We start from the raw sequence: 144,179 nt of genomic DNA, 5'->3' as shown, positions 1-144,179 counted from the left end.
AGTTGCCTGGCAACAGTGGGGGTTGAAACAGTGGGGGCTGCCATTGCAAAGAATCACGAAGTAGGTGGCTTAAAACAACAGAAATCTGCCAGGAATGGTGGTGCACACCTGTAATCCCAGTGGCTCAGGAGGCTGAGGCAGGAGGATCACAAGTTAACACCAGCCTCAGAAATTTAGCAAGATATTAAGCAACTCAGTGAGGCCCTGACTCTCAATAAAATATAAAATAGGGCTTGGATGCAGCTCAGTGGTTAAACACCCCTGGGTTCAATCCCCAGTACTCAAAATAAATTAATTTTCTCCCACTTCTGGAAGATAGAAGCCTGAAATTGAGGCACCAGCAGAGCCATTGTCCCCCACAGGCCCCCCGAGAGATGCTTCCCCACCTCCACTAGCTTCTGGGTTTGGGGCAGCACTGCCTCCATCTTCACACACACACACACACACACACACACACACACAGTTCCTCCCTGTCTGTGTGTCTCATGGTGTTGTCCTGTGCCTCTCTCTCCTCTCCTTATAAGGTCACCAGCCATATTGGACTCAGGGCCACTCTACTGTTACGTTATCATGACTCAACTCATTACATCTGCAAGTAAGGTCACATTCTGAAGTACCAGAGTTTGGGACTTTAGCGCATCTTTTAGAGGAAACACAATTCAACCTATAACAAGTGGTAAGGTCAGTTTTACCCACAAAGACTTTATCTAGAACTTTTTCCAGTACTGGGAATTGAACCCAAGACTTTGCACATGCTACACAAGTGCTCTACCGCACAGCTACACCCTCAGCCCTGTTTATTATATTTTGAGGCTAGCCTTGAACTTGTGATCCTCCCACCTCACTCAGCCCCCTGAGTAGCTGGGATTACAGGTGTGCGCCACCATGCCCGGCTTCTCACAGGCTTGATGTAAAGATCATGTGATCCTAGAGCTTCGCGGTGCACCAGTATACCACTGGAGAGAGACAGGCAGAAAGCACAGCCTGGCAAAGGAGAGACAAAACAAGTCCCAATGGCATTGGCTAAACTCCTAGATCCAACCATGCCTGATGCCCATTACAGTTAGGCAAGTCTTCACATTCTCTCTGTTCATTAATCCAATCTAAAGGGATCCTATAAAACTAACAGGCTGACTACCATAAAAAGTAGAATCTATAAGATTTGATTGTGTATGAGAATAGTAGAAGAAAAGCCCAAACTATCTCCAAATTTGAGTTTACTGGGATGAAGTGGGGAAAGAGGATGGATGAAGGTGTGTGAATCCGCTTTCTGTCACTAGAACAAATAGCTGAGATGATCAATTTATAAAGGGAAAAGGTTTAGTGCGGCTCACAGATTTGGAAGTTTCAGTCCATGGTCATCTGGCCTTCTGGGCCTGTGGCCAGGAAGCATATTATGGTGGGAAGTGGCAGTGGAGCACAACGGCTGAGATCATGGCCAGGGAGCAAAAAGAGAAGAGGAAGGGGCCAGGGTCCCCCATTTCTTCAAAATCATACCCTCAATGAAGAGAAGCTCCACCACTAGGTCCCACCTCTTGAAGTCCCACTGCCTCCCAGTAGCACCGTGGGCTGGGGGCCAGCCTTCCACACCCAGGCCTTTGAGAGAAAGTCCAGATCCAAACTACACAGAAGGAAAGTCAATGGGAAGAGAAAGCCCGTGGGCAGATAGATGAAGGTGATAGTGTTACTTTTGGACTTCACAGGTGAGTGTAAGAAGCAGAAATCACCGTGTTAACAAATAGAAAGATATTTAACACAGGAAATGAGCTCAAAAGAGAGATAGACCGTGAGCATCAGAAGGCCGAGGACAGAAGTCTGGGTCTCCAAGGAGAAGAGACAGAACAAGAGCTCAAGGACAGGCTGCTATGGCTGCAATCCCGGGGTTATAAAGCGCCGGCTCCCCTGCCCATTAGGACCCTGGAGGCGCCCACATCCCCACCACCCGACTCCACAGCCCCAGTTGCAGAGAAGCCTCAGGTACAGCAGCCACCTGGTGGAACTGACCTTGCAGCAGGAATCTTAGCAGTAATCAAAACGGTTAGCTGGGGTTGGGGATGTAGCTCAGTGATAGAGTGCTTTCCTCGCATGTGCAAAATCCTGAGTTCAATACCCATTACTACAAAAATAAAAATAAAAATAAAAAATAGTTTTCCAGTCTCTCCAGGTAGGGAGCGGGACAAAGAACTGGTGGTTTAGATAAGCCAAAGTAAGGGTTCTGCCTGGGGACTTGTGAATACCATGGGAAAACAGATAAAGCAGCAATTAACTGCAAGCCTTCAACAAATCCATGCTGGGTCTCACTTTCCCCATCTCTAAAAGGAGGCAGCTGGACCCGGTCCCTCGCAAGGCCTCTTCTGCACAGCTATTTCAGAAATTTGTGGAAGACACCCCTGCCCTGACCCACAGTTAAATGATTTTCTTCCTGGGAGTATTATCTTCTCAACCAACGGCCCGGCCCTACACACTCAAACATAATCATTAAACACCTGGTGAGCCTTGCCAACCCACATCCAGTTTAATAATTCACATTCCAATCCAATTACCGCGCTGTTTCATAAACAAGTGCTTATTAGAATAGTCGTTTCCGAGCAAGCAGGGATCTTGGAAGGGAAATTACAATGATTATCTTCCAGATACGGGCGTGAGTAATGCAACTGCTGCTCCTCTCTCCTTGCTTTGAATGTTTTCCTTCCATGCCGTGTTACATCGGGGACATCTAGCCACAGCTCAGGGCAGCTGCCTCACCCCTTCTGGACACTTCTGGCCCCTGGATACAAGGCCTTCCCTGTCTCTTCATCCAAATGCAAGTGGTCTTGGTCTTCAGGAAGCTTTGGGATCTGCAAAGTGTCTAACTTATTATGTACTCATCTCTGACTTCTTACTGGGAAGGAGTGTGGGGCAGGCAGACAGTGGACCTTGTGGTTTGGATGTTTATGACCTCTTTCTGGGTCTCTAAGTCCTGATCACTAAACTAGGAGGGTCATATTAGACCAGGAATTCTTAATCTGCAGAACTTCAGGGAGTTTAATAACAAGGCTAACAGGGCAGTAGTGCATATCTATAATCCCAGCTACTTAGGAGGCCGAGGCAGGAGGATGGCATATTTGGGACCAGCCTGGGCAACTTATGGAGGCCATGCTTCTAAAGAAAAAAAAAATATAAAGGGCTTGGGAATGTAGTTCAGTGATAGAGTGCCCCTGGGTTCAGTCCCCAATACTGGAAACAAAAAGAAGGATAAATTATATGCAGAGAGTTGTGTGTATAGGGACATTTATGTCTTCAATTTGTACGTGGAGAGTAATGTAGTCCCAAGAACATTAATTCCATATCAGCTTCAGGCACAAGTAACTGAACTAAGGTGATTGGTCCTCTATGTCCTGGTTGAAGTATTGGTTCAGGGATAAGTATGCATCTAAACTTTATAATCGGATCAAATATTATGACATTTGCTAACAATGCAGAAACAGATTCTTTCTTGCTAGACATAAATGTTAAGAATTACATTTCAAGAGCATCCACCAGTCATCTTGGAGCCCACAGGTGATCCAGTCTTGGGATGAAGCCAATACTGTAGGAGGCATGGCAGAGAGAGAGAAGAAATAACAGTGTTGGTGAAATTATTCAAGTGCTAGATCAAGCTTCACCTGATCCCCCTAAATTGTTTAGTTATATGAGTCAATGAATTTCCTCCATTATTTAAGATGCTTTGATTAGGGCTTTGTGTAACTTGAAACAAAAAGTCACTTAAATGACAATATGTATATATGTTCTAAGAAAAAAAAAAGTCATAGTTTCTAGAAGATTCTCGGAAGGATCTGTGACTAAATAATAATAATAATAATAAATAAAAATAAACTATTTAAAAATCCTCAAACTAGGAAAATCTCTAGAGTTCCTTGCCACATTAGCATTCTGCAATCTCATGAATCCATGGAGTTCTAATTGTTGGTTTGACTGGTAATGTATAACCCTTGCCATTGTATAACTAGTTCTATTTTTTAAATAAAGTTGGGTTTTCCCATTGCAAAGGAAATACATGCTTATTACAGAAACACTTGTTAGCGCTAGGGAGAGGGAAAACGAACAAGACAACCACGATGACTATTTTAGAAATTTCCCCTCAAATTTTTCAGTTTCCTTGGGCAAATCTTAACATGGCTGAGTTCACATGCTGTGTGTGCAATTTTGCATTGTGTCTCCACCTGACGTCACAACATTATGCTACATAATTCCCACGCGGTAACACACTCTTTGCAGACCGCCATTTTAAATGGCTAACTAACATTCCATTGAGCGGATGGCCTGTACTGTGCTTTGGAATCGCCCTAAGGTTGGATAGAATGAGGCTACTTCCAGGCTTTGTGTGTGTGTGTGTGTGTGTGCTCTTCTTCTTCCTCTGGTAATGAAGAAGTGCTCACTGAAGTAAAGGAAGGAGTCACCCTCTGTAGAATGTGCACTCCCATGGCAGACCAGGCAGGACAAGCTGGGATCACCATCCTATGGCCCAGGAGCCTCCCCCTGCTCCCCATGGGCCCACAGCCAGCCAACGGCCCTGCCTCCTTCTGTTGCACTCGGAAGGCTGCCCCCTGGTGGCCACGTTCCTGGCCTCCCTCCCTCCCAGATCCCTGCTCTGGGAGGTCGGCTTCGGAATAAGCTACCTTTCTGAGAGCTGGCTGCTGCGTTCCCTGAGCTAAGAGGATGACATTCAGCAGGAGCAGACGCTGGTCTGGGCAGCCCTGGGAAGTCACCATCTGGGGTTCAACTGGAAGAAATCCCTTTAAGCCCCAGAATCAGTTTGATCCGTATGAAGGAGACACCTTCCTAACCCTCTCCTTGGACTTCTGTCTTATTTTTCAATTGGTTCAAGATTCTCTCAGCCAGGATGGAAAACAAAACGCTGTGGGGTTGAGGATTCTGTTTAAAGGACTTAGCCAAAGAAAAAAATTCTTTTTTAAAAATATATTTATTTAAATCAGTGGATGTGTAACCGATGTGATTCTGCAATCTGTATACGGGGTAAAAATGGGAGTTCATAACCCACTTGGATCAAAGTGTGAAACATGATATGTCAAGAACTATGTAATGTTTTTAACAACCAACAATAAAAATTAGAATAAAAAAAACAGAACCAGAAAAAAAAAATATATATATATATATATATATTAGTTCTAATCAGTTATACAAGACAGTAGAAAACTCTTCTTTGATTCATTGTACACAAATGGAGCAGAATTTTTCACTTCTCTGGTTGTGCATGAAATAGTCACCCCATTAGAAAAAAATTCTTTCTACACCTGGATCTTGGCAATCCAAACTCTGCTGGGGCAGATGGTGTAGACAACAGGATTATTATTTGTATAGCCACTTCCACTTACTGAGTGGTGATGATGTGTCCTGCGTTGTGATAAATACTTGACACACTTAGTTCATTCCCCCACAACCTTGTGAGGTAGACATTGTCATCCCCACTTAACAAAGAAGGGAACCGAAGCCCAGGGACATGTGGCTTCAGATCCACCCTGTGGGTGGCAGGATCAGGACTTACACGTGGGTGAGGGTCCCAGGAAGCCCATGCTCACTATCAGGTGGGGTTGGTGGAGGCAGCTCTGTGGCCTCTTCTCAGAGTGGGAAGGACAGGGCAGGCCAGAAGATAGAGGTGTCCACATAGAGGGCACTGCATTGGCTCAAAGCGCAGCCGGCTGTCTGTCCACAGAGGCCATGCAGAGAAAGAGTTCTGTCTGAGTTTCTGTTTTTTTGAACTAAAATTCACATAATATAAAATGTGATGCTTTAAGTCTACAATTGGGGGGGGGTATTTAGTAACACGATGTTGTACAACCACAGTCCACCTGGTTTCTCACCACTTCTACCTATTCACTTCACGCTAAAAGAAAATCCGTTGCCATTCCTCCCTCTCCCCATCCTCTAGAAACCATCAATCCTCTCTCTGTCTCCCTGGAATTGCCAGCAGTGGACACTCCACGTGAGGGGACTCTCTTCTGCAGCAATCCTCAAAAGCCCCTCATCCTGCAGGCCAGAGTCCAATTCTCAAAGCACTGGGCAGAGACTCTTTACCTTTCAGTGCCTTCCCTGACTGCCCAGCCTGCCACGAGCTGCCACTGGACTCTTGCCTCCTTGACTGATCACTTCCCTGTCTCACATTTTCGCCTAACAAGGCTTCTCCATCAATGGGCTAAGAATCGAGCCTTCCCCTGAGCGGATGGCCTAGGGAATCCTAATGATGTAACTCTTTTGATTTGGGTTGCAAAGGTTCAGAGTCGAAATGGCACTGGTTTTGATTGGAGTCCAGCAGTCCAAACAACAAACTTCAGCCCAGGCACAGAAGTCCTTGGTGGATGGGCCCCTCACTGAACAGGCCCTTGCCCCCACCTCCCACTGGCCTTCACCCCTGAATCAGGAACTGGGAAAACTGCCTACCTTCTCCTGATGTATTATCTCTTCTTTCAAAGCTAATCCTAGTACTTCCCATAGTAGTATCTCTGGCAGTGAACAATGAAACTGATTCATGGTTTCTGTCTGTGAATTTTGTTTCCCTTATGGTGGAAGAAGGCAGGAGAGAACTTCAGAGCTGCTCGGTGCTGGAGGTACAGCTCTGTGGGGGAGAACCTGGTGTGCACCTGCCAGCCCCACTGCTGGGAAAAAAGAAGCAGAGGAGAAGGCGCTAGTGGGCATCAGGGGTGGTGGGATTCTGTCCTAGAAAAGGACTCCTCCATCTCTCAGGACCATCCTGGGGCAACACAAAGGAACTCACAGACACCTGGCTGATGCTGGGAAGTTCAGGCACCTGGTGTAACTTCACTGTGTGGAGAACTGATACTCTCTCGGCCCTCACCTCACCTGAAGAAAGAGGCCTTCTCCACACCTGTATCAACCCCAGCAAGTGTCTCCGAGTCTCCCCCCAACACCCACTCGACAGGGAAGGAGAGGGAGTTAACACAACTGGGACAGATTAGCCACAGACATCTTTGTCCTCTGACCAATAGTGTCCCCTTGGTCTCTTCCAAGTGTGTGCTTGCCATTCTGTGATCTCCAACGTCTGCCCCACCCATGACGACTCTGGCTCTCCTCAACTGTGGCACTTGTGTCCCCTACAACCAACACGTGCGTGGGCCTCGGGCATCACCAAGTCAGGAGGCAAATTCCAAGATCTCTGTGGGGAGTTATTGCTCAGTGGCTGATTCACACCTGAATGCTCACAGTATCCACTAGATGCCTAAATGGGGGCACAAAGCAGGATCCCTCTCACTGAGATTCTCTGTACTGGTTTCCTAGGGCCACCATAACAGATCACCACAGATGGGTGGCTTGAAACTACAGAAACTGAGTGTTGCCCAGAGGGGAAGCTAAAAGTCCTAAATCAGGTGGCTGGCAGGTCCCTTAAAAGCTCTAGACAGAACCCTTCCTTGTTTCTGTGTGGGGAGATTGATACTCTCCCGGCCCTCACCTCACCTGAAGACAGAACACCTTCTGTGTTCACCTTGGTTTGTGGCACCGTCATCCCAATCTCTGCCTCTGTCTCCACACAGGTTTTCCCAGATGTCTGAATCCAGGCTTCCCACTTCTTATAAAGAAGAAAGAAATCCAGTTCTTTAGCATTGGTCATTGGGTGAAGGTTGACCCGACTCCTATGACTGCATCTTAGCTTAATTACATGTGCAAAGACCCTATTTCCAAATACGCTCCCAGGCACCAGGAGTCAGCCCTTACGGGGGAACACAAATCAACCCCCATCCTTAAAGAGGCCTGAAGCATGTTAACAATAGACGGATTATCCTACTGGCCCATCCCTGAGACCCCCAAAATACATCATCATTAACAGCACAGAAAAGAAAAGCAGCAATATTTACTCGGCACTTACTAAGTGTCAAGCACCGAGTTCCCTACTATGGTATGTTAACTTTTTCACTGCTGTGACTGAAAGACCTGACAAGAACAATTTTAGAGGAGGAAAAGTTTACTTGGGGCTCATGGTTTCAGAGGTCTCAGTCCACAGACAGCTGGTTCCATTCCTCAGGCCTAAGGTGAGTCAGAATATCCTGGTGGAAGGGTGTGGCAGAGGAGAGTGGCTGAGGACATCACATCAGGAAGCAGAGAGAGAGACTCCCCTCACCACAGAAAAAATATATACCCAAAGTCATACCCCAATGATTCACTCCCTCAGCCACACCCTAAGTGCCTACAGTTACCACCCAGTTAATCCCTATCATTGGATTAATGCACCTGTGAACTTCTTTGTACTGTTTCACATATGAGCTTTTGGGGGACACCTAATATCTAAGCCACAACAAATGGGTTTCCCTGTTAGACCTCATAATCGCCCTATTAAGTATTAAAAATTTTTGCATTTTTTTTAGTCATTGATAGACCTTTATTATTTTATGTGGTGCTGAGAATTGAACCCAGTGCCTCACACATGCCAGGCAAGTGCACTACCGCTGAGCCTCAGCCTCAGCCCTTAGCACCACCTTTTAAGTGAGAAACTAAACCTTTAGAAAAATAAGTAACTTAACCAAGAAATATAGTGATAGACTTAAATTTTGAATCTCTCTCTCTCTCTCTCTCTCTCTCTCTGACCCCAAAGACCACCAAGAGCTTTGAGCTGTATGATTTGGGGCAAGTTACTTATTTTGCCACCCTCTCTGGGCTTCAGTATCCTTCTTTGTAGAAAAAAAAGAGCTCTCCTGGTTTCTAAAGCTCTTCTTCCTGCTGTGAGTCCACAGCTCTATGAATCTTTACATCCAAGTAAGTTCTGGCCAGCTGGCCTACATTTGAAACCCAGTAAATGAGATCTGCTCCCCACCCACCCTCAGCAGCAGCCAGAGGCCTTGTGGCATCTCCCCGTCCCTTTTGAAGATTCTGGTTCTGGTCTCTGTCAGCCTCAGTGAGGCAGTGATGACTTCCACCTGTGTTAATGCTGTGGGTTGAGCCTAACTGGCCAACAGGAGAAGGCCAGCTCTGTCTCTGTAGCACTTGGTGGGGAGGAACTTACACTCCTAATTTGCTTCTTATCAGCTGTGTGCTTCTGGAAGGAAGAGGGAACAATAAGTTCATAAGGCATTTCCCTTTAATCAATATTTTGCCCTCCTGTAGGGATCAGGCTAATGGAAGGGCCTTCCGTATTTCCCGACCCCTCCTCCCAGCCTTCCTCCTCTGCTCTTCATTCCAGTTTCCAAGTAGGCCATGGGGTCTGTGGCTCCAGGCCTCAGGACAGGATAGAAAGAGGAGGGAAGGGGGTGGGGAATGTTGAAAAGATTAGGATCCTAAGGGAGCTGGTGGGAAGATAAAGACGCATGTTGAGAGCAACCACAATCCCATAAAACCTTTCATATCCAGCAACCATGCCTGCTTGGTTGTGCAAAAGAAGGGAAGTAGAATCCCATGTACTGGCTGCGGGTCCCCTCAGGTACATTTCCCTCTCTCTTCAAGAGCTCAGCAGCTATGTGGAGCAGCTGTTCCAGGGTCCCACTTTGCAGATGCAAAAAAAAAAAAACCAGGTGTGGCTGCTGTGTCAGAGCCTCTTTCCTCTACACCCCAGGGCCTGATGACCACAAAGAATAAAACCCGTCACCTCCTTCTTGCCAGAGTTGACATTTCTACTGGTATCAGAGTTGCCAACTATGATGCAGTTGGCACAGACGCTTTCTTTTCTCCGTAGAGGGTGAGATAAGACATCGTTCTAAGGAAGCCAATAACAAGATTACTTCGGATCCGGAGTCTCAGAATTGGGTGCTGGAGAGAACTACATGTGGAACGGAGAACGCGGTCCCCTTCACTCCCCTGTTCTCTCTCTTGTTCCTACTGCAACGTCAGAATCCGGGCTGCCACTCTCAAAGCAGCAAGACCACGTGCCCCGCCACCACCTAGGGGAACGTGGACCGCTGGAGTCCCAGAGACCCAGAGTCCAGCTCCAGCTCGGAGCCTCTCTTCTGTAAGGTGAGGACCCAGGTGCCTACCTGCACTTCCTGGCTCCTGCCACTTCTCCCTCCCCCTGCCCCAGGACCCCATCCAAATGGCAGCACTGGAAGATCCGCCTACTGCTTCTCCTTCCTTCCCCTCTTATTGATGCAGCCCACTGTCTACACCCGCACACAGTGAGCTTTTTAAAATTTGAAAGTCAAAGCACATGACTGTCTTGTTTCAAATCCTCCAGGAGCTTGTAATTTTCCTAGAATTTAAAACAATTCTTTGTCATGGCCTTCTAAGCCGTCCACTTCAGGCCCTGCATGCCAGCTACATGGGACTTCCCCTAGCTCCTGAAGCATGCCAAGACTGAGGCGTCTGTACCAGCTGGTCCAGAAGAAGTCCATGCCCCTGGCTGTCCCCTCACGTGACCAGGTCTCAGCTCAAGTGTCTTCTCCCCAAGGAAACTTCCCCGTATAAAAGCAGATTCCCAGGGCTGGGGTTGTGGCTCAGTGGTAGAGCACTTGCCTAGCATGTGTGAGGCCCTGGGTTCAATTCTCAGCACCACATAAAAATAAATTTAAAAATAAATAAATAAAGGTCCATTGACAACGAAAAAAAATAAAATAAAAAGCAGCTTCCCTAACAAATTTGGAACCTGGCCATATTTTTCTTCAGAACTTCTTTATTACTACCTGAAATTCTACATGTTACAATGTTACTGCAGCTTATGTTAATATATAAACTTTTTGAGAGCAGGAAGCTTTTTTGGTCTTCTTTATCCAGTACTTGAACATAAATACTAATATAAGATGAATGAGACCATGTCCCTTGTGGCAAAGACTGCTAATCGATACACATCGCCTCCCTTCCCCCGCCCCATTTATTCTTCCCTTCTTCCTTCAAAGCAATTGAAGCACCAAGTGGTGGATGGACACATTACCAACCAGCTCACGGTGACGTTTCCCACCATCTTGCAAAGAGGTGGATTCCTGTGACCAGGTTATGGCCAGGTGGAATTGCAGGTGAAAAGCAGGACCCCCAGTGAACTTTGAATTTCAGGTAAACAACCAATAACTTTTGAGTATAAATATGTCCCAAATTAAAAGTCCAGTGATTTGAAAATATTTTCTCCCATTCTGCAGGTTGTTTCTTCACTTGGTTGATTTTATTTTCTTTGTTGGTTATTTTCCATTTTTAGTCTCATTTGGGGAAAAAAAAACTGATTGTGAGCTGAAAATCAAATTTAACTGGTTTTTGAATTTGCTAAGTCTGGCAACACTATGGCCGATGGAAGGTAAAACGATGTCTATGATTCTAAGGTTACACCCTTAAAACTAACCAGCCTTGCCCTCCGGTTCCTCTCCCCTTCCTGCTGGTTGGAACACAGAACACAATGGTAGGTGTTGTGTGTCATCTTGACACCATGGCCCAGGGCTGTCTCTAGGATATTCACAGAAAGAAACCACAGGGAGCCCAGGCCCCGGAGGACCACCCAGACCAGTTTCAGGGAACTCCACTTTATTATTCATAGGCAAGCCTTTTATGCGCAGCTAGCAACACATTTATGAGCAGCAACCAATGGGCTAATAAATAAATCAGTGGTTTAAAAAAAAGCAGAAGGGAAGGAACATGCTGTGCAACTGAAGGTGGCCAGGTTACCATGGTGATGGGGCGGAGCCTGGTTAGTGTTCCAACCACAAATATCCGGATTCAGTGTGCTGAGCCCTGAGAGCCCCTCACATAAGGCAGCATAGGCTACTTTCCAACTCACGGGCCCAACATTCGGTGACTTGGTTTAGCTTTTGTTTTTGTTATTGAGTTGTTTGAGTCCTTTATATATCCAGGTTAATTAACCTCTTGTCAGTTGTGTAGTTTGAAAATATTTTCTCCCATTCTGCAGGTTGTTTCTTCACTCTGTTGATTTTATTTTCTTTGTTGGTTATTTTCCATTTTTAGTTTGATATAATTTCATTTGCTTTTATTTCCCATGCTTTGGGAATCTTATCCAAAAAAATCTTGGTCCTTTCCAATGCCCCGAAGAGTTTCCCCTATTTTCTTCTAGTAGTTTTACAGCTTGGGGTCTTACATTTAGGTCTTGACTCCATTTTGAGTGGTTTGGGTTTTTTTGTTTTTTGGTTTTTTTTTTGGATATGTGAGAGGTAGGGGTCTAGTTTCATTCTTCTGAACGTGGATATCCAATTTTCCCAGCACTGATTATTAAAGCTTTTATTGTAGATTTGTAATGTATTTTGAAGTCAGGTAGTTTAATGTCTCCTGTTTATCCTTTTTGTTTAAGATTGATTTAGCTATTTGGGTTTGGTTGGGGGTGGGTGTCTCTGTGTGTGTGTGTGTCTCCATATAAATTTTAAGGTTGTTTTCTCTAGTAGTGTGAATAATGTCCCTGGTATTTTGATTGATAGAGATTGTACTGAATCTATACGGCACTTTGTGTAGCATAGGCATTTTGCCAAAATTGATTCTGCCAATCCATGAACATGGGATGTCATTCTGTTTTTGGTGTGCCCACTTTAATTTCTCTCATTGATGTTTTACAGCTTTCATTGTAGAAATCTTTTTGGTTAAAGTCTCTGGTTACATTTATTCCTAAGTATTTTAATATTTTTAGCTATTGTAAACAGGATTGCTTTCTTGATTTCTACTTCACATAATTTTCTAGCCATTTATAACAATCCTGCTTATTCTTTTTGTGTGTTGTATCCTTCAACTTTGCTGAGTTTAGGTGGAATCTTTGGTTGTGTATGTGAAACCATGTCATCCACAGACAGTGATAATGTGACTTCCTCCTTTCCAATTTGGATGTCTTTCATTTCTTTCTTGCCTGATTGCTCTCACAAGGATTTTCAGTATTTTGTTGATTAAAAGTGGTGAAAGTGGGCATCCATGTGTTATTTCAGATCTTAGAGAAAAATCCTTCAGCTTTTCCACTCAGTATGATTCTGTCTTGTGATGTATGACTTTTATTACATTGAGGTATGTTTCTTCTATTCCCAATTTGAGAGTTTTTATCATGAAGGGACATTGAATTGTATCAGATGTCTTTTCTACATCCATTGGGATGATCAGGTGCTTTCGTCCTTCATTTTGTTGATGTGATGTAGAATGTTTATTGATTTGCCTATGTTGAACCATCCTTGCATCCCTGGAATGAATCCCACTTGGTCATGGTGAATAATCTTTTTAATGTGCTGTTGGATTTGATTTGCTTTTTTCCCGCAGACTTGCACATGCTGATCTCCTTACTTCATTCAGGTCTCTGATTAAACATTACTCTTCAGAGAGCCGTCCCCTGACCATTCCATTTAAAGAGAGTGACCTTTCTCACTCTCCATGTCCTTACATTGTGCCATTTTTCTTTATAGTATCTGTCACTTCCTACTTGATAACTTATATCTACTGACTTGTTGTCTGCCTTCTGCACTGAAATGTAAGCCCCATAGGGGATTCTGCTCTCTCATTCACTGCTGTATCCCTAGGACCTCAAATAGTGCCTAGCACTTTGGAGGTAATGGATAAATACTTTTTAAATAAATGAATATGGATACAGATAGAGATGATATAGATTTAGAAAGATATGATATACATATAGGTGTAGATAGAGATAGAGAAAGAGATAAAGATAGAGATAGATGGAGAGAAATATGGGGAATCACAAAAAGCCACACTGATTTTACCTGTGACTCCCTCCCTGGGTGATAAAGTATGCATAATGAAGCTTGTCTCGCTAGAGAAAACTTAGTCTTTTTGCATAAGGCTTGTCTCCCTACTGAGACGGAAACGTCTGCCAGGTAAGAATTCACATTTCACAAAGTGCTAGGAGTGAGGCATATGAAGTCTAAGTCCCCAGTGGGGAAACCAAGTCAAGGGGGGGAATGAGGTCATACCTACCGTAACAACTGGTATCTGCAAGAGACTTTATTTTTACTAGACATCTTACCATCTTTTTTCCTTATTTAATCATCATGATGACTCTTCTAGGCAAGTGATGGTGATATTGGTACTATTACAATTATATTTAGATATAATTATTAGTCTCCTGAACTTGTGCCCTTAGAAATAGGATTTTTCATTTTAGTTTATGTGTATTTTATCTTAATTTAAAATATGTATAATTATTAGTCACAACTCCATTTTGCAGATGAACCAAGTAAAGCTCAGAGAGGCTGTGACTTGTAAAAGTCACACAGCTGGGGGCTGAGGAAACTAGCCTCCACGTCAGAGACTCTAAATCCTGCCCTGCACCTCCCCTCACAAGGGAAGGGAAACTTCACTGCATAACCAACTCCACACTGTGCCAAGAACCAACAGGAAGCTAGCAAACAATGCCCTGGCTTTTCCAAGGACCCTTCCAATATGCTAATGCAACACAGTTGGTCATGGATTTGGAAACCTGCTTCTTCTACAATACCATGCTCAGGGTGGCTGATTCAATGGACAACAGTTCAGCACAGACAGTGTGTCACTGACTCTCATTTTGTGAGAATTAATTTGCTTGGTGACCAAGAGTGCTCCATGGTTACATTAACATGCAAAATAGAATTAAACATTTATTCATCCTTTATCTCCTCATTTCTGGATGGATAAGTACTGTCAGCATCTGCAAAAGATATTTTCATTGACATTATTTATCTGCTTGACTTGACTGGAAATTGCATTTGAAACACAAGAACACATCACGGTAGTTTTATACAGTAGTAGTGACTAAAGGGACAAGATATTAAAGGGAAATATGTAGCCTGAGATTCTAGGGCCACATAAACGCAGCATAATAAGACATGAAGAATCAGACCTGAACATATAAGCACTCAATAGAGACTTCTTAGAAGAACTCATCCAGGTTTCCTGAGTGTCTATTTAACATGTGGCATTGTGCTGGAGATGACAGGGTTTCTCCTCCTGTGCCAGCTTTGTTTCAATGTCCAAATTACTATGGCAAGATAGAATCTGGGGCCTGATTATCAGAGCTGCAGTCATAGCATGGAGTCAATTTAGATCACACTTCTGTCTTTTTCACACGAGCTGCATTGTCTGAATTCAGTGTCAGGCTTCTAAGGTAGTGCAGAAACTCTGGAATCAGAGACCTGCATTTGAATCTTAGCTCCTTCACTTATATTACCTTAGAAAAATCACCTAACCTTACTTATTCTGTTACTCATCTCAAACAAACAAAAGGATAATAGTATCACCTACCTTATAGGACTACTATGTTAATTAAATGAGATAATATGTGCAAATCACTGAGCACAGTATGCAATGGCATTAAGAACTAAATAAAGAGCCTGTATGTATATGTGTATGTGTGTATATATATAATATATATATATATATATATATATACATATATATATATATATATTGCTATGAAAGAAATGTTATATATATGTATGTATGTGTGTGTATATATATATATATATATATATATATATATATATATATATATATATATACACACACACACATATGTATACACATATGCCAATTATCTGAGGGCCATTAGAATGAGTGATCTGTTATTTTGGGGTGCCACAGTCTGGCTGGGCACAAATGCCGCAGTCTGGCTGGGCACACAATCACGAGCCACCACACAGCTTGTAGATTCAAACAGCAACTCTTTATTCCCGAACTCACACCAGCCGTCTACAATCACGTTCTGGGGAAATCCACGTTCTCTGACCAAATCCACCTTCTCTCCCAAATTCACCTCCACTGGGCTTGTATCTCCAAAATATATTGTCTGAATCCCGTGAGAACTCAAGGGGAACTCAGGCAGCAGGATACGCCCTATTCCCAGCAGGAATAATCTTAAACCTTAAACCTGGAACCTAAACTGGGAACGCCCTAAACAAGATTATCTTAAAACCGGGAACACCCTAATCTGCCTTGGTCCTTGAGCAAGGTTAAGTACATTCAATGTCACTGCAACATGGGGTACGCTGGCAAGGAAATTGTCATACTTACTTGGCTAATGGCTCCCAGCATCTCCCCCCTTCTGATTAATTAAACAACAAGCAATGTGGCGTAAGGACCGTGCCTGGTAGGTTGTCCAATTCAACATATGGTTCTTGCCCGTCATCGGAAAACTGACCTTTAGGCGTCAGCCTCCTGTCTTAGGTTGATACCACTGCAATTGAATCATACCCGTCACTGACTACCGGTCCAGCATAGAGCCATACTTGTGGATAGGTCTATGCACCAGTGGGGGGGTGAGGTTCTTTGCCTCACCTCTGTTGGCCCCCAAATTTGGCCTTGGTGCCAGTGGGGGAGTGAGGTTAATGTGGCTTATGGACCGTGCCTGGTAGGTTGTCCAATTCAACATATGGTTCTTACCCGTCATCGGAAAACTGACCTTTAGGCGTCAGCCTCCTGTCTTAGGTTGATACCACTGCAATTGGATCATACCCGTCACTGACTACCGGTCCAGCATAAGCCATTGGCCCCCAAATTTTAGACCATCACTAGCAGAAGGGAGGAGGATACAGAAATGCCACGACACCAAGCCAATTGACGGCTCCTTGGGAAAAATTGCATCACTGGTGACACCATCAGCAAAGATATGTCAGCACTACCACAATTAACATGGGGTGCGCTGGCAAGGAAAAATTGCATCACTAGTTAATCACTGTCGCAGATGTAAGAATGGCCAAGCTGGAGCTCTGGATATCAGCTGTTATGGATTTGAGTCAGATCATCTTCTTTTCGATCTGTAGAAACTGTTTTAGTTAATCTCTCTGGAATCCAAATGGGCTGCTGTTCTCCCTGTGGAAAAACACAAACAGACCCCGACTCCAGACAATCACTGGGTCAGGACCTTTCCATTGTCCTGTTAGAATATCTTTCCAAAGTACCTTAGGCTTATGTACATTTTTTGGATACATATGTCTTTCCGCAGCACTAAGTCCTTATGAATCCAAATTTAAAAAGTTTAGTGTAAAAAGCGTTATTTTAAGTTTATCTTTGGGGGATATATACCCCCTTCCAATTTCCTCTTTTTGCTTTAATAAGTATGTCTGTATCTAATAGTTGTCTTAGCTTTTTGCATTTTCTATCTGTAATACCTTACTTGATATTTTCAACCATTTTTTATCTTATTTCTATCTTCTAGTTTTTTTTTTTTTTCCTAAGGTTTGTATATTTACCCTTAGTTGCTTATTTTCCTCCTAGTTTTTTTTTCTTCCTATTTTGTGGGTTTAAAACTTTTGTCTTCCTACATTTTTTTATCTTTCTACATCTTTTCTATCTTTTTTTGTTTTTAACTTTCTACACTTCTGTCTTTAAAGTTTTTCACTTTAAATTTTTAATCTTCTTTATCTAAATATCTTTTCTTATTATCTTCCCATTTTTTTAAAGTAATGCCTTTAAGATTAACTAGGCTTCGAATGATGCAATAAAGCAATCTTTTTTCTGCCATGAAGGTATCTCGACCACCTTCAATTTAACCTTTTAAAGCCTTTTAATTATCATCTATACTGTACTTTTAAATGTACTTTTTCACCACCTACAGCTTCACTCTTTTAAACAAGGCTTAGATTCTGTTTAAATCGCTTTAATGTTAGTTTACATGGCTGCCCTTCAACCAAAGGCTTTTTTTTTTTAACTCCATTGAGAAGCTTTGTCTCAATCTGCCATGTACAAATATCTTTTTCTTCTTTCTTCCTTTCTCAAACTTTTAAAGTAAGTCTAGTTTCCTCAAAATCTTTTTAAATGGCATTTTACAACTTTTTACTTTACCACACAGAGATTATCTCATCTAGAAACATTTCTTTTTCCTTTAACCTTTTATATTAAAATATATTTCCACATCTTCAATCTTTTTCTATCTCTTTTAACCGTTAACCCTTTTTATAAATTCACATTTTGAAACAACTCTTATAAAATTTCTGATTTAGACAAATTACTCCACTTTAATAAAATGAAAGACTTTCATGTTTTTTATGATACTATAATACTATAATTGAAACCCAACTGAAATTTTTTTTACTCTTTGTATATAAATTACACATGATAGAATCTTAACACTTAGTAACCTTGTTTTAGCAAAGACACAGACACAAAGCAATATTAAACCTTTTTCCATTTACCAATTTATGAAAACACACATAATGTTTAAATATATTACCTTATGGAACTTAATAAGTAAGAGTACTTGATTTTATATTTACTGGTTGATATTTTAACACTTTAGCTTTGTAAATTAATCAGATGTCTGTAAAAACCAAGATCTTAGACAAATGTAGTAAACAGAATTAGCCATCTCTTGTTGAAGAAAAATCCTTCTACAGGATACCATGATGGTCCCATTGGTATACTTAATAACTCGTCTTTAAAAGGCCATGTGCTACATTTTTGTATTGTATCAACATATGCCCTAACTGTTGTTGGTCTTACTGGGGTGCCTCCTTCCTCTAACAATTTCTCTTCCTCGGAGGCGAACAACTTCAAATCTTGAGTCAACCATTTTCCCCAGTTTGCCTGAGAAAGTTCTAAGAACAGGCAGCTCAAAACAAAAACAAAATAAATCAAAACAATAACACATTGTTTTTTGAATTGGTCACCCATTCTTTCGCTCTTCCTCAGGGGCGAGCAATTTCACTTACCTCCAGGCTTCAGAAGTTCCCCATACGGGCCACCAAATGCCACAGTCTGGCTGGGCACAAATGCCGCAGTCTGGCTGGGCACACAATCACGAGCCACCACACAGCTTGTAGATTCAAACAGCAACTCTTTATTCCCGAACTCACACCAGCCGTCTACAATCACGTTCTGGGGAAATCCACGTTCTCTGACCAAATCCACCTTCTCTCCCAAATTCACCTCCACTGGGCTTGTATCTCCAAAATATATTGTCTGAATCCCGTGAGAACTCAAGGGGAACTCAGGCAGCAGGATACGCCCTATTCCCAGCAGGAATAATCTTAAACCTTAAACCTGGAACCTAAACTGGGAACGCCCTAAACAAGATTATCTTAAAACCGGGAACACCCTAATCTGCCTTGGTCCTTGAGCAAGGTTAAGTACATTCAATGTCACTGCAACATGGGGTACGCTGGCAAGGAAATTGTCATACTTACTTGGCTAATGGCTCCCAGCATTGGGGGGCTATATTTTAATACTAGTCAGTGTTTATTGAGCACATATTTTGTCCTAGACCCCATTCCAAATGTTGCATACATACTAACTCATGGAATCTCCATACAGTCCTTTGATTCCATTGGTGGGGAGCAGGACCGTGCACCAGGGTCCTGCAGGGGCTTAGACCCTGGGAAACAGATTTGGGATCTTGGCAGGTGGAAGAAGATGTGAGGCACAGTTAGGATAGTAGACATGCTTTATTCAGATGTGGCAGCAGCCCCTCCCTGCTGAGTCTTGCCATAGGTCTTTTTATATGCAGACCAGACCAAGAGGCAGAATGCCAACAGGTTACATAAAGGACAGGTGCATGAGCAGATGCTTATGACTTTGAATCCATATGCTGAATCTGAGTGTTCAAGACTTTGACCACATACTAAAAACATAGCCTGCCAGAAGCCTAAGAAAGGGAGCCTAACTATAGCCCTCTTAGGCCCGCCCTACAACCTGTAGTCTAGCTTCCATGTACCTGCCCTTTTGACCACCATTCTCAACAAGGATCAGTTGTTACTGCTTTGTAATCAGAAAAACAAAGTGCTTATTTATTTATTTATTTATTTATTGGGAGAGTACCAGGGATTGAACTCAGGGGCACTCGACCACTGAGCCACATCCCCAGCCCTATTTTGGCTTTTCTTTAGAGACAGGGTCTCATTGAGTTGCTCAGCACCTTGCTATTGCTGGCTTTGAACTCATGATCCTCCTGTCTCAGCCTCCCGAGCTGCTGGGATTACAGGTGTGAGCCACCGTGCCTGTTCACAATGTGATATTTTAAAAACAATTGAAGATTTTAAATATATACTAGTTGAATGTCTGTCAACTCCCACTCAAATCTCTGAGAATCTAAATACTGAGCCACTGATATGGCCTTTAATTTTTATAGTGGGCAGAAGTATATGACGCTGGCCAAGGTGCTATGGGAAATAAAAGAAATGTTATCTTCTTCTTGGGACCTGCAGATGTGTAAGGGATGATGGGTCAGAGCTGACAGTCATTTAGTACTTCCCATTTGCCCCATCTCTGTGCCAAAAGCTTTACCCCATAACTAACCCATGAGAAAGGCACAATCCACATCCCCCTTGTGTGAAGAAAGAAAGCAGAGCCTTCAAGGGTTCGCCATATGCTTGGGTTTCCAAGCAGGAAACCTGTCTAGGTGGAGTTCCCAAAAGCAAGATTCCTGAAAGGTGTTTGAAACATTCCTGGCACAGCAAATACCAACTTCTTAATACACTCCCGCCGCCAACTATCAGTGCATTTACCAGACACTAAACTTTAAATGCAGATACTTACAGAGCCAGTGAGTTCTAAAGAACTCCACTCTCTGAGTTTATGGACCTTTTCTTACATCTTCCACCAGCACCTCTTTCCCACCTCCAGCATTTGGAGATGGGCCTGAGATGGAGAGGAACCAATCTCCCCGCTCTTGCTTGCAATTCTCAATTTTAAGATGTTCTATTACACCTGATTTATGGCCTGACAGGGCTCATTCTAGTCCACAACCTTGAGCTGGGGAAACGCACAGGGGGAAAGAGTCTAACAATGAGCTTGTCTTAATGCACTGTGGGGAATTTTTTAAGTGAAAAGGCTCAAGAAGGGGGGACATTTCAAACAGCCAATTATGAATAACAATCATTGGAGGCCCGAGCGCAGTAGATCTTCCAGCTCATTCGGTTTTCATCTAATTAAATCTTTCATTTCCACAGGCAGCATGCCGTACAAGCTTGTGTTTGCTTTTGTCAGCTGGAGATAATCAATAGGCAAAATGTGGATGCATTTCAGCATTTATTAGCAGCTCAATTGGAAGTTGTTTTATTTTAATAACATCTTTGCTTTCGTTGTGTTCAGAGTAAATCGACAGCTTTGAAGAATACTAAGATGACAGAAAACTGGTTTATATTACCCCATTAGGAGTTAAGAAATCAGAGAATGAAAGGGAGCTCAGAGAGAAATTGGAAAACACTTTAAAACTGCATTTTCTTTGTTACCAAAAAGAAAAGGAAAAAACAAACAAAATGCCTTCCATGCACTCTAAAGATTGTCAAAAGTATTTGATTTTCACTAGATATATCTTCCCCCCAAAACGACAATAAACTTCCCTTTTCCCATCACTTTTGTTTGCAGCTCATATTTGGTTATTCTTCATTAATTTTCTACTAAGCAACAACATGGATTAGAAAGGAGAGAACCAGGTGCAGAGTGTTCACCAGAATGGTCATATCCTCAAATAGTGAGCAGCCGGGTAGGAATAGGAACCTTTAAGAGCAAACATGGAGTCAGGCATGGGGTTGCATGACTGTAATCCCAGCGACTCCGGAGGCTGAAGCAGGAGGATCTCAAGTTCAAGACTAGCCTCAGCAACTTAGCCAGGACTTAAGCAATTTAGGGAGACCCAGTCTCAAAAAATTAAAAAAAGACTGGGAATGTAGCTCAGTGTTAAAGCATCTGTGGGTTCAATCCCTAGTACCAAATAATAATAATAATAATAATAATAATAATAATAATAATAAACATGGAAGGTCCACCATGATAAATTATTGCTAAAGAGCTTGCTGCGCACCCTGGCCTGTAGGATTCAGACTAAGCAGGAGGTCTCTTCTGAAATCCAGTTGGTACTAGTGTACCAACCACAATGGGACCTCTAGGAGGCATCCGAAGCAGCCAAACTCATAAAACAGAATGCTAAGTGGAGGCTGGGGAAGGGTAGGGGACATCTGTAGGAAAGATGATAAAGTTCTGGAGACAGAGAATAATGATGACTGTGCAAGAAATACAATTGAGCTGCACCCTTAGAAATGGTCAAAATGGTAAGTTTAATGTTACATATATTTAACCATAATTTAAAACCCAAATACTTTAATCCCCAGGTTCATTTGTCCTCTGATATTTCACACCTGAGCATACTGTGCAACCATTCTCCTTAGTGCTCAAGCCAAGTATCTGTGCCCTGATTCCTCCCTTCTCCTGAGCATCCCAAGTCCATTCTGCTGCCTAAATGAAAAAACACCCAATCTCTCTCCTTCCGGTCATCTCCTGCCATCTCCCTAGTGCAAGTGACCTTCCTCTCTTACCTGAATTCTTAAAGGAACTCATCCCTGGTTTTCCTGCCTCTGCTCAGGCCCTGATCTTCCCCACCAGCAACCAGGCTGAACTTTTACAGATATAAACCAGGTGCTGCTACTTCCTGGTTTTGAGACTTCCCATTGAACTTGGAATGAAATCCATACACCCTAGACTTTCTTTAGTTTCTCAAACAAATTAAGTTGCATGTTCATTCAGGGCCTTTGTCCATAACCATACCTTAGCCTGGAACATTCTCCCCTCAGAAGTTACCTAGCCAAACTCTCCTTTGACTTCAGGCCTCAGCAGAAATGGCGCTTTCTCAAATTGTCCTTCAGAAATGCCATGTTGCTGACAGTTTTTCTGCTATCCTCCCAAGCTCTCTCTTCTTTCCCTCTATAATACTTTTCTGCTTTCATATTAATATATTCCTCCCTACCTAGCAGACTGTCAGATCCTGAGGTCAGCAGCCATGTCTGCCTTAATTAATATTCCCAGCACCTCAAACAACATCTGGCACATAGTAGATACTTAATAAACATCTGTTGCATGGATGAATGAAGAAGAGAATGCACATTCTTTTAGTCCACCCCAAAAGAAAACCAGAAAACCTGCTGATCAGCCTCCACTTTTTCCCTTCTTCAGTCCCCGCAGACCTCTGTAAGTCATAGGACCCTGCTCCGTGGACACTGTGCACATCCCTTGCTCCCAGCCACTTGATGTTGAAGACACGCACTCAAAGGCTTTCTTGCAAAAGGGCCTTGCCTTTAGGTGAGGATCAGAGAGATGCCCATCAAATACAAGGTAATTGTCTGTGAGTTGTTTCCAGCCACAATATTAATCCCTCACCAAGTGCCCCATGGCGGTCCCTTTGCCTTGATTTTTCAATAGCACCCTGCCTTTTTTACTAGTGAACAAATTCCTTGAAACCACATGAGATCAGCAATAGAGGGGGAATAGAAAATGAGGTCTGTGGATGCCAAACACCGAGGCAGCTCCTCCTCCTTGCTCAACAGCAGTGACAAAGCCGCTGGCTGCCTGGAAGTCCCTCTCCTTTCGCAGGCGATCTTCCCCTAGGTAACGCTCCAGCAAGCGGTAATGACAAATGCTACAGTGGTTATTATTGTTATTATGGACTCTATTTTATTTTCATTTAATTAGTAATTATTTTAAATTACATGGCTGAAGAGCTGCTACAATGGGTATTTCCTGGCAGTCAGTGGCTTATCCTCCATCAATGCAGAAATATGAGCCATTCTGAGTTCAGCCATGAGAGGCTGCAGTGATGAACACCTCTCAGGGCCATATGGTGCATTCTAAACCATGTGTCTTTTCACAACAACAGTCTCACTTCTGTTACCATTAGAGAGAAATATGTAAAACTCTCCTCCCTCCAGACAGAGCTCCCACACTGGCAGGCCCTTGGTGTCTGAGAGGAGAAAGCCCTGCAATCCTGCAATGCACATCAGTGTTTGCTCCTCTCTGTATCCCCTCTCAAGGATGCTCAGGTTCACAGCTAATGCTTAATTGGCCATAAAATGCACACTTCCTCCTTGGGGGCTGCTACTTAACGAATCTGGTAACAAACTGGGTAAAGTCTCAAACAGGCACAGGCATGAGAATAGGCCCAAGAAGCAACCTGAGTAACTTACTCTGTTTTTGCATTTTAAACATTTAGGGGTAGCCTTTTTAGGAGGATACTGGGGATTGAACTGAGGGGCACTCGACCACTGAGCCACATCCCCAGCCCTATTTTGTATTTTATTTAGAGACAGGGTCTCCCTGAGTTGCTTAGCACCTCGTTTTTGCTGAGGCTGGCTTTGAACTCGAGAGACCCTTCTGCCTCAGCCACTGGGAATACAGGCGTGCACCACCTTCCTAGGTCTGCTGTATTCAGATTGTTGAATCCAGGTTGAAACTAACATGAGCTTGGGGCACCTTTTATGTCATAAAGTAAGGAGGTGCTCAGGCAATCATGAAGTCATGTTAAAAGGACCCAGAAGCTGGGCTTGGTGGCACACCCCTAATTCCTGGGACTCAAGAGGCTGAGGCAGGACAGTCACAAATACAAGGTAGTCTCAGCAACTTACATAGCCATTGAGCAAGTCCCTATCTGAAAATATAAAATAAAAAGAAATGGAGATATATCTCAGTGGGAAGTGACCTGGGTTCCATCCCTGGTACTCCAAAAAAATAAAAATTAAAAATAAAAACCAGAAACCACTTTGAAGTGGCTCCTACTGGGCAATGACAGTAGCATGTTAAAATCTATTGAATAGCTGGGCACAGTGGCCCATGCCTGTAATCCCAGCAGCTCCAGAGGCTGAGACAGAAGGATCGTGAGTTCAAAGCAACTTAGTAAGGTGCCAAACAATTCAGTGAGACTCTAAATAAAATACAAAATAGGGCTGGAAATGTGGCTCAGTGGTTGAGTGCCCCTGAGATCAATCCCCCCCCCCCGAAAAAACTACTGAATACAATATGCACTCATAAATCCATGCTGTTAAAAATAAATGGAAAGAGAAAGTACTTTATAGTACAAATACAACTACTAGATGCAAAAGAAATGACAATAACACTAAAAAGTCGACATTCAGCAACCATAATAGTAGTTAATTCAGTAAAGAAACATCAGCGGATGCTGAGAATTCAGTAAGTGAAGGGTTGGTGAGGAAAGAGAGATGTACTGACTCAAAGATATTTATTTTTACGAGGAGAATAAAGAATAACTTTACAGCAAAGACACCTGCCAGCTGCCAGCCTGGGTAGTGATCAAAGATAAAATACTAGTAGCTCAATAAAATAAGCCAGTCACAAAAGGACAAATTTGGTTGATTGTACTTACACAAGCTAGCTGGAGCAGTCAAATCCATAGACAAGATTAGGAGGGTAGTTCCAGGGACTCCAGGGAGGGGAAATGGGAAGTTGGTGTCTGATGGATACAGAGTCTTAGATGGGAAAAGTTAAATTCTGAATATGGATGGTAGTGATAGCTGCCTAACAAAGTGAATGTATTTAATGCTGCAGAATAATACACTTTAAAAAGGCTAATTGATACATTTTTTTCTATATTTTAACAAGAAAAATCAGGCTTTGGAGTTAAACCTGCATTCCCATCCCAACTCTGTCACTTAGCTGTGTGAACCTAGGCGAATTATTTCATTTCTTTGAACCTCAGTCCTCTCTTGTATGGAGACAACAACCAAGACTTCAACAGGATGCTCTGAGGAGGGGTCATACTGTTTAGCACAGCGCCTGGCACACAGTAGACAGCTGATAATATTGACCAGACTATACAAGCCCAGAACCATGAAATAGCATGCCTAGTGTCAGAGAACTCAGCTGGTTTGTACACTGGAGTATGTGGTAATGAGGGTGCTGCTCTGTAGAAGGAAAAGCAGGTGTTTATGTGCCAAGGTGAGAAGTAGCCACTGTCCCAAAGGCCCCTGGAGTGACAGAAACGGTGCAGTGAAATATTAGAGAGCAGAGAGGGGAGTAAAACTAGGCCAGGGTTTTCGGGGTACAGACCTCTGTACATTTCATTCAGTCACAGGTTTTCTCTGTCCCATGAACACAGTTAACACAGCTTAACCAGAGGACGATCATCAAGGAAGATGCCACGCTGGACACTCTCGCTTCACACCAACCAATTCTCAGAACAGGGAACTCAGACACAGAGGAGCACCCAGCTGCAGGATGCAGTGCCGGGAGCCACCAGCAGGAATGCCACCAAGTCCGCTGTCTCCTATCCTCCCGCGTAAGTCACCGGGTGGAAGGTGGAGGGGCTCCCCTCACCTCTCTGACTGGGCCCAGGCTTCCTGCTGTGCTCTCCATCTGTCTTCCACCCGGTGCTGGGCCTTCTTTGGACCTTAACATCTGTGATGAGCAAGGCAGGGTCGGAAAACAGTTTTGTTCAGGTTACAACCTGCATGTCCAAGGCTGGCAGGTGTCAAAGCCCCATCTTCTTTCAACATCCTAATGTGGCCACATTCTCACCAACATCCGCTCAAGGTCCTTTAATCAATTGCTCTCCACCTTTAAAACCCATAAGGTTTCATGTGAAAACTCAGCGTTGAGAGCAGCCCGAAGCCCTCACTTCTCCTGGGTTAGCTGCCTTCCTCCGTGATACTCCGGTTCACTGTTCTCACAATGAGACTTATTTTTAAATTTACTGGTTTTTTTTCCAGTCACCTAGATGATATACATTCCACCTGGAAAATATCAAAAATCAGAAAAACACACATAGTAAAACTAAGAGTTACCCATAATCCTATCACCCACATATGGCTTGTAACACTCTCAAAATACCCATCTTTTTCTTCATGGTTTCTGCTTTTGCTTTATAAAATGGCTTTCTCTGTCCCAGGTCAATAGATTTCATAAATATTTATTCTTTTTTATTAAATATCTCATATCTGCAACCCAGGTTCTTTCAAACTGACCTTAATTTTTAGAAGTCCAGTCAGCCAGGAGTGGAGGTACACACCTGCAATTCCAACTACTCAGGAGGCTGAGGCAGGAGGATCGCAAGTATGAAGTCAACTTGGACGACTTAGTGAGACCCTGTCTCCAAAAAAAAAAAAAAAAAAAAAAAATTCAAACAATGGGTGTATGGTGGCTTGGTGGTAGAATGCTTGCCTAGCATGTGCCAGGCCCGGAAGTCAATCCCCGGCACCACACACACACACACACCTGAAAAAAAGTTCAGAGTGTATTAATTTTTGCTAAATCATGCAGCTGCTTTGGCTGTAAGGACGTGGATAAGGAATGGAAACTTGACCTAGGAAATGGGAGAAATTTTTGGCCTTCCTAGCCTACATACCCTTGTGTGTAAAATGCAGGAAATTATAAGTGGACCCCAAATTTGCCTCTTGCGTTTCTTGTGTGTGGTCCTAGGATGGAACCCAGGGGTGTTCTATCACTGAGTCACAAATCCCCATCCCTTTTTGAGGTAGAGTCTCACTAAGTTGCCCAGGATGGCCTCAGACTTGCAATCTTCCTGCCTCAGCCTCCCGAGGTTCTGGGATTTCAGATGTGCTACCCCTAGCTTCTTTTTTTCTTCCTTATTGTAAAATATGGGTCACACACAGAGGGCTACACAGTGTGGTGAATAACTGGTAAATGTCCACATAACTACCTACCATTCACACTCTGAAAAGGAAGGAGGCGGGGAGGGCAGCGGGGGACTCCAGTGGGTATTGTTCTCAAGGATGCATCCCCTGTACCTTCTGGCAACCTGTCCCATTAACCTCTTCCCTCCTTTGTTTTGTTTTATGCTTTTATCTCCTACATAATCATCACCTATATTTTCTTCTTACTTCTAAGGTTTTTTAATAGTTTTCTCATACATATCTATAATACATTTAGAATTCATCTTATTATGTCATGAGAGAAACGGAAAGTTGTTGTATTCCAAATGGTTTACCAATAATTTCAGCATTATTCAGAATGACACTTTCTTTCTGAACCATTTTTTTTAAATATTTTTTTTTAAAGAGAGAGTGAGAGAGAGGTAGAGAGAGAGAGAATTTCAACATTTATTTTTTAGTATTTGGCGGACACAACATCCTTGTATGTGGTGCTGAGAATCGAACCCGGGCCGCACGCATGCCAGACGAGCGCGCTACCATTTGAGCCACATCCCCAGCCCCCTGAACCATTTTTAAAAGTTAAGGTTCTTAATATATGATTCACATAGAGAAAATTTTGTCCCTGAAGAGTATTGAATTTTGGTCAATATGCACAATTTACAGTCACCAGCACATTCAAGATACACAGATAGGATATTTCCATCATTCCAAAAAGTTCCCTTGTAAATATAGTAGGTCAAAAACTATGTAATGTTTTGAACAACTAATAATAAATTTTTTTTAAAAAAAGTTCCCTTATGTCATTCTGGAGTTGATCCCTTGTCCCCCTCCTCTCCCCCACCCCCCTCCCCTGCCAACCACTGATCAGCTCTCTGCTCTATAGTTTTGCCTTTTCCCAAATATCAACATACATGATCCTGTAGTAGAGAGCCTTTGAGTCTGGCTCCTTTGACCTGGCATGATCCTTCCGAGATTCATGCATGTTGCCGGGTGCATCAGTAGTTCACCCTTTTTCTTGCTGAGTAGTTAGTATTCCCCTGCATGAATGTACCACGATTTAGATTCAATCTTTCAGTGCTAATCACAATGCTGGCTGTATTTTTTTCTTGCTGAGTAGTATTTCCTTGCACGGATGTACCACAATTTAGATTCAATCTTTCAGTGCTAAACACAATGCTGGCTGTAGGTCTTTAGTAGGTGCCCTTTTTGAGAGTGAGAAGTTTTAGTTAGATGAGGTTTACCATAAATGGATGCTCACTTTTATCAAATGCTTTTCATGTATCTTTTGAGCTTTGTACCCTTGTCAGTCTGCCCTGGAATATTTTGCCATTCGAGTCTCCTGAGGCCTTCGTTTACTGTCCAGGGAAAACTGTCCAAGGAGTGAGGTTTTGTGCCTCTTCCATACCCACTGACCTCTTCAAGTTCTGTGGGACAGTGAATTTGCTACCTACCCGCAGTGGCTTAAGGATGTTGATTCCTATGAGGGAGGAATCCAGGGAAATACATGGCATTTTGTGCTCCCAGCAAGCATTGAGTGCCACCTACCTGCCAGCACCAGGGATATGGGCCGGAGGGAGCCAGTCTTCTGCTGTCTCTGTAGTTCTTTGGGAGCACCCTGTGGAAATCTTGGGGAAAGAGTCTGCAGCCGAGTGCTGCCTCAGCTCCTCCAGGTTCACACTCGCACCCACGCGTGGATGGGCAGTGCTGGGCACTCAGGCTGGTTTCCTCTCACCCCTGTGCATCATGGTGCCCCCTCTTCTTGTGCTCTGCCAGGCTAGGAGTTTGCACAGCCCCTCTGTCCTTGGAGGAGTTTGTCTCTTGAGGTTACATGGTTGCCTCACAACCTCATCTATCTCATGGGCTCAACAAAATTAACAATTTTGCTGTTTGTCATTTTCTTGTAATTTGGGTGGGAGTGGTGCATTCTGCAGCTTTCTATATCCTCAGCAGAGTGTGAGTACATTTAAATTCTGCCTTTATCCTATACCAATTGTATAGACTTAAGCCTGTCTTGGGGCTATTGTTATTCAATAGCCCCAAATTATGCTACTTTATAATAAATCTTCCCTTCCAGCTGTGTAAATCACTCCTTAACCTTCCAAAATTTCTTCATTCTTCTGGGATGACCTTAAAATTATGCTGTCTAGATGGCACACGCCTGTAATCCCAGCAGCCCAGGAGGCTGAGGCAGGCAGATCATGAGTTCAAAGCCAGGCTCAGCAACTTAGCAAGGCCCTAAACAACTCAGTGAGACCCTGTCCCAAAATATAATACAAAAAGGGATGGGGGTGTGGCTCAGTGGTTAAGCGCCCCTGGTTCAATCCCTGGTACCAAAAAAAAAAAAAAAAAAGTAGAATTATGCCATCTAACCAGAAGCAGTAATACCTGCCTGTAATCCCAATGACTCAGGAAGCTGAGGCAGGAGAATCACAAGTTCAAGACCAGCCTCAGAAACTTAGTGCATTCCTGTCTCAAAATTAAAAATAAAAAGGGCCGGGGATGTGGCTCAGTAGTTAAGTGTCCCTGAGTTCAATCCCTGGTACATAATAAATAAACAAACAAACAAACACACATACACACACACACACACAGAGGTTTTTATTACACCTGAAATGACATAATTACTGAGTTATCCCACCCACAAGTGCCCTACACCCTACCATATAGTCAAGCTTTCGTTCAAGCTCCCCGATAAGGCTTTACAGTTTTACTTATATGGGCCTTCACTTATGTTAGTTTACTCCTAGATATTTTCATCTCTTATTTTAATGCCTTCTTAAAATCAGCTTTTTGCTGATTATTGATTTTAAAAGATAAGCATCGATTTCTGCACACTGATTTTATACCTATTTGTCCTACTTAATTCTCCTTCTAATAATATTTCTTTTGGTTTTTGTGGGTTACTAGGTAGACAATTATATGCAAGTTTCTTCCTTTCCAAATATTTTTTTCCTTATTTTGTTTGCTTTACTGCTTTGACTGAACTTTCAGAAAATATTAAATTATTGTGGACAGCGGCACACTGTACCTGACTTCAGCGTAACACCAGAGCTTCTCCATTCAATGTGATGTGACTTGTAGTAGATAAGATAAATTAGCTTATTCAACAAGCCCCTTCAATTTGAAATAAGTCAATAGATTTGCCCCACTTTTGACAGCATTCAATCCAGAATGAACCCCTGCTTCCTTAGACTCTCCACAAATCACCCAACCAATGCCCAAATCTGGCCATCGGTTCTAATGCCCTCTCAATAAGATACCCCAAACCCCAACTCCTCATGATGTATATTCTCCCCACCACAAAAGCAATAAAGCAAACTGGCTCAACTACAGTTGTATTCATGCAGAAGGATATCCCTGACTGGAGGATATTGCCATGCTTATAAAACTAAAATACTAGCGAGGCATAGTGGTGATACATGCGTGTAATCCCAGCAACTTGTGAGGCTGAGGCAGGATTTGAGTTCAAAGCCAGCCTCAGCAACTTAGAAAGGCCCTAAGCAACTCAATGAGAACTTGTCTCTAAATAAAATACAAAAAGGGCTGGGCATTGGCTCAGTGGTTGAACACCTGTGAGTTCAATCCCCGGTACAAAAAAAAAAAAAAAAGACTAAAAAACTAAAAGGTACTTTCGAGACTCCTTACAGCTAAGGTGCAGCCATAGATGATATATAACAATTACTTATTCAAGTTTAAAACATGGGAGGAGAACAGAATGAGGTCATCACAGACCAGGAGACAGTACATTCCAGCAAGACAATGCAGGGGTCCTTTTGTGCAGCTATGGCAGAATCCTGGTATCAAGTCCACAGCATCATGGGTGACATTTTTTCTAGAACTGTCCCGTTGTAGGGAGGGAGGGTTGTTTTCCTGGCTATGTCAACCCCAGCTGCACTGCTCCTGGCTATGCAGCTTTAAAGCCAAGTTCTTGGGCCCTCTCATCAATTCTTTGAGCTATTTATTATTCCTTATTAATTCACTTTATCTTAGATTACTCTTAGAAGATACTGGAATGGGATGCTGTGTCACCCCTAAAACAAAGGGGGACAGTGTAACATCATGTCCCTGAATGCTCCCTTTCTGTTCTCCAAAACCCAGCCAAGTTAAGGGAACAATGAGAGCAAGCCTGTGCTGAAGTCCAAGCACCTGTAATGTTAAAGGACAATGGCTTTCTCTTATGCTGGTAACTAGGGCAAATTAGTGTCATCTGCAGGAAGATATTTTCTTGCTCCTTGGAAGCTGTCAAAAAAGCAAACTGAAGTATACCCATGTGCCAAGTGATTGCACCCTAGCTCCATTACTTTAAAAATGGGGTCCACAGTGACTTCTGAGCTCATCATTGAGTGAGTCATCATTTAGTTTTCTTGGGGATGGAAATACATGTATACACATTCATATATGAGTATATGTGTGTCTAGGTCTTATATATAAAACCTTATCTATTTTTTATATATAAAATTTATATATACACATATATCTGTATATATGTGTGCATATATATCCTCTATTTGCATATATAGGTAGAGCTCAAGTGTTTAAATGTAGACATTGATATTATGGGTTGGGATTAATGGGAGAGTTGATAAAGTCTATAAGAATAACCTGAGGCTGCCAATTTTGCTAAGCCAAAGAAACCTTGGGAAAGGAGGAAGAATAAAAAATAAAATAAAAAGCAAACGGAGATCTGGGGTTGTGGCTCAGTGGTAGAGTGCTTGCCTAGCATGTGTGAGGCACTGGGTTCAAGCCTCAGCACCACATAAAAATAAATACATAAAATAAAAGTATTCTATCTATCTACAACTAAAAATTAAAAAAGCAAACCGAGCAAGATAATGCTGATGATGCCACGTCTTCTGAGGCCTAACATATAAAACTCCTGGGGACAGTTGTAAAACTGAGGGCACTGTGGAAAGGACATGTGACACTCATCCAGTCAGCTGCCACTGGACAAAGCACCATGAGGGAGAAGCGGTGGTGCCTGGCAGAGCTTAGATGCTGTCGGCCTCTGCACTGAACTCCCACTGGAGCAGTCCCTGGTCTCTTGTAAGCTTACCTCTCCACAGTGATTCCCATACTGTCTCTGGGCACTTTCTTTGGCTTTTCTGCGACCTACCCCACTGCCCTGGCATAACCGGGCTGGATGACACAGACACTTGCTGCTTTGGGGTCTTTGAGGCTCCACTATATTAGATAGCAGGATGCCACAGCGACAGCTAGAGCATTACTTCCAACTGCTCGCTCTTACACCAGTTCATCTTTTGGCCAACTCTAATCCAAAACCAAATAGGAAAGGGGGTTCTAGGAAATGTACTTCCAGGTCAGCCAAGCTGACAATAATGATCCAGCACATTCCAACACAGGAGTCATAATCTTTTTCTGTATACCCTTTTCCCACTCCTAATTTTTTCATTTGTATTTCTTGATTGGTTTCACAAGTCTGGGCATTTCAATGATTGTCCTCCAAAGAACAAAGAGTAAGGAGAGTTCTATTATCCAATAGCCTGAATAATGTTTAAATTTTATTAAAGAAGAACAACTTTCTATTTTTAGGACAATATAAATTTTAAAAGTTGTCTACTAAATTTGGATGACTCTCTGTGTGATAAGCTTTGGATCAATTTTGTGGACTCTTACAGTCATTTGAAAAGGACAGACAATTTCTGTAGGGTACAAACTTTGAAATATTTACCAGAGTAATTACTGTTTAACAAACCACCTCAAATCTCTGCAGCTTAAACAATAAGCTGTTACTATTGTTCATGAGTCTATCATCAGTGGCGGGGGGTAGGAGAGTTCTAGCCTCAACTGGGATTTTCATGTTTCTGTAGTCAATTCTGGTCTCATAGGCCAGCTTCTCTGCCACTGAGGGGCTGGCTGGCTGTCAGCCAGGGGCCCACTATTCTCTTCCATGTGGTCTCCCATCCTCTAGCAGGGGAGCCTGGGCATATTTACATAGCAGAAACAGAGATCCAAGAAAGAAAGAGGAAACAAGCAAAGTCTCTTAAGCCAAGACTTAAAATTGGCAATAGTCACTCCTAATGCAAAGCTAAAGAAGTCACAAAGTCAGCCCAGATTCAAAGACTCTTTCCTCCAGAGCAGCTGCAAAGTCAGTGCAAAGAGCAAGGATATAGAGAGGAGTGAAGAACTATGGCTAGACACACTTAAATCATTAAAATCACAACTATTTACTGTAGGGTCCACCATGGGCACCTGGAATTTATAAATGATCTTTTATTTATATATGACAGTGGAATGCATTACAATATTTATTATACATATAGAGCAAAATTTTTCATATCTCTGGTTGTATACAAAGTATACCTTCATACCTGTACTTTGGATAATAATGATCACCACATTCCACCATCATTAATAACCCCATGCTCCCTCCCCTCCCCTCCTACCCCTCTGCCCTATCTAGAGTTCCTCTATTCCTCCCATGCTCCCTCTCCCTACCCCACTATGAATCAGCCTCCCTATATCAGAGAAAACACTCGGATTTGTTTTTTGGGGAGATTGGCTAACTTAAGTTGGCATTATCTTTTCTAACTCCATCCATTTACCTACAAATGCCATGATTTTATTCTCTTTTATTGCTGAGTAATAGTCCATTGTGTATATATACCACATTTTTTAATCCATTCATCTACTGAAGGACATCTAGGTTGATTCCACAGTTGAGCTATTGTGAATTGTGCTGCTATAAACACTGATGTGGCTGTGTCCCTGTAGTATGCTCTTTTTAAGTCCTTTGGGTGACCTTTAAGAGGTTTAGAAATTTTCTCAAATTGATTGAAGAATATGTTCCTCCACATTTACATTAAATAACAGTCAGTTCATTTAACATTTTTTCTTTAGATTTTCCATGTTGCCATCCCTTGCTTTCCAAAGTGGAATAACAATGATTTGTTCTTTCAAATCTCTAATGAAGAAGCATGAAAAGAAAAAAAAAAATTAGTATACAAGTAAAATCTGTCTACCAGTATTTCCTCTTTTATTCAAAGTATTTACACCACTGTAATAGACATATCCTAAAATTATACTTTCCCCCCGTCATGACTGGGGATTGATGCCGGGGCCTCCCACACCAACAACTGAACTAAAAAGCTCAGTGCTCACTTCTTTTCATTTTTTTGAGACAAGTTCTCACTAAATCACCAAGGCTGGCCTAGAAATTGCAATTCTCCTGCCTCAGTAGCTGAGATTACGGGTGTGCACCATTGCACCTGGCTCTAAATTATACATTAAGGGAATTCACACTAGGTTGGTTTAATATAAGAATAAAGCATAGACCTTTCAAAAAGAAATCTGATCCTGGACAGTTACACCAGGAACAGAGGCCTAAGAGGTGCCAGTTCTCTTAATGTCATGTCACCTGTGTCCCTTCTCCTGCTTAGGAATCTGTCTAGATACTCACATGCTCCAAAAACATTTCAACTTAAAATTACATGTAATTGAGGCCCTTGTAAACAACTAAAAATGTTTTTGCAGCCTGGGTTAAAACAAAATGAATGGAAAAGATCTAATTTCTCTTAACTGTCAGATAAACACATTCATTTTACTTGCAATGTTTGTGGTACATTTCACCTGACTTTCTCTGGGATTTAAAACCTTATAAAATTTGCTGAATCCAACTCAGCTACAAAAATAGTATATATACCATACTATATCCTATATCTTGTGAAGGAAAGAAATGAGCCTATGTTCATACTCTGAACAGCAAAACCTTTCCAGTCAATATAACTCTTCACTGATTCACATATTGGCTGTTTTGACCCTTGCCTCTTATTGCATCTCTTCAAGTAACAAACGAACAACAAAAAACTGTTTTCCAGATCACCAGTTAAGTCTGCTCCTGTCTCTGATCCCTTCATGTTCGTATGCAACCCAGCAAACACTTGCTATGACTGATTTACAGTCTCTTCCATCTCAGTGTGAGCTCCACTGGGCAGTGGTCAGCTTTACTCTGTTCATTAGCTATACCTCAGCACAACAAGTATGATGATTTTCCAATTAATTTTGCCAAGTTGGGAAAAAAAAAAGCTGACAACTCAGAAAAATATACATACCAGGTTAGAATAATGGTTATCTTTGGGGAGCAGAGAGTGGGCAGTGCCTCGAGGGGGCAGGAAGGGTACCAGAGTCACTATGAATGTTCTTTTCTGACCTAGTGGAGGTTACTTGGGCACCTTTCTTCACCAACTGATCACTGGTTGAGCTGTATGCTTGTGGGGTCAGTGTGCTTCTAAATGTGACCCACTCAAGCAACAAAAGTTTAAGTCTGTCAAAATTTTTTGATAAAGGAAATTACAAGGATTCAGTGACTGACATTAATCAAGAATATTGGACATCAGTTCTGAAAACTAAAGTTAAACTTCGACTGGGGACCACAACGCTCTTTTATGTCAGTCAGTACATGCTCAGCCATGGAAACTCACCAGATGTTTTCTACTACATCACAGTCACAATGGGAAAAGTCCACTGAGACAATACACATAAGGTGCTTAAAATGGCACCACATACATGGTAAATGCTACATTAGCTATTAATACTTCAAAATACACCACAGTAGTTCCAAAATCTAAGGCTTTAACCTTAGATCACAAACAAATTTTCTTCATTAGAATCCAGAGTGAGAGGTCTGGGAGTGAAGCTCAGTGGTAGAGCATGTGCTTATCATGCAATCCCTAGCACCATAAAAAAAAAAAAAGCTCAATTTTTCCCTTACCTTTTTCAAAACAGCTTTCATAGCCTGACTAAAGCAGTACTTTCATTTACATAATTTACAGTTATGGCATTCACACCACCATCTGGTTTATTTCAGTCAAATCTGAGGACCTCTAAGCTCCAAGGCTGAGAATCATGGAGCACCTATGCTGAAACAGAACAGGGATCCTCTGGCCCAGTCTTTCAACAAGCAAACCACTGGGACAGGTGTTTCCTAGTTTCCCACACCAGAGATTCTGACTCACTTAGTTTCAGAGCAGAACCCAGGAATTTGCATTTTTTAACAAATTCTTCAAGTAATTCCTCAGAGAACACTGTTTCGTTTTATAGATGAGCGAAATGGAGACCAGCAGGGAAAGGACTTGCTGAGGGTCTTCTTTGTAGGTAAGGAACACCCAAGGACTAGAATGAAGACTGGCCTTTACACACCAGTGTTATTTCCATGACTCCATACTGTAAGGCTCAGGATCCAGAGGGAGTCCACCCTAAACTTTGGCTGCTTCCATTGAGCCCTGAAGCCTTTTACTTTAACTGGAGAGAAACAAAAACCCAGCTTTTGTTAGGAATGCAGAGCCAGGTTCTTTGGAAACCTAATTTAAGTCACAGCATATATACATACATACACACACTGTGTGACTCTGATAGTTATTTGTATGCTTTGGTTTCTTCCTTTATAAAGTGGCAAAACAATATTTAGGTTTGCAGGATGTTGTGAAAAGTTACTACAAAACTAGCACAGAGCTTGGCCAATAAAGGGATTGCAGTAAGTACAGGCTATTACTGATTCCAAATGGCACTAAACTACATTCTTCGTTCTCCTACAGGAGTGTTCTCAGAACGTAGTCCCCTAAAACAGAATTGCCTGGAAGTGCCTGTTTAAAACATAGATTTTTGGAACTAGCCCCTCCATAAGACCTAATGAATCAGAATCACTGGAGTAGGGCCCACAAGTCTGCATTAACAAGCAAGCACCTTAGAACCTTTCTCTGCCTATAAAAGTATGAGATACATTATTCACATAGCTATGGACAAAGAGTGACTCTTGTCAATGAAAACATGCATATCAAAGGAAACCAGGTAGTGCTGAACATTTTAATCTGATAAGATCAATTTTCTGCTAAAAAGGAGGTGAGTGAGTGCCACCTACTGTTTCATTTTAGAATGCAATGCTGAGGTTGGTTCAAGTCCCCTCTGGGCAATTGAATTCACCTTGAAAAATAAATCAGTCTTGAACAAGATATCCAAAGTACTGTTGCTAGGAGAGGAAAATGGGCTTTATTTAAACAAGCTTGAAATTTGAAGAGTTTATGGAGTTTTCGATTAGTATACTTAACTCCTCTAATTTAAAGTTACTGCTAGAACAGTAAAGGAATATATAATCATTCCCACACCAGTCTACACTGAGGGTGAAAGGAAAACAGAACTGCTGAAAGTGCCCTAAAATACTGTAAAGAAGCAACATGCAGCCACACTTACCCCATGACACCCTCCCCTGGCCCCAAGGGGAAATCAAGTGAATTAGGACAAGCTTCTTAGAACATTCTATTCAATCCCTGTACAGAAGCTGCCATCTGCAGGACACTGGTTGAAAAGCTAATATTCCCTTCAAAAGACACTCAGAAACCCTTCTGAAATACATTCTGCAACTGAAGTTGAAAGCTAACTTCCCCTTCGAGCTTCCAAATGCACACAAACATACCCAGAGGCTCAAGAGAGATGGGCAAGACCTTATAAATATTCATATAAAATATGCAGTTATATACCACGTTTCAATAATTCCACGACAAATCGTAAAAAGCAGTTGTCTTTAATTTTTATTTTTAAAAAATAAATGACAAAATATATACACTGTGGAGTCTGAATTTCACCATCACAGAGTGTGAATGATGGTCCGGTTGCGAAGCTCCTGAATGTACTCCTTGGCATGGGCAACTGCTGTCTTTGGTGCCTCGGGTGGAGGTGGGGGTCCTTCCACCAGCTTCACAAAATAATGGCAATAAACCTTCTCCATGATCCCACAGCGACCCCTGCCATGGTAACGGATGCGTTTCAGGCACTGGCCTCGCCCTGAGGTGGACTGAGCTACAAGGGAGGAAAAAGAGAGTTACGGGAAATGACTGCTCCCCACAAGACCACAGCTTGATCAGTGGAGCAACCCGTGACCTTTCCTCACCTAGATCCTAGCATTCATTACATGAGCCTCACTGGCTGGCTGAAGTAGTCTCATCTCTACACAAGTACTTCCTGAGCACCAAGGGCCAAGCACTATTCTAGGTGCTGAAGAAACAAGATAAGGTGAGGCCCCTACCTCCACACCACTCACATTCTGGAGGGGGAAAACACAGTCATTCTGGTTGGTAGCAAGTACAATGAATTAATTAAATCAGAGATGTGACAGAGATTGATGCGATGGTGGGGGCAACTTCACATTGAGGATGTCAAGAGGCATCCCTGAGGAAGAAACATTTGATCTAAGGTGAGAATGAGTCATTCCAGCAAATGTCTAAGGAGAAAGTATTCCAGGTGGAGGGAACATTTGGAAGGAACGTACTTGGCTTGTTTTAGGAAAAAAAAAAGACCAGCATGCTAAACTATATTAAGCAAGGGTAAGTGTGGCACAAAAAAGAGAAAAGAATCCGAGATGAAGAAAGGGACAGGTTACGCAGGGCCCTGCAGGCTGGGGTTAAGAGTTCCAATTGATTCTTCTATACTTGTGATGACAAGCCACTGGAGTCAGGGGTTCCCAAATTTGCCCCTAAGACTATACCAGACTAATCTAGGGAACACATTTAAAATATGACACTGATACCCCCATCTCTGGGGATTCTAATTTAGTACATTTAAAGTGGGTCTTCGAAATCAAATCCCTAGCAAATACTCCCATCTGAAATTTTGATTCACAGCCAGTTTTAGGAATGTGGATAGCACAACCTCACCCTCAGCTCCCCTCTGTCATGTGGCCTATCAAAGTCTAACCTCGGAATTCTGAAGAAATCTTTTAAATAGTACGTAAGAGACTGATCACTTGTTCACTCTTAGTAGTAGCCACCTTCTACTATTTCCTAAATATATTTAGTCAGTTACTTTTAGAGTTAATAAGCCTTTTAAGAAAGTGAATTTTACAGAATGTATATCAACCCATCCATTTCAACACTTGGTATTCCTACATTCTTACTATAATCTAACTTTATAAATACAAGGATGATATCTAAGTAATATGGACAATCCTGTAACCACAACACCCTGTCCTGGAGTGGGTTCCAGCAGATGCTCCTCCGAGCTTTGCCAGAGAGAAAGCTAAGGATGAAAGTGATTACGAAAGCTGCCTAAGGTCTCAGTGAAGTGTCACTGCCTTTACACCAACTCCATCTACTCAGCACTGAAAACATTAGTAAGAATTTTCAGAAAGAAAACAGCTTCATGAAATTCATTTGGAAAAATAAGAGACTCAAAGAGCCAAAGAAATCCTTTGCAAATGAGTGAAGCAGGAGGCATAACACCACCAGACTTTACACTACGCTACAGAGCCATAATGACAAAAACGGGATGGAATTGGCACCAAAACTGACACTTGGCCAATGGTACAGAATAGAAGACACAGAGACAAACCCACATAAACACAGTTATCTCATACTACACAAAGGTGCCAAAATATACATTGCAGAAAAGACAGCCTCTTCAACAACTGGTGATGGGAAAACTGGAAATCCACATGTAGCAAAATGAAATTAAACCCCTATCTCTTACCATGCACAATCAAAACTTAAAGTAGATCAAAGACTCAGGCACGAGAACAGAGACCCTGCACCTAATAGAAGAAAAAGTAGGTCCAAATCTTCACCATACCAGGTTAGGAACGGATTTCCTTAACAAGACTCCTAAAGTGCGAGAAATAAAATCAAAATTCAATAAATGAGATGAATCAAACTAAGAAGCTTCTTCTCAGCAAAGGAAACAATCAACAACCTGAAGAGAGAGCCTACAGAATGGGAGAAAATCTTTACCATATGCACCTCAGATAGAGCATTAATCTCCAGGATATATAAAGAACTCAAAAAACTTAAGACCAAAAAATTTTTTTAAATAACCCAATCAGGGGGCTGGGGTTGTGGCTCATGGGTAGAGCACTCGCCTCTCACATATGAGACCCTGGGTTCAATCCTCAGCACCACATAAAAATAAATAAACAAAATAAAGAAAAAAAGAAATAACCCAATCAATAAATGAGCTAAGGAACTGAATGGGCACTTTACAGAAGAAGAAATACAATCAGTCAATAAGTATATGAAAAAATGTTCCACATCTCTAGCCATTAGAGAAATTCAAATCAAAACTACTCTAAGACGTCATCATCTCACTCCACTCATCATCTCACTCCAAAAATACAAGCAACAATAAGTGTTGGCAAGGATGTGGGGGAAAAGGTACATTCATACCTTGCTGATAGGACTGCAAATTAGTGCAGCCACTCTGGAAAGCAATATGGAGATTCCTCAGAAAACTTGAAATGGACCCACCATTTGACCCAGCTATTCCACTCCTCAGTTTATACCCAAAGAATATAAAATCAGCATACTACAGTGATAACAGCCTCATCAATGTTCATAGCACCTCAATTCACAATAGCTGAACTGTGGAACCAACCAAGGTGCCCTTCAACATATGAATGGATAAAGTGTGGTATGTATACACAATGGAGTATTACTGGGCCTTAAAAAAAAAGAATGAAATTATGGCATTTGCCAGTAAATGGATGGAGCTGGAGAATATCATTCTACACGAAAAAAGCCAATCCCAAAAAACTAAAAGCCAAATGTTTTCTTTGATAAGTGGATGCTAACTCACAATAAGGGTGTGGGGGACTAGGGAAGAATAGAGGTACTTTGGATTAGACAGAGGGAGTAAAGGGAGGAGAAGGGGTATGGCGGTAGGAAGAACAGGAGAATGAATTGGACATTATTACTGTATGTACATATATGACTATATGATCAGTGTGATTCTACATCATGTACAACCAGAAGAATGAGAAGTTATACTCCATTTATGCAGGACATGTCAAAGTGCATTTTCTACTGTCATGTGTAATTAATTAGAACATATTTAAAAACAAACAACAAAAATAGCAGCCTCACACACTTTTGAGTAAGCACTAGGTTCCCTGGATCAACCTGCCTGGTGGAAACCTACAAATAAGAATGGTGAAACAGAAGTGAGCAGGAGATTTCTAAAAAGCATTTTACAAACAAGATGGCTACTTCTATCTAAAACTGCTACTGCACCCTAAGAGAGCACCAATCTCCAAATACACTGACGATAAGGAACACAACTCTAGCGAAGAAGCATTGAAACTAGTCAACTGCGCACACTATACAATCCATCAAAACACAATGATCAACCCTACAGATGTTTAAACTCCCATTTTCCTTCCATCTCCCCACAAGCACAAACTTCAGAGCAGGTCTGCACAAGAACAGAAACACAATACCTGCCAAGTACCAGCCATGATTCCATCACAAAGCCATGAAAGGTCACCTACCCATCTTTCACCACACAATGCCATCATTTCTTTGTGTCAAAACAAATTCTTCTGAAAAGCCAATATTCTTTATTATCCAGTAACCGGAATGCTCACAACAGCCACTGCTATGGTTTAGATCTGGAATGTCCCCCAAAAACCCATGCACGTTTAAGGATTAGTCCCCAGTTTGGTGCTCTTGGGAGGTGACAGAAACTTTGGGAGATGAAGCCTAGAGGGAGGTTTTCCGGTCATTGGGGGCGTGCCCTTGAAGGTACTGCAGGAACCTGTCTCATTCTTTCTTCACCTCCAGCCCTGAGGTAAAAGGTTTCACCACATGTTGCTACCATGATGTGCAGGTTTACAAGTGGCCAAAAAGCAATAGGGTCATGGCCTGATGACCATGGCCTAAAACCTCCAAAACTATGGCTAAAATTAAACTTTCCTCTTTTTAAACTGACTGGTCTCAGGTGTTTCTTACAGTAATGAAAAGCTGAGTAATCTCTCCTCCACTAATCCTCTATGTTAGGGGTTTCAAACTGCCTTTGTTATGGAACCACTGCAACTAAAATGGCACAATATAGAGATAGACACCACTGTCATGTGAATCTGTTCTCATTGAAACAGGTGGGGAAAGACTCACAATGGTGCCACTCCACTTGACAAATATTTACTGAGTACCCACTGGGTACCAGGCTCAATAATGGGCTCCAAGGGTATAACATGACCAAGATATCATGGGCCCTATCCCAAAGGCCCCTCTGAGGACAATTTCAAAACCACTGCTTATAGTTAATAGTCTCAGTGAACTTAACTTTAATAACATAAATCTCTTGCCCAAAAACTTCCTGTGATTCCTCTTCAATGTAGCTTCAAGCAAATGCCACAACCTACCATGTTCAGCCCCCTAGAAACCTAGGCCTAGCCTACTCTACTCTTCCAATTACATCTACTCCACCTCCTTCACTTTGTCCCACTCATAGTTATATCACACAATTTCTGCTCCTTCTAGTCTATGTGCCTTTGCTTAAATGGTTACCCCACTTTAAAAATACGCTCTTCTCCTAGACCCTACTCCAGTTTCCCAAAACCTAGCCACAAAGGCCAAACTTTCCTGGAAAATATCCATGACTACTCTAACCCATACTGATAGCATGTCTCTGTATTACTCTTTTAGGTCCCAAATCAAACACTATCTTTATAAATGCTTATTTTTCTTATGTAGAAATCTCTTCCTCAACCACTTACATTCCTTTTGTACTACCGCCAAAAAATCCACAAAGAACAGAAATTATTGTGAAAATCATCCTCTGCTAATTAATATCATTATTAAATAATTATATCCTTAGAAATTTACTCAAATTCTGATACAAGTTTCAAAGTTTTCCAAAATACATATAATGCTAATGGTATATATGGTTTTGCTCCAACTTAGAACTTATGTATCCTTCCAAAAGAATATTACTGTCAAAGAACAAAATTACATGTGCTAGATGTTTTAAACTGATATATAAGGTTTATCATTACCAATTATGTAGGTGGTATGCACAGTTTAAGTATTCAAATAATTTTTAAATGAAAGAAAACATTAAAACATCACAAAAATGGTATACCCAATAGGTATCATATATTTAAAATATTGTCAATGTTTTGATTGTATGTGAATCTAAACATTTTAACATTAGAAGTCCTCCCAACTCCCATTTCATCACTCTAATCCCAGAAGACTGATGTACAAAGGCAGCTGATCACTTTCTCTAAAGTAAATCATTTTAGATGCCATGAATCACTACACAGTGACATCAGTCCACTTGTTAAGTTCTGTTCACAATGTTGTTAGTCATCATTATAAGTTTGAAAAGGAAATGAACTTTCTAAATCTGTAGTTGTGCAACACCAGATATCAGCTTTAGAACGATGACAGGCATCTGAAGGAATCACCTTATAATGAGAACCAAAAAAGCATTTTCCTTTAAATATGTACACTTATTTCAGGGCCCTGAAAGAGCCATTAATAAACCAAAATGGCAGCCAATAAGTAATTAGTCTTTCAAAATTCTAAGATAAGTCTATGAAATGAAATGACTATACCTTTCCAAGAACAAAATGAAATAACTGGTTTCCCACATTTTATAAGAATCACTAGGGTGCTTATTAAAGTTTCCCAGGTCTGCCCCCTAGGGTTTCTGGTTCAGTAGGATTGTGGCAAGGTCTGAGTATGTAAGAACCTCATAGGATTCTTATTAATAAGTTTGGCAAAAAATAGTGATAGAATGTCTACATGACATGGAAAAAAGATATTTCATCTGCCTGAGGGTATTCATCTCTTGATTATGGAAGTAGGCATATTAAAAGACTTAATAAATTTTTAAAATTTTAAGACAAATCCAAACTTCTTAATCCTATTGAAGAAAAATTATTTATACACAAAACTCAACAGACTGTATGTGGGGCAGAGATATTCAGCAGAATTAAAGGCCCATCTGTATAGGACTGGTAAAGTATATTTTTGCTTAAAGGCAACACTGGACTTTGCTCTTTCACTTAAGCTCCTCAGCGCACCCCTCTCTCCCCTGCCTATCTTTTCCCCTCCCTCTCTCTCTCTCTCTTTACCATAATTATTGAGACTCTCTTTACTATAATTATTGAAAAGGATTTAAAGAAAGTTTGTGAAAAAGATTTAAAGACAATCCCAATTTCATTTGTATCTGAATCCATTACAAAGTCTAACTGCTAAGTATCTCATATCCCTATGAAATTGAATAAAATTAATTAAATTTGATTTGATATTCAGAATCATAGAGCAGGAAAGGTCACCAAGGTTTTAAGCAAATGGGTTGACTCCTTATCCTTTTCATCCCATCTAATGATTCTGGGCTCTTTCCTAATATTTATGCATGTTGCTTCCAGAAGAAAGTGCTCATGATTTTGAACTACTGTGGCCCTGCATCTTCTGAGTTGCCAATTTGATTTCCCTCTACATTTGTGCATGTATCAGAATAAAATTAGTTATAAAGAAGTCAGCTTTAAAGTAAGACATTTCAATTGAAAACCATAACTAATTTGAATTTAAGGAGGAGGTATGGTTGCTGGCATTAATTCTAGGGTAAGCAGAGATGAGATTTTTTAACTTAAGCAAAATATCTCCAGTAGGGCAGAGATTATGTGACATAGTACATTTTAGATTATTTCTTTTTAATCTAATTGCTGGAAAAATTAAAAGTACAACTAATTCCACCTGTAATGTATCAGCCCTATCCAACCCTCCAATTTCTGAAGAATAACAGTTCCCAGGATCTGAAATTTAGAATATCTTTAGATAAAATAATCCTTCTTTGATATGTAGGTTTGACAGATGAAGAAAATTCTGCCTCAAGAGCAACATCTTTGATCAGAAAACTGCTGATGTTAGGAGTAACTGCTGCTGAACTGAAAGGAAAAAAATAAGTCCAGCTAGTGTCCATTTTACCGTGGCTCTGTCATAATTGTTGATCTCCTCATAAGACAAGAGCTGTGTGAAGGTATGCTGCAAAGAATCTCCTACATTTATTTGTATAGCACATCACGCTTCCCAAACATTTCCATCTACATTAGACAGCAAAATCAGACAATGAAAGATCACTTCGACAATGAATTACACAAACAAATCCAGGAAGCAAAGGATCAACTATACAGGGAGATAGAGGTTATAAAAAACAAACAAACAGAAATCCTAGAAATGCAGGAAGCAATAAACCAACTTAAAAACTCAATGGAGAATACTACCAGCAGAGTAGAACACTTAGAAGATAGAACAACAGACAATGAAGACAAAGTATTTCAACTGGAAAAGAACATAGACAGCTCAGCAAGACTGTTAAGAAACCATGAGCAGAACATCCAAGAAATATGGGATAACATTAAGAGACCAAACTTAAGAGTCATTGGGATACAGGAAGGTACAGAACTCCAAACCAAAGGAATGAGCAGTCTATTCAATGAAATAATACGAGAAAACTTCCCAGACTTGAAGAATGAGACAGAATCCCAAATCCTAGAAGCCTACAGGACGCCGAATGTGCAAAATCATAAGAGATCCACACCTAGACACATTCTAATGAAGATGCCCAACATACAGAATAAGGAGAGAATTTTAAAAGCTACAAGAGAAAGGAAGCAGATTACATTTAGGGGTAAGCCAATCAGGATAACAGCTGATCTTTCAACACAGACTCTGAAAGCTAGAAGATCCTGGAATAACATATTTCAAACACTGAAAGAAAATGGGTTCCAACCAAGAATTGTGTATCCAGCGAAACTAAGCTTCAGGATGGAAGATGAAATTAAAACCTTCCACGATAAACAAAAGTTAAAAGAATTTGCAGCTGGAAAACCATCTCTTCAAAACATTACAGGAAGAGGAAATAGAAAATAACAATGAAAACCAACAGTGGGAGGTAGGACAGTAAAGGGGGGGAAAATAATCAAAGAGGAAAACAAACCATGTTTAGTAACATAAATAAACAAATATGGCTGGAAGAACAACCCATATCTCAATAATAACCCTAAATGTTAATGGCTTAAACTCACCAATTAAGAGACACAGGCTAGTAGAATGGATCACAAAACAAGACCCAACAATATGCTGCCTACAGGAGATGCATTTGATAGGAAAAGACATACATAGGCTGAAGGTGAAAGGTTGGGAAAAATCATATCACTCATATGGACTTCGGAAACAAGCAGGAGTGTCCACACTCATATCAAATAAAATAGATTTCAAGCCAAAGTTGATCAAAAGGGATAAAGAGGGACACTACATACTGCTTAAGGGAACCATACACCAACAAGACATAACAATCATAAATATATATGCCCCAAACAATGGTGCAGCTATGTTCATCAAACAAACTCTTCTCAAGTTCAAGAGTCTAATAGACCACCATACAATCATCATGGGAGACTTCAACACACCTCTCTCGCCACTGGACAGATCTTCCAAACAAAAGTTGAATAAGGAAACTATAGAACTCAATAACACAATTAATAACCTAATTGACATATATAGAATATACCACCCAACATCAAGCAGTTACACTTTTTTCTCAGCAGCACATGGATCCTTCTCAAAAATAGATCATATATTATGTCACAGGGCAACTCTTAGACAATATAAAGGAGTAGAGATAATACCATGCATCTTATCTGATCATAATGGAATGAAACTGAAAATCAACGATAAAAGAAGGAAGGAAAAAGCATACATCACTTGGAGAATGAACAATAGGTTACTGAATGATCAATGGGTTATAGAAGACATCAAGGAGGAAATTAAAAAATTCTTAGAGATAAATGAAAACACAGACACAACATATCGGAATCTATGGGACACATTGAAAGCAATTCTAAGAGGAAAATTCATTGCTTGGAGTTCATTCTTTAAAAAAAGAAAAAACCAACAAATAAATGATCTCATACTTCATCTCAAAATCCTAGAAAAAGAAGAGCAAAACAACAGCAAAAGAAGTAGAAGGCAAGAAATAATTAAAATCAGAGCTGAAATTAATGAAATCGAAACAAAAGAAACAATTGAAAAAATTGACAAAACTAAAAGTTGGTTCTCTGAAAAAATAAACAAAATCGACAGACCCTTAGCCATGCTAGCGAAGAGAAGAAGAGAGAGAACTCAAATTACTAGCATACGGGATGAAAAAGGCAATATCACAACAGATACTTCAGAAATACAGAAGATAATCAAAAATTATTTTGAATCCTTATACTCCAATAAATTAGAAGATAGTGAAGGCATAGATAAATTTCTTAAGTCATATGATCTGCCCAGATTGAGTCAGGAGGATATAGACAACCTAAACAGACCAATATCAATTGAGGAAATAGAAGAAACCATCAAAAGACTACCAACTAAGAAAAGCCCAGGACCGGATGGATATACAGCAGAGTTTTACAAAACCTTTAAAGAGGAACTAATACCAATACTTTTCAAGCTACTTCAGGAAATAGAAAAAGAGGGAGAACTTCCAAATTCATTCTACGAGGCCAACATCACCCTGATACCTAAACCAGACAAAGACACTTCAAAGAAAGAAAACTACAGACCAATATCTCTAATGAACCTAGATGCAAAAATCCTCAATAAAATTCTGGCGAATCGGATACAAAAACATATCAAAAAAATTGTGCACCATGATCAAGTAGGATTCATCCCTGGGATGCAAGGCTGGTTCAATATACGGAAATCAATAAATGTTATTCACCACATCAATAGACTTAAAAATAAGAACCATATGATCATCTCAATAGATGCGGAAAAAGCATTCGACAAACTACAGCATCCCTTTATGTTCAAAACTCTAGAAAAACTAGGGATAACAGGAACATACCTCAATATTGTAAAAGCAATTTATGCTAAGCCTCAGGCTAGCATCATTCTGAATGGAGAAAAATTGAAGGCATTCCCTCTAAAATCTGGAACAAGACAGGGATGCCCTCTCTCTCCACTTCTGTTCAACAAAGTTCTCGAAACACTGGCCAGAGCAATTAGACAGATGAAAGAAATTAAAGGCATAAAAATAGGAAAAGAAGAACTTAAATTATCACTATTTGCAGGTGACATGATTCTATGCCTAGCAGACCCAAAAGGGTCTACAAAGAAACTATTAGAGCTAATAAATGAATTCAGCAAAGTGGCAGGATATAAAATCAACACGCATAAATCAAAGGCATTCCTGTATATCAGCGACAAATCCTCTGAAATGGAAATGAGGACAACCACTCCATTCACAATATCTTCAAAAAAAATAAAATACTTGGGAATCAACCTAACAAAAGAGGTGAAAGACTTATACAATGAAAACTACAGAACCCTAAAGAGAGAAATAGAAGAAGATCTTAGAAGATGGAAAAATATACCCTGTTCATGGATAGGCAGAACTAACATCATCAAAATGGCGATATTACCAAAAGTTCTCTATAGGTTTAATGTAATGCCAATCAAAATCCCAACGGCATTTCTTGTAGAAATAGAGAAAGCAATCATGAAATTCATATGGAAAAATAAAAGACCCAGAATAGCAAAAACAATGCTAAGCAGGAAGTGTGAATCAGGAGGTATAGCGATACCAGACTTCAAACTATACTACAGAGCAATAGTAACAAAAACAGCATGGTACTGGTACCAAAACAGGTGGGTGGACCAATGGTACAGAATAGAGGACACAGAAACCAATCCACAAAACTACAACTATCTTATATTTGATAAAGGGGCTAAAAGCATGCAATGGAGGAAGGATAGCATCTTCAACAAATGGTGCTGGGAAAACTGGAAATCCATATGCAACAAAATGAAACTGAATCCCTTTCTCTCACCATGCACAAAAGTTAATTCAAAATGGATCAAGGAGCTTGATATCAAACCAGAGACACGCCGTCTGATAGAAGAAAAAGTTGGCTACGATCTACATACGGTGGGGTCGGGCTCCAAATTCCTCAATAGGACACTCATAGCACAAAAGTTAATAACTAGAATCAACAAATGGGACTTACTCAAACTAAAAAGTTTTTTCTCAGCAAAAGAAACAATAAGAGAGGTAAATAGGGAGCCTACACCCTGGGAACAAATCTTTACTCCTCACACTTCAGATAGAGCCCTAATATCCAGAGTATACAAAGAACTCAAAAAATTAGACAATAAGAGAACAAACAACCCAAACTACAAATAGGCCAAGGACCTGAACAGACACTTCTCAGAGGAGGACATACAGTCAATCAACAAGTACATGAAAAAATGCTCACCATCTCTAGCTGTCAGAGAAATGCAAATCAAAACCACCCTAAGATACCATCTCACTCCAGTAAGATTGGCAGCCATTATAAAGTCAAACAAAAACAATTGCTGGCGAGGATGTGGGGAAAAGGGTACACTTGTACATTGCTGGTGGGACTGCAAATTGGTGCAGCCAATTTGGAAAGCAGTATGGAGATTTCTTGGAAAGCTGGGAATGGAGCCACCATTTGACCCAGCTATTCCCCTTCTCGGTCTATTCCCTAAAGACCTAAAAAGAGCATGCTACAGGGACACCGCTACATCGATGTTCATAGCAGCACAATTCACAATAGCTAGACTGTGGAACCAACCTAGATGCCCTTCAACAGACGAATGGATAAAAAAAAAATGTGGCATTTATACACAGTGGAGTATTACCCTGCATTAAAAAATGACAAATTCATAGAATTTGCAGGGAAATGGATGGCATTAGAGCAGATTATGCTAAGTGAAGCTAGCCAATCCCTAAAAAACAAATGCCAAATGTCTTCTTTGATATAAGGAGAGTAACTAAGAACAGAGTAGGGATGAAGAGCAGGAGAAGAAGATTAACATTAAACAGTGATGAGAGGTGGGATGGAAAGGGAGAGAGAAGGGAAATTGCATGGAAATGGAAGGAGACCCTCAGGGTTATACAAAAGTACATACAAGAGGAAGTGAGGGGAAAGGGAAAAATAATACAAGGGGGAGAAATGAATGACAGTAGAGGGGGTAGAGAGAGAAGAGGGGAGGGGAGGGCAGAGGAGGGGAGGGGGGATAGTAGAGGATAGGAAAGGCAGCAGAACACAACAGACACTAGTATGGCAATATGTAAATCAATGGATGTGTAACTGATGCGATTCTGCAATCTGTATATGGGGTAAAAATGGGAGTTCATAACCCACTTGAATCAAAGTGTGAAATATGATATATCAAGAAATTTGTAATGTTTTGAATAACCAACAATAAAAAATTAAAAAATATATATATATTACTTATAACAGATTAGCATCGATATGTTTAAGGTTGAAGAATAAGCCACTGGCAGCAATTTTTACTGTCAAAGCAACCTAAGTAGTTAGATATCAAAGACTATCGTTAGATAGGGGATATGGCATCAGCACTGAAAGACACTTTTAATGCTAAGAATATTAAAAATCTTACCTATATATAAATTGGATCTGAATTCCACATTGTGGTCTCTCACTGCCATATCTTGTGCTTCTAAAAGAACCTTAAACAAGGAAAAGAAAGGCATTCTCATATGGCTAATCCTGAACTAAAACAGAATTAAATTTCTCATCTCTTGTTATCTCTGTTAATATGACTGCTAATCACAGGCCTCCATTTTATAGTCAGTTTTAAAAAGAGAAAATCAAATGATGAAAGTACTAAGGATAAGGGATACAGTGAGCTTTCCCTCCTGAGACAAGAATAGCTATTGCAGGAATGCAGTCTATCCTGCTGGATTTTAAGTGACATGTGTAAGCCATAAAGGAACACGGCAGTGCTTGTAAGCAGTGCTCGTGACAAGGCACAGGATGCCTTTCAGTCAGGAACTCGTCAAAAAGTCCAAGAAATTCAAGAGCTACATCTTATTGAAAATTCTAAACTTTGGATCCAAAGTAACTATAAACAACATCAGTTCACAAAATCAAAAAGCTAAAATTATTTTTTTAAAAAAATCTAAAATTATAAATTGATGCTCCATAGATATTTTCAAATAAGTTAACTTCCTCACATTTTTTAAAAAATAGGACAATTTTTCAGAAACAACAGAAACTATATCTTTTACTCCTTTAAAGAATGAGGTCCAATGCTAAGCAACAGACACTTGGCGAATGCATTTTGAACTGGTTCACGCAAGACCAAGCTCTATATGGGAGGCCTGAATTCACCAATCTCAACTAGTCAACTACAACCTGAAAAGTAAGAACTGACTTTAGAGGCAAATTAACTGAAGAGAGAAAAAATAATGCTGAAATACCTATATAAGGGATAATGGTGACTCAGCTTTTTGAAAAAGGAACATCAGGGCCTAGAATGAGTCAGCACCACTGCCATTGGCACATTTGTACCTAGTGAATCAGCTACACTAGGAGTTGGCATGATCTGTAGAAACCACCAGATCCAATTCCACTTAGTGTACACAGGCAAAACAAAACTGGACAGGATAAATGTCTTGTCCAAGGTCACAGGAAAAATGTAAGAGAAAGGACGAGATTCCAATTCTCCACAGTTCCATTCCACTGCTCCTTCTATTCAGCTAGTTATAAAATCATAGGCTCTCTCTTGGAATTGATCCCCTCTCCCAAAAGAATCTTCTAAAAAAATCACACCAAATCATTAAAAATAAGGTAATCACTTCATAGACTAAAAATAAATAAATGCATGGTGCAAATAAAAGCATCTTAAGAAAAAAATGCTTGAAGCATACCACATTCCTGAGGAAAAAATTAACAAAACTAAGTTTAAATCTAAATCAGTATTATATAGAGTGAATACTTACACCAGTAGATTCGGGAAATTCAGGACTTGAGCTGAGTTTACTAACACCTGAAAGATAGCTGCATGTCCTTATCTCCTCCATTCCCAGCTTGACAAACTTACCTCTTTAATTATTTGGGCCCCTTTTTTTATCACTAAATTCCAACTGAGCCAAAGCTTGGTCAATGGACATTCCTCGAATCTAGAATTAAGGGTGACAGACTAGAGAGAATAAACAAATTAGTTTATAAAATCAATGTTCCCTTTTCAGTGAAAAGCAAAAAGGCTTACAATAATCTGAATAACTTCTAGAAACAGTGAATTAAATCCACATAACAAGAAGAAAACAAGTGTGAAGAGGGATACCACCCATCTTTAAATCAAAAGTGAACTTAAACACCTTAACTGTAAGGCCTGGGATGTAATAGTTTTAAGTACATTAAAAGAGAATGGCATGACAAAAAGATCACAAATTGGCAACAACTGCAATTAGCATTAAATGCATCTCTTCCACCTGCAGGATGAATTGCAACTACATTTGCTGCTTTTCTCTCCTTGATAAATGTCATGTCTTGGGGGGAAAAAAACTTAAAAATCAACAGTATTAAAACGGATCAAATCAACTTTTACAGATAAGCAAGTAAGCTTCCTGGATGCTCTGGTTACAGCCAGACTCCTGGTGCCTTTGAAAACTAAATCAATGTGATTTAGTTTCTCAGAAGAAAGATTAAAACATGCAAAAATCATACTTCTCTGAACAATCACTTTTTAAATTATCTTCTTATTATCTGAACATGTATTATGCAGCTATATTCCTCACTGTTGGGGAAAATCAGAACAGGTATGTATTTATTGTTCAAATAATGGGGGGGATTCATGGCTTTGTTATTAAGCATTATATAGTAATAGTTATTTTAGCTTACCAATTTTGCCAAATACCACATCTTGTCTTTGCTGTATTTTATTTGTCTTCGACAATGATAGACTTCCTTACAAACAGGGAAGAAAAAAAAAAAACTGTAACAAGTTTATCAACATGACAAAAACTGTAGCAAGTTTATCAAAATAACAGTGATATACACTGATCAAGTTTCTGCTTTCTATGCCCAATACAAATGCTGCCATAAGAAATAAAACATACTAAAAATTTGGAGATTCTTTCTCCCTACAAAGTTGAATTTTTCTTAAATCACACTATGTTAAAAGATTAAAGAAACCAGGATGGTGGTGGACACCTGTAATCCTAGCAACTCAAGAGGCTGAGGCAGGAGGATGGCAAATTCAAAGCCAGCCTCAGCAACTTAGCAAGGCCCTAAGCAACTCAGGGAGACTCCGTCTCAAAATAAAATTAAAAAAAAAAAAAGGCTCAATGGTTAAGCACCCCTGGGGGTTCAATCCCCAGTCCCAAAATATAAAATAAAATTACTAAATAAGAAGTAGAAACTCTAAAAATGGTTAGTATGTGCCAACATTTGCAACATCTCTGTTCAGAAGGACAGTAAAAGGTTTGAATGAAAGTATCTTGAAACATTTTGCTGGTCAGCTTTTCTAATTTTCTATTTCAGCTTTCCTAATTTTCTATTTCAAGTAGTGGACATACCTTGTTTCTTTTCTTTTAATCAATCATCTGTTAAACAATTTCTAGTTCATAAAGCACTCCCAGTATTTCATTTAGTCTAACTCTATGACTTGGGAAAGAAAACATTTTATAATCCTTTTGTAAATTGAAAATTTGAGAAATCAAATGACTTCTCTAAGAACACAAAACTTAGAAAAACAAAGTAAAAAACAGGAAAGTAACTCACATGTGTACCTTCTGAAGTTTCCCTTCTGACCCTAATAACCACTTTTTTTCCACTATTTTCCCTACTAGCTTTTTTTTTTTTTTATATCAGAAAAGATTCAAGGTACACAAGAGTGAGAAGATCTCACAATTTTTTAACATTCTGACTCCTGCTGGAAATTTTCAAATGCCTTAGAATTAGCAGTTTTCTCAAGTAGTCATCTTTTAATATTGTTATGGTTTAGATATTAGGTGTCCCCCAAAAGCTCATGTGTGAGATAATACAAGAAGGTTTAGAGGAGAAATGATTGGGTGATAAGAGTCTTAATCCAATCAGTGAATTAATCCCTGATGGGATTAATTAAGTGGTAGCTGAAGGTGAGTAGGATGTGGTTGGAGAATTGGATCACTGGGGGCACGCCTTTGGGGTATATTTTGTATCTGGCAAGTGGAATCTCTTTCTCTGCTTCCTAATCATCATATGAGCTGCTTCCCTCCACCATACTCTTCCACCATGTTCAGGGTCACCACAACCATGAGGAATTGAGTCAGCTGTCTATGGATTGAGACCTCTAAAATCTGAGCCCTGAAATAAACTTTTCCTCCTCTAAAATTGTTCTTGTCAGGTCTTTTAGTCACAGCCAGCGGAAAAAGCTGACTAAAACAAATATATAGCAAATTTCATTTCAGTTGCAATAGAAGCTGACAAGTTGAAAACTATACCAATAGCCTAATTACATTTTCAGCAATAAAGTATCCTAGGGAGCAAGCAAGAGAAGTGTCATGACTGATAATACTAATCTGCAAAAATTAATCCACCTGATAAAATATTTTCTATAAAAGCTTTTCAATTAATGGATTCCCATGATAAGATATTTTAAACCTGAATTTTATGTTATTGTCCTTAAGTTTTTCAAAAATAAAATATAACAATAATAATAATATAATAATAATATACACACATGTGTGTTTAAAACTAATCTAAAATATATCTTATTTTCAACTATATATATTTTTAAATTAATTATCAATAATTAGTTTAGGGGCTGAGGTTGTGGCTCAGTGGTACAGCACTTGCCTTGCACATGTGAGGCACTGGGTTAGATCGTCAGCACCACATAAAATAAATAAATAAATAAATAAATAAATAAAACAAAGGTATTGTGCCCATGTTCAATGAAAAAAATTAAAAATTAAAAAAAATTAATTAGTTTAAAAATAATCTAAATATACAGATAGTAATCCTAGCAAGAGCAAACATGTACTCTACATGTACTTTGTAAAAGTGAAATGACTAATACTCCCCCCCTCCTTTGTTTGTGCTGGTGAGATTGAACTCAAGACCTTAGACATGCTAGATAAGCACTCAACCTCTCAGCTACACCCCCAGTCTAAAGAACACTTTCTAAATATAACAAGACAAAGTCGCAATATATACATCTATCATAGCAAATAGAGAACGTGACAAAGTTGGAGTCAGAAGACACAGTTATAGGTCACTGCATATACACTATATACTAGATAAATATAGTATACATATATACTAGATATAGTTGAGTGAGGATAGATGCACAAAACAGTTATTGAAATTAAGTAAAAGGAAGTCCAAACCATGAACTATCTAAACCAATAGCTTTTTCAAAAATCAATCAATCTATCTATCTATCTATCTATCTATCTATTGTGTGTGTGTGCATGTATGTATATCATGCCAAGAATCAAACCCAGGACTTCATGTATGCTAGGCATCCTACTACTGAGCTATACTATACCCCCAACCCCAAAATCAATTTATTTTTAAATGCACATAATGATTCAAATAGAAAGTGCCACATAGTCCTTACGAAGAAGTTTTATGGTATCCACATGTGGCTTATTATCAGTATAGTGATTAATCCATACATTAAAATCATGCCTGTTATAGAAGAGGCTGTTCAGTTTTGATATACTCTCAGTATAGTTTTAATTTATTTCACATGGATCTTTTCTAAATTCTGCAAAAGAAAACTCAAATCCAAGTAATGTATGACTCTCATGAAAAAAGCCCTTTTAATTTCTCTCTTATTTTCTTTACCATAATGAAGCCACATGTAAGTCTAAATAAGAATCTACTTTGTTTGAAAATTGGTACTAGCCATATTAGGAACAGTCATCTTAAAAATACTGAGAGTGGCCTAAAACATGTCTACATAGGTGACATTTAATTTACAGCTGCAGAATTTATTTACTACCTCTATTTATCAGCTATTAACTAAGTATTCCAAAGCAGAATATCAGAACTAAGTAGAGTAGTAGATATTATCTCTTTTAAACCAAGACAAAACTAATTTTTAAAATGTTTACAGCAAGGTGCAATGGCACATGTCTGTAATCCCAGCTACTCAGGAAGTTGAGGCAGGAGGATCACAAGCTCAAATCCATCTGATAATTCAGCAAAACCCTATCTCAAAATAAAATAAAAAAGGTTGGGATGTACTTCTTGACTAGCACACAGAGGCTCCGAATCAAATCCTCAAGAGAAAAAAAATTGTAAAGTTTTCAACTAGCACTTGAGCAAGTCTAAGGAACACTATGCATAATAGTACAATATTATAAAATTTGTAGCCAGGCACTATAGTGCACGCCTGTAATCCCAGTGACTCAGGAGGCTAAGGCAGGAGGATTGTGAGTCCAAACCCAGCCTCAGCAACTTAGTGAAGCCCAAAGCAACTCAGTGAGACCCTTTCTCTCTAATAAAACATAAAAAAGGGCTGAGGATGTGACTCAGTGGTTAAGCACTCCTGGGTTCAATCCCCAGTATCAAATAATAAATAACTAAGTATATGTATGTGTGTATATGTGTGTGTGTGTGTGTGTGTGTGTGTGTGTAGCTGGATGAGTAAATAATTCCTTGTAAGTAAGCTAGGTAACAATAAAAGATATTAATATTTCATAGTCATAATAAATGTAATTGATGCACAGATTTAACTGGTACACCAACATCAACTTACCAAACATTATTTTCCTAAAGTCATAATTTGTCTCCAAAAGGATTATGGAATCAAATCAAATATGTTCACACTGGCATTTATATAAAGGACATGTGGGGGTGGGGTGCATGTAAGCATGTGTGGTGAAATATAAATACAAAACAAATGACTAGACTGACATTGTTCTTCATTTCCTGCAGTTAAACAGATTAAATACTATATCAACTATTTGAATTTTGACATTTGGGATTTATGCTGAAGTACTATTTTTTAGTAACCAAAAAGAATGGCACTGCACAGTACAAAATTCGGCTCAGACTCTGGATCTGATGATAGATACTATTATCATGATATAGTTCCAATTAATGTCTAAGTTCAAAGAACTCAGGTAAGAAGTAAAGAAAGTACATTAATTATATAATATTTTATGTACAGTATTTATCAAATATGTAACTAAGTTTTGCTTAATTACAAAATGAAGTCAATACTTTATAGCTCAGATTCTGTAACAAATACAACCTTCAAATTCTGCTATCATGATAAAATATGAAAGTTTAAAAGTTATTTGTTTAAATTATTTGCATCTCTTTTTCTTATTTCTTAACCAAGTGAGAGCTCTTTTAAAAGTCAATAAAGTAACTCCACCAGATTAAAAAAAAAAAAAGTACATAAAGCAGTACTAATGCACACCAACACTTAGCAACTCAGTATGTCTTTATTAAACATATGCTTTCTAGAGTCCAGTGCACTGGCACACACCTGTAATTCCAGCAACTCAGGAGCTGGAGGATCACCATTTCTAGGCCAGCCTATGCAACCTGGCGAGACCCTGTCTCAAAACAATAAAACGAAAGGTCTGGAGATGCAGGCTCAGTGGTAGGGCATCCCTGGGTTCAATCTCCATTACAAATAAATAAATAAATAAATTTTTATGTATGTTTTCAAGTCCATATAAAAACTAAGCTCCTTAATAACAGATTATCTACTAAACTGAATAATCTATAATTAACACAACAATTCTATCACAGCTTATTGTCTTAAGGATTTAAATGTTCTCATCTTGTTTATGTTATTACTTGCTTAGACTTTTTAGCAGATGTGTATGTACGCCACAATAAATACACATTAAGATGTTAAGTTAGTGTTTTATCTCAAACTAGAATAATCTCTAGCAGTTTGGAGAGGGTAAAATTATTCTGAACAGCTAAAAATAGGATAAATCTCTGGTAGGAATCCAATGATTAATTCAACATTAAGTTCAAAGGTTTGTGTACTACAAAAAGAAAAAAAAAGCATGTCTAGTCAAACATATAACATTAGAAAGCCATATATATTTAAATATTGGCCATTGGTTTAAATCTTTTTTTTTTTTTTTCTTTTGGTACCAGGGATTGAACTCAGGGGCATTCAACCACTGAGCCACATCCCCAGCCCTATTTTTATTGTTTTTAGAGACAGGGTCTCACTGAGTTGCTTAGCACCTCGCTTTTGCTGAGGCTGGCTATGAACTCATGATCCTCCTGCCTCAGCCTCCAAGGTGCTGGAATTACAGGCATGAGCCACCCTGCCCAGCTGGTTTAAGTCATTCTTGCCAATTCATCATGCTCCATCAAGAATTCATCAGCAAACCTCCTGGAATCAAAATCAATGTGTCTTAAACTTTCTGCTTAGTTTTAGAGCTAAGGGCCTATGAAGAGGTTTATTAAAGGCAAACAAATAAGTAAAGCAGTGATGTACCTTTGTAAATTACAGAGAGAAATCTGATATATTAAAGATCATGCAAATTGTTGTATAATTTTTTCTTTTCTTGTCATGGAAGAATAAATTTTATCAAAATTTAAGAGATTAGTTCTACCCACAAACTTACTGCTGGTCTCCGAGGTTCTCCAGGCAGTTGTGGAGGATAAACTATTTTATTCTTCTTCTCCCATTTTCGAGAAATGTCAAGTGAAGCACTTATGTGGATGGAAGACTGGGATAACACACTGTGAGATGAAAGCAGCCTGCAAGATAAGAGAAACTTAGAACCTTTCTGCAGAGTTTATACATCTTCTTTACTACTTTAGCTAGCTCCATTTTGTTGAAAACAATTTAAAGATCACAAATGGAAACATTCTAGAAGTAATCACTAATAGAGACCACTTTTACAAAAAATATCACAAAGATCTTGTTTGTGTGAGGCTACTTTTCTTTCACTCTTCCTTTAAATTTTTAAATTTTCTCCTCTCTCATAACCAACACATTCTACATCACCATTACATCCGCCCTATTCACCCCTCAAAATTGCAAACACTTTTCTACCCTCTTTTCTCTTCTTCTTTCCTCTTGATCAACTCTATCCTTAACACCTCTTAACACTAATTGGTTTATATACTGCCAATCCCCACTGTCAATGCTATAGCAATAATTAATATGGCAGAAATCATATACAACACCTACTATTTGATTTTATACCAGACATAATCTATGATTATTTACTGTTTTTACTGATGGAAGTTGCTGACCCTACTATTTGGCACTGCTTATTGTGCCAATTAATATTGTAGACAACAAAATAGGAACAAAGTACCTAGGCTACTGCTATATATTATTTGCACAGGTTGTTCCTATTATTGGGCTCACCCCTAATCTGAGAGGCATGAGAAACCTACAAAGATACTATAAGCATGTAGGGTAAAAATTCCACTGCTTCAGTTCCATCTGGATAGATAGGTAGACATACAAACAATATGAAAAAGCAAGGGAACAGATCATCACAAACAACACAGAATACCTCAACAAGAGATCCACTGATAACACAGTGGAGGAAATGTCAGAGATGGGATTTAGAAAGTTTATAGTTAAACTGATTTATGAGGTAAAAGATGATGTAAGGAGTGAAATCAGAGAGAAAATATAAGTGAAAGAACAGGAGACAGAGATTCTGAAGAAGAATCTATAGGAAATCCTCAAAATGAAGGAATCAATAAACCAAGTTAAAAAGTCAATGAAAAGCATCACCAATAGACTAGAGCGTTTGGAAGAAAAGAGTTTCCAGCAATGAAGACAAAACATGTAATCTTAAAAATAAAGTTGAATGTAGAGAAAAGATGTTAAAATACCATGAACACAATTTTCAAGAAATATGGGATAATATTTGAGATAAAATTTGAGATTCATTAGGATAGATGAAGGCTCTGAAATACAAACTAAAGGAACACACAATCTTTTCAATGAAATAATATCAGAAAATTCCCCAAACCTTAAGAATGAAATGGAAAATCAAATACAGGAGGCATACAGGTCTCCAAATATACAACAGTCATTCTAAGACATACTATTATGAAAATGCCTAACATACAGAATAAGGATAGAATTTTTAAAGCAGCTAAAGAAAATGACTGATCAAATTCAGAGGGACACCAATCCAGATGTCAATTGATTTTTTTCAACCCAGAACTTAAACCTAGGTGGTCATGGAATAATTTATACCGAAGTCTGAAAGAAAATGATGCCAACCAAGAATACTATAATCAGTAAAATTAAGCTTCAGATTTTAAGGTGAAGTAAAAACCTTCCATGAAAAACAAAAGTTAAAAGAATTTGCAACTAGATAGCCAGCACTATGAAACACACAATAAAATATTTCACTGGGTTGGGTTGTAGCTCAATGATAGAGTGCTTGCCTAGCATGTGTGAGGCTCTGGATTCGATTCTCAGCACCACAAATAAATAAATAAATATCTAGCAACAACTAAAATAAGTATTTAAAAATAAATAAATAAAATATTCATGAAGAAGAAATGGAGAATAAAAATTAAAACCAGCAGAGGGTGAAGCTACACTAGAAGAACAGTCAATCAAAGAAGAATCTAATTCAACCAAAAAACTAGTAATAAATCAAAATGATAGAAAATGAAAAGTATCTCTTAATAATAACATTGAATGTAATGGTCTAAACTCATCAATCAAAAGCCCTAGGCCTGCAGATTGAATTAAGAAAACAAGAATCAACCATGTGCTGTCTCCACGAGACTCACCTTGAAGGCAAAGATATCCACAGACTGAAAGTGAAAGAATGAGAAAAAACATACCACTCATATGGATCTTGTAAACAAGCAAGGGTTTCCATCCTTATATCCGATAAAATGAACTTCAAGCCAAAATTAATAAGAAGGGACCAAGAAGGTCATTCATAGTGCTTAAGGGAATCATATAACGGTAATATTTATTTATAAACCAAATAATGGAGCATACACAAACAATAAAGAATCAAATAGATCACAACACAATAATACTGGATAATTTTAACCCTCCTTTCTCAACACTAGATAAATAATCCAAACAAGAACTAAATAAAGAAGATACAAAACTAAAAAATACAATTAATAATCTAGATCTAATGGATATACATAGAATATTTCATTTATCAATGACTGAATATAACTTCTCTGAGCAGTATATATGAAACATTTTCTAAACTAGACCATATTTTAGGCCACAAAGCAAAGTGCAAAAAAAGAAAAAAAAGAGAGAGAGAGAGAAAATGCCCTGCATTCTGTAAGATCATAATACATTAGAAATTGAAATTAGAAAGCAACAATTAGTCAAAAAGTAGAAACTAATACCTGGAGACTAAATAATTCACAATTGAGTGATGAATGAATACATAAATTAGGAGTGATATTTTAAAAAAACTTAAAAGTGAATGAGAATAGTGAACGATATGAAGGCAGTTCTAAAAGGAAAGTTCACAGCATTAAACTCATTCATAAAAGAATAGAAAGATGCCAAATAAATAATCTAACATTACATTTCAAGATCCTAGAAAAAGAAGAACAAATCAACAACAAAATCAATAGATGACAGGAAATAATTAAAATCAGAGCCAAACTCAATGAAATGTAACATTATAAATGTAACATAATTAAATAAATTTATAAATATATAAATTTATATTTATAAATATAAAGAAATTTATAAATAATAATATAAATGTAAAATAATTAGAATGGATATACATCACTTAAAGAACCATATGATTATCTCAATAGATGCAGAAAAAAAACTGAGAAAATACAACATCCATTCATGTTTAGAACACTAGAAAAAATGATAGAAGGAATATTCCTCAAAATCCATAAAAGCTATATACAACAAAGCCAATGCCACATCATTCTAAATGAACAAAAAACTGAAAGCATTCCCTCTAAACTCAGAAACAAGACAGGGATGCCCACTTTCACCACCTCTATTCAACATAGTTCCTGAAACCCTAGCCAGAGCAGTTAGGCAAAAGAAAGAAATTAAAGGGATACAAAGAGGAAAAGGAAAACTCAATCTATCTCTGTTTGCTGAAAACATGGTACCCTATTTAGAAGACCCAAAACACTCTACCAGTAAACTTCTGAAACTCATAAATCAATATTCAACAAATCAACTGCATTCCTATATCAGCCAAGCACAGTGGTGCACGCCTGTAATCCCAGCCTCAGCAATTTAGCAAGGTCCTAACAACTCAGTGAGACCCTGTCTCTTAAAAAAAAAAATAGATCTGGGGATGGCTCAGTGGTTAAGGAGCCCTGAGTTCAATGCCCTGTACCCTACCCACCCAAAAAAAAAAAAAAAAAACCACGATATTCCACCAATGAATTAGCTGAAAGAGAAATTAGGAAAAACATCCCATTCATAATAGTCTCAAAAAAACAATCAAACTTAGGAATCAACCTAACAAAAAACTACACAACACTAAAGAAAGAAATTGAGGGAGAACTTACAAGATGGAAAGATCTTCCATGTTCTTGGATAGGCAGAATTAATATTGTCAAAATGGCCGTACTACCAAAAGTGCTATATAGATTCAATGCAATTCCCATCAAAATTCCAATGATATTCTTCATAGAAATAGAATAAGCTGTTATGAAATTCATTTGGAAAAATAGGAAACCCAAAAGAGCCAAAGAAATCCTTTGTGAGAAAAATGAAGCAGGAAACAACACAATACCAAACCTCAAATTATACTAAAGAGTTGGAATAACAAAAACAGGCAAGAGGACCAATGGAACAGAACAGAAGACACAAAGACAAACCCAAAATACAGTTAACTTATACTAGACAAAGGAGCCAAAAACATACACTGGAGAAAAGATAGCCTCTTCAACAAATGGTGGTGGAAAAAAGGGAAATCCATATTTAATAGAATGAAGTGAACCCCTATCTCTCACTCTGCACAAAAACCAACTCTAAATGGAACAAAGACTTAGGAATGACTAGAAACCCTGCACTACTAGAAAGAAGGCAGGCCCAATGCTCCAACATACTGACTCAGGAACTGACTTCCTTAACAAGACTCCTAAAGCACAAGAAATAAAATCAAAAATCACTAAATGGGATGACATCAAACTAAAAAAATTCTTCACAGCAATGGAAACAATCTAGAGCATGAAGAGAGAGCCTACAGTTGGGAGAAAATCTTTTCCACCTGCCCCTCAGATAGGGCATTAATTTCTAGGAATCCAAGAAATTTAAAACTAAAAAAATTAAATAACCCAGTCAATAAATAGACAAAGGAACTGAACAGACCCTTCTCAAAAGAAGAAATCCGAATGGTCAACAAATATATGAAGGGCTGGGGATATAGCTCAGTTGGTAGAGCACTTGCTCACAAATATATGAAAAAATGTTCAGCATCTTTAGCAATTAAAAAAACACAAATTAAAATTACACTGAAATTTCATCTCATTCCAATCAGAATGGCAACTATCAAGAATACAAGCAACAATAAACATTGGCTAGGATGTGAGGGAAACGGTATGCTCATACATTGTTGGTACAAGTGCAAATTGGTGAAATCACTTTGGAAAGCATTATGGAGATTCCTCAGAAGACTTGGAATAGAAACACCATTTGACCCAGTTATGTAACTCCTCGGCTTTAAAATCAGCATTCTATAGTTGTTAGGGTCTGTAAACAAGTCAAGATGGTGCCTGGCATTCTGCCAGAGGGAGTGGTTTGTGAAGTAACGCCAGCGAGCCATTAAGTGTGGAGATTCCTTATTGGTTGACTGCTGTATCTAGTTTATGTTAATTAGATAAGCTGTGTGGAATGTATATATACCCCTCTTGTCCTACAATAAATGGCTTCTACTCTCTACACAAGTTGCTCCTCTCCCCCCCCACCCCCGCCGTTAATTTGCTGCAGCCATCATTGTTATTTTTTTTTCCTGTCAAACAGCTAAGATTTATTATAAATTTGTTCACTGCCTTAGAATTTTTGAATTACTCAAACATTTGTCATGACAAATACTCATGATTCAATATAAAAAATTAAAAGGTTCTATGAATATGTAACATCCTAATTATTTTCAAAATACAATGATTAACCCCCTGAAATTTTGAATAATTGAGGGAGTATTTAAAAATAAACTTAATTTATATGCATGACTTTTATTTTTAAATGAAATTTAACATTTTAATCAAGCATATGGAGAAAACTCATGGCTAAGTGATTGTTAGAAGTTTATAAATGGGAAAAAAAATCCTGTTTCCAAATATCAGTCAAATCAGCTTGTTATTTCAACATCTGCTTTAGAAAAGACACAAATGAAATATCATCAGAAAAATTACATTTGAGGGCTGGGGATGTGGCTCAAGCGGTAGCGCGCTCACCTGGCACGAGTGCAGTGCTGGGTTCGATCCTCAGCACCACATAAAGATGTTGTGGAAAACAGGAGAATAAATATAAAAAAAAAAAAAGAAAAATTACATTTGAGTATTTGATGTTAGTGTTCTGAGGAGATTGTCCTGAAAATAATAGTGTCATAGTCTTTTATTTATTTATGGAATAAAGAAGATCTTTTTCCAACATACTGAATATATGGTCAAAATAATGTCAGCATTAATTTTTTTTCTTTTTAAAGTCATGTTTGTTGAGCTGTAATTTATACATGGTATAATTTGCCCTATTTAGTTTTATAGTTATATGAATTTTGACAACACAAATATAAAAAATGATAACATATATATGTATATATAATACTACAGTCAAGATACAGAATATGTTACCTTGTCCTTCTTTAAAAGAAAATTATTTAAGAAATTAATTTTATACATTTTCATTTAATCCAATGGATTACCAACACATAATTTGCAAAGAAAATAATTGTTAATAAGATATTTCACGTTCATTTTATTTGTCCTAGTAATTCTTTGGAATCTAATGTTTATTTAACACATAGGACACCTCAATTCAGACTAGACAAATTTCAAATATGCAGTAGCCTCATGTAACCAATTGGCTCCTTTCTCCATCTTTCACCTTTTGGTGAGACATATGTTATAGGCTGCATGATAAGTCTTCTTGTTATGTGGTTTCTTGTTGAGTTCCATCAGAAAGGAACACCAAAGAGATGAACTTAGAATACACAAGAATAGAACGAGGTGCTTTATTCAACCCTATCAGACCCTATTAGACTGTGAGTTGGTTTCTTCATGCTTTTAGTGGGAATAACTTCAGTTAGTTGGCCTTCTCCTAGAAGGTTTTCATAATGGCTCTCTCTTCTTTCACCTCCTACTGCTCCAAGTCTACGGAAGGAAAGGTGCTTCATAAAATTTGTTGGTTTCCCTCAATCTTGCCCTTACCTTTATAATTACCTTATTAAACAATTTTTACCCTGACTGGTCTTTTTCATCCTTGAATCTTGAATAATGTTTTTTTAATTATAAGAAAGTAAAATATACTTCATCTCATATCACAGGCAATGTATACATACACACACAAGATTAATTATATATTAAAATATAACATATAAAGTGCTAAAACTTTTAAAGAAAATATTTGTGTAATTTTGTGAAGAGAAATGGAAAATTTAAAAAATATGAAATAAACAAAAACCTGAAAAATTAGATGATATTGTAGTTAAAATTTTTATGTGTAAAAATTTATCAAAACAGGTTGAAAGAGACATGAATTGCATTACCAGTCATTTTTGTTTATTTTCGATATTTGGCTTGACTTAGTTTCTCCTTTGGTTGGCTTTTCCTTTATTGTATTTCTTCCCTTTGGAGATTTTCATTGTTTTTCACTTCCTCCTCCTGGAATATTTTGCCAAGAATGTTCTGTAATGCAGGCTTTCTTGCTCTAAATTCTTTTAGCTTTTGTTTATCATGGAAGGTTTTTATTTCATCGTCAATTTTGAAGCTTAATTTCACTGGATATAAGATTCTTGGTTGGCATCCATTATCTTTTGGAGCTTGGTATATGTTATGTTGTTCCATGATCTCCTGGCTTTGAGAGTCTGGGTTGAAAAATCTGCTGAGATCCGAATTGGTCTTCCCTTATAGGGTAATCTGATTTTTCTCTCTTGCAGCCTTTACAATTCTATCCTTATTCTGTATGCTAGACATTTTCATTATAAAGTGTCTTGGTGTAGATCTGTTGTAATTTTGTACATGTGGTGTCCCATAGGCCTCTTGCATTTGATTTTCCAGTTCTTTCTTCATGCTTGGGAAATTTTCTGATATTATTTCATTGAAGAGATTGTGCATTCCTTTGATTTCAATCTCTAGAACCTTCCTCAACCCAATAAATCTTAAATTTGGTCCTTTGATGGTGTCCCATAATTCTTGGATATTCTGTTCATGGTTTCTTACCATCTTCACTGTGATGTCAACTTTATTTTCAAGATTGTGCATTTTGTCTTTATTGTCTGAGGTCCTGTTATCCAAGTGATCTAGTCTATTGGTGATACTATCTATTGAGTTTTTTTAAATTGGCTTATTGTTTCTTTCATTTCAAGGATTTCTGTTTGGTTTTGTTTGTCTGTTTGTTTGCTTACTTGTTTTTTAGTATCTCTCTTTCTTGAAGTAATCTTTTGCAACCTGCATTTGTTCTCTTATCTCTTTGTTGGTGTGATTAATGGTCGCCTGTATTTGTTCTCTTCTCTTTGTTGGAGTGATTGATTTTTGCCTGTATTTGCTCACTTAGGTTGTTCTTAATTCCCAAATCATTTCAGTTATGTATATTCTGAACTCCTTCTCTGACATTTCACCATCTGCGCTATCTATGGATCCTCTTGTTGTAGTGTCTTGGTTTGTTAAGGGCACTTTCCTCCCTTGTTTTTTCATAATGTCTATGTGGCTTCCTCTCTTGCAGTGTAGATCCACGGTATTACAGCTTCTGCCCTATTGTCTTATAGAGTCCCTATAGGTTACCTCACTTTTAAGAGAAATCAATATTACAGCACTCAATGTACCCAACATGCAGCCATATATGAGTTAGCTTCCATTTTTACATTTACAATTTTGTCACTATAATTAGAAATTATAAGTTATCTTCTACCATATAGTCAATAGGTTTGCGTAATGGTTTACAGTTTCTGATGGCGGAAGGGGGTTTGGGGAGTTGGATGTGAGAATATGGAGGTATTAGATTATATGACTAGTGAGAAGGTAATCATAAGAAGTTGGCTGTTGGGGCTGGGATTGTGGCTCAGCAGTAGAGTGCTCACTTAGCATGTGCAGGGCCCTGGGTTCGATCCTCAGCACCACATAAAAATAAATAAAAATGAAGATATTGTGTCCAGTTACAACTAAAAAATAAATATATAGAAAAAGAAGAAGAAGAAGTTGGCTGTTAGTAGGAGAAACAAGAGATAGGCAACTCCATGCAAGACTCCTTGTTACCACATCTACTAGAGATCCTCTGGTGCAGCCAGGCCCACAGGGACCTTGGTGATGTTTTTTCAGGTCGTCATTGTTGTCCCTTGATAGAAGTATCGATATCCCAGTTTTGTGGTGGTAGCAGCCTATATGTACCCTGACACTGGGCTGTGGAACCATGCTTTGGTGAATAAGGAACACCAGCACAGGTTGGCTCTCCACATGGCGCAGGGTGGGCTGCTCTCCGGATCTTTGGATGTGGTATAGTTAGGCCTCTCCTCCAGATCTCTAGGCCCCAGTGTGGTGGGGTAAGGTGGGCAGTCCTCCCACATCATTGTTTATAGCAGCACAATTTACAATAATAAGCTATGGAGGTGGCTAGGTTGCTAGGTGCCCTTTAACAGATGAATGAGTCAATCAAGAAACTGTGGTGCATATACACAATGTAATATTACTCAGCCTTAAAGAAGAATGACTTTATGACATTTGCCAATAAATGGATGGATCTGGAGACTGTCATGCTAAGTGAAATAAGCCAATCCTAAAAAAACAAAGGTTGAATGTTTTCACTGATATATGGAAGCTAAACCATAATAAAGGCAAGTAGGAGAAGAAAAGAAGTTCAGTAGAATAAACAAAGGGGAATGAAGGGAAGTGAGGTGGGATAGGAATAGGAAAGACATTAGAATGAATCTGGCATAATTTTCCTATGTACATTATGAAAATACCTAAGTGAATCCCACCATCATGTACATCCACAGGAATGGGTCCTAATTAAAATAAGATATAATCCATGCTTGTATAATTTTATCAAAATGGATTTTACTGTCATGTAAAACTAAAAAGAATCAATAAGGGTTGGGCTGTGGCTCAGTGGTAGCATATTTGCCTAGCATGTGGGAGGCACTGGGTTCGATCCTCAGAAACACATAAAAAAATAAATAAAGTTACATCCATCTACTACTAAAAATATTTTTTTAAGAAAGAACTAATAACTCAATTGAGCCAAATAATAAAAATGTATTAACCCAAGATCTTTTGCCCCTGACTGGCCAATAAATGCTGACTCTCTACTGTAAATCAGCTCAGGCCCAAGTAAGATTGAAAAAGGCATAATGAGTTCCTGACTGAACCTGTGAAGTTGCCCAGCTTTGTTGAATACACAAGACAAATAAACAAGACAATTAAAGGTCAACATAAAACCATACATAACTATAACACAGGGAACAGAGGTAGAGGATTTCATGTGGCTTCAGGTTAATCTCAAACAAGACTGCAACAAGCAGAGGACATACACTCCCAACAATGGCAAAGGCATGTATCACCTACGCAGAAGTACAGAGATGAGAAAAAGCAGAAGTCTAAATAAATCAGAGAATCTTGTTAGGTACTGGAAAATATCAAAAAGGTAGTCAAGGGTAAAGTCTCAGCCAAACTAATATGCTGAGAGACTTGATAACGAAGGCCTTAAATTCACTATTCCTTGATCTCCCCAACTCCAAATGCTCATCCACCTCACCCATCTTACAGAACCTTCTGCCCCTCCAAACCACTACATGGAATTATTCTTGAATGGTCCCCTATCTTCAACTTCCCAAACATTATCCTGCTAGAGCCACCAAGTCTTACAGATGTTTCTCATTAAATTTCTCAAATGCTTTCTCTCTTCTCCAATCCTGCCACCACCCTGGCTCAGGACCTCTTCTCTTTCAGAACTACAGCTATAGCCTCTACATTGCTCCCTCTTCCATCAACTAACCTATTCCATACCATCTTCCTTTGCCTGAGCACAAAATTAGTTACCCTTCTATAAAATACAGCTGTTCATGTCATTCTTCAGCATAGACACCTTTGTTGGGATAAAGCAAATGCTAATTATGTAATATACTAACTCCAACATTTTTTTCAGTGCCACTGAGAACTGAGATTCTTGGTGTGAGAGGAAGTAGATGCACAAACACATATAAAAAAATAAGGTTCAAAATGCTCTCCAAGATCTAAGTGTTAGATCTCTCCACTGAAGAGGTCTAGAAACAATGACCAACCTAGTGAAGCCACATTTAAAGATATATAGTTAGTGTAGTTAGGTAAATCGGGTCTAATATCAAGTAAGATAAAGAAAATTGAGTCCAGGAAACCAGAACAACACCAGGGGAAATTGAAATGTTAATGTCCCCAAGGCCCCGAATGCATCCTAAGGAACTGTTAATGAAGTAGCTCCCAGCAAATGGGGGGGGGAGGGGGGGTGCGCTAATCAAACCACCCCAGGCCCTTCCTGCCCAGACTACTCTCACCCCCATCTCCCACCTTTTGGCCTTCCCACCTACATTCTTGCAGGATAGAGGGAAACAAAGGACAGGAATGTGGGGGGACTAAAAGAAGACCTTAAATATAAAAAAAAGGAAGACCTCCCTCTTCCACAGATCCCACCTTTCCCCTTCTTCCTCTGGGAGGAAGTCTTTTCTGCTGTCCTTTAATAAAGCCTTCCACTTTCTGCTCTCCACTTGCCTGGGAGTGCTTCTCTGGTGTTATACTTCAGCATTGGGGATGCAAGGACTCCTCACCAGTAAACAGTGGTAACACTAGGAACAATGAGCACCTCTAGTATCCAGATTATGACTCTGAATCTCATTTCCCATTGAAAAGAACTAAACTTCTGGGAGAAATAGCTGATTGCAGATCTTGGACAGAAAATGTACAAGATGAGCAAGGAACAACTCATCATACCAGAAAGCAAGGAAGCTACCAGACTACCAGGAGTATGCCAAAGCCACTCAGGAGCTACTTTGTACCAAAGATGGGATAATCTAAGCATTAATAAGAATAATAACTGCAGCAAGTTAAAATACAGCAAATGTGCTCAAAGCCATGAGATCATAATAGAGCTTAAAAAAATTAGTTACCATCAGAAGATGCTAGTGAGTCAATATGTTTTAAAAACTGGTGAATGAAGAGACAGAATCAAGCATTTATCCTTTTCTCTATACGGACTATATCACTAAGTGGCCAAGCAATAGATGTAGAAAAGTCTGATTTCTATGGAGTTAATAATGAAAAAGTAAAATAATTATAATAGCATTTTTTTTTATAATCCTTAGTAGTGAATTAATGGATAATGGAGGCATAAGTGCCTCCTGACAGAAGAACACACCAGGAACTCTCCCTGACTTTGTCATTCCCACAAAATATGAAACTGAATTGATCAAGACTCAAGATTCAATACAAAAAATACAGAGAAAAGGAACCATGTTAAATAATACAGTACAGAGGCACACAGCAAAATCCAGCCAATAGAAAACTCTTTAAAAGACAAACCACCCATTGTCTTCTATAAATAAATTACATGAGAAAAACAGAGAGTGGAATAAAGAACCTACAGATTAAAAGACTCAAGAAAAATGTCAATTTTAATGTGTGAACTATCACAGTTTCAAAAGTATGACAGTTAAGCCAATGGAAATTTAAACATCAACAAGATATTTTATCCTTTTTTTAAAGAGACACATAGTTAAATATTTATGGATAAAATCATATATTATGGGTAATTACTTTAAAAATATGATGAGGGAGAGTAAAAATTACAGACAAGGTCGGTCATAAGTAATTACTGAAGCTGGATGTTGGGTACATGGAAGTTCATCATATTGTCTACTTCTGTGTATGTCTCAGTGTATACAAGTAAAAAGTTAACACACACTTTGACAGTTCCATACTATCTGAAATACAGAGTCCAAATTCCTTAGCAAGACACAGAAGACCCTTTATAATCTGGCCCCAATCTGTCCTTCCTGGCCTTATTTACTTTATGGCTGGTCACACAGATGTTCACTGTTTCCTAAATAAGCCGCATACTTTCAGACCTTCACACCTTTACTCAGGCTGCTTTCTCCTCTCTCATTACCTCCAGAATGAAATACTTATCCTATGTTAAGCTCCAGCTCAAAATTCACGCTACATGAAGCTCACTTGATCCCTTCCCCCATGGAGATTCCTGTCATTGTTTTAATATTTCATTCTTGCTAGCCATGCAACAGTGACTTGACCACTGTACCGTATGAAGCCTAGTACAGCCACTTGGATCGTACACTCAAATAAATACAAATACTCACGTACTAGAATCATATGCAATGAGAGTGCAGACACTGAGCAACTTGAGGCAAGTCTAACATTCTTGTATTCTACCACCAAGGACTCTGTCTGGCACACAGATGCTGAGTAAAAATTTAACCCAGTTGTGTACTGGCAGACTCTCACTCTAGGACTTGGATGATACATTTGTCAAAGTTGGGTGTTTTTTTGTTTGTTTTGTTTTATTTATTTGTTTGTTTGCTTGATCCTCAAACCATTCAGACTTAAAAATCAAACAAATCTGTTCTCTTCCTGTAGATCATTTCTTCTACTTCACCTCAAGTTTGCCATCTCATATCCTAATGTCAAAATCAGTGCCATCAAAATACCTACTAAAATGTGTACTTTTGCCATCCACATTTAGATTCCAATGTTTTAACTAAAAAGTACAAAGTAAGAATACATGATTCTGCAGTGCAAAAATATCCTAATGAATCTATAAGCCAGATGATGAGGGCAGAAGCTAGATCAGGGCCTTAAATCCTAACTCTAATGCACTTGGAAAATGACCTTGGGGAAGTCATATAAATTTATAGATCTCAATTTTCCTATCAATAAGTTACCTCAAATGAGATATTCCAAGTAAAATACTTACTCTGATATTTTAAAGGACTCAATAAATTTTAAATATAATTATTTACAAAATGAGAAATAAAAACTACTTCCTTGTGCAATTGATGGATATGATGCATCCTATGGTGTCTAGCACGATAAACAGTAATAGCTAGTATTTTTTTAAATTAAGCACTATGAATACTTCTCTCTCCATCACCCCCAGAATAAATCCTCTCAAGTGTGAGATTTACATTACATAATTTCAAGCTTTCTTCTTAAATTTGTAATCATGAGAATTTATATTTCTATGTAGTTGCAATTAGTGGGTACACTATGTTTGTCACCTCTTGGTGCCTGGTTTCTTTGTTTGTAAAAACAATGTATCATTTCTAGTTCCCTCCTAACCTTACTTACCTTCTATCTCATTACTGACAGCATGATGACAGAAATACAAATCTTGGCTTTGATTTCAATTCTTCAGTGACACCATGACTATACTAATCCGAGATTTCTTGAGGGCAAGGTCCTTGCGTTCTGAACCCCCACCTGTATAGCAGCAGAGTGCCTTGCACTCCTTAAATCTACAATACATATTTGGTGAATTAAGTATGATGCTTAATAAATTTAATGTTATGAATTAAAAATAAGAAATTTTCTGAATACCTACAATACTTTCAAGGTTCAAATGTTCATAAACTGAACTATCAAGTAAATGCTAATATACTGCCATCAAATTAAAATATTATTCCAAATAGTGATTAATGTGTATTGAATCAAAAGTTCCTATGTGCCCTCTCCTGGCCAATTATTAGAATAACACCAAATTAAAGCACACAAAATGAAGCAAAAAAAAAAATTAAATAAAAATGAAGCAACCTCAAACTTAAAAGATACAAACCAATTCAAAATAGTAGTTCTGACAGGTAGGCATGGTAGTGCATGTCAGTAATCCCAGCTACCAGGGAGGCTTAGGCAGAAGAATCACAAGTTCAAGGCCAGCCTGGGCCACCAGTCTCAAAATAAAAATAAAAAGGGATGGGGATGTAGTTCAGTGGTTGAGTACCCCTGGGTTCAATCTCCAGTGCTAAAAAAACAAACCAAACAAAAAGTAAAGATCTTATAAGACTTTTTACATGAGTGAGCCTGAGAAGGGTCAGTATAGAAAACAAACTCAAGAAAAGGAAGTTGGTGGAATTAAATTTGATGGCAAGGATTACTGTGATTTTTTTCAAACAAAACTTCCAAACAAGTTTTAAGTTTGCACATAGCTCTAGTTCACTGCTACTATTCTAACAAAGCAAACAAGTGAAAGTTAAAAAAAAGAAAAAAGAAAGAAAATAAAAAAGAGAAAGAAAGAAGTACCAAAAGGCAACTTTATAAAACGCCCAGGATCAACTTGGATCATTTTAAAATTCAAATATCGTTATCATAGCCTCTAACCTTTCATTCACTAGGAAACTCAGGTCCTTGAGTTTCACACTAACTTTGTAAACTGGGTTTAAAAAAAAGAACCAGGTCTCCAGGATGACTGTAACACAGCACACACACAAAGCAGCGAACAGCAGTCAGGATGCCAGAGCACCTGCCAAGACAGTGGTACCTGTGAACTCCTATCTGGATTTTCACTCTCAGTATCCGGGTATTTCCCACCTGCCCACACAGATAAACTTAAGTATCATTTTTAAAGTTCTGCCCACAGTCATCAGGCAATGAAGAGTAGCAGATAAATCAAATTTTAAGACTAATAGTTAATTCAGATAGGACAGTGTGTCTGAGGACTTTCTAAAGTCACAATTTGAGAAAGAGGAATAATACCTCCTATATATTGCTGAAAGTTTCATTTTGAAATTCATTGCAAGGTATGCCCAAGCCCCAAGTGAAGACAGTAAGGGCCTCAGGCTCAATCTTAAGAATACCATGCTATTACACTCATCAAAGTAAAAGGTTCTTTGTTCTGTATTTACTTATCAGAACAATAAGTGAATCATACACTTGAGACTGAATAAAAGAACATCCTCCCTCTTGTCTCAATTAAAATCTGAAATAAAGAGACTGAAGCAATATGTATATTCTCATAGCTCAATATAATTTTACCTTGGGATAGTCAAGGACAAACAAGGAAATAACTGTTTAGCAAACTTTCATAAAAATGAAATTCCAGAAACTTTGAACAAAAATACACTCAGAGTTTCTCAACCTCTGAGGTATTGACATTTGGGGCAACATAGGATATTTAGCACTTACATCTACTAGATACCAATAATATTTCTGCCTGCCCAAGTCGTGACAACCAACATGTGTCCAGACATTGTCAAATGTTTCCTGCACGAGGAGGGGTAAAATTGCCCCCAGATGAAAGTACCTATTAGCAGTAGTAACACTAAAATAAATAAAGTAGTGCTGTGTTGCAGAATGAGAAGCACAACCTCTCTATTGCAAAAGGTTGACATCATCATGTGGTATTCATATGAATGGTTAATAAGTCATATTTCCTTAATGTGTAGGCCAAGGATAGACAAATGCTTAAATTTTACAATTGTGTTCATAAACCCAAATGGTCCTTAAGGCCATTTATTTTCCTAGCTCCTACAGTCTAGGAAAACAAATTCCACCAAAACTGCTTCATCAAGCTCCCTGAAGATATCTGTTGCAAAACCCATCGGTTAATTCTAGTCCTCAGCTGAGAAAGATCTAAATATCTCTGGTCATTCTCCCTTCCTTAAAACTTTATCTTCAGATGGGTTCCAGGACACTGTGGGTTTTCCTCTCACTTCTCTGGCCACTACCCCACAGTCTCCTTTGTTTTTTCCTCATCTCTCTGACCTATCATAACACTGATATCCCAGGCAGGAATCAGTCCTTGGACTCTTCTGTTTCCCATCTACCCTCACTACCCATCTCAAAGCTTTAAGTACTATTCATGCACTGATGACACCCAAATTTACATCCCTTCCACAATTCCAAACTCCTATACCCAACTGCTAACTCACATCTCCACTCAGATGCTAACTGGACATCTCAGAACTAACAAGCCCCAAAGTGAGCTCCTGATATTCTCCCTAAGACCTGCTCCTCTGGCAGTCTTCCCACCTCAGTAAATGATAACTCCATCCTTCCAGTTGTTCAGGTCATAAAGTCTGGGGTCACCATGCTTTCTCATACTCCACCAGCAAGTCCCACCAGCTTCTGTTAACATGATGCCAGAACATAACCATGTACCCATCTCTTCACAGCCACTACTGCCAGAAAGCAAATCTCTACCTGAAACATCCGATGATCTCTCCTCTTATCCTTGCTCCCTATCCCCACCCTAATCTTAACACAGCAGCAAAAAGACCCCTCATAATCCTAAGTCAGATCATATTACTCCTATATGAATTTTTTCATCCCACTCAGAATAACCAAAAGTATTCTCAATGACTCCCCAAGGATCTCCAGGATATCCTACTCTTTCCTCCTATCCCAGAACTCACCTCCCACAACTATCCCCAGCCTTGCACTCCCTGTTTTTGACCACCAGACATGGCTCCTCTAAGCTGTTGCACTTATGGTCTCCTCTGTCTAGAACGCTTTCTGCTTGGATGTTAGCACAGCTTCCTCCCTTACTCCCTTCAGATCTGTTCCCAAACATTAGAGGCTTCTCTATCCAAACCTTCATACTCAGGCTAGGGATATAGCTCAGTTAGTAGAATGCTTGCCTCGCAAGCACAAGGCCCTGGGTTCAATCCCCAGCACCATTTAAAAAAAAAAAAACAAAACCCTGCATAATCCTATCCCCACATTTCCAAACTCAGCATGCATGTTCTCCTAAGATGTCACTAATATATACTATATAGTACTTATCATTTGCACCTCTCACAAGATTCTATGCTCTATATGCTGCTCTAGGGATTTCTGTTCAGTGCTAGGATATCATTTCTGGCAGACAGCAGACAACAATACATATGTGTAGAATGAATGAAAGAATACAGGCGGCCGTAGGTAAAGTAGGAAGGCTAGGCATGAGTAACTACAAAAAATTTATACATGGCAGAAAAACTGTGGAATACCGAAGGGTAAATGACCCATATGAAGGCAGCACATCCTTCAACTATATAAAATTGTTGCCATGCCTTGCAATGGATAAAAGAATCTAGAAACCTCATTTTTTATGGAAATTTTGTCTTTTTTTCTTTCTTTCTTTCTTTTTTTTTTTTTGGTACTAGGGATTCAACCCAAGGGCACTTAACCACTGAGCCACATCCCCAGCCCTTTTAATTTTTATTCTGAGACAGAGTCTCAGCGAGTTGCTTAGGGCCTTGCTAAGTTGCAGGCTGGCTTTGAACTTATGATCCTTCTGCCTCAGTCTCCTCAGTCACTGGGATGACAAGCAGAGCCACCACATCTCATCTGACAAAACTGCCCATTTTAAATGTCAATTTAAAAAGAAGATTTTGGGCTTGGATTGTGGCTCAGCAGTAGAGTGCTTGCCTAGCATGTGTGAGGCCCTGGGTTCAATCCTCAGCACCACATGAAAATAAAATAAAGATATTGTGTCCAATTACAACTAAAAAAAATAAATATTAAAGAAATAAAAAATAAAAAGAAGATTTTACACCGTGCAGAGCAAACTACACACATCTGCAAGTGTGATTTGTCACACAGATCTTCAGTCTGTAACTTCTTGAGACAAATCAGCATAGCCCTAAAGCAACAGTTTAAAGAATGTTCCATTCTTTCCTGTCCCTATGTTACTTTCCTTTTCCATGATATAACGTATATAACAGGGATTTTGGACCACCATAGAGAAATAAGAACAAATCATAAAAATCAGTATCAACAGAACAATATTAAGAAATAATCTGAGACTAAATCAACAAGCACATACATATATTCTGTTGAGAGCCACAGCCGAGTTGGAATGGCCCTAGCATTTTGCCAAAATACTCCTATAGGAGTATTTTTTTGTTGGTAGTACAATAAATAATAAAGGCAAAGTTATATCAATTCTATCCAAATGCATATTTTCCATATGTTTCAATGATTTTTAATGCCTTTCTTGCTTCAGGCGTTAACATGCGGGGTGAATTTGGATTTGATGGACCTTTTAGGACATCTAATAAAGGTCCCAACTCTCCTGTTGGTATGCCTAGATAAGGCCTTATCCAATTTATGTCTCCTAATAACTTTTGAAAGTCGTTAAGTGATTTGAGTTGATCTACTCGTATTTGAATTTTTGGTGGACGGACCATGGTTGAGGATAATAGAACTCCTAAATAATTAATTGGAAAATTTAATTGTACTTTATCTATTGCTATCTCTAGATTATATTTTTTTAATAAGTTTGTAAGTGTGGCATAACATTCTAGCAATGTGTTTCTTTATCTTTGTGTGCTAATAATACATCATCCATATAGTGAAATATTTGTAGTTCAGGATTTTGATTTCTAAGTGGCTGCATTGCTTTGTTAACATAAATTTGACACATAGTTGGGCTGTTAGCCATCCCTTGAGGGAGTATTTTCCATTCATATCTCTGATCAGGACCTTCATGATTCAACGCAGGGACAGTAAATGCAAAACGTGGACTATCCTCAGGATGAATTGGAATTGAAAAAAAAAAACAATCTTTAATATCTATAACTAAAACATATCAGGTTTTTGGCAAAGCAGACAATTGAGGAATCCCTGATTGAGCAGGTCCCATAATAACCATCTCGTTATTAATAGCTCTTAAATCTTGCAATAACCTCCATTTACCAGATTTCTTTTTGATGACAAAAATGGGAGTATTATGGGGAGATACAGAAGGTTGTATATGTCCCTCCGCTAACTGTTGTTTGACCAGGTCATTGGTTACTTGTATCTTTTCTTTAGTCAGGGGCCACTGAGGAACCCATACTGGCCTTTCTGATTTCCAAGGAATTTTTATTGTCTCAGTGACCCCTCCTGAAAACCCAATCCATGTCTGTCTGTTCCTTGATCTATTTGTATTGGTGCTGCTATACCTTGTTCTTGTTCTCCTAATCTTTTTCCTTTCCTAAAACCTTGTCTAGCCATAATAGTGGGCACATTTGGATTGATGTTATTTGTTAATGTCAAACCTAATTGATCTAGGACATCTCGTCCCCATAAATTTACGGGAAGATGATCCAATACATATGGCTGTATAGTTCCTTCACATCCTTCAGGATCCTTCCAATCTAATACCATTGCACTTTTGTGGGGATTAGTCACCACTCCTAGGCCTCGAAGCGTTTGATTGGCTTGTTGTAATGGCCAATGTTTTGGCCATTCTTGACGAGAGTTGATGCTAAGGTCTGCACCTGTATCCAGTAGCCCACTAAATTCATGTCCTTGAATATTTAGTTTTAGCATGGGGCGAGAATCTAAATTTAAAGAAAGCATAGCCCAATCTACACCTGTGGAGCCTAATCCCCTAGAACCTCTTTCTATAGTACAGCTGGAAAATTTATCATGTAGGCTGGGTATTATTAATAACTGTGCTATTCTATCTCCTGGTGAAATTACTGATATACCCCTTGGAGAACTGGCTATAATTTTTATTTCACCTTCATAATCAGGATCAATTACCCCAGGACTTATCATAAGTCCTTTTAGAGTAGAAGAACTGCGTCCTAATAATAAGCCTACTGTTCCTTGAGGAACAGGTCCTTTTACCCCTGTGGGAATGATTTGAACTCCCATCTCTAGAGTTAGTACTGCTCTGGCAGAGGCACAGAGGTCCAACCCTGCACTCCCTCTGGTTTGTCTAATGAGGGATCTAATGGATAATGTGTCCTGGGCACTACCCTGATGGTGTTGCTGTGTTCCTCCATTGCCCTGTATATTTGTGGTTGTGGGCCCCGGAGCATTGGGCCCCACTGTCCATTTTTTGGCAATGGAGCCCGATGCTTTTCTCCACGATATCATGGGTAAACACCTGGTCCTTGTTCGTTTTTTGATAACGGAGTACCCTCTATGGTGGTTTGAGAACGGCATTCATTAGCCCAATGTCTCCCTCTATGGCATCATGGGCAAATACCCGGTATTCTACCCCTTTGATCATATCCAGTTTTGTTAAACCCTCCTCCTATGGGGCAACTCCTTCTAAAATGTCCTGTTTGTCCACAATTGTAGCATGTTTTTGGCCTGGTACCTAAAACCTGCTGTACTGCAGCTGCCAAGACTTGCCCTTGTTCATTAATGTCTCTACATAATTTAATATATGTGTTTAAATCTTCATGTTTCCATGGTCTAATGACCTCCCTGCACCATTTGTTTGCTTGCTCATAGGCTAGCTGTTTAATTAATGGCATTGCTTGTTCTATATCCCCAAAGATTCTGGTAGCTGTTTGTATAAGCCTATCTACAAATTCAACATAAGGTTCATTAGTTCCTTGTATTACATTAGATAATTGACCTTGTAAATTTCCATGCCCCTGTAAAGTTTTCCATGCCCTAACCCCAGCTGCAGCAATTTGTGAGTACACGGCAGGATCATATCCAATTTGTTGCTGCTGACCCTCATAAGGTCCCTTTCCTAACAACATATCTAGATTTCTCTGAGGATAATCTGAGACTAAATCAACAAGCACATACATATATTCTTTTTTTCTTTTTTCATGTGGTTTTTTTCAGTACTACAGTAGAGATCTTTACACATTAGCCTCTTCATTCTCAGTAGTGGAGATTGAACCCAAGTGTGCTATCTCACGGAGCTATATCCCCAGTCCTTTTCATTGTTTATTTTTAGATAGGAACTTGCTAAATTGCCCAGGCTGGCTTTGAACTTGTGATCCTCCTGCCTCAGCTTCCTCAGTAGCTGGGACTATACACAGGTGCCATCATGCCTGGAGATACATATATTCTTGATCAACTTCCTATTTCACAGACCCAAAATATAAACAAAGAGAAGGCTTTGGTGTCAAATATCATTTGGCAATAAGACATTATCCCTTTCAGATCACTGTTATATTATTCAGAGTATTAAGTCATTTTCTAATCAGAAACTTATAGCATGAGTAGACAGAACTTCTAAAGGCCTCATTTAGTTCTAAAGAATAGTTGAAACAGTGAAAACCATTTGGAAAAGTACACAAGCTATGCTATTACATAAAGATGGAAATCTGTACTAGGCTGAATTTGCAATTAATATTCCTTTTTGGCACTGGAAAAGAAAAACATGAATCCCAATTCCTTCCAGAGTAAAACTTAGATCTCTTCAGGATGGCTTACATTTTATCAACTTATATATACACTTCTATTTCTTCTTATACCATAGGTACTATTCTAGGTGATGAGAATGCAGAGAGATAAAATATTTCCAACCCGCAAGTGATTTAAGATTCAGTTAATTAACCACATATATACATTTGGCATTCAGATGCCAAAAAAGGAAAAACATAAGGGCTGAAATTAGGAAGACTTTAAGGAAATGGGACTCAAGCTGAGTGTTGAACAAACCAAGACTTACACAGAGACCAAGTGAAGTACACTCTAGGCTGGAGTAGTAGCAGAAGTAAAGGTGTGACTACAGGGCATCTTCCTGTAGGAAAAAAAAAAAAATGCTTTAAGATGATCCACAGGAAATGGATGGCATTAGAGCAGATTATGCTAAGTGAAGCTAGCCAATCCCTAAAAAACAAATGCCAAATGTCTTCTTTGATATAAGGAGAGTAACTAAGAACAGAGTAGGGATGAAGAGCAAGAGAAGAAGATTAACATTAAACAGTGATGAGAGGTGGGAGGGAAAGGGAGAGAGAAGGGAAATTACATGGAAATGGAAGGAGACCCTCAGGGTTATACAAAAGTACATACAAGAGGAAGTGAGGGGAAAGGGAAAAATAATACAAGGGGGAGAAATGAATGACAGTAGAGGGGGTAGAGAGAGAAGAGGGGAGGGGAGGGGGGATAGTAGAGGATAGGAAAGGCAGCAGAACACAACAGACACTAGTATGGCAATATGTAAATCGATGGATGTGTAACTGATGCGATTCTGCAATCTGTATATGGGGTAAAAATGGGAGTTCATAACCCACTTGAATCAAAGTGTGAAATATGATATATCAAGAAATTTGTAATGTTTTGAACAACCAACAATAAAAAATTTTAAAAAAAAAGAATATTTGCTATAACACTGAACTTCTATGTACATATATGAACATACCATAGTGAATCTCAATGATGAATCCTCAAGACTGGGATCCTAATTGAATAAGATATATTCCATGTTTGTATAAATATATCAAAATAGATTTTGCTATCATGAATAACTGAAAGGAACCAATAAAAAATAGGAAAAAAATAAAACAAAAATAAAAATGATTGGTGAGTTAAAAAAAAAAGAATATTTGCTGCAATATTTTTAAAAGCAAAGAGTAACCGAATATTCAACAATTAAAGACTAATTATATGATTATGATACCTTCATATAATAAAATTTTATCAATGAAGAATGACTTGCAAAATATATTAAGGGGAAAAAAGCATATTTTTTAACAGTGATTAATATTATATCATGTGTTATTATGTGTTAACTTGGCTAGACTTTGGTACCTAGTTTTTTAAACACTCATTTCGATGTTGCTGTGAAGATACTTTGCAGATGTAATTAATATTCATAATCAGTTGACTTTAATAAAATACATTACTCTTCCAAAAAAAAAAAAAAAATGATCCACAGGACCTCTTTTGAAAGAGAATGCAGTGGGCCAAATGATGGCCTTAAAGACATGTGAACATCCTGACCCCTGGGATCTGAATGGCAAAAGATGTGACCCCATTTGGGATCTTAAAAGCAAGGAGCTTATCCTGGGTTGTTATTTTGCCATAAACACAACTACATAAGCTTTTATGCAAGAAGCAAAGGAACTTTTGAGACAGACACAAAGAAAAAGGCAACATAAAGATAGCAGATAAAGATTGGAAAACAATCCATGATGTCTACATGGAAGATTATGAAATTATAAGCAAAACTAGAAATGCAATTATCACAAAGATGTTTCGTCGATTTCCTTACACTTTTAAAGAGATGTATGACTCATATTTAAGCACCATTTTCCTAAAGGACACAACTCATCAAGTCATGAGGTAAGATTTAATTAAGAGGACACAAAATCATTGTAACTGTCAAAATCCATTAGTCATGGCAATCAGAATACTAAAAGCACAGATAAATGAAAACTAAAGGTAAACTTCTACCCTCTACTTCAGAAAAGTCTTTAAACAGTAACTTGGCTCAACAGAAAAGTAGACTAATTTATGTCCCAGTTCTTATCATCTTGCTAACTGTTCTATGTAAACAGGGCTAATAAAGACATGCAATCTCTTGTAAAAGAGTACAGAGTAGCTATTGATGGTTTCAGCATAAAGTCTGGTTCCTTTAAAGAACTTCATAGCAGTATCATCCCCACACCACACCTCCACAGGGCCAGATACTACAGTAGACATCTTTACATATTAGCCTCTTCATTCTCATTCTCACAATATTCTCTAAGGTAGATACTATTCTCATTCTTTTTTATTTTTGAGATAAGGAAATTGAGCCTCAGAGAAGTTAAGCAAATTACCCAAGGCCACAACATATGTCCTAGGCATACATATAAAATCCAGACCTACCTCCTGCAGCCCAATGGTTATTCGAATATATCATACTGCTATCATCATTTTTCCAAACTTTAAATCATGTCAATTCCAACCTGGCTTTCATTGTGGAAATTTTTAACCTATACACAGCTTAAACACTAGACCCCTCACACTTTTACACTAACCCTTTTATTTTGAAACCACCAAAATATACTATTTCATTCTCTAAACTTTAAAATCACCCCTTGCAAAAAAGATCCACCTGACAAATTCCTTCTGAGCCCATCACTTTGCCATCCCTATAATGTGATGGAGTACAACTTAAGGCCAGAAAAATTTTTGTTTAAATACTAACTTTACCTAAATTAACTGTGTAATGTTCAATAAGTCACAAAACTTACCAAAAGCACCCAATGATAAAATATTAGACTTTAAATTAAAAGACTGAAACCTGTCAGTCTGCTACTAAACACAGATTATAGAAAAACTTTTCTTGGCCAACAATATTATTTTCTTAACCAAATAAACAAGGCTGGAGATGTAGCTCAGTGGTAAAATGCCCCTGGGTTAAATCCCTAGTTTAAACAATCATGTTTATTTTTTAATAATAATAATAAAAAGATTTTACATGATTAATGTGAGCATTAGTTACACCATTTTACTTAGTTTTCAAATAGTCATTTCCCCGATTAGAAAGTTCAGAATGAGGATTCATAAAATTATATAACTTCAGAACTGCAAAGACCCATACAGATTACCTAACACATTCTTGTATCATGACATAAATGGAAAAACTGAAATCAAATTGCTCAAGTTATTTACTCAAAGTTTTAGTATAAGCTAGGTTTGGTGACACATACCAGTAATCCCAGAGACTCAGGAGGCTGAGGCGCTGGGTTTCTGTTCTCGAGACTAAAAGGCTCAGGGGTTACTCCAGTTAAACTGGGCTAACTGGGCTGCATGAAATAGCTACACAGGAGACACAAATACCTTTTTCTTTGGGGTCGCTGTGACGGCTCCTCTGACCTTAATGGTCCGCAGAAAGAGAGAGAGCGAGAGCACTCGCTGACCCCTTTTATTGAGGGAAGCTATTCAAATGAGGCAAGGGGTCAAGTTTCAGGGGGCTGAGTATCTTCATGATGTCCACTGTCAACAGGTTGACTGACACCTGGGTAGGCCACACCCAAGGGCACAGTAAGAGAAGGGGACACACACAAGGCACTTCCATGGAAGACTCTATCCTAAATAGGGCAAGGGGTTATATTACAAAGGAACAGATGAGCGTAGCATCACCCATGGGGCTGTAACAAGATACACCCATGCACAAGACACTGACCCTCAAACCCAAGAAGGGGGGTGGGGAAGCTCTGGCACATTTCTGCAACTGAGCGCCTCAGCACCCAGCCAGGGAGTGTACTCAGTCATGTGTAAAGTTGGTCTCCCACAGTGAGGCAGAATGATCTCAAGTTTGAAGCACACTTCAGCAACATAGTGAGGCCCTAAACAACTTAGTGAAACCCTGTTTCCAAAAATATACAAATTAAAAGGGCTGGGAATTGGCTCGGTGGTAAAGCCCCCTTAAGTTCAATACCCAGTACCAAAAAAAGTTTCCTAGTATAAGTCAGCACAAAACAATTGAAATTGACAAACATTACCAAAATATTTTTTAAGACCCTATATAAGAATTACAAAGAGAAACAAGTCAACTGTCCCTACCACTCTAATATACAAGTTAGTAAAGGCACAGAAATATAAACACACACATACATGTAGCAACAAGGCACACATGCTAAGAGAAAGGAAAAATTAATTTCTCCAGTTCTAGAAAGATTTGAGAAAACTTTCTGAAGGGGAAATATCTGAACAGGGATTTGAGTAATGAGTAGGCCTGCTGTTATAGGCAAGACGCGAGAGCACAGCATGAAAAACCAAGAAGCAAGTCGATGAACAGAATATTCAGAAAACAGCATAGTTGGGGGGCAGAGTAACAGAAGTAATCTAAGAAAGCAAAGTGTGGCAAATCCCAAGAGCCAGTGCTTCTTATTCGCCTTTTTTAGCTTACCTCTTCATCCACCTAGGACTCATGAGCCTAGGACACAGTTAAATATAATAAAAACTTAATAATAACTTGTAATGACAATATTAATGGCAGCTGAGACTTAGGGTGGGATTATTACATGCACTGTACTAAACAATTCATAAGCACTATCTCCTTTAATCCTCATTTAAAAATATTACAAGGGCTGTGGGTGTAGTTCAGCGGTGGAGAGCTTGCCTAGCATTCCAATGGCCCTAGGTTCAGGCAAGGGAAAAATAAAATGTATGCAATAGGTGATAACATCACTCATATCACATAAGAGATAATTGACACAAAGAATAAGTAACTTTTTTCCTAAATCACACAGTTAATAGGTGGATTCATACCCAATTCATACCCAATTCATCTGTCTCCAGAACCTATGAACTAATAAACGTGAAAAAACATGAACCAATCAGAAAATTTACAATCAAATTATCCATCTCCAATATCAATACTGTACTGCAGAAGAGACAAGCAGAAGAGGACAGGATTCTTCCCAGCTCCCAATTCCATGACATTTCCTCACTTTTAAAGAACATTTTTGTCCTGAGGTTACAGAATGCTCTGCGGAGTACAGTACAAAGCTTCAAAACTTCCCATAAGGGAGTGGCCTTGGGAAAGTGGTCACGTTTGAAAGCTTCAATTTTTTTCTCCAAAAAAATGGGTAAAGCTGTACCTACTATGTATGCAGAAAGTTAGGAGGAAGTGATAATGCATCCAACGCGTCACAACAAGTCCGGTACCCTGCAAGCCAAGACTGTCCACAACAGAGCTCCCGCCCACGTAAGCAAGTGACCAGAGAGGTAAGCAAAAAGGTTAGTCTCTCCCATAGGTAAGGGGGGAGAATGACATGGCGTTCAGAAAGACCCAGGCGGCCGCTAAAAACACACATTTAGAACAGCCGGGGGCTACGGTGGAAAAACGGGGTGACAGGGCAGACTCAGGCCGTCTAGTTCACCTCTGTGGCCGGACAGCCTAAAGCACAGACTGACCCAGAAGCAGACACTGACTAGTCAGGTGGCTGTGAGCCCCAATGAAACGCCAAGGCGATAGACTTACCCCAAGGCCAGCTTCCCCCGGCTCCTCAGGCTCTGTATCCATGATGCACCTGCAACATTAATACAAACTGTCAACTCGCACTCCCCTATTAACCCTTCTCCTGCCCCTGAACCACTAAGCAATTCTTACCAAAGTCTGCAAGGACCGCCGCCGCCATCTTTCCCCTCCCCTGGCGAAAGCCTCCGAGTTCAAAGGCCAGCGAGGCAAGGCGCATGCGCGATACTCAGGATTGCCCCCCCCCTCACCCGGAAGCAGTGTTGCCATGGAGACAGCAAAGACGCGGCCCAGGTTTAAAGTATAGCCAGGCCAGCCTGACTTGAAATTGAATGACTTAATAAAGACCGAAAGCTAACGGGGCACGGTGGCGCAAGCCTATAATCCCAATGACCGAGGCAGGAGGATCGCAAGTTCACAAGCCAGCCTCAACAACTTAGCGAAATCCTTATAACTTAAAGAGATCCTGCCTCAAAATAAAAATGGTTCGGGTTGTAGAACAGTGGTAAAGCGTCCCTGGGCTTTACCTTCAGAGCCAAAAAAAAAAAAAAAAACCGAAAAATGGTGGATTTGTAGAAATTCACCGGTATTCAGAAAAATCATGAAGCCTCATCTCACAAGTGGTCTGAAAGGAGTAAGGGTGCAGAGTCCCCGAAATAGACCTGAGTTTTCTTGTCAGAAATAACTCCCTGTGGCACAAGTTTGTAAAGGTCATTGGAAGTTGTGTAAAGCCTTTTAAAAGAACAGATACCTGAAATACGACGTATGATCTTCTAACCCCTACATCCAAGAGATGTAGAACAGTGGTAAAGATATTTATTGCCAGATATTTATTACCGCCAATGTGCCTGGCCGCCGCTTCACTAAACCTCGTGTATTCATCTCAGCAATCCAACAAGGCAAGGATTAACATCTTCAAATGGGAAACATACTCTGGATAGGTTAAAGTCTCGCCTAAGCACTGGCAAAGCCAGTGATCAATGTAGGGTTCTGGGCCTCCAAAGTTAGTGCCCCTAGACATCCCAATACATTTGACATCTCTATTCTGAGGATAGGTATTTCAGGTTTCTGTTTGCCACCAGGTACCCAGTGCGAACAAGCAATAAACAACACAGTTGTGGAACACAATATGAGCGTTTTGGCATGTTTGAGTTGGAAGGAGTTCCATTCTTTTTCCTCCACAGAATTTAACCGCATACAATTCCCTTCAGAGTTGGCGCACAATCAAGCAAACCAAAAGAGGCACTCCATTCCTCTTTAATCTTTGAATACCAAAATCCCAGGATCAGGATTCCGACCCAGCTGCAAAAACTATTCCTTCCCTTTCTGATTTCTGACCCATATTTTAATTTTTCGTTGACTACATTCTTACAGATGTCTTTAAAATATGTCTGGAACTAGCAAGGTACCCTCGCATGGGCCAGTGATCGCACAGGGCCAAAGAATAAAGCGGCAGTGGGCGGAGGTGGCTCCAACAGTCTAAACCGTTAATTAAATGGTTTGCTGTGGGAAGTGAAAATAGTTAACGTCAGGGCTGAGCTTAGGCAGGACAGAACCCTCCAACCGGATTGGGCGTACTGTTGCCTTCCTGGAGGCTGGGAGGAGCAGCGCAGTGAGCGAGGCGCGGCCCCGCCCTTCCCAGCCCAGAGGTAGCGGGAAAGGAGCGCGTGATGCTGTGTGGACCTCTGCGCGCGCCATAGCGGAGGCCCCCAGGAGGCGGGGCTTGAAGTAGACCCCGCCCCCTTCCCGGCTGCGGCGTGGAGCTGCTAAAGATCCATCCTTGTAGCTGCTTCCTTCTGCCTCTGCTGCCGGTGATTATGGGGGCAGGAACCGCGGACGCTGCCGCCCTCTCCTAACTGGTACTGCACCCGCTGCAGCGATGCAGTGCCCGGGGGCCTCTTCGGTTTCGCGGCCCGGACCTCCGTCTTCCTTGTGCGCGTGGGCCCGGGAGCAGGCACGACCCCGGGGACTCCCGCGTTTCGAGGTAACTCCCCCCACTTCTGGGCCGCAGCCCTCCTGCTCTCCCCCGGAACGCCGGCTGATCGTCTCCAGTCACCCCTTTTCCTATAGTTCCAGATAGTCTGCGACTGCGGCAGAGAGAAGGGGTCTGCCCAAAGTCACTAAGATGAGTCGCGATGAGTCTCCAAGAATGATCCCCACCACGCTGTGGCCGAGCGGTCCCGCCTCCCGACGCTCGCACGTGGGACCGCTAGCTTACTGAAGTTAGCAGTGTCCAGACCCAGGCATTTAAGATGTCTTGGCTTGCCTCCCCGACCCAAGTGCACGCTGGTCCCCTGGGAGCCTTCCAGGAGTTGGGGACTGCTTGCAGCTGCAGCCCCTATACAAGATCCTGCAAAATTATGTGACACTCTTGGTTCCGTGTGATAAATGGGTAGAGTCAGATGCTTTCAGCTCCAAACTAGGTTTTGATTATGCTTTAGAATATGACATGCCAGATATTTATTCCATTTCAAACTACCTGTAGCCAGACTGAAGTTGAATGGCTTTTATATTTCTTATTTTGAGTTGCCCCCCAGCCTGTGAACTAAGCACAGCAAGGGATATCAACATTATTTTACAGTTGAGAATATTGAGGTTCAAAGGGAAAAAATGACTTGTCTGAAGAGCCAGTACAAGCACCTAGGATTCTGGTTATAAGTCTGTGGGTATTTTTATTATACATAGATTAAGTAACTCCAAAGCATTTGCTAACTTATCATCCAACAACAGGATGATTCTGTCTGGAATTTGGGATAGCAGTTTAATTAACCTAAAGTGTAATTTTACCGGAAGTCATAGGAGAGTTGGTGGGACACACTGAAAGAGTCTCTGGCTTCACGTTTTCTCATCACCCTGGTCAGTACAACCTCTGTGCCACCAGCTCCGATGATGGGACTGTGAAAATCTGGGATGTAGAGACAAAAACAGTTGTGACAGAACATGCACTCCATCAGGTACCATGGCTTGCTGATTTCTCATAATGTTTTTTATGTATATTTTGGGAGTTCTTTTGTTTCAAATAGTCTTGGTAACTTCTTATTGCAGGGTAACTTATGAATGTACTCATTAATTAAATAAGAAACCCTATATTGTAAGTTGTCTCAAAACTTTTTTAAAGAGGCTGCGTATTTTGTTTATAAATCAGAAGTTAGCAAACTACTGTGCCACCTGTTTTTGCAAAGAACTATTAGAATACAGCCACATTTAAATCCTTTCTATGGCTGCTTTCATACAGCAAAATTCTGTTGCAAAGGAGACAATAAGACTCGTGAAGTCTAAAATATTCAGTAGTTGGTTGTGCATTTAAAATAGACACCTGGTATAAACTATAAATGAGTGACTGAAACTCATTTCTAAAACAGATGATTACATGATGTACCTGCCTTTTAAGAGAACAAAGGAAAGGAAAAGACCTGCTTAAACTTTGTAAGAACTTTACATTGAAGGAAGGAAAAAAATTAATGATTCTTTAATTCCCTAGTAGTCCAAATTTTTCTACAGTTAATATAGTGTTGCTAAACAGGCAGCATTAATAAGTATTTATGAAGTACCTATATCATGCTTAATATTATGCTTATTTGTGAAACAGGTTAAAAATAAGTAAAAATTGGGCATTGACAAATCAGAAACAAATATTTTGTTGTTGTTGTTTTGAAGCATACAATATCAGCATTGCATTGGTCTCCTCGAGTAAAGGACTTAATAGTATCTGGGGATGAAAAAGGAATCGTTTTCTGTTATTGGTTTAACAGACATGACAGCCAGCACCTCTTTATAGAACCCAGGACAATTTTCTGTCTTGCTTGTTCACCTCATCATGAAGATTTGGTTGCCATTGGGTAAGTGCTCTGCCATCTGTATGGATAGTTTACTTTGTTTTTGCTCATATTTTTCATTTGCATTACCTTCTCCAATGCCTTTACTCCTCGAATACAGATGTTAACTGCTCCCCTGAGCCCTTGGGATCATTTATTCCTTTGATCTCTAAGTCTTTCTATCTCTCTCCCTCCCTCCTTGTTTTCTTCTTTTCTGCTGTACTCTGCTTTCCTTGTTCTTCTTATCTGATTTTTCCAGTCAACCTTCAAATGTTAGAAATGTCCTCTTTCACTTTTTTCTCACTATCTTTTATGATTCCCAGAGGACTGCTGTCTCTGGTTCCAGTCATTCCCATTAGGTTGGGGAAGTGATGTGGCCTTGGGATCTGTGTTCTTCCTGATCACTGAGGTTGTTCCACATGAGCTGCCTGAGTGGGCATCCCCTTCCCTCTCCAGTCCATGTACTTCTCACACAAAGATATTTATTCCCTCCATTTTGAAGATTTCACATAAGTATTTCCACTAGTATGTTAGAGATGAAAGTCTGAGGGAAGTGGATGTGAGAGACTTGTTTTGGGGTAGGATAAATTAATGGAAATAAATTTTTCTCCAAGTGTGAGAAATTTTATTTCTATTAACTTATCCTAACACACTTGTAAAAGTGTGCACGGATATGAAGGCAGAGAGGAGGTATGGGATCAAGAGAGTATTAAATGAAAGATACAAGGACATGTTGCCATAATGGGGCGGGGATGCAGCTTATTGAGGGTAAACTGATAAATACAGAAGATTGTTATGGAAAAGTTGAGATTGGATTTAGATAACAAGTAGAATAAAAAACAGTTGAAAATATGGAAATAAGCTGAGTGTGGTAATACATGCATTCCAGAGACTTGGGAGGATAAGGCAGGAAGATATCAAGTCGGAGCCAGCCTCAGCAACTTAGTGAGGCCCCATCTCAATGTAAAAAGGGCTGGAGAGGTAGTTAGTGATAGAGCGCCCCTTGGTTCAGTCTTCGGTACTGAAAGAGAAAATGAATATGGAAATAATTACAGGTAGGTTTGGAAGTAGAGAATATTCCATTCTGTGGCTTCAGATTTTCTCTGTGAAGCATAAATGAAAGAGGTAGAGTCAAGTTCAGGGTCAAGAAGAAGGCATGAACACTCCAAAAAACAGGAAAATGAACTTAGGGAAATTGGTGGTTCAGTGTTCACTGCTGAGTGGCGAAGCTAAGGAACCATGGTCATGAATTTAAATTAGTCAAATCGATTGAAAAAGGAGATCTTTGTATTCAACAAGGTTTGGGGTTTTGTGGAATAAATAACCCTGAGGGAGAGAAGAAAGGGAGATTGTAGTGTTTTAAAGAGCAACTATAATTATGGATCCTGAAATCTGTTCTGCATGAAGGGAAGGGTAGGAAGATGGGTGAGGGCAAGTGGTTACGAAAATATCGGGGGTCTGTAGATGGGCAGTCTCAGGAAGTGGGAGCATTGTTGTAGTGAGGGTACTAGAGAGTGAGCAGAAAGGGTAGTAGTGTCCAGGGGTCAAAGAAACTTAAATCAAATAAACCTTGAAAAAAGCAGCAATTCTTAGAAGTAAAGTCTGTAAGGAGGAGGGAACTGCATCGTCAGGCACAGAAGATTGGCTCAGAAGCATTTGTTTATAGATGATCTTTAAGACATTATTCCCAGAAAGCTTAACTCAAGATTTCAAAACAGCTGGATCTCGTGACAGGTAGTATAACTTGATGATCTTCAAAGTCCAGGTAGTCAAAAGATTGATATATTCTTTGGGTTTTTTTGCTTGTTTTTTAATCTGCAGTGTTGTTTTTTCCCTGTAGAATTATCTGTTGTATAGGGAGTGTAAGTAGATATGGCCACTTTGGAAAGCAGTTTTGCACTATCTAGTAAAGCAATGGTGCACATATCTTACATTCTGGCAGTCCTATTTCTAGACATCACATGTGAAATTGTTATAGTACATTAGTAGCAGCTTTTATGTTTGTAATGGCAGAAAAAATGGAAACCCTTCAAAAGGACTCTGAGTGAGTAAACTGTGATGTAGTCCATATAATACAGGATTCATACATACAATAGTGTGAATGACTGACCACGAACTAGAATTACATGTATCAACATGGATGATTCAGAAACAGAATGAGTGGAAAAAGCAAGCTCAAAAAAAAAAATTAGTAAATAAACCTGCATGATACCTTTACTAGGAGGTTTTTTAGATATACAGACTACTTCTCTTTTATATTTAAAAATATATACCCAAAAAAGGCTAGCAAAGTTAAGAAATAGTGATTTATCTCTGGGAAGGGGAAAAAGAGGTTTGATCTATGTGGTAAAGCAAAGTATTTCAGATGTTTTGGTAATTATTTTTTTCTTATGCTAGGTGGTAGATATTCTGTTATGTGTCTGAAATAATTCATCATATTTTTAAAGCTCTTAGAATGTCTCTGTTTTTTTCTAGATTCATAAAATGGCAACCATGGAACATACAGATCTAGAATATTGAGTGCTTTGGCTTTTCAGTTTCCAGTTAGAAAAGTAGTGTCATTTATGAAAAGGAAACTTTTCAGAGAACTAGAATAAATTCATCTCTAATTTAGAGGAGTTGCTGGACTTCTATCAGAACTGGAACTCCTGTCAGTTCCCTTAGAATAAAAGTATGCTCCACTGCTGGAACTTTTGAAAGGCAACATGGAGAAGGGTGTTAACAAAACTAGGAAGCATCAAACACTTAGGAAAAACAACAGAAGTATTTCTTGTTATTTCTCCTTCTCCCCTACCCCAAATGCACCTACATAACTTTTAGAAGTTCACAGTGATAAATCCTAAGCAAGAATATTTACTAGAGAGACTGTCTTCATTTTTCACTAATATTTCTAACTCTTGTTAGCTATAAGGATGGCATAGTGGTTATAATTGACATCAGTAAGAAAGGAGAAGTTATTCACAGGCTTCGAGGCCACGATGATGAAATCCACTCCATAGCCTGGTGTCCCCTGCCTGGTGAAGACTGTTTATCCATAAACCAAGAGGAAAATTCAGGTAGAGATGAATGAAAGGAGAGTATTCTTTAGACCTAAAAAACAAAGTAGGTAGACTTGGGTTGTCTGAATTACATTTAAAACTTGAGATTTCACATACCAGACCTATGAAAAGTGATCGCTAAGTTTTGGGAACCCTTGGAAACTAATTTTTCTTTCACAAGTACATGTTTAATGCAAAATAAAAACAAAATTACCCTCTTTCTTTTAGAAGAGCCTGAAATCCCCAATGGGAAACTTATAGCTCAAACTCCAGTAACAAAAGGCTGTTACTTAGCGACTGGAAGCAAAGACCAGACCATTCAAATCTGGAGCTGCTCTCGAGGCCAAGGTAAAATTGATGTTGGATGTTTCTTTTGTAATATAAGCTATGTTGATCCAGTGAAATTAGCTGTTCTTTTGTTCTGTCTTCTTGTTCTGAGAGTGCCTCATCTGTCCGAAATTTGTTTTTTACTTTCCTGTATATAAAAATCGCTGCCCTGGTTTAGCCTGTGCTAAAACTTTGTACTCTGAATTTTTTTGAGTGTTAGAGTTTATGATGCATTCTAAGAGAAGGCAGGGACCCCTGTTTTATAGAAGGGTCACTATTTGCCACTGAGAGAAAGACAAATTTGAGGACATGAATGTTGGTACTTGGCAAGACCTGAGGCAAAGGAAAGAAAAAGATCTCTACTGTATAAATGCAGAATAAATAACATATTCTGGGAATATGGCTTAGTGGTAGAGAGGTTACGTAGCTTGTGTAAGACCCTGAGTTTGATCCCTGGTACCACCCAAATAATTAAATAAATAAGAGTGTGTGTGTGTGTGTGTGTGTGTGTATTTCCAGCATAGTTATGTGTGTGTGTGTGTATTTCCAGCATAGATATGTGTGTGTGTGTATTTCCAGCATAGATATGTGTTTACATACAAACACTCACTTTGTCCAAAGAAGCTAAAAATCCACATGTGGGCATCTGGATGGGAATCCCTCCAGCAGGGTAACCTCTAAACTTACAGCTGTGTAATACAGTGGCCTTCAGTTCTGATTGTGCAGCAGAATCAGCTGGAGAGTTTTGGAAAAATATAGGCTCCTAGACCCCACTTCAAATCTACTGAATCAGAATCTAGATGCTGGACCCTGACACATGTATTTTTTAAAACTATACCTGTGGTTCTAACACCCAGTACAGATTAGGAACCACCAGCTTAGTGCTGACAGAGATGCTCCCCTGTCACAATGTGTTGTCTGCCAAAGGGGTTTATGACCAACAGGAGGAGGATTCCATGCTCTCTGTCCATCCAGCTCTGAATTTGGGTTGCATTACCACTTTGAGTTCTCAGTTCTAATTGGGAGCTCATTTTTCCAGACCAAAAGAAATATTCTTAATGTGTTTGGGTTGCCAAGACAGCCTGAAGATCTTGCTTGACCTAAAGGTAGATGAGCAGGTATTAATCACCATGTATAATGTTTCCATGGGAAAATAGTATATTCATTGTCAGTAACTAACAAACCTTTAAATCGCAGATCATGTATTGTCTTTAAGTTGATGGTTTCAGTGTCTTTCGTGCTCACTGGCCATTTCACCTACAGGAGTGATGATTTTGAAACTACCTTTTCTGAAGAGAAGAGGAGGGGGTGTAGACCCAACCGTCAAAGAGCGCCTATGGTTGACACTCTACTGGCCCAGGGATCAGCCAACGCAGCTGGTGTCCAGTTGTTTTGGGTAAGTCTGCTTTGGTCATACCTTTTCTGATAAATTTTGTTTTCCTGTGTGGCCTCAAGATTCCTAGGCTTCTCATTAGAGACACAGAAGATGGGTCTCACACACACAAGTGGCCCATTATGACCCAAGTATTGACTTGTGTTATGATGGGCCAGTTGAAATGTAAAAATCATGAGACCTGTGCTGTCTGCAAACAAAATTGTTTAAAACACACACACACACACACACACACACACACACACACAATAAGCCTGGAGTTAAAGAGTATCTGACTCTGAAGTCAGACACATCTGAATTTCAGAATCAACCTGCTGCTTACCTGCCTTATGTGTGCAAGAGGCATAGAGGGTGATACTATTTTTTGTCCCATAGCATGGCTGTGACCACTCAGTAACAAAACTGATTGAGCACTTTCCATGGGAAAATACAAACCATTTTTCCTCTGTTTTCACACCACAATTATCAATCCAGAAGACTTCTGAGACTCCAAAAGGCGTGGGGATTTCTCCTGCCGAGCAAGCAAGTGATTAATTCTGCAGCTAGGTATCTTCCACTTCAGTTCTGGCAGAATGTCATGCCCCGCAGTTGAGCCCCTGGAATGCTCCCAGGGGACCAGCATGCACTTTGGGTGGGAGAGGCAAGCCATAGACATTTTAAATGCGTAGTTGCTGAAGATGATAAATTAATTTAGTAGACAAGTTCTTTCCTTTAAATGAGGTGATACAGGTAAAACACATAGAGTCCTTCCAAAATATTAACCACGACCCTACTTTCCACCAATATCCAAAAAAAGAGATTGTTTCTTGAGCTTTGAAGCTATTCAGATTATAATGGTATTTTATAATTAAAGCTGGTAGAGAACTCTGTTCAAAAGTTAGTCTAGAACATTTACATATTTCAAAGAAGAATGAAAGCATGCATAATAAAACACCCCTCCTACTTCTCGTCCATGTTACTTGCTTCTCTTTCTGTAGGCATTCATGATTTTCTGTGTTCTCCAAGAAATATTTTGTGAATATGGCAGAAAATGCAGCTTTTCTGTCCATAAAGGTGTGAATCAAGATCACAAACAAGGTTAAAAGAAAAGTAAAACTACTTTTATTCAGGTGCAAAACAGATTTGCAAATTGGAAATGCATGGGTTTGTACTTTCTAACAAGAAGTGGGTACCTGCCACTTAGCATTGTCTGGGGGATTGAAGCAGGTCTAGCAGTTGGAAACTGTCACAGAGCAGGGTTGTCATAAATGTTACCAGTCCTTTGGAATGTTCAAGTCAAGAGGCAAATAGGCAGTCAAGTATTTTCCCTCTGGCAGATTCGGTTTGTGACATTTCTGCATGGCAGCGAATCTCTTAAGGCTCAGAAAAGGAAGATGGCTCTCTTTTTGACCCTTCTGCAGCCATGTTGATTTTTATTTTATCAAAGGACCAATAATAATTATTTTACAACTGTGGACTCAGACTCTGACTCAATAATCCTTGCTTTAGATTGCTTGTGTTCTTCTTCACAGGGGTGAACTGCTGCTTTGGGATCTCACTCAGTCTTGGAGACGGAAATATACCCTCTTTAGCACTTCATCAGAAGGACAGAATCATTCCAGAATCGTGTTTAATTTATGTCCTTTGCAAACTGAGGACGACAAGCAGCTGCTTCTTTCCACATCAATGGATAGAGATGTAAGAACTGCTTAGATTTCATCAGCTTTGTAAAATAGGGATTTGCAATCTGGGTGGGATTAGAAAGTCTCGGTCTTCATACCGCCTCCCTACTTAAAGTTTTAGAGGTGCTATTGCCAGTTGGCACTCTATATATCAGCAGTGCACAGAGAGGAGAAATGTGAGGAACCACCAAGATGCTTTTCTGCTAAAGTGTTTATGATAAAGATGAGCAGAAGTGTCCTCAGAAGGGCACATAAGATCATCATGCTTTGACTTATCCCCATCTGTAGTTTAAGAAGCAGAATCATCTGCTCGTGGTGAAATCTCTCTGAGGGAGAATTGGCTGTATTTAGAGCCCATGACCTTGCTGTTCTGCTTCTAAGCTGGGCTCATAAACTTCATTTTCTCTCAAGTCTCTCTATTTAGGTAATAACTAAAAACTTTCTACTCCTAGAATGTAAGCCATTTTGCTTTTTAGATTGTAACTCCCATCTTTCCACATGCTGAAGAAGTGTTCCTCCTTATTTAGTTTGCTGAATGAGGAGATTACCAGGAATGGAAAGACCACTGACCTCTGGGAAATGGGAGGTCTGGGTTCTGGTTTATTCTAGACCCTGAATTCACTGGACATCTCTGGGAATAAATATATTCCAAGATCTTGTTGAGCTGTGTGATTATTGCTGATTTTTTTCCCCTAAGAGATGCTTTTTCCAGTTCCTACTGAATGGTTAAATTACATTGTCCTTGCTCACTAGAATATTGGAGTCTTTTTCCTATTTCTGTGCTTTTTTGAAATATTTAGGCCCTAACTTTTAATCTTTCCAGGTAAAATGTTGGGACCTGGCCACACTGGAGTGCTGCTGGACCCTGCCTTCCCTCGGTGGGTTTGCCTACAGCCTAGCTTTCTCTCCTGTGGATGTGGGCTGTTTGGCTATAGGCGTTGGGGATGGCATGATCCGTGTGTGGAACACTCTCTCCATAAAGAACAACTATGATGTGAAAAACTTTTGGCAGGGTGTCAAGTCCAAGGTTACAGCGGTAAGGATACTTTCTTTGAATTTTTTTTTTTTTTAAGAATATCCACTCATTTAAGTGAACTCTGTTATAAATCAAAAGTTGTTTAAAGGTATTTTTGATGAAGTTTGAAACTAGGAAAGCAGAATCCTCCAAACAAACTCACCATCCCTAGATTCAGAGTTTGAAATTATTAAGGCTTTGTTTTACTTGTCATGTTTCTAACAGAAATAAATTGATTAAAAACAACCTAAATATGTATTTATGGGAGATTATTATTATAATATAACTACATATTAGAATGGTATCAAATTACTAAAAATAGTAGTGAGGTTTTTTTAACTATGGAAGGATGTTAATCATTTATAAAAATTATAAAATGGAATGCAGGGTAGAAAACATGTTTTGATTTTTTGTTTTCTCTAAAATGATACCTCTGTGTTGGCTATTTAGTCTAAACCCAATAAATATGGGTGATTTTAAAAGAACACTAAATAACGAAGTGTAGAAACTAGACTTTCTTTTCTACAATACCCTCTACTCCATGCCCCCATTACCATGACCCAGAGAAATAGTCTTGACAATTTGAGATACATCATTCCAAATTTATTAATTATTAATTAAACTGTATTTTCTAAATTGTTTTAGAATCTTTTTCTTCTTTTTATAGTGCCAGGGATAGGTTTCTATGCATGCTAAGCAAGCATTCTATCACTGAGCTGAATTCCCAGCCCCTATTCTAGAATCTTTTACCCTAGTCTACAATATGTCATGTTTTTTCTATCATAAGTATTTAAGTTTATTCACAAAAATGTCTGAAAAGAAAGATAACAAAATTGGCAATTAATTTTTGTTTTGCATGGTGAAATTACAGATGACTTTCACTTTGCTATTAATCCATCTTTTTTTTTTCTTTTAAACAATGAAAATTAAAAGAAATCAACAACAAGAAAGTCTCCCACTTGAATGCTTAGATGCTTAAGATTCCCATAACAGTGTGTCCCCTTTCTCATATATTTTCATTTGGAAACTCTTTTCTTGTAGCTGTGCTGGCACCCAAACAAGGAAGGTTGCTTAGCATTTGGAACTGATGATGGAAAAGTGGGATTGTATGACACCTACTCCAGCAAGTAAGCAATACTTGATTCTTGTTTGGCCAATTCACCAAAATGTCAGTGATGGATTTAATTTGAGTTTATACACGTAATGTACAAAAAATTCTAACTTGAAGAATGAGGTTCAGAACTCAGAATCTTATTTTTTTAATTTTTTTCAGGTGATATGATTCAGCCCATCTGATTTGGGGGAACCACTAACATAAATCATTTGCTTTTATTTTTACAAAAGTTTTCGTGCAGACATGAAAGTTGAAAGACAAGTAGAACATCTGTGCCTTATCTCAATTTTTAGCCATACCATTTATCTGTGTGTCTCTGTATTTATCTCATCTAAAACATGAAACAAAGTTTCAAACATAAAATTGTGATATTCCCCCTTCTCAAGAAACAAGGTCGCAGGTATCATGACACTCCTCTGCAGGATTTTTGGTTTTGATTTTTTTTTTTTTTTTAACCAGGGATTGAACCTAGGGGTGCTTGACAGTGTCTCACTGAGTTTCTTAGGGTCTCATTAAGTTGGTGAGGCTGGCTTTGAACTCTCGATCCTCCTGCCTCAGCCTCCTGAGCCACTAAGGATTACAGGCGTGTGAGGCAAGAAAGACCTCTACCACCAAGCTACAGCCCCAGCCCCTAGATAAATAGATTACTCCATATCTTGTACTTGTCTAGTTATTCCCTTATGGTGATTTCTAACTCATTTATGTATTCCTATCATCCCTATTACATTTGCTATCAACTGCAAGTCATAGCTAAGCAACCTTATCCATTTACAGTAGTCATTAGTCATAGGTGACTAGTCAGCACCAGAAAAGTGCTAAGTCCAAGTTGAGATGTGCTATAAGTGTAAAATATATTGAAGTATTAGTATTAGAAAAGAATACAAAATATCTCAAAAATATTTTAGTTTTAAATTACCTTTTAGCCTGGTACAGCGGCATACACCTGTAATCCCAGCAACTCAGGAGGCCAAGGCAGAAGGATTGCAAGTTCAAGCCAGCCTCAGCAACATAACAAGGCCTTAAGCAACTTAGTGAAACTCTGTCTCAAAGTAAAAAACAGGCTGGGGATGTAGCTCAGTGGTTAAGAGCCCCTGGGTTCAATCCCCAGTCCAAAAAAGAAAGAAAGCAGGAGATACGAGAAAAAGCATACCAAACTTGCCAGATGTATGGGAGTAATATTTTTTTTTTAATATTTACTTTTTAGTTGTAGTTGGGCACAATACCTTCATTTAATTCATTTATATGTGATGCTCAGGATCGAACCCAGGGCCTCGTGTGTGCTAGGCAAGTGCTATGGGAGTAACATTTTTATCTGGGTGAAATATGTTTAGGGCTTAATCATTTTGGTTATGATGGGATATTATTATGTTGTATGTTATTTAAATGTTTGCTTTTTTTATAGTTGAATATTTGGAGAAGAGTAATGCTCAATAGTTTTTCTATAATACAGCAACTAAATTTATAAATAGGGACTTTTGAGAAAAATATGGTGTATTTTTCACTGTGCCTTTTAGTTTAAATCTTTATTTGTTCTCCACCTCTCCTTACCCGCAAAGACCTCCCCAGATTTCTAGCACATATCATAAGAAGACTGTGTACACGTTAGCTTGGGGACCACCCGTACCCCCAATGTCACTTGGTAAGTGTCTGAGCCATTCTTAACAAATATAATTTCTTTTCTTCAATTTAATTCTAGGATATGAAAGTAAGAAAGAGTCATAAATGTTCTAGTGCAGTGACTGCTTGGTTGTCTGCTAGTCCTAGGGGTCCATGAAAGCAATAGTGGCAGGTTACAAATTAGAATTGCAGAAGAAAACATTTACCTATAAGCTTCTCCAGACTGCCCCCACAACTCTTAAGCATTACTGTCTTTAAACTGAACTTTTTCATTTTATGTAGTTTTCTCATGCTGGATCGTGGCCTTTGAGTACTACTTTTCACCCCTTTCCCACTTCTAGCCTCTCAGTCTTGTCTTTCCCATAAGTGATGGGTCTTTCATAATATCTTTTTGAGTGTATTCAACGAAAGTCTTTGATACACTTTCCTTAACTACAATGAAACAACTGTAAATTTCCATAGTAATCGCCTTACTGTGGAGAGGATAAATAGTATCATCAGAACTCAAGCAGCATTGGAATTATATTCTGTTCATCCAACAAGAGGATTACTATAATACTTAGAAAATCACTCCTTTGAAGATACCTCCTTATAGCTAGTCCTGGGAAATCCTGTAGCTTCATGTATTTAAATGCCCAAAGTAAAGTACTTATTTCTAGAAGAAAATGTGAATTCTCTAAAGCTTTGAATGTTAGAAGAATGTTTCAAGTGAATGTGTTCCATCATAGAATTTAACATAGAATTAGTATACCTTTTTACTTCTCCCAATAACTCTTCAGATGGAAAGAACAGTAACTTTATTCTCATGTATTAGAATGCTTCAAATGCATAATTCTTTTTAATTCTTAATTCTCATAGTAGGGCATGGTCAAATCTGTAATAACAAATAGTTAAACTGGTGAAGTTCAAGACTGATAAGCTTTCTTATCTCATGTAGGAGGAGAAGGAGACAGACCTTCCCTCACTTTATACAGCTGTGGAGGGGAAGGAATTGTCCTACAGCATAACCCTTGGAAGTTGAGTGGGGAGGCCTTTGACATCAACAAACTCATCAGGGACACCAATTCATTCAAAGTGAGTTATCGTGATCTGGAGTTTCCTGTTGGATTCCTCTGGTTTTTCCATCTTGCATACTAAATGCCATTCTTAGAGGCGGCTTGTCAAGTCAGACATTACAGATACCGTGAAGCAGGCTATAAGTGAACTTAGGTTCTAATATATATCTTAAGAGTCTTTATCCTTGAATCCCGCCCCCCCCCCCGCCAAAAAAAAAAGTGTCTCAATTGCAATAGTGATTTATGATTTTCAGATCTCTTTTTTTTTGGCGGGGAGGTATTGGTGATTGAATTCAGGGGTACTTGACCACTAATCTACATCCTCAGCCCCATTTTGTATTTTATTTAGCGATAGAATCTCACTGAGTTGCTAAGCACCTCGCTCTTGCTGAGGTTGGCTTTGAACTCATGATCCTCCTGACTCAGCCTTGTGAGCCACTGGGAATACAGGTGTGCTCCACTTGATTTTCAGATCTTGACAATAAACATCCTTTTTATGCCAACCACTTCAACCAAAATGATACTGTGGCAAAAATGGCCCTGTCATATGGTTTCTAAATGCGGCTACAGATTTTTTTTTTTTCTCAAGACTGAATTGGAATTTTGTCTTTAAAGGAAATAATTTCAGAATTACAAAAGCTGCAAAAAAAAAATACAATTTTCTTGTTTCCTTTACCTAGATTCCAATATTTAATCACTTTTGCTTTAACTTCCTATTAATGCATGTGTATGCCAGAAATGTCTTTTAAAGTCTAACGATAAGGGCTGGGGTTGTGGCTCAGCAGTAGAGTGCTCGTCTAGCACGTGTGAGGCCCTGGGTTCAACCTCAGCACCACATAAAAATAAATAAACAAAATAAAGGTGTTGTGTACAACTGAAAAATAAATATTTTTTTTAAAAAAAAGTCTAACCATAAGATTTCCTTACCCTTTCAAATGAGTATTTTTTTTAATATTATTTTTTAGTTTTAGGTGGACACAATATATTTTATTTTTATGTGGTTCTGAGGATTTAACCCAGTACCTCACGCATGCTAGGCAAGCGCTATACCTCTGAGCCACAACCCCACTGCTCAATATTTTTGTATGGCCAGAATAAAAATATCACTTAATCATAATTATATTTAATTATATTCCTTCATTGTCTAAAGTGTTATCTATACATTAACCTTCGATAATGAAAAGAAATTACTGTTCTGACAAGTTTTTAGTTTAGTGGCAATTGGTTATATGCATCAAAAGTTTATACAAGGAGTCTGAACTGAAAATAGAAATTTTGAATCCCTTCACATAAATGATAGATGAAAAACTTCTGGGTGTGTGTGAGATAGGATTAAAAAGAAAAATAAAACTAAGAAAAGAAGAGGACCCAAGATGTCTTAGGGACCTACAAAATGTAAAGGTGGCAAGGGTGGGAATTCTGGAAAACTGAAAGGAAAGAAGAAAACAAGAAAAGCTTTTGTTAAGGACCAAGAAACCTTCTGGGAAGACTAGTGGGCACATTTCATTCTTCCCTGTGGGACAAAAGTTGCTTCAGTTAATTTTATTTCACAAGGTTAAACATTGTAGATGTTTAGTTGTTACTGGTCTCTCTGTCCCATTTTGGAAGTCATAATAAGAATTTTTGTTCTTTGTAATTCTTGAACTAATTAAGAAGACTGTTTAGGAGAATGGCTGTTGTATAATTAGAACATGTTTTAACTCTGGGGACTCCCCCCCACACCATCCTGTCATCACTGATTTATAAGATGTGTGGAGAAAAGAACAGTGTTTAGTCAGGATTGGTTTGTTTTGCTTCTAGTACAAATTGCCTGTACACACAGAGATCAGCTGGAAAGCAGATGGCAAAATCATGGCTCTTGGCAATGAAGATGGGTATGTATTTGTTTTCTTAAAAAAGAAATAACTTTGCAGTAGTACGTATTTTGAATCACAAGCTGGCTGATGCCATCTGTAATGTTAATGAGGGAAGCCACGTTGTAATTCATATTCTGATTTATCATTGATATCTTTAACTGATCCAGGAGCTCTCTGCATCTTTGAGAACAACAGAATTATTTAGATTAATTTTAGTTCAAAGATAGCATTTGCCTATAGTATGTTTAGGCTATTTTATGCCTCACAAATGGTCATCTCCTTCATTAAACTGCCTTCATTACACTCCATTTTTAAGAAATAATACTAACTTGGGTGCGGTGGCACATGCCTGTAATCCCAGCATCTCTTTAATAATAATAAGCAGAAATCCTTTGTAGATCTCACTCCTTCCATTGTTAGTCACAATGACATACATAGTCCAAGTTCATACAACGGTCATTAATTCTTTTAGCTTCCCACCACCGTGTATTATTTATTAATGCCTAACAAATACAACTTTCCAGACAGTGTTAGAATTTTTAAATGCTGAATATGCTTATTTCATAAAGCAACCTTTTATATCTGGTTCTCCATGAGAGAATGGCCTTTACGGTGAGTATTATCTCATTCTATTTCACCTTTCCTAGACTGGTGGATAAGGGAGCTGTTTGTTTGCACTGCACTGTAATTTGATTATCCCTCTTGTCTTGGTGTTTCTTATTCCAGATCAATAGAAATATTTCAGGTTCCCAACTTACGACTGATCTGCACCATCCAACAGCATCACAAGCTTGTGAATACCATTTCCTGGCATCAGGATCATGGCAGCCAGCCTGAGCTGAGCTATCTGATGGCCTCTGGCTCCAACAATGCCGTCATTTATGTGCACAATCTGAGAACTGTCCTAGGTAACTTTGGTTTCTTCCATACTTGGGGGGGTTATATTACTCATTCACCTACTTTCCATTCTGTTCTTTGTATGTTTTTACTTTATTTTTGGCTTTTTTTTTTCCTTTCTTTTTTTTCCTTTCAAAAACACTGTATTCATCTTACTCTAAAAGTCTTACAAACATGACAAAAATGTTAATTTAGAGAATGAAGAATACATACACGTATGTGTACGCATTATATATTATTATATTTATATTGTGAATTTTCTTGTACAAATTCAAAACATGAAAATTTGGTATTAGCAAATATGTATTCATTCCATAATATGAATACACCAGAATTTATCCATTCACAATTGATTGTCATTAAAATTATTTACATTTTTTCAGAAGTAATATTACTTCTGAAATCTTCAGGAGCATGACTAGTTTTCTTACATAAAATTTCTAAAAGTAGATGTGAAGAGATGTGGACATTAAAAACATGATTTTTTTTTTTTTGGGGGGGGGGCTGGGGTTGTGGCTCAGTGGCAGAGCACTGAGTTCTCAGCACCACATATAAATAAATAAAATAAAGGTCAATTGGTAACTAAAAATATATTTAAAAAAAAAAACAGTTTTTTAAATAGTTAATGCTGAAATCTGTCCCAAAAGCTGCCAGTTTATACTCCCTTCAGCAGGGCTGCTGTGTTATATCCACCTTCGACACACAGCCCATTCCCATCTTTGATGACATCTAAAGCTCATAATCTTGTGAGATGGCTGTTGTTCTCCTCACTTCACTCATGTAGAATCTGAGGTCCAGTCCAAAGAGGTTAGCTAACTTCTTCCACAGCTAGTATACAACAGAGTCGAGACCCAAGCTTACAGCCTCATCCCAGAGTCTGCATGTGTTCTAGGAATACTATTCCTGCTTGGTAGTTTAACTTTTTCATGAGTGATTTACCTCTGAAGGAACCTTAAACAGCTTTGAGTCCCTTTCAGCACCTACTGATAACCACAGTTCAGAAGGTCAGAAGGGCTTTTGCTTTTCGTTGTTATTGTTTTATTTTGTTTTGTTTTTGCAGTATTGGCAATTAAACAAAACCCAGGAGCACCCTCACTGACTCACATATCCAGCCATTTTGAGACAGGATCTTGCTAAATTGACCAGTCTGGCCTTGAATTTTGGATCCTCCTGGCTCAGGTTCCCAAGTCACTGGGATTACAGGCATGAGCCACCACACCTAATGGATCTTTCTTTATTTTTTTCTTTTTAGTTGTCTTTATTTATTTATCTTTAATTTATTTAATTTATTTGTCTTTACTTAATTTAATTTTATTTATTTATTTATATGTGGTGCTAAGAATCGAACCCAGTGCCTCACATATGCCAGACAAGTGGTCTGCCACTGAGCCACAACCCCAGCCCCAATGGACCTTTTTTTTTAATATCAGGGAAATGGGATTACATTTTCCCCCAATATATAGAAATTACCTATCACTAAACTGTTCATAGTGTTGCAGAGTGATTTCTTTCAGCAATAGTGAAAACAGTTGATTTTTAATTTCTGTTGAACTAATTTTTGTTTTCTGAAACAAAAAAAAAAAATTTATTCTAACAGTCACTCTCCTGAATTAAAAGCAATGTGGGAAAAGTATTAAAGTTTAGACACATTAGGGTTGTAATAATACATAGTAGATACACTATAACTAATGAGCATTGTGATTATCCACTTTGGCAAAGGACATCAACTTATTTTTCATAGCACCACAGATCTTTGTTTTTTAACTATTTATTTATTTATTCATTCATTCATTTTGGGTACCAGGAATTGAACTCAGGGACACTTACCACTGAGCTACATCCACAGCCCTATTTTGTATTTTATTAGAGACAGGGTCTCACTGAGTTGCTTAGGGCCTCACTCTTGCTGAGGCTGGCTTTGGACTCGTGACCCTCCTGTCTCAGCCTCCTGAGCTATTGTATTTATAGGAGTGCACCACCACACCCAGCTACCATCCTAGTTTTGATATTTTTATCTTTTTTTTAAAAATAATTCAGTTTTTAAAGGAAGTTGCAATAAGAATGCAAAGACTTTCATCTACCTTTTGCCAGATTCATTTAGCATTTTTGCTATGTTTGATGAATACTAAACTTTTTTTTTCTTTTTGTGGTGCTGGGGATTAGAACCCAAGGCCTTGTGCATGTGAGGCAAGCAATCTACCATTTGAGCTATATCCCTAGCTCAAAACAGTTATTTTTTTTACAAGTTCCTACAATTTGGTTTTATCTGGGATTTTCTTATAATTAGCTTGATATTATATGTTTTTATCAAGAATACTGTACCATTAAGGATATGTGCCACAGTCTGGCTGGGCACAAATGCCGCAGTCTGGCTGGGCACACAATCACGAGCCACCACACAGCTTGTAGATTCAAACAGCAACTCTTTATTCCCGAACTCACACCAGCCGTCTACAATCACGTTCTGGGGAAATCCACGTTCTCTGCCCAAATCCACGTTCTCTGCCCAAATCCACCTTCTCTCCCAAATTCACCTCCACTGGGCTTCTATCTCCAAAATATACTGTCTGAATCCCGTGAGAACTCAAGGGGAACTCAGGCAGCAGGATACGCCCTATTCCCAGCAGGAATAATCTTAAACCTTAAACCTGGAACCTAAACTGGGAACGCCCTAAACAAGATTATCTTAAAACCGGGAACACCCTAATCTGCCTTGGTCCTTGAGCAAGGTCACTTACATTCAATGTCACTGCAACATGTCAGCAACATGGGGTACGCTGGCAAGGAAATTGTCATACCTACTTGGCTAATGGCTCCCAACAGATATGTACTTCATAGGATTACATCTAAAAGGCATTATTTTCATTGTGATGGCTTCTGTAAGGAAATAATAATAGCTAACACTTTTTGTGTTAAACCTGTATTTGCCCAGACCCTGTTAATAGGCCCATATACTTAGCCACTAACAGTATTATCTGCTAAAAATCAGATCTGACAGAATCTTGACTCTTGCATTAATAAGAGTTAACACCTTCATCTAGTCTGTTTTGTTATTGCTAGTAACAGTAGTAGTAACATCTTTCTCCTACCTTTTAGAGAGCAATCCTGAGGCTCCAGTGACCATTACAGAGCCCTACCGGACCCTCTCTGGACATACGGCCAAGATCACTAGTCTGGCATGGAGCCCACATCATGATGGAAGGCTGGTGTCTGCTTCCTATGATGGTACAGCCCAGGTACTGTTTTGTCCTGGCCACTTGGGCTCTCACTAATTTAAACTCTGTCCTCTTCCCCCCTCCCCCTCCAGTTATGAACATGTTTTCCATCTCCACTCTCACCCTCCACAGAAAGAGATTATCTGAACTCTAGAAGGCATTTTAGTTTTATCTGGACCCTTAGCAGGCCAAGCCGGGTGACATACCATGAATATGGTAAGATAAATTGATATGAAAAGTTCTCTTTCTTCAAACAGAAAAATGAAAATAAAGATGAGCTGCCAGGCCAGAGCTATGTTGAAGAAGTTTAGGTGTTAAAACCAGAATTGACCATAGCAGCTAGGGAACTAACATCTGTGATTGGTGTCTGTCTCAGTATTGAATTGTAATTCAGTTGTTTGCACAAACTGGGAGCCATGAAGACAGGCCTGCTTTCTTTGAACTGGACACAAAGATAATTAAAGAAATAACAAAGCAGCTAATCATTTGTCCAAGGACTTGGGAACAAAAGAATTACCTATGGGAAATTATAACTCCAATTTCTAATGTAGGTATGGATTATTTTTTTCGTGATGCCAGAAGCCCCAGACCAAATATTAGCAGATAGATCCAGTTTGGAACAGTGTGATCCATGGTGCATCAATAAAAGCCCATTCAGAATCTCCCTCTTAGGAATACCTAAACTCACTGGAGCATATAAGCCTCCCACGTGAAATAGTACTGTGAAATTGAACTCCTAAGAGAGAAATTACAAACCACATGAGGAAATAAAGAGCCCACAGGTTTTTATTTTTGTTTTTTTGTTTTTTAATGTTTTTTAGTTGTTGATAGACCTTTATATACCTAGTTATATGCAGTGCTGAAAATCGAACCCAGTGCCTCACACATGCTAGGCAAGTGCTCTACCACTCAACCACAACTCAACCCCCCCCTACAGATTTTTTTAATTGAATAAATTATGCCCCCCCCAAACAATAGAATAACCAGAAAATTTATTGTCATGTATGTGACTTCTGGTTTCAGGTATGGGATACTCTCCGAGAAGAGCCTCTTTATAATTTCCGAGGACATCGAGGCCGACTGCTTTGTGTGTCATGGTCTCCTTTGGATCCGGATTGCATCTACTCAGGGGCAGATGACTTCTGTGTATACAAATGGCTAACTTCCATGCAAGTTCATTCCCGGCCTCCTCAAGGTCAGTCAGAACATGGAACCCATACAGTGCTTGCCTAATTCCCTCTCTCTCTTGCTCTCTTAATTGAGTTTATAAGAGACAAGCAAGGAAGACATTCATGCAGGGGGTCTGCAGCCCATGCAAAGCAGGCAGGCTTTGGGGGCTGAGAACAACACCCTCAGACAGTAGCAAGTGTGCCTAGGGGTCAGATCTTGGTTGCTAAATATGAACCTAGAACCTTCCTTTATTCCAGAAAGGAAAGATGAACTCAAAGAATTAAGGAGACACATCAGAAGGACACAAAAGCCAGCTTGACCAAATTTGAGAGGATTTGTACTTGAAAATAAGTAAAAGGAAAATTCTACTCTGGCCATAAGCAACTGGAAAAATTAGAATATATTAAGCAACTAGAAATTTCCCCAAAGGAAATGAAATTATGTGTTCACATAAAGACTTGAAGAATGCTCATAGCACCTTTATCTGTGGTTGCCAAAAACTAAAAACAGCTCAAATGCTGATCAGTAGATAAATGAGTAAATCGTGTAGTATCCCTGCAATGGAATTCCACTTGGTCATAAAAGAGAAGGTAACAGGCGAGATGCAGCTTAGTGGTAGAGCATGTGCTTAGCACGAGACCCAGAGTTCAGTCCCCAAATCAAAGAATAGAAAGGTACTGATAAACAACAAAATTAGTGAATCTCAAAAAAATTATGCTGAGCATAAGAAACTGAACACAGAAGACTACATACTATATAATTCTATTTATGAAGTTCTAGACAAGGCAAAACTAGAGTAATAGCAGGTCAGTGATAGCTTGGGGTGGGGATGCATTTCATGGTGGTGGGTTACACAATTATGATCTGTTACAATTTATCAAAGTATTAAAAATGTGGGTATTTTATTGTATTAAATCATTCCACAGTACAGGTGATTTTTAAAATAAGAATAAAAACTTAAAAAATGAGTAACACTAACAAATTATACTCTAATGAAGAAATTCATACTGATGTAAAAAAAAATCCATGGATGCTTAATAATAAACAGGAGATATTTTACTTTTTCGGTGGGTAACCTACAGTATGCCCTATTAATTTAAAGTGATTAAACCAAACAATGGAACAAATAAAAATTATATGCTACCTCATAGGTTGCCCTGAAATGAACACAGCTTCACTTCTGTATATTCCTGCTGAAAATGCATAACTGAATCTTTAAAAAACAGCAGGCAGACCCAAATTGAAGGGAAATTAACAAAATTACTCTCCTGTAATCTTCAAATTTCAAGTCATGAAAGTCAAAGAAAAGCTAAGCAACTCTTCCAGGTTGAAGGCATGGACGGTCCAATGCAGTGGGTGGTCCTGGTTCAGTTGCTTTTGCTATAAAGACATCCTTGGTGCAGTTGGCAAAAGTTGATTAATGAGTGTGGGGAGTAGATAGTGTAGCAGTGTTGATTTTCGGACCTCAGCGGCTGTGGCATGGTGATGTTGGAGAAAGTCTTTCTTGATGATTTAATGAAATCTCAAAAGGCTTGGTTAACATTGTGATAATAAGACTATAAAACTTCATTGGGAAGAAAAGAAAGTAAGGCGAGTAAGGCTGTCAGAGCAAAGAGTAATATAATGATGTACTGGAGATGACCATCCAGGGCACTTTTAACCATGAATGTGTAGTTCAGCCTGTGCTTTTTTGTGATTTTTTTTTCTTTTTTGTGATTTTTGCAGGCAAAAAAAGTATTGAATTAGAGAAAAAACGGCTCTCTCAACCTAAGCCAAAGGCCAAAAAGAAGAAAAAGCCCACCTTCCGTGTGCCTGTAAAGCAAGAGTCATTTGACGGGAACGAAGAAGAGGGCATAAAGGAGAACTCAGGACCTGTTGAAAATGGAGTGTCAGACCAGGAAGGGGAGGAAGAAGCACAGGAGCCAGAGTCACCCTGTGGCCTTGCTTTAGTGGGTGTGTGCAGGTACTGGATGCCACTAACTCTTAAGATTTTGTCATATCTAGGAAACTAAGCTGGATTCTTACTCGGTCTGAAATTTCTATCTCTGACTTGCCTTATTTCCCAACTACTTTCTTTCCTCATTTCCCAACTCCCTAGCAAGCAACCTTGGTTGCTTGGTGCAACCTTGGTGTCTTTGGTGCCTTTGGAAACTATTAGTTTTCTTCAAAGCTTTTAAAGTCTCTAAAATAAACATCTTTGATGAAGGAATAAAGGAAATAGAACCCTGTAGAGAATACCAGGAAAAGGTCTTAACAGTATGACGTTATTGGTCATATCTACTCAAAGAAGCCACTGTCCTTTAAAAATGTCTGACTATACAAGCCACTCCTCTCTGGGAACTTAGGAGTTCCCACCCATCCTCCCTGGAGCTCATTCCTGCCTTTCTGCCTTATCAGAGGGAAACTGAAGAACAGTTGTTAAGTTCTTCCATCCAGTTAAGTTATATGGCAGTTCTCAGATTTCTCACACACAAAAAAAATTCCATTACTAATTTTCAATAATGTATTCTAGTTCATGTTTGAAGAGAAGTAATTGTTAAGGATAAGTAAATTGTTGTGGATAACTAAAGTGTTAACACTTTTATCCTTTTATATACAACCTTAAATATCGGATGCCTGTTACCAACTAAAAAATATGATTAAGTAGAAGACAGTATAAATAGAACTGATGATTTATGTTTAATTCTAAAACACTATTTTTGATGTGGCAGAATCAGTGCAACCAAAATATATAGTATAGAGGCATCCCTGACCTACTGTGTCCCAAAGAATGGCTGCTGGACCCGTAGTTTGGGTTAAAAAAAAAGCTAAAAACATAATTTATATTTTAGGTTCATCAGAATGTCTTCATATCACCTAATGGCTATACAAAATGTTCTTTACTCCTATAGGTCAACAGGATTTTTTGGTTTTGTTTGTTTTGGTATCAGAGATTGAGCCTAGGGGTCCCAACCACTGAGCCACATCCCCAGCTCTTATTTTTTTTTTTTGAAACAGGATCTCATTGAGTTGCTTGGGGCCTTGCTAAATTGCCAATGCTGCCTTTCAACTTAGAATCCTCCTGCCTCAGCCTCTTGTGCCATTGGGATTAGAGGCTTGTGCCACCCTGTCCAGCAAGTTTTGTTGTTATTTTTGGTTTTTTGGTTTTTAAATATTTTTTTTAATAGTTGGACATAATACTTTCATTTTATTTATTTTTATTTGGTGCTGAGGATCGAACCCAGGGCCTTGCACATGCTAGTCATAACCCCAGCCCTGGTTTTTTTGTGTGTTGGTTTTGTTTTTTTGTTTTGTTTGTTTGTTTTTTAAGGAAAAAAATGTGTGTTTAGGATTATGGGTTGTGATTCTGTAACATGTATACTTAATATTCTCTAATAGTTAAGTTATTCCTTGTTTACATAATAAATGTTATTACTATTTAGTGACCTAAATATATGGAAAGCAACTTATCACCTGAGTTTGAGGATAATGTAGTTAAAGAGGCTAGAAGTCTTTTTCTTAGCCAAAAGTTCTGAATAATAAACGTACAGGATTTTGAAACAGCCAGTTGGTGAGGCTGAGGAGAGACCACCCATACATCCTTTCCAAAGCAGGTTTTGGTAATAGATAAAATTATATTACTAGGCCTAATAAAGCTCTTAATTTTATATATATATATATATATATATATATATATATATATATATATATATATATATATATATACTGAATTCTACATTATTCTTATCCCAAACATTTTTCCTGTTTTTCCCTTGTGGTGCAGTTTCTAGAGAACCAGTTATTAGTACTCCAGTTTCCTCAGGCTTTGAAAAGTCAAAAGGCACTATTAATAACAAAGTCATTTTACTGAAAAAGGAGCCACCTAAAGAGAAGCCAGGTCAGTATCTAATAATTGACATACTTTGTTACATGCAACTGAGAACTCAAAAAAGTATTTGAGGTTGATTGGTTTGTTGAGGTTTTAAATATTTGTGGGTGTTCTGATTGTGTTTCCATCGGGTTCATTCTTTTTAAACATTATTTTAGCACTTGATGAAATGTTTTGGAGTTGATAGTTGATACATTGCTTCATAAATGTTACCAAGGGCATTTTATACATGGTGTGCACATTGCACCCACGAATTAAATGTGAAAGTTTGTTTATAGGAGTAAGAACTTGTGTGTCCCGTAGTATCCCTCTAGCTAAGGTTGCAATCCCATAAGAGGTAATCATTCTGTTGTGTTTCTGATCTGCTCTTGAGACGGTCTGTACTTTGATTACATTTCAGAAGCCTTAATCAAAAAGAGAAAAGCTCGTTCCATGCTTCCTCTGAGCACAAGCCTGGACCATAGGTCCAAAGAAGAGCTTCATCATGACTGTTTGGTGCTAGCAACTGCAAAACACTGCAGAGGTACAGAAATACATTTCCTCGACCCATGTGTAGTCTTCTGGGAACTGGCATGTATCGGGTGCTTACTATTTGTTAAATTAATGAGCACAGATTCTAAAGTTGTTTTCTGTGTTTCTGCATTCTTTGGCATCCTTTGCACCCACTTTCACCCCCACACCCTGCTGTCAGACTCCCTGTTTAGTTCCTTTTAGATGTAGTGCTCTGCTTTAACTATTCTCATCTAGCTGCTACCAGCTATCTCTGTGCCCAAACCAGGATTTTGGCTTTAATATTTCAGCATAAGTCAACTCCTTCCACCATTTTCTCCGATTGAACATTATCTTAGGTGCCATTTTTCCTTATTGGAAATACACTCATAATGTGGCAGTTCTTTTATTTTTGGTTTTTTTATTTTTGGAAAAATGAGAAATTACACCCCATTTGATTCAAATGTATGATATGTCAAGATCATTGTGTTGTCATGAGCAACTAATAAAAAAAAAAGCCCTCATTTAATGCCCATTATTTTGATATCTGAGCAACTTTATTTTTTTTTATTTCAATTTGTTGAGTTGTAAGAGATGCACATGATAAAATGAGACTCTGATAGTATAAAAAGAAAGTAAATCTTCCCCCAAAACCCAATTCTCTTCTTTTCCTCCCTAGAGGCGACATTATCATCAGTTTTCTGTGTCTTGCCAGAGATATTTTATGCTCTTTTTTACTATACATAGCCTTTGGATCTTTGCAAAGACTTCCTTTATTTAATTAATGATATAGTTTTACATTGTTTCTCTTATTGAAAATCAGAGAATGAACCTTTACAGTAGGTCCCAGTGTATAGTTTTGTTTATTTTGGTACTAGGGATTGAATCCAGAGCTACTCTGCCACTGAGCTATACCCTCTACCCTTTCAATTTTTTATTTTGTGACAGGCTGGCCTTGAATTTGCCTTGAATCCTCTTACCTCAGCCTCCTGAATATAATAGGCGTGCACCACCACACCCAGCTGTATGGCAGTGAATACGAAGGACACTCTTTGCCTGTTAGTTTTTTTTGGGTTTTTGGTTTTTTTTTTTGTTTTTTGTTTTTTAATATTTATTTTTTTTAGTTCTCGGCGGACACAACATCTTTGTTTGTATGTGGTGCTGAGGATCGAACCCAGGCCGCACGCATGCCAGGCGAGCGCACTACCGCTTGAGCCACATCCCCAGCCCCTGCCTGTTAGTTTTGTTTTGTGTGCTTTTTATTTAGATGTAGCATTTAAATGTTGAATTTTAGGTTTCCTTAACATTTTTTCAACAAAAATTTTGTTCTGAGCAAACTACATTATCTCTGGATTTTGCCCACCTGAGCTAAAAATTTTAGATATATTTTCATATTTTGCTACCTTCACAATGAGCTAGGGTCCCTTTTGGAGTAAATTAAGGGCACAGATCTGCTTTGCTCACTGTCTTAAGTGGGTGTTTTGAAAAACATTCAGAAGTTATTGGATAGGAAACAGTAAACTATGTGATTTCATCTGATTTTTTTTTCCTCTATTTATTTTGTATTAACAGAGCTAAATGAGGATGTGTCTGCTGATCTTGAGGAAAGATTTCACCTGGGGCTTTTCACAGATAGGGCTACCTTGTACAGAATGATTGAAACTGAAGGTGAGGCAAATCCAGTCAACGTAATCCTTTCCGTATTCATCCTTCCCTAACATTTATATGCACCTCTTTTTGTGATTGCTATTTTCTGTTATTGTCATTGTAAGCGCAAAATGACGGGTGCACACCTCAGCAGATTGAGAGAAACCGTTTATTCATTCGAGGATTCAAGCACTCGGGCACTGTAGGGGCTCATTTCATGGAATCAACAGTGGTCTTTGGTTATAGGGAGGATTTGGGGTTTATAGGATACAATTAGGGTGGTTTCATCATTGGAACTTGTGGGCATGCCGGTTGGATAGTCAGGGGCTAGTTATTAAAAGATTAAAAGGCTGAAACTCATTGTTACTTAGAGAGATAGGAGCCCAGATTGTGAGGAATGGGTATTTTTGCCTCCTTCCTTCAATGCCTGTTGTAATTGGAAAAGGATTCCCAGGGACATTAATGCTTGGCTAACTTCCCTCCCTGCTCCATTTGCTTCATTTTCCTTTGGGGGCTATTTTGTAAAAATATTATTTTCCATAACTCCATGCTTTTACATATTTGCAAATATGCCCCTGACTTGGATATTTGTATCCATCCCCTGCATTATCATAATTCCCTAAACATGTTCATTTTGGGTGAGAGGATGCACATGAAAATGGTTGAGTGGGCAACTCACCACCCTGGTTCCAGGACCCCTTAAAATCATTCTGGTAGGTGACTAATTCATAAGTGAGTGACTGTTTAATTTCCTATTTCACTCTGCCTGTTTCTAGAAATCATCAAAGACAGATTTTCTGAAACATCTTTCAAATACTGTCTCTCTTCCATACAGGAAAAGGTCACTTGGAAAATGGCCACCCAGAATTATTTCACCAGCTTATGCTTTGGAAAGGAGCAGAAACAAACAAACAGCAGCAGAAAGAGGGGAGCTGACAGATAATCTTGTGGCTATGGCACCAGTAGGTATGTTCTTTCTGACAAAAGTACTATCATCTAATATATAACCACTAAAAATGGCTCACCAGGGCTGGGGTTGTGGCTCAGTGGTAGAGCGCTCGCCTAGCATGCATGAGGCACTGGGTTTGATCCTCAGCACCACATAAACATAAAATAAAGATATTGTGTTCACCTAAAACTTAAGAATAATTTTTTTGTTTTTAATGGCTCAATTCACTACAATACAGTAGGCTAATACCTCAACTCATATCCCACAAAAGGGCAGGAAATTGACACATTAATGCCAAAAGCATAATTGGAGACACATTAGTCCATTCTGTGTGACTATAATAAAACACCTAAAGAAAAGGAGCTTATGTATTATGTAGCTCATAGGATAGAGGTTCAAAAGCATAATGCCAGTGTCTGTTCAGCTCTGGTGAGAACTTTCTGGTCAAAAGCATCATAGTGGTAGCACTGTAAGCAGAACAGAGGCAGACAGTAAGCCAGAGATCAGGGGAAGGTCAAGCAGCTTCTTGAGGATTTTTTGTTGCTATTTTGGATTTTGTTTTTTCAGCACACACATTGAAGATTAAACCCAGACTTTACACATATTAAATATACATACGAGCTATATCACCAGCCCAAGGTTTGCTATTTCTCTAAGAACCGACTGTCATAGGAATCAGTCCATTCTATACAATCAACATCATTTCCAAGTGTGGTGCCCTCTTGACCTAATTATCATCCACTAGGCCCCCCTCTTAAAGGTTCTAACACCTCTTACCACTGCCACAGTAGAGACCAAGCCTCTAGCACATGAACAGGTACAAAACACATCTAAACCATAGCCAGTGAAAACTTCTTGAAGGACAGTTTGACCATTAATTAAAATACACATAACCTTTGGCTCAGCAATTCTAATTATAGGAATTTAAGTATATTCAGATACACGAATGACTTTCATCAAAGTGATGTTTATAATAGCAGAGATTGCAAGAACCTCTGTGTCCATCAGCATCAGTAAGAGACTGATTACAGCAGGTATATCCATACATTAAGTCTTTGTAGATACCAAAAGAATGAGGCAGCTGTATGCATTCTGTCATGGAATGGACATCCAAAATACAGACAGAAAAGAATCAGGGTATAGGTCCACAACAGAATATTGCAATATTCATTTGTATTTACACAGTAATGTAGTTACATATTCATAGACTGTTTCCTAAGTTTTGGTAATGGGTATTGCCTAAAGGGAAAGGAATTTGGGCAAGATATGATAGAAAGGTTCCAAGATAAAAAAGAAACCTTTTATGCCATCCTAGTTTTGTTTTATACTTTTTATCCAGTTATGCTATATATGTAGAGCAAGAAGTACACAAATCTTGAGTGTACAATAAATTTCACAAATTGAATGTACTCTCGTAAGCAGCACCCATATCAAGAAATATATCCTTACAACCAGGCATGATAGTTCATGCCTGTAATCCCAGCAACTCCAGAAGCTGAGGCAGGAGGATCGTAAGTTCAAGGCAAGCCTCAACAACTTAGGGAGACCCTGTCTTAAAAATGAAGTGTTGGGGATATAGCTTAGTGGTTGACCCCCCCTGGGTTCAATCCTCAGTACCAAAAAAAAAGAAAGAGAAAAAAGAAAAAAATATACCACTAGATAAACTCTGGAAGTTACCCCATGCTACCTTCCAGTTGCTCTTTCCCTTAACCCCAAAGGGGGTAACCACTTTCCGGAACTTAATACTTTTTTGTGTCTTTTGAATAATATAAGCAAAGGAACTATTTATGTTTTGAACATGGAAGTGAAAAGAGGCAAAAGAAGCAACTGATCTGTAATGGCAGTTGAATCAACATCTGAATGTTCTGCTTAATGCATTATCTAGGGAAACAAAATTTTCAGCCCAAATGTACCTGCTCCCTCCTCCCCTTCCATAAACCTTTTTTTTTTTTTTTTTAAACCACTATCTTTCCTTTTTTTCATCTGGCTACCATGTATGGCTATGGGCTGTGGAAGCCTTTGCCAAACAGTTGTGTTTCCAGGATCAGTATGTCAAAGCTGCCTCTCATCTGCTTTCTATTCACAAAGTGTATGAAGCTGTGGAGCTGCTCAAGTCAAACCACTTTTACAGGTTTGTATGGTCCTAGAATTTATCCAGTAGTTGTATATAATATAATCTAAACTTTAAAGCAATATAAAATGAAGAAACTACACAAAACAGGTAATAGATGAACAAGTTATTACAGTGGGAACTCCCTACTCCCTTTTGAAGCCCGCCTGTGAAACGAAACAGGATCTTTTGAGCCACTACAGAAGTTCTCCTGACACCCCCCCTTTTTTTTTTAATAAAAATCTAACATTCCACATTTAGTTGAAATGCCTTTCCTCTAATCTATCCTAATTCCCTCTTCTCTAGAAGTAACAACATTCCTGAGAATGATACGAATCTTTCCCATATATATTGTTTCACTATACTACATATGTAATTACCAAAAACAATATGAGAAAAATAGTTCTTGTACATAGCATACAATTGGGTCTTGTTTTTTCCCAGTCTGATCACTGCCATTTAGTTGGAAGGTTAGACCATTTATATTTAATGTAAATATTGATGTGGTTGATTTAAATTTACTGCCCTGCTATTTGTTTTCTATTTGTCCCATTCTTTTTTTTTTCTTCTTTTCCAGTTTTCTTTTGGATGAACTGAGTGTTTTTAATTTCTAAGTATTTTTTTTTTTTAATTTATTTTTTAGTTGTAGTTGGACACCATACCTCCATTTTTTATTTATTTTTAATGCGGTGCTGAGGATTAAACCTAGGGTCCCATGCAAGGCAAGTGCTCTACCGCTGAGCCACAACTCCAGCCCCTTAATTTCTAATTTAAAACTGTAATACTGACTTATTAGCTGTATATTCTTTACTTTTTAGTGGTTCCTTTGGAGTTTGTATTATTTTTAATTTATCACAATTTATTTTCAAGTAATATTATACTATTTCATGTGTATCATTGTACTTCCTTCTTCCCATCCTGTCTGCTATTTTCATATGATATTTAATATGTTGTACATGTAATAACCCCTCATTACTCTATGAATATTTTGCTTTAAACAATTCTTTACCTTTTAGTGATTTTTTAAGCATTTATATTTATCCATGTTTATTATTTCCTAGCAGTTTTCTTTCTTCTATGTAGATCCAAATTTCCATTTGCTATCAATGTCTTCACTTGAAGAACTTCCAACACTTTTTTATACTATGCTCTGCCAGCAACAAATTCTTTGTTTTTGTTGTTGTTGTTTGTTTGTTTGTTTGTCTTGTCACTGCTTCAGCAGTTCTATTTTCTCCTTTTTTGAATTGTTCTTTACTTGACTGCTAAATTTATTTCTCTCTTTGCAGGAACTGTGGGGTTTTGTTTTGTTTTTTTCCTCTCATTTTAGGACTTTTCTCTCATTAATTTGCAACAATCCGATATAATGTGCTTTGGTGAGATTTTCTTTTGCTTATCCTGGTTAGGTTTTGCTCTCTTCCTTCAGAGAGTGTTGAAGTTTGTTTTGGCAAGTTGAAGACATCTAGATTTTTTTCATGACATGGTCTAAGCTTTTTTAGGGCAGGATTAGAGAAATCCATAGCCCAGAAGTAGTTTAGCTCTTCTACCTTCTGAAGTCTTCACTGAATTGCCTTGTGTTATTCAGCAACTCACAAATCTGATGTCTCCAAGCTCTGAATGAGCTCTGGGATCGCTCAGCTTATGGTTCCCTAAATGTCCTTTGTTCATCCTTAAGGAATGTCCTACACATCATGGCTTTGTATTTAGCCAGAGACTAAACAGAATCCCATGCAGAATTTTGGCAGTCTTTCTCTGGACAGCTTCTTCCTTTCTAGTATCCTGTCCCTCAAATTCCATTTGTTCTGTTTCTCCTCAACTCTTGAGTCTGCTGAATCTCCACTAAGATTCCACTTAGAAAGTGCTTTAGATAGGAAGTCATTGTCACAATAGGGCACACATTGTTCCTTTTCTCTTGGAGATGACAGCTTTGCACTGTTGAAAACAATTGTTTTGGGCTGGGGATGTGGCTCAAGTGGTAGTGCGCTTTGCCTGGCATGCGTGTGGCCCGGGTTCGATCCTCAAGCACCACATACAAACAAAGATATTGTGTCCGCTGAAAACTAAAAAATAAATATTAAAAAAAAAATTCTCTCTCTCTCTTTAAAAAAAAGAAAACAATTGTTTCATACAAATTCTACTCAGTGTTTAAAAAAAGTTTTATGGCAAGGGAGTAATTCTGGTCCCAATGCTCCATTACAACTATAGATAGAAGTCCTGCAATACTTCTTAAATATTTAATCTAAAACACTTTTATTCCAGCTATAACTTTATTTTGCCGCAACTCAGAATTTGTACGCCATTTGGAAAATATTAGTTTGCTGAGTTATACAGATCTTCCAAATGTTGACACAGTTCATTATAAAAATATTTTTTAATCACATTTCTCTGTAATCACCATCAATCTCATAAGAAAAGTCTTTATCTTTTGGGAAGCTTTCAGGTTCCCAATGTTTTCTAAAATTTGAATCTTCACTAGCAAGCTTAGATTTTATTGTTGGCAATGGTTACTGTTGATTTCCCTACAGTGATAAGCTTGCTTTGTTCATTTTTAAGAAAACATCTTTCAGATACCCAACTCTAAATAACACTGATCTGTTAGGGTTTTTTTTGTTTGTTTTTTAAAGAAATGGGGTGCCATGAAGAAAGCAACTTGTTCAACTTGCAGTTCAGGTTTTTATTAGAGACAGTCATTCTTTGGAATACAGCAAAGAACATAAAATGTTCTTCCCATTTTGTCACATAAATTTTAAAATGTTGGCTTGAGGGGTTTAGTAAAATTAGTAATGTTTAATTAGTATCACTTTCTTGATTCCTGATCACATGACACCAGTTTATCCACCATAACTTTTCACAATCAGTGCAAATGTCAGCACACTTTTTAAGAGGCACATAACCTCTTTGCATTATTATGAAAATAGTTTTGACCTCATGAACCCTCAAAAGGGCCTTGAACCCCTAAGGAATCCATAGACCATTCTATAAGAACTTCTGGCTTGATGAAGATTGAACAAAATCATGTGTTTTTAACTTGCCAGTGTTATGGAGGAGTTCCTTTTTTTACAGGAAGTTGGAACATTACAGACAACATAAAAGGGACAGTTTATTCTTCCCTGCAGTCCCTCCTGGGACTTCCTAGAAAGGAACCTTTTGGTGTTGGCTAAAGTATCTCTTCTTGCCTTTAGGGAAGCTATTGCAGTTGCCAAGGCTCGGTTGCACCCAGAGGACCCAGTCCTGAAGGATCTGTACCTCACCTGGGGAACCATCCTAGAAAGAGATGGGCATTATGCCATAGCAGCCAAATGGTAAGCTCGAGGGAAGCATGGGTGACCCAGGAACAGCCTCCACCAGCAAGAGCATGACAAAATTAAAGTACAAGTCTAGAAGTGGAAGCAAAGTAGCTAGAAAATGTTTAAAAATGTATATTAAACCCAACTTCACAGGATTTAGAAGGATCTGACTGTTTGGTATTATATAAGTCATCATAACATCTGAAAACCTCAATAGCAGGCGCAGAGATTCTGCCATTTTCTAGTGATGTTTTATACCTTTCCCAATAAGGAGAATGGAGAGAATGACCCTTCTGTTTGGATTCAGATTGGCTCTCATCCAGGTTCCCTATATTCTTAACTCAAGCTACTGTCTGTCACACACCATGCTGAGTTACACTGGCCTGAGCCTTCACAAAAACAACCAGATGCAGTGGCACCTGAGGCCATAGCAAAGTGGACAGAAAGAAGTAATGCTACCCTCGGCGGGGCAGGGATAGGTGCTCTGATGACAATGCCCTGTTTGGGTTTTGCCTTCACATTACAGCTATTTAGGAGCCACTTCCCCTTATGATGCGCCAAAGTTTTGGCAAAAAAAGGGGATGCAGCCTCACTTAAAACAGCGGCGGAGCTGGCTGCGATCGTAGGAGAGGATGAGTTGTCTGCTTCTCTGGCTCTCAGATGTGCCCAAGAGCTGCTTCTAGCCAAGAATTGGGTGGGAGCCCAGGAAGCCTTGCAGCTACATGAAAGCCTACAGGTCAGTCTTATTTTCTCCTGGGATTTAAGAGGGATGAGTCCCAAATCCTTTTCTAGTCAAATCCAAGTGAATAACCCCAATTGCACAAACTATTAATTTTATCCTTAGAAGTGTCTAGCAAGCCCTGGCCATTTTATCCCACTGAAGTACCATGTCTTCTCAGTTACTGTACTTACAAGAGGTAATGTGGACATTCACAGTAATTCCCTTTGCTCATCAGTTTATACAAAACATCTGTGAAACTGGGCACAGTGGCACATACCTGTAATCCCAGTATTTTGGGAGGCTGATACAGGAGAATCATGAGTTCAAAGCCAGCTTCAGCAATGGCGAGGCGCCAAGCAACTCAGTGAGACCCTGTCTCTAAATAAAATACAACATAGGGCTGGGGATATGGCTCAGTGGTCGAGTGCCCCTGAGTTCAATCCCCGGTACCCACCCAAAAAAAATCTGTGAATAGCCTTTAGGCCCCAGCCTCTGGATTATAGTCTAGTGTTTCTGCGTTGATGTAATCAGCAGGGTCATCCTGGAAGGGAGAGCATGGTTGGCCTCCAACAAAAATCATGGTGCTCTTCCTGTAACACCTCTCGTCAGCTGTAGGCTATAAAAAAATTATAAAAATATGTAGGGAAATAGAAGTGTTTTATTTCTTAAATGCTTATTTGTCCCTATGTAGCTAAAAATTAGTAATTTGATAGAAGATGTAGTTCAGTGGTGGAGCACTTCCTAGTGTGCCTGAAGGCCTGGGTTTGATCCTCAGCAATAAAAAATAATGATGAGTAACTTACCAATGTCTTTTTAACACATCAAAACTGAGATGACATTTAAAGCATTGGCACTCTTCACCCAGTTTCCAAAGAATATACACATTTGGTCCCTTTTAGATATCTGCTTGTCAGATACTAATGAAGTTGTTTTTAGTGTTGATTTTCTATTTCTTTGTTTTTGGGTTTGTTTTGTTTTGATTTGATTTATACCGGCGATTGAACTCAAGCACTTAACCACTAAGCCACATCCCCAGCCCTGTGTTGTATTTATTTAGAGACAGGGTCTCACTGAGTTGCTTAGTTCCTCATTGTTGCTGAGGCTGGCTTTGAACTCAAACTCCTCCTGCCTCAGCCTCTGGAGCTGCTGGGATTACAGACATGCACCACCACACCCAGCCAGTAAAATGTTTTTTAAATTCCTCTTCCCTAGCAATAGTAAATAGGCTTAAGACAGTTCCTAGCTGAGTATTTAAAGCCCAAAGAAAATGCTACATGGGGAGTAGCTTTCAGAAAGAGCAAATAAAAAATGGATGCACAAATGGTATATCTTAAAGAGTGCCACTGAGTTTATTTTTTATAAAATGACCAAAATCTGAAGAGACTTTAATTTACAGAAAAAAAAAAAGTCAGAACAGTTATTTCACATTTCTTTTTTTCCTTTGACACAGTATCAAAGAACAAAGGAGAAAAAAAAAAACGTATCAGCTGTACTAAATATTCTGAAGAGTGCATTTTGACTGTATGGTCTTTGCTTTTGTTCTGTATCAGATGATTCCCTTATAAACCTCCTTGGAGATGGTCCGTGCTCCATGCCCCTCCCTCAGATCTGCAAAGCTTGTCTGTCCCAATACTTTCAGCCTTTATGCATTACTTCTGTATTCTTCATTCTGGGGCTTGGGAAGGTAGAAGGAACCTGATAAGCCCAGCCCATCTTTTCTCAAACTGGGCCACAAGTTTTAGGTGGCTGGCCTTATATGTGGCTTAAATTATAGTAAAAGATACTATAGTTGAGGATTTGTTATAAAAATGGTTTCTTGGGCTCCAAGGACCAAAGGATGGAATTCCCCCAAAAGGCCCCTGGAAAATATCCATTAGACTCTGCCTCTTTTTCCCACTCATATATCACTTGACTTGAACAGGAAGTTCACAATGATGGGCCTTGGTTGCTGCAGATGCGAAGGGGAATACTTTCAAGAACGGGGAAAGCTCTCTAGGGAATCAACTGCTTTTCTGTGTAATGCTTTCTCCTCTTTGTTGTTGGATCCCAGAGTCAGAGACTGGTGTTTTGCCTGCTTGAGCTCCTGTGCAGGCATCTGGAGGAAAAACAGCTTCCAGAAGGCAGAGGCTTCTCTTCTTACCACGCTTGGGCCATAGGCACCGAAGGTCCCTTTGTGCAGAGAGTGACTGCAGTGTGGAAGAGCATCTTCAGCCTGGACACCCCAGAGCAGTATCAGGCTGTCTTTCAGAAGCTGCAAAACGTCCAGTATCCATCTGCCACAAATAACACTCCCTCCAAACAGGTACCTGGGTATCTATGCCAGCACTTGATATTAATCACTCAGTAACAAGGCTTCCTTAATTCATGTCAGTATAATAGGGAAGCAAGTGAAATACAGTTGGCCTTTCAGAAGAAAAACAAGGCAGGTCCAGAACCCCTCAGATTACTTAAAGCCCTTTAGCTTTGAAATAGTCTTGGGTCAGTATTTTTTTTTCTAAGTCTGAATAGTATGGAGAAAAACAGAATAATGTAAATACACATATTCATTTGGGTTTTTTTGTTTGGTTCAAAAGTAGGAAAAAAATTGAAATCACTGTTGTTCCTTTTCTCAGCCCCATCCCCATTTCCTGGCTCATCAAAGGCAGCTTCTGTGTTGTACCATATATATTATTTTGTGACTTGTTTATTTCAGTGGCCACTGTAAAATTATCCATGTTGAAACAAAGAGATCAAGTTTATTTATTTTGATTGCCTATGTCCATTTTGTGAATATGCCTTGATTTATCTACATTTTCTTAAATATTTTTTTAGTCGTAGATGCACACAGTGTCTTTATTTATTTATTTATATATTAAATAAGTGGTGCTGAGGATCGAACCCAGTGCCTCACACGTGCGAGGCAGGTACTCTACCACTGAGCCCCAGCCCCTACATTATATATATATTTTAAATTATTATTGATGGACCTTTATTTTTATTTATTTATTTACATGTGGTGCAGAGGATCAAACCCAGTGCCTCACACATGCTAGACAAGTACTCCACCACTGAGCCACAACCCCAGCCCCCTACATTTTAAAATGAAAGGATCCTTTTATATTTTTAAGGGGAAAAAAAAAAAAAACCTTTGGAAAACAGTCTGGCAGGGTTTTTGTTGTTATTTTATCTTTTGCAGTTCTGGGTACTAAACGACAGGATTTCATGTTGTACAGGCCGGCCTCGAACCTGCAGTCCTTCGCCTCAGCCTCCCAACTAGCTAGGATTACAAGCATGTTTCACCAAGGCTGCCCTAGTTTTTTCTAAAGTTAAATATACATGTACCGTGTGACCCAGCAATTCCATTGCTTAGATATTTCACTTTAAGAAATGAAATCAGGTGTCTATATGAGTACTTGCATACAGTCATTTGTAGCAACTTAGTTCACAATAGCCCAAACTAGAAACAACCCTAATATTCATCCACTGGTAAATCCATATGCAGACAGAGGTGCATTTGGGCCAGGTGCGATGGCAAACACCTGTCATCCCAGCAGCTCCAGAGGCTGAGGCAGGAGGATCATGAGTTCAAAGCCAGCCTCAGAAACTTAAGCAAATCCCTAAGCTACTTGGCAAGACCCTGTCTCTAAATAAAATACAAAAACAGACTGGGGATGTAGCTCAGTGGGTAAGCCCCCGCCTGGGTTCCTGGGTCAGTCCCCAGTACCTCAAAAAAAAAAAAGGTTCATTTATATAATTAAATATTTTTATCAGTTAACAAAAGGAACACATTTCTGCTGCACAAATAATGTCAGTGAATCTTGAAAACATGCTAACTAAAAGAAACAAAAGACTATAAGATTCTATGGTCCCATTTATCTAAATTCTAGAAACAACAAAACTTAAGTGACAGGAAATAGATCGGTGTTCTCTAGGGACTAGAGTGAGGAGTACAGAATAGTTTTGATTGATGAAGGTGTTCTATCTTGATTTTGGTGATATGTTACTGAACTATACATTTGCCAGAATTCATCAAACTATGTATCTAAAACTGGTGATACGTTACTGAATTATACATTTGCCAGAATTCATCAAACCATGTATCTAAAACTGGTTGATTTGTATCTTAATTATACTGTCAGTTTTGATTTTTATTATAGCTTTTATTTAAAGGAAATGAAAATGTAAAGGCATTTTCTCAATGTGATACTTTAATTCCAGACATTGTATGTTGCTATGAAAGTAGATATGAAAGTTTCTTATGGGGAAGCAAAGATGGGTTGTGAAAATGGGACCTTTCAGAATTGTGACTTGAGTGTACCTACATGCAGTGCCTGCCACAAAAGGAGGTTTAACTGAAACTCTGGCCCCTCTCCAGCTCCTGCTTCATATTTGCCATGACTTGACCTTGGCAGTGCTGAGCCAACAGGTGGCCTCCTGGGATGAGGCTGTGCAAGCACTGCTTCGGGCTGTGATCCGGAGCTACGACTCTGGGAACTTCACCATCATGCAAGAAGTCTACTCGGCCTTCCTCCCTGATGGTAAGTGACCCCCATCTCTGCCTCTGGCACTCCATTAATGAACAACCTATACACAACTGTGTCACCAGGAGTATCAGGGTTATTAAAAGATGAAGATTGGCCAAGTTGTGTCATTTGATAGCAAGTTTGAATTCTGATTCAAGCTCCTAAGAGGTAACCAGGATGTCTACACTATTTTCCTTTACCTGCCACCTTACTGCCTTCCCAGTTTAAGAGGAACAGAAATGGTAATGCGTCACAAGCTAGTAAGATTAGAAAAGCACAGTAAAAGACCTTCCTTAAGCTGCACAGTTCATCACTGAAGTAAATCATTGTGATTTTTTCAGAGCACATTGTGATCTTACCTCAGTCACTGTGCCCCAGAGCCTGCAGTAAGACAGATGGCATACTGTCCCATGCCAGGAACTACTTAGCTTCAGTTGGCTGTGGGGAGAAGCGTGGGATTCCTGCTGTCCTTTTCCTTGGGGTGTTCCTCTTGGGTAACAGGGCAAGATGCCAGATTTCTGGCAAATAGAGAAACGTACAACTCGGTACTCTCCTTCTTCTCCTAGGCTGTGACTACCTAAGAGACAAACTGGGTGACCATCAATCCCCAGCCATACCAGCTTTCAAAAGTTTGGAGGCCTTTTTTATTTACGGGCGTCTGTATGAAATCTGGTGGTCTCTCTCCAGGCCTTGCCCTGAGTCCAGTGACTCGGCGAGGGCTGGTCGTGGGAGGACTCTCTCTGTTGAGCAGCTGGACAGTGCCAGGGCTGAAGAGACTGACCCTGAAGCTGCTCCTCAGCCAGAGCCAAGCAGACCTGCAGAACTACTATTGAGACTCACAGAAGAAAGTAAGCGAGTGCTAAGTGCTTGTAAGGAGCTCTTTTCAGAAAAGCATGCCAGTCTCCAGAACTCACGCAGAACTGTTGCTGAAGTCCAAGAGACTTTAGCAGAAATGATCCGTCAACACCAGAAAAGTCAGCTCTGTAAATCCACAGCCAATGGTCCTGATAAGAATGAACCTGAACAGGAAGAAGACCTTGCTAGTCCTCAGAGCCAGTGGTAAGTACTGAGTTGAGCACAACACAGAATGAAAATTATCCTCCTGAACTCTCATGTCATTATGTCTCAAGTACATGATGTAAATGATTGGAGTCATTTGGAAATAGCATAATACAGTATTTAAATTAAATTCCAAAGGCACCGACTTCGAAATGAGTTGTGAGTTCTAGGGTCTGGCCCCACCAAATAACCTCAGATAAGTCTCTTTATCTCAGCTTTAGTTTCCTCACCAAGGATATACCAGAGCCTGGCAGACGGCACAGTCCTATAATCCCAGCTACTCAAGAAGCTGATGAGACAGGAGGATCTCAAGTTCAAGGCTAGCCTGGCTAACTGAGAAAGACCTTTTCTCAGAATAAAATTTTAAAAAGAGCTAGGGATGTAGCTTAGAGGCAGAAGTTCCTAGCTTTAGTACCACCAAGAAAAATGAGGCTACCAACTCCTACCTCCCCCACAAAAAATCAGTCATATAAAATGTGGAGTCACATGACTGCATCATTAATGAAAAATAATTCTATTATTCTATGCTATTAAACACACACAAAGGATAGTGTATAAAACTGGACACTTAGATGACAAAATCTAAATTATGGGATGCTGTCACTTCCTAATCATGTCCAGTGAAAACAGGCCAGTGGAGGATGGGAGCCAATCACTGACCACTACAGAGCTTTGCTGGAAGCTTCACAGTGACTGATAATTTCTGCTTGGTTATCATGCTAAGTACCTTTTACCTTCATTATGTTCCCTAGCACAAAGCCCAGAAAATACTAGAACAATCAATAAACATAGCTATTATTACTACCTTAAAAAAATTAAAACTTTGAAGCCTTAAATCCTTTCAAAATGCTCCCATGAAAACATGGGTTAGGGCTAAAGTTGTAGCTCAGTGGTAAAGTGCCGCCTGGCCTACACAAGGCCTGGGTGGATTCTAATCTGTGGCTCTTAGAGTTGAATCACAGGACCCCTTTAAGAAGCTTAAGAAATACTCTGTGCAGAAAAATAATAATGCATCCACACATCTCTGTAGTTAGGAGCCCTGGCTCAGTGTAACCATCTTCTAAAGAAACCTAGGCCTACATTTGACTTCAGTCAAATGCAGAAAAGTCCTAAATTATTATTATTGGAGCTGTGTGTCTGAAGGATTTGGAAAATGGTGAAGAACAATAGTACATTTTGAAAATTTTATGTCTGGGCTTGTGGTGTATCTCAGTGGTAGAGCGCTTACCAGGAATGCATGAGGCCCTTCCTGCCTATGAGTAAATCACCTCAAATTAAATTGCCATCTCTTGATCTCAGTTATTTGTGAGATAAGTTACCCAGGCACACCAGGTTCAGTGGCACTGTGATCCCAGTGACTCAGGAAGCTGAGGCCAGCCCAGGCAACTTAGGGAGAACCTGTCTCAAAATGAAAAAAAGAAATGAAAGGTCTGGGGAGGTAGCTCAGTAGTAGAGTACCCAAGATTCAATCCCCAGTGTCATGGAGGGTGGAGGGAGATTACCCATGCATAGCAGATAACCCAGTTCAAAATAAGTAAAGGACTTGAATAGACATTCCTCCAAAGAGATATACAAATGTCTGGTAAGCACATGAAATAGACTCAACATCAGTAATCATTAGGGAATGTAAATCAAGACTTCAGTGAAACAAAAGGCACATCATATCCATTATGATGATTACTATAAAAAGAAAAATAGCAAGATATAATCAGGCATGGTGGCATTACATAATTATATTCACAGCAGCTCAGGAGGCTGAGGCAGGAGGATGGCAAGTTCAAAGCCAGCCTCAGCAAAAGTGAGGTGCTAAGTAATTCAATGAGACCTTGTTTCAAAATAAAATACAAAACAGGGCTGGGGTTGTGGCTTAGCAGTAGAGTGCACACTTAACATGTGCAAGGCTCTGGGTTCAATCCTCACCACCACATATAAATACATAAATAAAATAAAGGTATTGTGTCCAACTACAACTATAAAAAATAAATATTTTTTTCAAAAAATAGGACTGGAGATGTGGCTCAGTGGTCAAGTGCCCCTGAGTTCAATCCCCAGTATCCCACCCACCCCCTGCCAAAAAAAAAGTGGCAAGTGATGATGAGGGTACATTAGAAATTAGAACCTTTCTGCAGTGTTGGTAGGAATATAAACGAGACAACCACTATGGAAAACAATAGGCAGTTCATCCAATTAAAAACAGAATTACCGTATGATCTAACAATTTTACTTCTGGATATACAGCCAAAGAATTAAAAAGCAAGGTCTCAGAATTGTATAGCCATGTTTATAGCAGAGCATCAAAGAGCTAAACAAGGAAACAACCTAAATATCCAAAGAGAGAGAATGTCAAAATTTCCCTCCTTGCTTATCTACAACTCTTGAGAATGAATCTTGAGGATATTATGCCAAGTGAAATAAGCCAGTCACAAAAAGATAGAGACTATGATTCCAACTGTATGACAGAGTAGAGTGGTGGCTGCCAAGAGGGGGGAAGCAGAGAATGGAGAGTTATCATTTAATGTGTGTAGAATTTCAGTCTTACAAGACAAAAAGAAACAGATTTCTGGGTGTGGATGGGAATGATGATTTTACAACATCGGGGAAAGTGTTCAATACTACAGAACAAGTGTACTTAAAAATGGTCAAGATAGTGAATTTTATGATATGTGTATTTTACCGTAATAAAAATAATTAAGGGGGAAAGTTAAAGGCAAGATACCTGACTTGTACTTTATTATTATTACTAGTAAAGAAGAAAAAAATGAGATGGTCTCTCTGCCTGAATTAACCAAAAGGCTTACGGAGGCAAACGAAAGAATGGCTGACTTTCCTGAGAGTATTAAGGTAAGCTCTATAGCAGTACTTCTGATAAGACACACTTTTTGTGTTATCACTTGACTCTACAGATTTTTAAAGGTAATCTACTTCTCTCTTCAGTCTCTAAAATCTAAATATTTATGTACTTAAAAATTTAGGATCCAGTTGTTTCTGGTTAGCCAAAATGTTTTGTGGAAATGAAACTAGAATTATTGATCACACAAGATAGTCTGAAAACTGAGTCCAAAGAGAAATCAAACATTTTACAATTGGAAGGTAAGAAGTAAAATGTAAATGGTGCCACATATTTGATAGCTTACAATATGTAAGAAAATTGGCTGTGGCTCTAGAAGAAGAGCAGCAGCATTTTTTGAGTTGATTTTAGTAGGCCACTAGAAAAATGATCACTTGACAAGGAAATCTAGTAGCCACCCTAGTTTTGCATGTCATTTATGAGAGAAATGGTTCAGTCCAGCCTGAGAAGAATGATTAGATGAATCTGGATTAGTAGTGTCGTCTGTGGCTCTTTTGCAAATGTGTCTTTATTCATCCTTACATCTTTCAGACCTGGCCCTTCCCAGATGTGCTGGAGTGCTGCCTCGTCCTGCTTCATATTGGGTCCCAGTACCCTGGCTGTGTGACCCAAGAAATGCAACAACAGGCCCAAGAACTCCTTCAGAAATACAGCAACACTAAAGCTTACAAAAGACACTGCCAGACCTTCTGCACGTGAACTTTCAGGGACCTTGCAGAAACTGTGCCACAGAATTATTGACATCTTTCAACTCTGCAGTTACACCTCGCCAGGCATTCACTCTGATCCGTAGATGTGTTTGCAGTAATCCAGACTAATACAGTGAGGGTGGTTAAGCTTGAATCAACTGTCTACCCTTAGACACAGTGGAGTCTGACTTGGAACTCAAAATCATGGGAAGCCAGCAATAGTTGCTCAGAACTAATACCTGCAGAGTGATTATGTCATCTCTAAAGCCTTATGCAGGTTTCACCCAAAGAGGAGAAACTTTTGTAACCACCCAAAGTGTTATGTTCTTGAACACAGCTACCTTTATAAATACTTGACCTGATCGTAAACAACTCATTTTTGTTGAAGGTGGAATTGCCACATTTTATGGCTATTGGTATAGTTTTGTTTTTAATTATTTTTATTAACCTAGGTTCTCCCACATATACTCTTTCCAAGACTCAAGTTTGAATGTGATATAGGCCTTTCTCATCATGTTGACTCTTGATCCTTCATCTGAACTTTAGGTTGAAAGTTTGATTTTATTGTTTTACAGAATTGCTTATTTGGACAAATCAGTTACTAAAGCTTTACAGCAACAAATAATTATCTCAAATGTGTGTTATCCCTTCAGTTTTGTGACAAATGATTGATGGTGATCAATTAGCTCAGGAAGAAATTATTTCAGTGATTCTTAATCTTTTGTGGTCACAGAACCCTTTTGAGAATTAAAACCACAAATACTCTTTGGAGAAAAATGCATATTCTTAATTTTATGTATATAAGTTTTGGATCATTGGACTACAGTCTTACCACAAAGGAACCCTAATACTATTTAATTACAAATTGTTTTTTTTTCTTTAATATTTTTAGTTGTAGATGGACACAATACCTTTGTTTATTTATTTTTATGTGGTGCTGAGGATCAAACCCAGGGCCTCATGTGTGCTAGGCAAGCGCTCTACCACTGAGCCCCAACCCCAGCCCCTGTAAATTCTTATTCTTCCTTCTGCAGATTTAAACAGTTGAACAATATTTCATATCCAGTTACTAAGACAGGAAAATTAGACAATCTCAGGTGGGGGAGGGAGTACTCCTTCCCAATAATTTAACTGTTTTCTTTTAAGATTCATTGTGAAGGCTTTTTTGCTTGGGTATCTAGTTTTTCAATTAATTCCTAAGGTTGGAGTTGTAAAAGCAGCAAGAATGAAATTAACAGGGACTCTCAAATAAGAAAAAGGCTTGAGAGACAGTTTTGTTTAAAAGACATTTGTAAGTGCCTAGCTTTAATGTTTAAAAAAATGCTAAATCACAAAAAGGAAATACAGTAAAATTTAAATCCTCATAGTCCTTTACATAGTAACTGAACTTTAATAAGAAGATGCAGTGGTCCTAAGGGTAGAGAATCTTTGAATGCAAAGATAAATGGGTGTGGCTAACTGCAGACTAGATGGCAGGTTCCACAACAAATTAAAAAAAAAAAAATGTATTCCCTTCCAACTTGAGTAATGAGCAGTTATTAAACTAGAAATTCCAAACTCCTGTGTGATTCACTAAAACATTACCTGTGGGAGGAGGAACTCTGCACAAATACAAATACTGCTTGGTAAGACCCAAGAATTGCTACTTGAAAACTGCAATAAAAACAAGGCTGTCTCCTATCGATGGTCCACATTTCTCCCTTGAATGTGTACTTCTAACTTAACCCCAAAAGATGTCTTTCCCTTGAGATATCCCTTCTCCCTTGAATGTGCATCTGCTTTCCTCTCTGAAAAGGAAAAAAAAAAAAATAGCAGAAGTATAACAAAAACAACTCATCTTCCTCTTAAACTCCTTCCCTAGTCTAATACTGTATAGTATGTTTATTATAATTTGAGTAAATAATTATCATTTATATCTCCCTAATTATCAGAACCATAATAAGCCAGAGCACCAAGCAGATGACTCAGGTACTTCAGTGGCAAAGCAATCGTTTTGGTTCTTCATCTCTAATTTCCCCCTACCCCTACAACATCCCAGATCAACATCTGGTTACCACCACCTAGTTACCTGGATGATTGCAGTGGCCTTCCAGAGTTTCTCTGAATGCACGCTTATTACTAATTCTCCATTCTTCCTCTAGCTTCATGAGTTCCCTTCTTAACAACCTTTCCCATGAGTCTTGCGAGGGGAGGGGGGAGATACAAATCTTCAATGTAGTTTACATGGGCAAGCCTGTTCCCATGCCACCTCTTGGCTACTATCATCCTGTTCCTAGATTCCAGCCACAATAGTCTTTATTGCTGGAACACACCAACTTTAATTCTGTCACCTCTGGGGGTTTACCTATATTGTTCCCCTGGATGACTTAACCCGTTTTTAGTTCTCAGCCTAAATGCCCTTTCTCTGAAAATACTCCCTCAATGTCAACCCCAGTTACTCATACGTTAAACTCTATTTGTATGAATTATTTACTGTCTGACAACACAGGGAAATTGTAAACTCCAGGGAGGGTAGAGACCCTAGCAAGTGCCCAGTACTTTGTAGGTGCTCAATGAGAATTCACTGACTTGAATAAATGAGAAAATTAATTCACTGGTAGCTTGGACTTAAAAGAGCTCTAAAGTGACTTCATTCATTCCAGCAGTGGCTTGTGGTTGACAGTCCACCTTACCAGAACAACAGAACACGGGAATTCAAAATATTGGGCAATATATATAGGATTGAACTATACCCAAAGTTGACCCTTCTACGCCATGCTTTTCTGAAAATGACTACTTACACACTATGCAGAGTTCTGGCCAGTTCTTTAGTTAAAACCACTTTAATAACCTCAAGCCTCTCCCGTGCAGTGATCAGACCTCTACTCAACATTTGGGTTCCTCAACCCTTCATCTCAGCATTTCTCCTGACATGTAATTCTGTTCTCAGTTGTAGAAAAGATAAATCCCTATTTTAATCCAAATTTGGAAGGACACCTGTAAGAGACTCATTAGTGCCAGGGTTCCTTGACTGCTGAGTGCAGCTTTCCAAATTTTACAGTAATAAATATCCTCTTATACACAACCTCCCTCCCAGCCAAAATTAGATCTGCTGGGCACAGTGGTACAAGCCTGTAGTCCCAGCTGTACAGGAGGCTAAGGCAGTAGGACAGCTTGAGCCCAGGTGTTCAAGGTTGGCCTGGGCAACAACAAAACCCAGACTGGATACAAATTTTTAAATATTAGCTCTGTTTTGGATTTATAATTCCACATTTTTATGCAGTAGAATAGAAAGACAGAAACAATACCCTGAGCCAAGTCTAGCATACCTCACATTCGTACATCCTAAAGAATTCCATTAATTAACAACAAGCTAATCCACCAAAGATGATGAGTGGCCCCAGAAAATAAAATTGATTTCGTAGCAAGGCTTGACAGCAGTGTAAGAAGCAGACAATTCTGTCCACTGGTGCTCCTTAGTAAGTTCCTACCAGATGAAATGTTTTGAATGTAACATAATAAAGGCAAGACCCTTCCGCGTCATTCCATCTTCCAAAGACCAAACCTTCATGCCAGTGGTTAAAAAAATCTTTATTTTACAAAATTAAAAACATAAATTATATTTACAAGCATCTTAAATACCAGCTTATAATACTTGACATTTTTTAATCATTTCAAATTGAGTTTTCCATAAGCTTTTAAAATGCAAGATTATTCATCCACTTCAGCGAATTACTGGTTTTTATTTCCACCATTCCAAAGAGGTTTTTGGTTTTTCAAAACTCCATTCTGTAGTCATTCGAAAAATCACAGTGTACTTTTTAAATGATTAGTTTAAAAAAAAAAAAAAGTCCTGAGCTTTCTATCCCCATTTGTGGGATATTACTCCAAGAGATCTCTCCAAACCAAGTTCCTTTACTGCCCTATTTATAAGTTACTGTAACTTTCTTAAAAGAGTCTCGTTCCTGGTACTCATTAATCCATCTAATTCCTGGAGTTTGCTGAAAGTTAAACAGGGAAAATGGAGAAGAGGTGGGAGAATACAGACAACCATCTGAAAGCACATTATTAAAAATACAATATGCATAAGACCCTAAAATCTGAACTTACTCATTTCCTTCAGGATCGTATTCATTATATGAAACTTAAAATGACCTCAGATGATGCCTGAGTGATACCAAATCTCAATGGCACAGTGGAACAGACTTCAAGGTACTTTAGTGGTCAACTTAATATCCATCCTGGAGTTGATCATGAATGAAGGGTAGACAGATGATGTAAAATTGTCTTCAAATTTCAGCAGTGGGCAATTCATTTCCATATAACAGTACATCAAGGACTACCAAAGTATGAGAAAAGTAAATGTCCTCAAGAAGGGTCAAAAAAGGAAAGGGAAAAACCTCAAAATGTATAACCCATTTCCCAAGAACACCATTTTGTACCATTTTCCCTGGAAGCGCTCAGCTCAGCTGAGAACCATAGCAAGAATCTTTCATTAGAGATCAGCAACAAATTTAAAATAAAAAGAATGACAACAGGTAAGAGTTATATACATTTTACTAGTTTGTTTCAGACCTGTCCTGGATATTTTAAAAGGTGTCAAATGAGCCCTGGATGCTGGTGGTAAGAGGCAACAGGAGAGGAGAGGCGTGGGGATGAGGAACAGGGAAGACTTGTTTACAAATTCAGAGCAAATTCCCCTCTTCTGGATCTAAAATAAAGACATCTTCTGTCTTCAGTAAAACAAGTCTTTCTGCTCGATGCAGATGGCAGGTACAGTTTGCTCAAAAGTGTTCTCTCTTGGGGAAGATGAGTACACAGTCAGCACAGGAAGCACCACTCTGGGATCGGGCCCACCCAGCAGAGCCTGCCACCATCACTGCTGCATGTTGTTGATAATCGCCAGGATGCTCATCTTCTCCTGGGCAGAGTCCACATCCTCATTCTGTTTCTGGGCCACTCCCGTGCCTAGGCCATAGAGCCGGCCACAGTACTTGGCATCATCAATACTGTCCTCAAAAAATAACTGCAGAGTAGGACAGAGAACTGCAGTGAGAATCAGTCCAGGAGTCACACCAGTCTAAACACTGCCACATCACCCCTCTCAGCTCTCTAAAAACCCTGAAAATCTAGCAAACTAGAAACTAATTTTAAAGGGCTCCACACCTTTCCTGTACATAGTCTTTTCATTCTTTCTCTAAACATAGACTGTCTCCTAAGCAAACTCAGACCTCCCAGGAATTTGCTTACCGCAGGATCCCTGTACTGTTTAGTACCCCTGCCCCTTCTCTTTCACAGGCGAGTCAGCAGTTAAGAATTTGGGCTCTGGACTCAGACTGACTCACCTTGTGACTCTGGCAATGTCATTTCAAGAATTTTTAAGCCATGGTTCTTATGTATAAAATGGGATAACAGAAATGTTACAAGGCATGAGTTATGGACATTGAGCACTTAAAGCAGGATATTTCAACAATGTCACTACAGGGCAAGATAATTCTTTATTTGGCAGTGTATCAGGATGTTTAGCAATGTTCCTGCCCAGCAACACACCATCCTCCCCCACCAAGTTATGGTGACCCAAAATGTCCCCAGACATTACTGGGATAAGCAAAATCATTCCCAGTTGAGAACCACCGACCCAAAACACTTCTGTTATGGTTTGGATCTTAAATGTTTTCCCCAAAGGCCATAATGAAGCTTGGTCACAAGCCTGTGGTACTACTGGAAGGTGGCAGAACATTTAGGAGGTGGGGCCTGGTGTGAGGAAGGAGGTCATTAGGGGTATGCCCTTAAGGGGCTATTTATTGGAACCCTGCCCCTTCCCTTCTCTCTACTTCCTAGCAGCCATGAAGTGAACAAATCTCTTCCACACATTCCCAGTCATGCTGGTCTGCCATTGGTCCAAAAACAATATTCAACCAACAATAAACTCAAACCTCTGAAAATATAAGCCAAAATAAACTTTTCATCCTTTTGATTGTCTTGGGTATTTTGTCACAGCAATCAAAAGCTAACAGAAAACTGGTGACTGTTCCCCACAATATGGCTCAGAAGTCTTTAGAACTGGTTTGCAGGAAGAAGTTGGAAAAGTGTGGAAAAGGGGGTGAGAGAAAGCCTGAATTGCTAGAGTGGAGATTAATGGGTAATTCTGGTAGGAGCCCAAATCAAAATGCTGATAGGAATGCAGACAGTAAAGGCTGTGCTAATGAGGTTTCAGAGAAATAGGACTCTTGGGAAATGGATTCAAGTCCATTTTTGTTACATTTCTGGCTAAGAAGTCTACATTTTGTTCATGCCCTGAAACTTCGTAGGAGGCTGAGTTTAAAAATGAAAGACAAGTTTATGTGGCAGAGGAAATTTCAAAAAAGCAGAGCATTCAGGCAACAGCATGGATACTGCTAGCTTCTTTTAGCCAGATTTATAGCGAAACTGGGAGCAAAAATCAGAGCAGAAAGATCTGGAAAACATGCAATTTGATCAGAAAAGAAGTCTATTTAAAGTTGGAGCAAAGAAATTAGTGCCATGAAAATCATTAAAAGGAAGCAAAGTACTTTATTCAAGGACAACAGGAAAGATGCCTTGAGGACACCTCAGGGATCATCAAGACCCCACCTAAGGCAGGCTCAAAGATTTAGGAAAAAACCCCACCACCACTATCCTTGGGTTCCCTGCTCACAGAGATATGTATAGAATTGTTTTTCTTGTTTTCTTTGTTCAGCTATCAAGGCACTAAGGCTGTTGCAGCTAGGATTCAAATGGACCCAGGAATAGCTCAGGCAGCCACAAACCGTGGCAGTCCATATGATGCTGACTTTGCGTGCAGAATGTCAAGAATTATGGGGTCCCAAAGGCTTCCACCAAGATTTCATAGGAAAGCCAGGGAACCAAGCAGTATATGTCAGGGTCAAATGCCTGTAAGCAGCCCCTGACAGGGTGACACATAAAGCTGTGATACATGACATAAATTCATGACAGTAAAGCCAAAGCTGCACTGGAGACCCCAGGAAGTTAGATGCCCAAAACAAAAAACATCTGCTCAAGGAAGCCACAAAATGTCTGGGCAAGGGAAGTACAACACAAGCAGAACCAGCCCAAAAGTGGCCACATGGTCTGTAGCCATGAAGGCAGAGCTGTCCAAGTCCTTTGGAATTCACATCATGCCACCGTGTACACAGGATGCTGGACAAAACTACAGGATTTAATGTTAGCCCTGCTTGTTTTCAGTCTTGCTTTGGCTCAATCCTTCCTTTCCTAGGCCCTGTTTCTCCCTTCTGGAATGGGAATGTTTACCCTACGCCATTTTATCTTGGAAATATGTAATTGAAAATTAGGGTTTTTTTTGTTTGTTTATTTTTTTTTACTGGAGCTAAAAGCTGTTTGCTTTAAGTCTCAGGAGAGTTTGAACACTGGAGGAATGCTGTAACTATAACAATCTGAAAATTCTTGGAGATGGACTCAATGTATTTTGCACTGTGAGATGGACATGAGCCTTTGGTGGTCAAAGGCAGAATGTTACAGATAAGATCTCCAATGTCCCCCAAAGGCCATGTGTTGAAGGCCTCCAGTATGTGGCATTACTGGGAGGTGGTGCACCTTTAGGAGGTAAGGTCTAGTGGAAGTAAGTTAGATCACTGAGGGGGCGCCCTTGAAGGGGTACTGGGACTCCAGCGCCTCCTTCTCCCTACTTCCCAGCCACCATGAGGTAAACAGGCCTCCTCCACCACCCACTCTCAAACATGATTTTGTGACTCACCACAGCCCCAAGACTACAAAGCCAATAACATCTGTGAGCCAAAACTGATTTCTGAAACTGTGAGCCAAAACTGACTTCTCCACCTTAAGTTGAATATCTCTGGCTCCTTTCTTTTCTACATTTTTAATATAGAAATTGGTTAAATAAATGATAAACGCCAATCCAGTTCTAGACAACAAACCTCTTATGCCAACAATTCATTAGGGTAGTGACTTCTTGAACTTTTATGGTTAAGAACCCCTCTGAGAATCAGACACAACACAGAGCCCAATTTAGGTATTTTATCACAGTGATGGAATGTGGACTAACACAATTTCCCAGAACATGGCTAACAGTGTGGTTTGTGACTAGGAATAACACAAGGAAACATATCAATTAATCTAATTCACTTCTCAAAGGTGTCAATAAAATCATTTTAATTTTTCAAAGCAGTTTTTCACTCTTCTATCTCTTCAAATACATTTTAAAACTTAGGATTAAGTAAGAAATCAAAGGAAATATTCAGTGTTCATTAATGAATTAGAGTAAACTCCATGTATTTAACAATTAACAGAATTCAGCAATACATAAATGAGTGGCCTAACAAATGTGTTTGTGTTCCTAAAATAAGAAAAATAAATAACTTAAAGAATTAGAGCAGCTAGGAACACCAAATATACTCTGGACTTGAGTATGCTCAAGAATACTTGAGTATTCTGAAGTGGTTCACTTCAGAATGCTTCTGCCTCTCAAACTACATTTGATTATGTACCATAATAAACAAAAACAACTGCTCTCAGAGTGGCCACTAACTTCCAGCAGAAACTATAAAGGTTTGACAAACTCAGCCCACAAAGATCACCAACCTCCTTATCCTTCAGCAAGTTAGTTGCCAATCCATTTCTAAATAGCAAATAGCTTCAGAGAGGTCCTCATAGTCAATGGAGTTTACCTCTTTCATCCTGAAGAATGCCATTCCCGTCAGTAGTGAGTCTGAGCCTGCCTGGTGCTGCCTTCCAATTCTCTGCAAATCCAACTGATCAGCAACTTCCTGAAGACCTCCCTGGAGATTTCCAGAGAACAGACAATATTACAGACCCAACACTACCCTACTGGATTCAACTAAGTCCACTTGTGAGTTCATTTTATTGTGGTGGCAAGAAGTGAGGCCATTTACTTAATATGCCTCCCAATCCTCTTTTTGGTGTTTAACTCTACTTCACTCCAACTGATACATTGTGTTACATTCTGTTTCTGACTCCTTTCTTTTCTACATTTTTAATATAGAAATGGGTTAAATAAATGATAAACACCAATCCAGTTCTAGATAGCAAATCTCTTATGCCAACAATTCATTAGGGTAGTGACTTCTTGAACTTTTAAGGTTAAGAACCCCTCTGAGAATCTGACACAACATAGAGCCCATCCCTAACACACTGAACATACACCTCATGTTACCAGATATTTCCCTGGTTTTGTGGGCCTCAGGTGAAGAACATTGCCTTAGAATGAGAGAAACAGAGAACTCCCTTCATGCCCAGGTCATCCCGCATGGACAACTGCCAAACAAAATCCTGTATCAGAGTTGGGACTGGGGCTCAGTGGTAGCCCACTTGCCTGGCATGTGTGAGGCACTGGGTTCAATTCTCAGCACCACATATAAATAAACAAAATAAAGGTCTATCAACAACTAAAAAAATAATAATAATAAATCCTACATCAATCAGTCCTATAAGAGGAGCTGAAGGGAAAGGGGGGGAAAAAAAGGGAGAGAAATGAAGTACAGTAGGGGTAGAGAGAGAAGATGGGAGGGGAGGGGAGGGGGGGGGATAGTAGAGGATAGCAAAGACAGCAGAATATAACAGACACTAGTATGTAAAAACGTGGATGTGTAACCGATGTGATTCTGTAATCTGTATATGGGGGAAAAATGGGAGTTCATAACCCACTTGATTCAAATGTATGAAATATGATATGTCAAGAGCTATGTAATGTTTTGAACAACTAATTAAAAAAAAAAAAATCAGTCCTATATGACACCCTATCTAGCAGAATGCTGGCACCCAGCAGAAACTCAAGAATGATGCAGGGGCCAGGCTTGGTAGCGCATGCCTGTAATCCCAGCAGCTCAGGAGGCTGAGGCGCTAAGCAACTCAGTGAGCCCCTGTATCTAAATAAAATACAAAATAGGGCTGGGGATGTGGTTCAGTGGCCAAGTGCCCCTGAGTTCAATCCCCAATACCAAAAAAAAAAAAAAAGAATGCATACAGAACACACAGGGATAAAGCAAAATGACAAGTCTGCTTTTCTGTTTTTCTCTTTGCTAATATTAAGAAAAATATTCTGTACCTTAAGATTTTTGCAACTCTTCATCAGGTATTTCACATCATAAATAGATGGAAAGAAAAGATTCAAAATATGAAAGAATTCATGTTCTTCTTCTGGCAAACGAGAATCTGTAAGCAACTTTACCATGTAGCCAAAATCATAGCCACTATAAGAGAGAATAAAGCAAGGAAATTAAAAAAAAAAAAAAGCAGCAGTTACCAGATCCCAATGTTCAACCACTTTATTTCTTAAACTTTATAATGCTACTTCATGTTAGGAGCTTTCAATCTTCCAAATAGTATACTCTACTATAATGTGAACTTTCTACTAAGTAACATATAACAGGCTATCATGCAAGAAATACAAGAGAACCCAAGGATTTATAAATGTGGGTTTGATTCATCAAAAATTTAAGTGCCAGGTGCCGTGATGCATGCCTGTAATCCCAATGGCTTGGGAGGCTGAAGCAGGAGGATCACAAGTTCAAAGTCAGCCTCAGCAACTTAGCGAGGTCCTAAGCAACTTAGGGAGACCCACTCTCTAAATTAAAAAAAGGGCTGGGGATGTGGCTCAGTGGTTGAGGGCCTCTGGATTCAATCCCCAGTACCAAAAAAAAAAAAAAAAATCCAAAAGTACTGAAAAGACTAACAGGAATCTGCATTTTGAATAACTGGGAAACTCCAGAGTAAGTACAAAGACAACCAAGTGTGTAATCCTTTCCAACCTCCATCTTTCCACTTGGAAACACAGCCACTGATGGCCAAATGATGGGTCCAATACTATGTAACATAAACCAATATAATCACCAACATGTTCAAAGTGTTTTCTGAAAAACTGAAGCTTATAAGTAAGTACCATTTGAGTTTTGGTTTTTTGTTTTTGTTTTTTTTTTTCTTCAGTACTAAGGTTTGAAGCCAGGGGTTCAATCACTGAACTACATCTCCAGCCATTTTTATTTTTTATTGTTGAGGCAGGGTCTAAGTTGCTCGGATTAGCCTTGAACTTTCAATCCTCCCGCCTCAGCCTCCAGAGTAGCTAGGATTACAGGAACGCACCACTGTGCCCAGTTATAATTTTCAACTTCTAACTGCTGCTGATGAATAGAACAGAGCCAACAGGACTCCAAAAATAACTAATAATTCAATTCTTGCTAAAGGGTAAGAAGAGAGAGATACTCATTCTCCAGAACTGACCTGTGAAATGAAAGCCATTTGACATTGTCACAGAGAACCACTCCTGATGTCATAAGCAGCTCCGCAAAGTGCAGCGTGTCAATCCCTTCCTCTTCATGCTTCTGAAACTGTAGTCCTGAGTTAGCAAGGAGGTCTATGGAATCCTGAGAGTACATGTCCTCTCTGAAAAACAAAGTGTTCTCTTAATTAGCTGGTGGATCACAAAACAAGTAGGAGGCAACTACAGTACCATCAACTTGTATTTATAGTACACATATTCTTGAAATACTTTTCATAATTTAAAAATAGAGATATAGCTGGAGATATAGCTCAATTGATAGAGTGCTTGCCTCACATGAACAAGGCCCTAGGTTCAATCCCCCAGCACCACCAAAAAAAAAAAAAAAAGATCTTTCATTTCATTAATTTCTTCCAGTATTTCAGCAAGCATACAAAGCAAAAAACCTTATTTCTGTGATAGACGGAAAAATGAGATTTTTGCCCCAGCTAAATGTCCTAATTACAAAAGATACAAATTTCCTGTGTGTAAAAAAAAAAAAAAATATATATATATATATATATATATAGAGAGAGAGAGAGAGAAAGAGAGAGAGAGAGAGAGAGAGATAATTATATTATTAATGTTTATATAATGCTACCCTACAGAAATAACTATTTATTTTTATAGTACTATTTTCTCTACCTACACAAATATAACTGCATCCCTATATCTGTGTACCATAGATTACCTTTTGAAATCAATACTCAATAACATCCTTTTTAACTCTGGCATAATATTTCACTGTAAAGATATTCTCATCAATTTAAATAGAGTAATATTTATAATACCACAAAATACAAAAATAGGAAAATATATTAAGCTAAATAACTCCTTTTCCACTAGATTTCACAAATTTTTTTTTACATATTTATTTTTTAGTTGTAGTTGGACATAATACCCTTATTTTATTTACTTATTTTTATGTGGTGCTAAGGGGCCTTGCAGGTGCTAGGCAAGCGCTCTACCGCTGAGCCACAACCCCAACACCTAGATTTCACAATTTTGTTTCCAGATATAATTGCATGAAATAATCATAAAGAAAACCATTACAGGGCTAGGGTTATGGCTCAGTGGGAGAATACTTGCCTGGCAAGTGTGAGGCCCTGGGTTCAATCCTCAGTACCGCAAATAAATTAATTAATTAATAAAATATCCATTGATAACTAAAAAATATTTAAACAAAAAAAAAAAAAAAAAACTATGATCTGAAAGATTCAATCACTTCCTAAAATTATCTGAACCTCAAAGAGATTTCCAAAACACATGAATAACAGTCAAAAAATTATTCTTAAAAAACAGACAATGCTTCAAGGTTCCTCTATGTGCAGCATGAATCATAACTTCACTCCTTTTCATAAGGATCATGAGTTCAAAGCCAGCCTCAGCAAGAGCGAGGCGCTAAGCAACTCAGTGAAACCGTCTCTAATAAAACACAAAATAGGACTGGGGATGTGGCTCAGTGGTTGAGTGAGTTCAATCCTCAGTAACCCACAAAAAATAAAATAAAATAACATTATTTCACATGGACAAACCACATTTTATTTATCCATTCCCCAAATCATAGACATTCGGATCATTTCCTTTTTTGGGCTCTTCTGAATAATGTGCTATGAACTTATGTACAGTTTTTAAATAAGTAAAGCTTTCACTTCTCTTGTGCATAACCCCAGCAGTGGAACTGCTGGGTCATATGGCAACTCTTTAACTTTTTGAGAAACTGTCAAACTATTATCCAATATAGTTCAAAGAATTCTACCTTTCCCAATAGCAATGTATGAGGATTTCAATATATCCACACCTTCACCAACACTCAATTACATTATGCTAAATTCTGTTAATTATTAAATATTATTCTAAGTCATTATATCTTTTTTGACTATAGCCACTCCAGTAGATGTGAAGTAGTGGGAGGTTTTTTAATATTTATATTTTAGTTTTAGGTGGACACAATATATTTATTTTACATTTATGTGGTTCTGAGGATCGAACCCAGTGTCTCATGCATGCTAGGTGAACACTCTACCACTGAGCCACAACCCCAGGCCCAGTAGTGTGGTTTTGATTTGACTAATTATTGAGCATCTTTCTCACCAGCTGGCCATTTCTGTATCTTCTCTGGCAAAACCCCTATTCAGATTATTTGCCATTTCCTTTTTTTTTTTTTTTTTTTTGATACTGGGACTGAACCCAGGGGTGCTTAGCTACTGAGCCACATCCCCAGCCCTTTTCATTTTTTATTTTGAGACAGGGTTTCACTAAGTTGCTAGGGTACTGCTAATTTGTGATCCTTATGTCTCAGCCTCCTCAGTAGCTTGGCAAGCTCCACAATGACCAGCACCAATTTTTAATTGAGTTGTCTTTTTTTTTTTTGGTGCTGGAGATTACATCTAGGGTGCATGCTAGGAAAGTCTCTACCACTGATCTACACTCTCAACCCAAAGTTGTCTTTCATGTTAAGTTTTAAGAATTCTTTAAGTGGGTTTCTAAGATTCCCTATTCCATTCTCTGTTTGACTATATTCTGTTCAACATCTAGCTGGGTTCAGTAGAAACAAAACTTAAAATCAGTAGAAATCACAGTTTGCACTGATATAGCAGATCAATGAGTAACACTGAGAAGTGTCTCAGAAACTTACGTAAGATTGAATTTGAAATTGAACTGCCAAGTATTAATTCCAGAAGGATATTCTCCCTTCTCATTTGTGAATGTAAGGCCCAGCTGGATAATTTTTAAAAGGTCAACATTACACCGCAGAAGCTGATACTGGTAATCTATGGAACTACGAAATTCACCAATTGGTCGGACCACAACACCGGGAAATTCTGTGTCCTAAAAAAGGAAAAAGTCTCTCATTAGGTTTCACAAATTGATAATTCAGAAATACAAATTTACATCAATAAAATTTTGCTTCAATATATAAAAGTTATGAGATAAACCCCACACTTGAGCACAAAAAAATCTATTTTAAAATAGTGATCTTTTTATATCTACTGAAAAAGCACTAGAATCATAAAGCTTTGCACAACTATTTAAAAATCCTGGGCTGGGGATG

The 144,179-nt window shown here is 38.9% G+C and overlaps 3 protein-coding genes and 1 long non-coding RNA gene across 4 annotated transcripts; 1 reads left to right on the top strand and 3 right to left on the bottom strand.

Annotated features, from left to right (window-relative positions):
* Positions 1 to 24,812: 24,812 nt before the first annotated feature.
* On the bottom strand, positions 24,813 to 26,693 carry LOC124107710 (uncharacterized). The gene is made up of 2 exons (XR_006856515.2): positions 26,568 to 26,693; positions 24,813 to 26,336 (listed from the first exon to the last, which is right to left on the bottom strand). It is a non-coding gene; the product is annotated as an uncharacterized LOC124107710 (long non-coding RNA).
* An 11,037-nt stretch (positions 26,694 to 37,730) lies between these two features.
* LOC124107709 (large ribosomal subunit protein uL22m-like) lies at positions 37,731 to 85,726 on the bottom strand. The gene is given in 8 exon segments (XM_046465877.2): positions 37,731 to 38,024; positions 50,423 to 50,492; positions 51,869 to 51,895; positions 51,897 to 51,947; positions 52,669 to 52,734; positions 58,365 to 58,500; positions 85,523 to 85,571; positions 85,652 to 85,726. Coding segments are annotated over 8 exon segments (639 nt in total). The 5' UTR covers positions 85,680 to 85,726; the 3' UTR covers positions 37,731 to 37,812.
* Positions 85,727 to 87,343: 1,617 nt separating this feature from the next.
* On the top strand, positions 87,344 to 131,537 carry LOC124107707 (gem-associated protein 5-like). Its single transcript, XM_058585992.1, is given in 30 exon segments — positions 87,344 to 87,500; positions 88,310 to 88,470; positions 89,174 to 89,355; positions 92,236 to 92,387; positions 92,598 to 92,717; positions 93,960 to 94,092; positions 95,601 to 95,766; positions 96,574 to 96,786; positions 97,807 to 97,892; positions 99,436 to 99,518; positions 100,434 to 100,570; positions 102,352 to 102,425; positions 103,134 to 103,315; positions 106,401 to 106,540; positions 107,543 to 107,714; positions 109,415 to 109,642; positions 111,453 to 111,566; positions 111,958 to 112,080; positions 113,619 to 113,714; positions 114,529 to 114,597; positions 114,600 to 114,656; positions 116,623 to 116,773; positions 119,932 to 120,051; positions 120,563 to 120,588; positions 120,591 to 120,772; positions 122,808 to 123,059; positions 125,112 to 125,274; positions 125,826 to 126,318; positions 129,063 to 129,159; positions 129,698 to 131,537. Coding segments are annotated over 25 exon segments (3,720 nt in total). The 5' UTR covers positions 87,344 to 87,500; positions 88,310 to 88,470; positions 89,174 to 89,355; positions 92,236 to 92,387; positions 92,598 to 92,717; positions 93,960 to 93,964; the 3' UTR covers positions 129,866 to 131,537.
* A 1,867-nt stretch (positions 131,538 to 133,404) lies between these two features.
* Positions 133,405 to 143,973, bottom strand: LOC124107708 (CCR4-NOT transcription complex subunit 8-like). Its single transcript, XM_046465876.2, has 5 exons — positions 143,763 to 143,973; positions 141,088 to 141,249; positions 139,916 to 140,060; positions 138,519 to 138,629; positions 133,405 to 134,860 (listed from the first exon to the last, which is right to left on the bottom strand). Exons 2-5 carry the CDS (start codon positions 141,240 to 141,242, stop codon positions 134,711 to 134,713), a joined length of 561 nt encoding a protein of 186 aa, XP_046321832.1. The 5' UTR covers positions 141,243 to 141,249; positions 143,763 to 143,973; the 3' UTR covers positions 133,405 to 134,710.
* Positions 143,974 to 144,179: the final 206 nt, after the last annotated feature.

Source organism: Marmota monax, unplaced genomic scaffold, assembly GCF_021218885.2.
Source record: "Marmota monax isolate L192 unplaced genomic scaffold, Marmota_monax_Labrador192_F-V1.1 WCK01_AAM20220418_F8-fsc00793, whole genome shotgun sequence".
Lineage (NCBI taxonomy): Eukaryota > Metazoa > Chordata > Mammalia > Rodentia > Sciuridae > Marmota > Marmota monax.
Note: the sequence above shows the minus strand (reverse complement) of the source record. Positions and strands in the feature narration are given on the sequence as shown.

What these genes read in the sequence shown, in the direction of transcription:
- LOC124107708 (XM_046465876.2), bottom strand. Translation starts at nt 141,242, where the DNA reads ATGTACTCTCAGGATTCCATAGACCTCCTTGCTAACTCAGGACTACAG. An exon ending in AAATGGCTTTCATTTCACAG is followed by an intron (nt 140,061 to 141,087) that starts GTCAGTTCTGGA and finishes TCTCTCTTATAG; the next exon opens with TGGCTATGATTTTGGCTACA. An exon ending in CATTCTTCAGGATGAAAGAG is followed by an intron (nt 134,861 to 138,518) that starts GTAAACTCCATT and finishes CCTACTCTGCAG; the next exon opens with TTATTTTTTGAGGACAGTAT.